This window comes from Vidua chalybeata, chromosome 1, assembly GCF_026979565.1.
Source record: "Vidua chalybeata isolate OUT-0048 chromosome 1, bVidCha1 merged haplotype, whole genome shotgun sequence".
Taxonomy (NCBI): domain Eukaryota; kingdom Metazoa; phylum Chordata; class Aves; order Passeriformes; family Viduidae; genus Vidua; species Vidua chalybeata.
In genome coordinates, this window is record NC_071530.1 from 2,199,756 (window position 1) to 2,341,816 (window position 142,061).

The 142,061-nt window shown below is 47.8% G+C and overlaps 1 protein-coding gene and 3 long non-coding RNA genes across 4 annotated transcripts; 2 read left to right on the forward strand and 2 right to left on the reverse strand.

Annotated features, from left to right (window-relative positions):
• The first annotated feature begins 16,598 nt into the window (after positions 1 to 16,598).
• On the forward strand, positions 16,599 to 106,467 carry WNT3A (Wnt family member 3A). Its single transcript, XM_053961932.1, has 4 exons — positions 16,599 to 16,669; positions 67,142 to 67,383; positions 102,966 to 103,231; positions 105,988 to 106,467. Exons 1-4 carry the CDS (start codon positions 16,599 to 16,601, stop codon positions 106,465 to 106,467), a joined length of 1,059 nt encoding a protein of 352 aa, XP_053817907.1.
• LOC128798438 (uncharacterized) lies at positions 48,289 to 52,500 on the reverse strand. The gene is made up of 3 exons (XR_008434424.1): positions 52,373 to 52,500; positions 50,304 to 50,370; positions 48,289 to 50,078 (listed from the first exon to the last, which is right to left on the reverse strand). It is a non-coding gene; the product is annotated as an uncharacterized LOC128798438 (long non-coding RNA).
• Positions 106,468 to 125,970: 19,503 nt separating the features above from the next.
• LOC128794545 (uncharacterized) lies at positions 125,971 to 128,476 on the reverse strand. Its single transcript, XR_008433183.1, has 3 exons — positions 128,396 to 128,476; positions 127,964 to 128,159; positions 125,971 to 126,076 (listed from the first exon to the last, which is right to left on the reverse strand). It is a non-coding gene; the product is annotated as an uncharacterized LOC128794545 (long non-coding RNA).
• A 553-nt stretch (positions 128,477 to 129,029) lies between these two features.
• On the forward strand, positions 129,030 to 129,716 carry LOC128797746 (uncharacterized). The gene is made up of 2 exons (XR_008434233.1): positions 129,030 to 129,364; positions 129,498 to 129,716. It is a non-coding gene; the product is annotated as an uncharacterized LOC128797746 (long non-coding RNA).
• Positions 129,717 to 142,061: the final 12,345 nt, after the last annotated feature.

Below are 142,061 nucleotides of genomic sequence, written 5' to 3' on the forward strand. Positions count from 1 at the left end.
GAAGGGGCTGGAGAATTCCTGAGGGAGCTGGGAAAGGGGTTCAGCCTGGAGAAAAGGAGGCTCGGGGGGGACCTTGTGGCTCTGCACAGCTCCTGACAGGAGGGGACAGCCAGTTCGGGCTCTGCTCCCAGGGAACAGGGACAGGAGGAGAGGGAACGGCCTCAGGCTGGGCCAGGGGAGGTTTGGATTCGATAACAAGGAAAATTCTTCACAGAAAAGCTGGTCAGGCATTGGAAGGGGCAGTGGTGGAGTCACCATCCCTGGAAGCATTCAAATCTGTGGTTAGTGGTGAACACAGTGGTGCTGGGTTACTGCTTGGGTTTTATGATCTTAGAGAGCTTCTCCAGCCCTAAAAATCCTAGGGACACTTGGGTGAAGTTCATATTCCCTTCCCACCTGCTCAGGAAATGTCAAACCAATGGACAATGAAATGACTCCATATAATCTGAAGTTCTTCACCTGAGGCCAGGCTTATCTCTAATGGGGATTTTGGAAGGGATTTTGGATGAGTTAGAGACAGGACCTCTGAGTTTTTAGAGGATGTGGCTTATTTTCTTATCTTCTACATAGGCAAGAAGGGTGGATTTGGCTCACGTCGTTACAGGACGGCTCAGAAGGTCACAAGACCCTTAGTTACAAGATATTTTAAGGATTTATTGACTAGTAAAATACTGATAACAAGGATATTTAGGTTTTTTACTCAATCCTTAAATATTTTGTCTTATGGAGCCATGCTACAGTGTGAGCTTTCTGAGCCAATCATGTTATGGCACACAAACCCACAGTGCTGCACTCTAAACTCCTTGTTTACTTCTGTAACTTTTATTTTTTCTGTATTTTAAACTCTAAAATTTCTTCTACTTAGCTTAACGTGTCTCTGCTTTGAACTACAAATCCACATTCTCGCTTCTAACACTTCAGTTTGGGAGTCTTTTCCAAGGCCTCACATCAAATCCTGGGTTTAATTCTAAGCTTTGGCTCACAGGCCCAAAGTTCTGAGAGTTCTTTGCATTTTGGATTCCAACAATCTCCTTTCTCACGTCCCTCGGGATTTCCCCTGAAGGCAGAAATGGAATTTTCGGGAGCTGGGAGCCGTTCCGTGGTCACTAGATGGCGGTGGCTGTTCACATTTGGCAGCTCTTGGCAGGTGAGGAGGAGCCCAGGTGAGCAGGACAAGTTTGTGGTTGGCATTTTGGGCACCACTAAAAGGTTTCAGTGCTGTTCCCGACCCTACATGTGAGAGGTTCCTACACTTCAGTGCTCCACACATTGTTCACCGGTGGAACTCACTGCTCCAAGAGAGAAAAAAAACCCAGCCAATATTTTATTTCAATAAATAAACTGATTTACACATTTATCCTCCTTGCAAAAGCATAGGAGATATAATGCAGTGATGGGACCGGGGGGCATGGCTTTAAGCTGAAAGGGTGGAGATTTAGATGGGATATTGGGAAGGAATTCTTCTCTGTGAGGGTGGTGAGGGGCTGGGATGGAATTCCCAGAGCAGCTGTGGCTGCCCCTGGATCCCTGGAAGTGTCCAAGGCCAGGCTGGACAGGGCTTGGAGCACCTGGGACAGTGGGAGGTGTCCCTGCCCGTGGCAGGGGTGGCACTGGATGAGCTTTAAGGCTCTTTCCAACCCAAACCACTCTGGGATTCTACAACAACGAAAACCAGCAAAATAAAAAATTAACATTGTGACAAGGTGAGAAAAATTCTCATTCCAGGACAGAAGGGGACCCATTGCTGCAGCGTGTGAGTGGTCCCCCATGAGATCATTCCCAAGGAGAAGCCTTAATTGGGCATAATTTGTGACAGCAATTAAGGGAAGCAATCAGCTACTCCAGTCAACTGTGGTTGACCTAATGTTTGCGTTCTCACCACATGGATTCATCTCCTGAGGGAGAAAAGCCTCAGGAGCTGTAGGGACACCTGTGGGAATCGGGGCCTCAGGGCATGGAGGAACCTGCCATTCCCTGGGTGTCCACACCTGGACACCTTTGGAGAGCTCTCAGACCGTCTTTGGCCCGAGGTGCTGAAGCCACATCGGCACCAAACGTGGATGGAGCCCAGACAGGTCCTCTCCTGGATTGCTCCTCCGTGTCTGGCACTGGTTTTTCCCAGCTGTACAAGTGGATTTCTCTGGGATCTCCAGTGGGGAGAGAGGATGTTGTCCACTGTGCTGGCTGAAGCGTCCAGAGGGATGGAGAGGAGGAGGAGGAGGAGGAGGAGGAAGGAAGGGATCCACTCCCCATCTCCTCTGCAAGCCCGTGGTGGTGGTCACTGCCCTGCAGACAGCTCTGGAAAAGGGAAAAAATCATCTCAAAAATAACCTTTTTCCACAGTTATGGATCATCCCTCCCCTTCTCCATTTTTTTTCTTGAAAAGCCTGAGATAAAGTTTTAAAAATTCATCAGACTCCAAAGAATACTTAGAAAAAACCTCCAACAGAGCAAGGCTGTCATGGTGGTTGGGATTGTAAGGGCCTACTCCAATAACAATGAGTAAATTAATTTTTTTTTCCAAAATTATATGGCTAACATATTATTATATTAACATGATTTTCAATTGTTGCATTTCCCTGCCCAAATCTCAGCAAGCAGAAAAATTCTTTAAAACAAAAAAACAAAAACAAAACAACAAAAAAAAAAAAAAATATATATATATATATATATATAAAGGATTGGCTGCTTTGGTTTTGTTGGTTTCCTAATTGTTGATTTTTGCGGTGGCTGGAGGAATTTTATTGCACTTTTTGGGGATGGCCAGAAGATTTTAACAGAAGCTGAGAATGGACCTCTCAGAAGCTGAGCACAGGGCAGCAGGGAGGTGGATTTTTAATTTTGACTGTAATATCCAATAATAGTCTGTATTACCCCTGGTAGTCAATGAACGTTCATGGATTGAGTGTGGGGGGAAGAAAAATATCTTTATTTGCGAGCTCACCTCTATTTAATGTGTGATTTTGTGCTCAAGTGCCATCGCTTTGGGGGTCCCAGAGCAGCCTCACAGGTGGCAGAGACCAGATCTGAGGTTGGAAGGTTTTCATCCTTCTCAAGGATGAAAAACCCAACCCAGAGCCTCCAAGCCGTTCTGGAGCTGTTGTTAAACTTTTCCAAAGCATAATCTGGAATTATTTGATTTATCAAAGCATAGAACTGCTTTTTCACTGCTCCTAGGGTTTGTTTTATTATTAGAACCCCGTGCTGCCTTGTGGCAGTGAGTTGCTGGGTTTAATCATCAGCCATCTGTAGAGAAGTGGCTGCTTTGACCGGTTTTAATTTCAGTGCTTTCAATCCCATTGGGCTGGATCATGAGTCAGAACCAATTCCAGCTCCTTGACTGATTTCTCTGCTGATCACTTTGCCTGCAGCTCTTACTCACCACCCCTCAGCAATGAACCCCTGATATTTTTAACCTGCTCCTCTTTCCTGTCTCTATTTCTCTTCCTTTCCTATTTTGGCAGAGGGTGAGTGGAGCTGAGCACTTTCATACTTAGCCAATCTCACGAGGTACCCCCAGCATTATTCCCAGTTCCCTCCTAGATGGATTCTGACTCCATTTCTCTATTTTTGGGGATCATCCCTGCACAGGGAGCTGCCCATCAAGGACATCAAGCTTTTTTTTGGAGCAGATGCCCTGCGTGGTGCCCACCAATTTGGGTTCTCCAAAGGCAGCATCACCTGCTACCTGTGCTTGGTGACATCAGCCAGTCTCATTTGCGCTGTGATAATTAAACCCCAATTAGCCTAAACCATCACCGGGTTTTTGCCACTTTGCTCCCACGTCCATCATCTATTTTTTAACCAAATTTGACCTGGATGACCCCTTCTTCCTCCACTTTAACAGAAACTGGCATTTTCCCTCTTGCCCACCTTTTTCCTGCTCTTCCCATCACTTCATCCTTCCATTTCTCTCAGCAGAATTTGGGATTTTTTTGCTGGTTTTGCTTTTTTTTTTTTTAATTATTCTGGACAGCTGCTGGTTTCTCCATGAGCCACGATCACTCTGAAGCCTGGGAAATCCACCCCATATTCACAGTCCAGTCTGAATGAGGTGAGAAGCCACTTGTGTACCCAAGGTGACACAGAAACCTCGGAAATGCTCGAAAAGCAAATTTTTTTTTTTTTTTTTTGCACTTTGTTGGATGTTTCCATGCTCCCATGGAGACGTGGTTTGTGTCTTTTTAGGATGATATTGGTGTTAAGAAGGAGAAAATTGGGATTGTTCAGCCTGGAGACAAAAAGCTTTGGGGTGACCTCACTGTGGCCTTCCAGGAAAGATGGAGAAGGGAATATTCCCAAGGGTCTGGAGAGACAGGACAAAGGGAATGGCTTCAAAATGGAAGAGAGTAGATTTAGATGGGACATTAGGTGGGTTATTAGGGAGAAATTCTTTATTCTGAGGGTGGCACAGGGTGCTCAGAGAAGCTGTGGCTGCCCCTGGATCCCTGGAAGTGTCCAAGGCCAGGTTGGATGGGGCTTGGATCAACCTGAGATGGTGCAAATTGTCCCAAGTTGTCCCATGATGGACAAGAGCCCTGAGAAGGGCTCTCAGGTAAACCCTAAAAACCTGAGGTCAAGGCCAGCTCCAAAGTTCTGCCATGGTGGTTGAGGCTGCAAAGCTCCTGAGAGTTCATTTCCTCCTAAAAAATTCCTAAAAATTCCCTGTCCCTGGGAGTCCCAGCTCTTCAGAAGAGCTTCAAGGACTCTTTAAAATTGCTGATTTCTTCCAAAAAATAAAAATATTTCATAAAATTTGCATTATTTATGACCAAACTGGCCAGCCCCACCTGAAAATACTTGCCAGTCTCTATTTTTATGCACTGCTTCCTCAAATATCTTTATCTCCCAATGAAGTTAGCAAAATCCTTAATTTTTGGTGATATTTGCTTCTGGGTTGTGCTGTTTGTGTGCAAATGTACATCAAGCTCCATGGTGGGCAGAACATTTCAGAAACCACCTTCCCCACCTATTTTTAAAATTTAGAAACTAGAAAGTAACTCGTGGCTCCACATATATTTGCTTCCTTCAAATCTTATGTGTTCTGGGAGAAGGGGGCAGAGGAGGAAGAGCTGATTCTCGATGTCTGGGGTGCAAATTTCTTGATGTCCTCCAAATTTGCAGGGTGAGACTTGAGCAGCTCCAGCTGCCAGGAGTCCACTGAGAAGGAAAGAAGGTGGGGACAGGATGAGGAGATGATGGGGAAACATCTCACGGAGATGAACTCCATCCTGCTGGGCTTTCCAACCAGCTGGATGAAGATCCAACCCCACTTCAGGCAGGGAATGGGAGCACAGCAATCCCTTTTTCTGGGAAAAAAAAAAATGGGTGAAATCCTCCCAGGAGAGCCAGGACTTCTGAGCTCGCCCAAATATCCCCAAAACTGCCCAGAACTCAGGGATGGGAGCACAGCAATCCCTTTTTCTGGGAAAAAAAAAAAAATGGGTGAAATCCTCCCAGGAGAGCCAGGACTTCTGAGCTCACCCAAATATCCCCAAAACTGCCCAGAACTCAGGGATGGGAGCACAGCAATCCCTTTTTCTGGGAAAAAAAAAAAAATGGGTGAAATCCTCCCAGGAGAGCCAGGACTTCTGAGCTCACCCAAATATCCCCAAAACTGCCCAGTCCCTTCCTGCCACGGGGCTGTGGCCACAAAGCTCCTTTCTCCTCCTGTCCTCTGATTCCTGGGAAGTTCTGCAGGAGCTTATCCAGTGCCTAAAAGGAGAAATAACCTTTTTAGTGGGTGCCACTGCAGCTCCAGGATTTAAGCCTTGCTTTGGTAAATAAAGACGTTTTCCAGACCCTGGACCAGCTCATCTCTGGTGTGACACCAGCAGGGCAGTGGGACATGGGTGACCCAGTGCCCTGTGAAGACCCAAGCACTTTTTCTACCTGCAGGGAAAAAGCATAATCTTTTTTTTTTTTTTTTTTTTCCTTAAAAAAAAAAAAAAAAATTCAAAAAAAATTTCACAGCTTCCAATGGGGCCAAGCCCTGCAGATTTCACTCCACGGAGCCAAGAGGATTTCTGGGCAGGATCAAAGCCAAGTAGGGCTGTTAAGAGGCAAAGTTCATCAAGCCCTGTGATTTCCTTGCCATTCCCATGAAAAAAACCAACTCCAGCAGAGCCCAGCTCTGCTCCTTGGCAGGCTGCAGCCAAATCCAACCCACATTAAGGGAGTTGCTCCACATCCATATTGAAAAGCGGGCGCTTGCCAACCTCGACGTGCCTTAAACTCCCTTGTTTTAAACTCCTGAGCCCTGGCCTGGGGAAAGGATTGTGTGCAGGAATATGTTGGTGCAGTGCCTGGCACTGGGGGTTCTGGCTCATGAGCGGGGTTTGTAAGCAGCTCCTGCAAGACTTGTGAAGCATTTGAAGTCTGGTTTCCTTGGGAAACTTGGTTTAGACTGATTATGTTGAGCGTCTCCATCCGCTCGTTTCCTCCCCTCCAACTTCTGAACCCCTCGGCCAATCCCAGCCCACGCTGGCAGGAAGATAAAAGTTTCGGCGAGATTAAGTTGTATGAAAATAAGGGCACAGGTAGGGGAGGGGAAAAAAAGGAACCTTTTTACTGCATTTGCCTCTTTTCCCGCGGGAGAAAAGGGAGCTCAGCCCTTATCAGAGCTCACAGAGGAAGGGGGAAGGCGCACCGAGCATCATTAGCTCCGTTTCCCACTGAATTTCTTGCTGCTAAAGCCACGTTGCTTCATGCCCAGGGCTTGGAAACAGCTTTTTAGAACAGTGGGAAGAACGGGAGGATGTGGGCTTGATTTTGGCCCTGTAAACACGAGGTTGAGAGCAAACCAGAGAGGTGCAGCCCCAGCTTTTGCTTCCAAATGCCCCGAATTCCACGGCAAAATTCCCTCAGTGGAATCAGAGGATCTTGGGATGGTTTGGGCTGGAAAAGACCTTAAAGATGATCTGGTTTCAACCCTCCTGCCATGGAGGGATCTCCCACTGTCCCAGGGTGCTCCAAGCCCCTTCCAGCCTGGCCTTGGACACCTCCAGGGATCCAGGGACAGCCACAGCTCCTCTGGGCACCCTTTGCCAGGGCCTGCCCACCCCTCAGAGCCAAAACATTCTCCCTAACATCCAATCTGAACCTTCTTTCAGCTTGAATTCATTCCCCCATAGGAATGAACAGCATCAAAGGCATCAGTATCCCTGCCTGGGCACTCAGCCCTTCCCCAGATCACCCCATGGGCATCGCAGCTCCAGGCACTGCCCTCCCCCACTCCTTCCACCCGAGCAAAGAACCCGATTCGTGGCGTTTTGCCCCATTTTAATCCACGGGTTTGGATGCTGGGCCAGAAACCATCTGCAGGTGTCACTCCTGCACGCGAAGTCGAGGCAGCAGAAGGGCGCTGGGGACAGGTGGCCACCCGGCAACTGCATTAAGACATCATAACTTCGACTAATTTGTAAACAGGCTGAAAGGACATCCACCCTCCCTGGAAGGGGGAGAAGTGGCTCTTTAAACCCTGGGGATATGACCTCTTGTCCTCTCTGTTTATAAGAGGGAGGGGAAGAGCGGGGGGGGAAGGGGAAAAAGGAAAAAAAAAAAAAAAAAAGAGGAGGGAGAAAGGGAGAGAAAGTCAGACTTGTTGCCGTGTTAAAACCTGCCCCCCACCATCAGCTTTTGTGATGAAAATGGTGAGGGACAGTCTCCAGCTCCTGGTTCTCGCTCTTTGTCATTCAGGCTTTGCAAGGGAGAGCTCCTTTCTGTTTATTTATCAACTGGGATCCCTTGTCAACACCTCACTTGACTGAGGTTTTAGCACCTTGGTGGGGTTTTGTGGGTTTTTTTTTAACTGCCTCAGCCAAATCGCTCAGGTCTTGTCCTCCCCTGGTTGCAGGCAGATGTTTTCTTCCACGAATTTTGCAAGAACTCTTCTCCCCTTGGCACGAGATTCTCCTGCAGCAAAGCACCAGGCAACCCCCAGCCAGCCCTTGACAGTGAATTTTGGGGTGCACAGGAGATATTCCGTTATTCATTATTTGTTTCATTATTTCATTATCTCACCATTTCCCACCTTGTGGCAGAGCTCCAAGCTGCTCTTTCTCCTCCCGTGGCTTCACCACAACTTTGCCACTGTGATATTTCCCATTAAGCTGTTTGGAAACAAACCTAATGCCAAAAAAAAAAAAAAAAAAAAAAAATAAAAAAAAAAAAATTTATGTTCTGCACTTTTAAAACACATTTAAATGTTTAGAGACCTTGACCAAGGCACTAGTGCAATATCAGGCAGTAACCGTAGATGCTCCCAAATTGTACCCTACGTTCCTATTAGTGATTTTAATGTATCTTAATTAACTTGCTCTGTGGCTGAAGAGAAGACACTCCAGTCTGGGCAGTTTTTCAGTCCAGTGCTTGTCAGCAGCCCAGAGTAATCCCTGTTTAAAATGCATATTGATTTGCAAACACGAGGCTGAATCCCAACATTCATCTCCGCGATGCTATCACTTGAGTTTCAAAGAGGGGGGGTTAGGAGCGAGTTCACAAAGGGATCAAATTCTGGTTTAAATTTTAAATTTGTTTTTTCCTTTGTTTGCACCTGCAGCAGGAGTGTGGCCAGCCCTTTGAAAAGGAGTGATTTGAATTGGGTGTTAGAAAGGGATTAGAAAATTTCAACATCAGTGCATCCACGATTTAATAAATAACTGTTCATCTTATTGTTCTTTCTGTCTCACAAACACTTGGCTTTCCTCTCTTTTTCCTTCCCTTCATCCAACGTACTTCTCCACCCTCAAAATAAACAACGAGAAATCAGATGGAGCAGATTAAAGAAACTGCAATTTCAAAGCCAGTCCTTTCTCTAAGTGTGAATTTGGAGGAAATCTCCATAAAATCATACAGTACTTTTGGTTGGAAGGGACATTAAAAATCTAAATGTGAATTTGGAGGAAATTTTAATAAAATCATGGAATATTTTTGGTTGGAAGGGACATCAACAATCATCTAATTCCAATTAATGTTGGACTTCAGCTTTCTTGATTTGGGGCATTTAGGTGAAGGTAATTAATGAAGTGGTTAATGAAAGAGGGGCATAAAACAAGGACCCCCAAAGGATGTTTTATTCCACTCACCAAAATCTCTTCCCTCCCAAGGAATTGAACCCCTTTGGAAGTGGATTTTACCAAGCTGCCATCCCTTTAGAGGCTGAGACTGGGCAGCAGAGGTGTGTCCAGAAAGGGGTGCAGGATTTGCCCCCAAGAGCCAAAATACCTGACCCTAAAATGCCTCTCTCAAAACAAGCAGGGAATAATAATAATAATAATAATAATAATAATAATAATAATAGGCCTGGAGATTATCAGCTCCCACTGCTGTTTAATGGGTTTTTAGTCTGAATCTGGCCTGGAGAAGTTCCACACGAGCAAACACTCGCTACACACGCAGGGCTCAGGTCGTGTCTACAACTCCTTAAGGGCCACGTGACACTGATCAGGGCCCTCAGTTGCAATTTTGGGTTATTTTCTCCATGATTCTGGACTTCTCGGCGTGCCAGAGAAGCAGGACTGCTCCTTGTGGACTCAGATTTGCCTTCAAATGGTCGGGTTGCCTTCAAAATAAATCGGTTTTCCCCAAAGCTCATCCTCTAAGGAAGATCCCAAATTATCCTCACAGCACTCATTTTTCAGAGGATGATCTCCACAAAGTGACTTTGCTGGTGGCGACCACATGGAAAAGTCTCCCTCGCCACCAGCCAAGCTCTGATTCCCCTTGCCACGACCCCAAGATGCTGTGGAAAGTTCTGGAGAAGACCACAGAGCCCCAGAATTACGGAAGGAGTGGAAGGAACCTTTAGAATCGCCTTGTTCCATGCGAGGTTCCCTGGAGGCTGGGACAGGGACAAGGACAGGGAGTGCTCATCTGGACAAGGTCTGGCTCTGACTTCTTGGGCTTTTTAACTCTCCTGCAGCCTGATAGAACTGGGCACCCATGCTGGGTTCCCTTCTGCTGTCACTTTTCAGGGCACACCTGGGTGAGGCCCTGCTGTTTCCAGGGGCCAACAGAAGATGTTTTCTAGCCTAGGAACCCGCCCTGCCCGAGGGCACAGCGTCAGGGCAAGGCCGATGTTGTCCCCACGGTTCGTGGGCAGGTGACAGGAAAGATCTGCCTGGTGACACCAGCACCAGGTGGAGCACCAGAGGAGCAGCAGGAGAGCAGCAGGAGGTTCTCTGGAGCACCAGAGGAGGCCTGAGAAGAGCAGCACCCACCATTCCTCCTCTCACCTTCCAGGGCGAGTCCCTACAACCCTTGTACCCTCCGCTTCTCTGAGAACCCACCGGGGACAAGGACACATCCCCTCCTCCGGTCCCTGCCGGGGGTGGGGAAGGAAAGCAGAGCCCAGGTGCTGCAGGTCCCCGTGCTCTGGGTGCGTTTTTTTCATCCACCCTTTTCCCTCGGCGGGTTTGTTCTCCCGCTGTACCACTAGGCGGGCCAAAGCCACACGGGTGGCAGTCCCACCTCTCCCGCAGGAGACACGGGGCAGGTGGCTCTGCCTCATCCCGGGGGACAGGAGGTGGAGGGAAGGAGCAGGAAGAGGTGGCAGAGAGCCCCAGGTTCCTTCTCGAGTCCCGCTGTCTCCCATCAGGAGAGGTGCCCTGTCCTAAAGGAGCGACCATCCCGGGAGAGGGATCCAGCTGGGACAAAGCCACGAGGCAGAGGGGTGGCAAAGGCAGGAGCAGAGCCGCCACCACCCATTCAAGCCCTGTCCTTGTCACCTACTGGCCTCCCAAAGCAGCTCCTTGGTGGCCAGGACGTTTGTCAGAGCCTGGATGGAAGGGCCGGGAGCCCTCCTGAAAAGAACATTTTTTTGTCACCCGAGGTTGGGTGGCAGAAATAGAAAAGTCCGTGTCTCAAATTCCAAAGGCAAGGATCGGCACCCACGGCGGATCTGCCCTGCTCTGCCAAAGCTCTGGGGCGTCCCAGGGCAGCTCTCTGGGCATTCAGTGAAGGTAATTAATGAAGTGGTTAATGAAAGAGGGGCAGAAAACAGGGACCCCCAAAGGATGTTTTATTCCACACACCAAAATCTCTTCACTCCCAAGGAACTGATCCCTTTTTTGGAGGTGCTCTACCTCCATCCAGCTGATAGATCCAATCCCTCCTGCCCTCCTGGGCTCATTCCAGCGCTGGGCTTTACACTTCCAGCCATCCCCCCTTTCCCTTGGGAGCCCTGAGGTCAGAAGATAACACAATTATTCGGATTTTTTTTTTTTTTTTAATGGGAATCCAGGAGCAGCCAAAATTCCAATTACGCACGGAATAACCTGGGCACATCACAGCCACAGCCAGGGGTGTTTCGGGCAATGACAAATGTTTGCTGTTGCCTTTCATGTCTGCTGTCCCCTCCCAGCTGAGGACATCTCTTTGAAGCCTGAAGAGCTGAGAAACACACCCGAATTTGCCCTGATTTGCTCAGTGCTATCAGTGCCTCCTCAGGGCCCTGTGGGCATCTCGGCCAGCTCCAGCTCTCCGGAGATGAGTCCAGAGCAGATCCCAAAAGGCAGGGATGCAGCTCCAGCAGGAGCTCACGCCACCTCCACAGGCTGGGATGGGCGGCTCAGCTCTCCCCTGACCCCGGGGGCAGCCAAGGAGGAAGGAAAGGTGGAATCCTTTCAGTAAAAAAACCCCTCTCCGGCACGGAGCAACCTCCACTTGTGGGCAGCAGCCACAGCCAGAGCAGCCGGGCCTGCCCTGATTCACAGATTTAGCACCGAAGCCACTTTGTCACCACTTCTGCCACTGAGTCACCTCCCCAGCCACATGCTGCCCATCTCCTGCCTCCCTCCCCAGCCTGATGAGGTGGACGTTGACCAAATTGTCACTTTTTGTGCTGCTGCGGCTCCTGGACGTGGGGATGACGCGGCTGAGATGGGCCTCAGTCTTTAGGGATGTTAAAAGTGAGAGATTAAAAACGGCACAAATCAACAGGCCCATGACAAAGCCTGGCCTCCTTCACCCCAGCACCCAGGAATCCAGAATCCCAGCATTTGGATAATCTCATATAAATAAGAAAAAGAAGTGTCTTTATATATATTTTTATAAATAAATAAATAAATAAATAAATAATATTTAATAAAGAAATATTTTATATAAAATTATATATTATATATTATATATTATATATTTATATAATATTAATGTTTCTCTTTATATTTATATTCTGGTTATAGTTATTTCTATTTCTATTTTATATTTATATTTATATTTATATTTATATTTATATTTATATTTATATTTATATTTATATTTATATTTATATATCTGGGTCTCCCACGTGCTCTGGGGGCTCCACAGCAGGGCTGGCTTCAGGGAGGGTTGCAGGTGGGGATTTCCTGGTGCTCCCAGTGCTCCCCACGAGCCACTTTGGGCCTCTGGGCACAGCAGGAAAACCAGGCTGTGGCGTTCTCCTGCTGCCAGGGTGGCTGCACCACCCCTGGAGAGCAGAGGGTGATGAGTGGGGCACAGAGGGAGCAAATTGTGAGGTGGGGGGGGGAAGATGAACCACAGCCCAGCCAATTCCAGCTGCAATTTGCAGAAGGAGAGAAATTATCAGAGTTTACCAGTGGGAATTCAGACGGGAAGGAGGGAAGGGGCGAATCCCACTGGCATCCTCCACTAAAATTAAACAAAACCTTCTTCCCCACGGGGATTTTGTTCTTCCCTGCCTCTGGAAGGTTCTCCATGAGGGTCATCTTCCCATCCTGAAGCCTCTTCTACGGAGGGCACAGGGGCAAGGAGAGCAGAAGTGACTCAGGGGGTATTTGGGAAGCGTGAGCAGTCAGGATCCCTCCGAAGCTCCCTCATCCCTTCCCGCGGGCTCCTCTGGGATGGGAGCACCGTGGATGTGCCTTTTGTGGGAGCAGCCGCTCCCTGTGGCGGCTGCCTGCTCTGGGGATGGCTCGTGTTTCTAAATCCAGCTCTCGAGTGGCCCCTGGAGCTGCCAGCTGGGCCATCGGGGTGAGCAAGCAGGACAGAAACAGCAATGCCCTCACCAGCCCCGTGACGAGGAGCCCGTGTCCTCCCATCCCCTTTTCCCTGTGCCACTGGGGTCGCTGGAGCTGCCCAGCTCCTGCAGCAGCGTTCCTGCGGAGTTACAGAGCCCTGGAATGGGCTGGGTTGGAAGGGACCTTCAGTCCCGTCCCATTTCGCCACCCCAGGCTGCTCCAAGCCCCGTCCAAGCTGCCCTCGGACACTTCCCAGGGACAGTCACAGCTTCTCGGGGCAACAACTCCCCTCAAAAATTCCCTGGAACTCCCCGGGAATTGATGAGCAGGTCCAGGAGAGAAGCCAAAGCTGCACTGAGGGCCAGGTCCTGCCCACCCCAACGCGTGTGTCTGAACGATGCACAGATATTTTGGGGGAAAAAAAAAAAAAAATGGACCAGCCTGGCCTTAAATCAACCTCTCTGGGAGAAAACCCCGCAGCTTTGGGCAGCCAAACCCAGCGGTGCCACCTCCCCGAGGCTGCCCTGCATCCCTAAGGCCCGCGGCTGCTTTTTCACCGATTCTAACGAGCTGCGAAACGCGGCCCTCGGAGGTTCGGGAGTGACAGATACCCAATCCCCGGCAGCATTCCTGGGGCCGGGAATAACCGGCCCACACCCCAGAAACCTTTTTGATCAGCGTCATTAAAAGCTGCTGGCGTCAGAGCGAGCAGCGGTGCTGCCCTGCCGGGGGAAGGCACCCCATCCCGGGGGGTGTCTGTGTGTCTGTGTGTCTGTGTGTCTGTGTGTCTGTGTGTCTGTGTGTCTGTGTGTCTGTGTGCCCCCTGACAAAGTGGATTATCTCCATCCTCCTCCCCGAGCGGCAGCTGCAGAGCAAAGAGGTGGCGGAGGGGGGGAAAAAAAAAAAAAAAAAAAAAAAAAAAGGGAGAGTGGCTGAATTTGTACCTCCAGGTAAAGTTGCCTGCTGCTTCCTGGAGGGAGGGGCAGAGGCTTTGGGAGATGTTTCAAGCTCTCGCCGGGAACAAAAGGAGGGGAGATTAGCTGGAAGGGATGTGTGTCCTGCCCCGTCCGTCCTCCCCTCTGCCGGGACCCCCACGCCCAGGCTGTGTGTGTGTGTGTGTGTGTGTGTGTGTGTGTGTTCCAGTCTGCAGCGTGAGCAATTCCACTTGAAAAGACAGAGAAATCCCCTCCTTTGAAAGTCGCAGTGTTTGGTTCTTTCCAGTAATGCTATAATTGGATGGGATTTTCTCTAATACACAGGGAAAGTCCTTAAGATGATTTTTCACACACCACCACCACCACCCCTCCCTCCTTTCCCCTCATCCCACCTTATGCAATAAAATTCCCTCCTCCAGCCCCTTCGGCTGCTCCGGGGGAGGCGGGGGAGCTGCCCAAGGAGGCGCAGGGGGGGACGGATTTAATACCCTCGCTATAATTGCAGCATCAACACCGCGGGGATTTGCTGGGAGAGCCGCGCAGAGCATCCGTTCCCCCTCTGGAAGCCGCTGGGATCGGCTCCGCGCAGCGATTAAATCTCGGAGCACTTGCCAGAGCTCACATTTGCAATCGCTTGTCATCCAAGCCGAAAGAAAATAATCAGGGCCCGACCCCTGCCAAATTCCCGATGATTTAAATATCCCCGAATGAACTGCATTTCTAGTATAATTTCACTAGAATGAATATATCTCTCCATCTAGCTCCACACAAACATATCTTTATATATATGCATGTAAAGCCCTGTGTGTGTAAATAGAAATATTCCCGACTAAGGGAAAATATAAATGCGGCTCTTAATGAGGATGAAAGCGCATTTTGATTTGAGCTAATGCAAGGGTTGCAAGGCTTCCCCCAACAAAGTCATTAAAAATTGTACCTCTCTTTGTTCCCTGCGAGCCACAGAAATTTTCTGATTCGCAGATAAAATAAAAGCAAGTCAAAGAAATAAATAAAATCTCCTCCAGCTCGCTGAACCCTTAAAAAAATAACAAACAAAAAAGGTGACAAAACCCAGAAATACCCCAAAACCCGTCAACAAGCAGCTACAACCACCACCACCACCAAAAAAAAAAAATATATATATATATATATATAACCATGGAAAAGAGGATCGTTGTTGTTATTCCAGGGAGAAAAGATCTCCTCGCTCATGCAATGCCTCCATCCCCTCTTTTCGCCTCTCCAGCCCCCTTTCAAATGAGCCAGGGGAAGGGGGACGCCTGTCAGCTGTGGGTGACACTTGCTCCCAGCCCCAGCCAGCTTTAACCAATATGTTCCAGAGGAGCAGCAAATCCGACCACGGACCGGGAATCGAGGAGCTACATCTTCATAATAATATTAATAATGATTCCCCCCGGCTCCTTTTTATTTATTTATTTTTTTTTCCCCTCCTTTCCATCCCATGGGGGGGAAAAAAAAAAAAAAAAAAAAAGAAAAATCCGAATTTTTGGGACGGCAGAAATCACCCCCCACCACCGGCACTGAAAAGAGAGAAATTGGGGCAATGTGTAGAGAGAGAAATTAAAAAAGAGCTCAATTACTGGTGCCCTGTGGGGTGGATCTGGTGGATGAAGTCGTTCGCAGCGGCGCCTTCCCAATGTCCGGGGCTGGGATTCCTGGAAATTGGGATGATCTGAAGGAGCCCTTTGGAGATTTGCATGGAAGAAGTCGATTTTTTAGCAGATGTCTTCAGTGGAGCTCTTGGATCTGCGGCTGCTTGGACTGGTGGGGAAGGGGGGTGCGTGCCTGGGGGGTGCCTGCGTGCCTGGGTGGAAATCCTCTTTTTTTTTTTTTTTTTTTTTTTTTTTTTTTTTCCATGAAAAAAGAAAGGGAAAAGCCCCCAAAAAAAGAGACCAAGCGAAAGTTTCTAGAAAGTTGCTTCAAATGCATCCCAACCATCCCCGTGAGGAAATGGGGCTTTGAGAAGAAGAAGACAGAATGGCAACAAGGAGGAGAAAATTGAGAAAATAATAATTTTTAAAAGAAGAAGAAGAAGAAAAAAAAAAACCTTTCACACTTTTTTTTTTTTTTTTTTTTTTGCATTTTAGTAGCTTCGACCCAGGGAGTGAAATCCGGGCAGGTTGTTATAGCTACCCAAATCCACAGGGGTCCCCCCTGTCTATTTAAACCCCCTAAATCTTCCTTCCCCTTTTTAAAACTACATTTTATCCCTTGGCTTGTGGGCCAACGTGCCCCCTAATGAGTATTAAAACACTATCTCCTTGCAATTAGCTCATTCCTGACTTCACGCTCCTGATTGACAGAACAAGCCAAAGCATCAGAATTCTCCCTTTGGCAATAAGTGCTGATTGGGTCCTTTTTAAGAGAGCTACTTCAAACTTTTTTTTTTCTCTTTTTTTTTTTTTTTTTTTTTTTTTTTTTTTTTTTTAATATTTGCCTTCAGTGTCTTGGCTGAGAGAAGAGTTTTTTACCTCTCTGAGATTTTTTTTTTCCTTTAGAGTAGTAGAGGAAGCAAGAGAGGATTTACCTGGTCGGGTTGAGCTCACTTCATTTGACTTTTTTTTTTTTTTTTTAAATTATTGTTATTATTATTATTATTAAAATAATCATCCTGCCTCAGAAGAAAGGAAGGTTTTTGGCAACTCTGGTTAAAAAAAAAAAAAAAAAAAAAGACAACTTTTCATCAATGGCCTCTTTTGGATATTTCCTGTTTCTTTGTGGGTTGAGTCAGGCTCTGTCAAGTTACCCAATCTGGTGGTAAGTTTTATTCTTCTACTTTTTTTTTTTTTTTTCGCTCATTTTCATTTATTTTTCCCCTCCTCTGTTTTCTCTGCAACCCCTGCGCTTAAGATGACTTGAAATTCTCCTTTCGTTGCCACTCAGCTAAAGAGGTGGGATTGTTCCAGCGCCAGCAAGTTCTTAGAACCTGCATTTCACCTCTTTTATTTATGCATTCACTTTGTTTATTTTGACTGGGTTATACCTGATCTCTCCTTCTCCTACTGTAAAAGAGAGAGAGCGAGAGGGAGCGATCGGAAAGTTATTTTTTTTTTTTTTTTTCCCGAGTGCTTTGATCCTCTCCTGTGAAGAACAAAAGGCGCTGCCTGAATTAAAGAGATAATGATACAAGTTGACATGAGCATTTCAAGGTGATTTCGAGCTAGTCAGGTGGAAGGAAGGGGGGGAAAGGAGCGAAACTTTTGGGTGCTTCCCCCCCCCCCCACTTTCGCTTTAAGGAATATTGAGGGGTAAATTAAAAAAAAAAAAAAAAAAACGGGGAGGGGGGGGGAGGAAATGGGAAGAAAAAGGAGGTGAAGCTTCACAACCTGGGCTGTGGGAAGGCAGAGCAGGGTCGGGGCTGGGGGAGACGTTCCCGGCGCAAAATCCGCGGCTCCTGCGCGCCCCTTGCCCGCGGATGCGGCACATTTTTTTTTTTTTTTTTTTTTTTTTTTTTTTTTTTTTTTTTTTTTTTTTTAGGGGGGGGGGGGGTTCGCTTTTTCTCCTTTTCCGCGCTTTGCACCCTACGCCTTTAAGAGCCTTTTCTCGCTCGCTCCCCCACAAAAAGCAAATGGTGCTGGGCAAGGCATGTAAGCGCACGATCTGCTCTAATTACCCCGCCGAGGTAATTGGGCTCGGGGAAGCCCTAGCGAGGGGAGGCTCCGGCTCCGCGGGGCTCCGCGGGCTGAGCCGGGGGGCTCCGCGCCCGCGCTGCCGACAGCTCCGAAACGCCCCCCCCTCTAAAAAAAAAAAAAAAAAAATCATCCCCGTCCTGCTAATTAATTTTTTGATTAATCCTTGCTTCACCCCCCCCCCCCACCCCACCCCGCGGGTGCGGGATGCGCGGTCCCCCCTGTCCGGCGGTGCAGAGGTGAGGGTGTTGAAGGCAGCAGCCTCTCCAACTATTTCAGGTATGTCTGAAAGCAGGGAATTCGTTGGGATGGGAGGAAAAAAAAAAAAAAAAAGAAAAAAAAGAAGGGAAAAAAAAAAAAAGAGAGAGAGAGAGAGCAATAAAATGCAAATGTGTTCTTGGGAAGACAGGCAGCGAGAGCACCTGGACGGGAGTCATTAAAAAGCAATCTTTTATTCCCAGCCACCATCTAACTTATAATTAGAAACTCTGCTCGCATTCCTGATTGGAGAAGGAAACGCATTCCTCCAATACCGACATAAATATTCGCTTGTCACCCGGCGAGGGGAGCGCGGGTCCCCCCTGTCCCCCCTGTCCCCTCGGTCCCCTGTCCCCGGAGCTGCGGGAAAAGGGGGGAAAAGATGGGGAAAAGGCGCTGGGCAGAGGGGCAGGAGGGCTCTTCCCGAGCCGGGGCATCACCAGGTGTGTGCGGGGGGCGGCACTTTGGGGTGGCTTTTTCCCCCCCTGTCCTTCCCCGGTGCCAAGCAGCGGTTTCAGACGTTTCTTTCGCAAGGAGAAACCCCCCTTAGGCCATGGAAATGCAAAGGAGCCTTGGATTGGGGTGGGGGAGTCGCGGGAGAGGCCCGGAGCTGTTGCATTGGCTGCCGAAATCCCCCCTCGCCCTCCCATCCCTTCCCTTCTTTATTTCTCCTCAACCTTCCCCTCTTTATTTATCCCCGAGCGAGATACGAAGCCACCCCCGTGGCTGGAGGTGGGGGGCAGCCCTGGAAATGTGGGAAAAATGTGGGAAAAATGTGGGAATCGGGGCCTGCGAGGTGGCACTGGGGTCCCCGGGCTGCACACCCCAACCAGGGCAGGGAAGTTCCTTTTCTCCCAGGCCGTTTCCCAAATTTAGCAAAATCCACCGTGCTGCTTTGTTTGATTTCAATTTTCGATTTTCGTTCCGCTCTTTCTTGTGTTCTGTTGTCGTTGTTTTTTTTTTGGTTTTTTTTTTTTTTTTTTTGGGGAAGATAGAGCCAGGAATTTTTTTTAGTCTGGTCATGCAAGCAGCAAACATCCCATCCCAACCATCTCCCCTCTGTCAGCTCACGGTGATTTGGGTGTTCAGAGCAGAAAATCTGTCGTTTGCCAGCCCCAAATTGTGCCCCCCTCCCCACTAATCGTTCCTAATTAAGGCATCAACTCATCCTAAAGCACGCGGGGGCTGTGGATATTTACACTTTGAGGAAATCGGTGCAAAAAAAAAGCAGGGTCTGAGAAATTATATTTTCCTGTGGGTTTTGGTTAATTGTTGTCCCAAAATCAGGGGAAATGTAAATTTGTCAGGGGGATCAGGTGTTGTAAGTTCTGTCTGCCTCTCACAGCTCCCTTTTGGGCTGAGCTGTTCAAGTTGCTGTTCCCACCACGGCACAGGGCACCTGCTTGAACCAGAGCAAGCAGATTCCCACCTTCCTGGGAGCTTTGGGAACAGTTCAGTGGAGAGAAAAAAAAGGAAAAGATCCCTCTGTGATGATGCTGGGTGGGGAAGAGGCTCTGTGAGTTCCTTAAAACCTTAAAAAAAATTTAAAAAACATCCAGTAATGCATTTAGAGACTGGGATAAAAGAGGCTTTGGAAAGAATGGTTTAAAAATAATCCCAGGAGAGGGAGTGATTCCTGCTGGGATTGGTGAGCCAGGTTTTAGGGATGTTCTGGTGGGGTTGGTGGTGCCACAGGAGCCCCACGGGACCTTCTCCAGTGCAGTGCAGCACGGAGCTGTTCAACCTGGAGCAGCTCCTGGGAGCAGCAACAGGCTCTCCCACAGCCAGGGGGCCAGATTAACAGCAAAAAATCAGATAGTTTTCGGGTTTTGCTGCTTTTTAAGTGGTCGTGCTGTTCATTTTTTGGTTTGTTAAAAAAAAAAAAAATAATAATAAAAGAGAGATTGGAATGAGTGAAGGAAGGCTGAGGGAATTCTGAAGTAAAATTCATGGGTAAGGGAGGGTTAAATGTAACCTGTTCGCTATCCTGGGTGGGTCTGGGGTCTGTGGGGAGTCACAGGAGCAGCATGAACAGAATTTAAACTTTTCCAAGTGGCTTGCACTGCCTTGGCCAACTCCACATGGAATGGAGGAAAAAAAAAAATTATTTATTTTATTTTTCAATCTGTGCAAAGTGGCCTGACTTGGTCTGAACACAGCCAGTGGGCAGAAATGGTTCAGAAGGGGGGAAAAAAAAAAAAAAAAAGGTCAATAAAAATTAACACAGAGCTTCCATGATGGGAATCTTAATCTCCTGCAGCCCAGGATGCTGCTCTGGGCTGAATTGGAAGTACAGGGAGACCCCTTTGCTGTAGGAAAAACTAACTGGCATCATTTTTCCTGGGTGTGAGGCAGCTCTGGGATGCGTGTGGTTAAATTCTGTGCCTGGAGAGGGATGGGAAGAGGAGCTCTAATGGAGCAACAGGCTGGGGTTTGGCGTGGTGGCATCGCTCTGGGCAGCAGGGTCTGTCCTGCCGGGGCTGCTGGCTCCCCTCTGCTGCTCTCACAGCTCCTGTGTCGCACCCAGAGTGGGCTGGGATGGGATCAACCCCGTGAAAAACTGGAAATTATCGGGGTGAGCAGTGTTCCTGGGGGTGCCAGGCCTTTGGAAGAGGCTGTGAGGGACGGGGGGTGTGCGTGTTGATGTTTCCCTGCTGCGGCCTGGCTTTGCTCTCAGTCCCCAGCAGCTCCATGGATTTCCTCATCCATGCAGGATGTGATGTCCTGCAGGATCCCCTTTCTGTGAGAGCTGGGGAAAGGGATCCAAGAGCTCTTTCCATCTGTATTTTTCTGCAGTTCAGGAGCCGTGAGCTCGAGGGAGCCCTGCCAGCAGCGGGGACGTCACTCCAGCAGCGCTCAGGTGCAACACCCGAGCCTGTCCCTGCTCTGTGGCATCACCACAGCAGGAGCAGTGCAGGGATGAGCTCCTGCCTTGTGCCCTCTGCTCTTTCCTGGGATTTGCTCCCCTCAACGTGGGTGGAACAGCTCCCATTTTAAAGTGAGCGAAACCCAGGCCAGGCTCTGCCTCCCGTGAGAAACCCAACCCTGGTCTGCTGCAAGCCCCGCAGAACCAAAGCCAGCCCTGGCAGGCTGCAAGCAAAGCCTGGCTTGGGGTGATCATCCTCGTTAGCCAGGAGGGAGGCAGAGCCCTGGGAGGTCACCTGAGGGCCAGCCCAGCCCGCTGCTGGCACCAGGGCTCCTGGAGCAATCTCTAGAGCTCACAGGTATGAATTGCATCTCCCCACTCGATGGGCCGGGGTGAGGAGCTGGAATTCATCTGTGTCTCCTCCCCTCCTGCAGCAGGTTGTGGTGAGATGTTAAAACCCATCAGTGCATGGGGGAATTTTGGATGAGTTAGAGGCGGGACCTCTGAGTTGTTTTTGATGATGGGATTTGTTTTTTTTTATCTTCTACATAGGCAGGAAGGGTAAGCATGGCTCACGTCTTCACTGCAGGGTTCAGAAGTTCTTTGTTACAAGACCTTTCAAGGATTTATTAACCAATAAAACACTGCTAACAAGGATATTTATGCTTTTGACCCAATCTTTAAATATTTCGTCTTATGGACTCAGTATAAGCTTTCTTAGCCAATCACACAAATCCACAAAAACTTCTCATTACCTTTGTAACTGTATTTATTTTTTCTCTGTCTTAAACCCTAAAACTCTAAACTTTCCTCTACTTAGCTTAACGTGTCTCTGCTTTAAATTACAAATCCACATTCTCCCTTCCAGCACCTCAGTTTGGAAGCCTTTTCCAAGGTCTCAAATCAAATCCTGGGTTTAAGTCTAAGCTGTGGCTTAGAGGCCTAAAGTTCTGAGAGTTCCCTGCATTTTGGATTCCAACAAGAGGAGCAGAGCAATTGTTCTGCATCCATCCCTGTCCCACCCTTGTCCCAAGCCTTGGAATTGCCTTTTTGTACCTCTGTTTACATTATAGCAGCATCTGACCAAGCCCTGCTTTTCCAGGCAGAGAATAATCACAGAACGGTGGTTTAGGCCCCTCTCAGATACCAGCTCTCCCTCCAGTTTGGATTTGGGATGGGTGCTTTGCACCCAAGCAGCAGCAGGGTAGAGGGAAGAGGGTCCAGGGGATCTTTCTGTGGAGATCCAAGTGGTAAAAACCAGCTCTTGCCCATTCCATGCAGCTGTGTGCAAAGGGGAAGGGAAATCGTTTCCCATCTCCATCTTTTTGGTGGGACTGAAGAAACAAACTCTGGTGGTGTTCGTGTTCTTCCTGGCATAGCCCAGCTGTGGTGAGATTAATAACTGGACCAAGATCACACCAGGAGGTTTTTTTTCTCAGCAGGAACTGAATATTTTGTGAGGTTTTAGCAAGAAGTCCCTGTTTGAAACATGGGGAGGGCTGGGATTTCCCCAGAGAGCGCAGTGTGTGCTAAAGAAAATCCCAAATCCCTCATCTACTCAGCTTTCAGACTCATTTTATCAAATTGTGTTGTTCTGTTATGTATTAATTTATTTTTCCTTTCCATTTTGAGAGGACTTTATTAGAGAAATTAACCTGAAAACCAGCAACTCGATATTCAAAGCATTGGCTGAAGGAATCACGTCCAATAAAAAACCTTTCCTAATTAAGATAAAGAAAAGTGAATCCTTTTGCTCCCCAGCTGTCTCCAGGTAACCCTGGAGGTGGAACCTGTCCTTTGCAGGGAGTTGAAAACCTCTGAGAACTCTCACTGGAAAGGTTTTGAGCATTTGGAATAGTTTGGGTTGGAAGGAACATTTTAAAGGTTCTGCAGAGAGCAGGGACATCTTCAGCCAGGGTAGCTGGAATTGAGGGATGGGAATCACGTTGCTTTCTGTTGGCCAAAAAGAGACTTTTTGACCATTCCTACTGAAGTGTTCAGGCTGGAGGAGCCTTGGCTTTTTACTCTGGTGTCTCCTAGAAAAGGAAGTCAAGAATTGCTGGTTGCAGCAGGGGAAATCAGGCTGATTCACTGGTGCCTCCTTCCCAAACCTGCGGGATCCCTTCCCTGCTTGCATCCCGCTTCCTTCCCACCCAGCTCCGGCCGTGCAGCAACTCTGCTGCTTCTCCAGCCCCTGCACCAATTCCTGCATCGCTGGTGCTCAGCATTCCACGTCAGCCCTCGTGAGGAGCAGATATTTTGCCTTTGCGTGCTCGGGAGCGCAGGAAAATCCCGGCGGGACAAGCGGGGTTTGTCCCTGGGCTTTGCCCTTGCTCAGGATTCCTCGAGTGCGTGATTCAAAGCGCCCAGCCGCATTTCAAAGGGCTTGGTTTTGGGATAATGACAGCACCTAGCACAAGGGGGAATCCTGCGGGCACTGAGTCAGGATGATCCCCTGGGAGCTGCTCCTGGCACGGGCAGCGCACCTGGGTGTGACAGCCTCGTCCTGCCAGCAGGGATGGACAGGTCCCACCGCCATCCACGGGGAAATTCCCTTCCCAGGGCACGACTGGAGTCATGCTGCTTCCCAGAGAAGACCCTGTGGGGATGAACAGTGTGGCTGGGAAGAGAGGAGGAGGATGAGGGAGGTCTGGAGGTCGTGTCTGGGAAGGAGAAGGTTCTGAAGAGGCCCCCACAGACTTCTGGTGGTGTGGAGCTTGATGATTTCTGCCCAGTCAGGTGGTGGCTGGCACTGGGGTTAAACCCACTGGAATATGGGCGAAACACAGCCTCAAGCTGCACCAAGGGAAATTCAGGTTGGATATCAGGAAAAAGTTTTTCACAGAAAGGGTGATAAAGTTCTGGAATGGCTGCCCGGGGAGGTGGTGCAGTCCCCATCCCTGGGTGTGTTTAACAAAGCCTGGATGTGGCACTGGGTGCCAGGGTTGAGTTGAGGTGTTGGGGCTGGGTTGGACTCGATGATCTTGAAGGTCTCTTCCCACCTGGTCACTCTGGGAATTCTGTGATTCTGTGAAAGGAAGGGGAAATGGCAGGGGGAGAAAGCACTGGCCAGAGCACACAGGTCTTGTCCACGTGCCCAGCCAAGGCTGCAGCAGGAGGGTCCCCAGCCCAAATCATCCCTCTAAACCCATCTCTGCTTTGCTGTCACCACCCAGAGACACAGCCCAGAGCCAGGACTGTTCAGTGGGGTTTAACACTGAAACTGGAGGAGTGCTCAGGCAAGAGCCTTCCTATGGGGTATCCATCAGAGCTTTGCTAGGGTTGGTCTTGCAGAAAAGCCACTCATGAAACTGTCCATGCCAGCTGTTTCCATCTATCCTGTGCCATTCATGATGCTCTTTTCCCTTTTTGTCCCTTTAAAAGTGGCAGGACTTAAGTCCTGTTGTCTTAGCACAACCTCTAAAAATCCATCAGTTCATAAATTCGCTCCAAATTCTACTGGAACTCCCAAAAAACAAGGGGAGGCGAGGAGAGCTGATGCATTAACTCCCTTGCTCTGAACTCCTAACATAGGGCACGGCTTTAAAAGCGGCCTGGGAGCCAGGGGAGAGCAGTTCTGCATCACAAAGGTGTTGTTTGTCCCTCTTCCTGGTTTGTCACCTGCATATTCACACTCCCCTTCCCATCTGGGTGCTGCTGCTACCCAGAGAGAGCTTTGCATTTGTAGAGACTGGGCCATCAAAGGAGTTCCAGGTGCCTTTGGTCTCCTCCTCACCACAGTTTCTGCCCTGCTGTTAAACCAGGCAGTTATTCTTCCATGGATTCCGTGAAAATTATTAGCAGGGACGCTGTTGCTCTTTCCCAAGGTGGATATTCCTCCATGCTGTGAAATTCTTTCCTCCTGTTGCACCTTTGCACTCTCAGGCTTCGCCAGCCAAGTCACAGCAGAGCACGTGGGCTGGCTCCCTTCTCACATCACCGGCCTTGCAAGGGGTTCCAGGTGTCTGGGATGGTCACTTCTCCTCTCCCATGGGGTTCTGTAGGCTCAAGGTGTGTTGGACAAGGCTCAGGGAGTGCCTCAGCTGTTCCTCGAGCTCAGGGCATGGCAGACCCTCACATTTCCAGCCTGGCCTGGGGTTCATCACAGGTTTGGGAGCTTTCCTGCCCTCCAGGCACCATTCCCAGTGCTCCCAGTTCAAACAGGCCTCCCTGGAATGGCATCCAGCCCACAAATGGAGGTGCCCAGGTGAAGGTGCTGGGTGACACCGAGGTCATCCTCAGGGGCCTGGCAGGGATTGTACACAAGCCACTGGTGACCTGCTCCTTCCTTGGCAGCAGCTGGGAAAATCCCAGAGCATCTCGGCGTCGCTCCACGTCCATCTGCAGGCAACTGAGCAAAGCCTCGGGGTGGAATCCACTTCACCCATCCCACGGCTGCAATTTCCATGTCTCCATCCAAGCCAGGGGCTCGTGGCTCCTTTCTTTGAGGAGAACTGGGCACTTTCTTCTGGTGCAATTCCTGTCTCAGGTGTTTGATGGAGCCTGGCTGGTGAAATCCTCTGTGCCAGCAGAGGCTTGAGGAGACCATCAATGTCATCCAGGTTTGGTCAGAATATACCCAAAACAAAACTCTTTGCACCCTTGCCCATTTCCTAGTTGTTAAAATTCTTCATTCCCATTGCCAGGCATAAGTTCACAGGGGTCAGATCAAGTCATGGACTTTTTATCCATCATTTCTCTGTATTTTATAATCTCTTCAGTGCTCATTGCTGTATTGGAATGGGTACAGGAACATTCATGACATCCAGGCTGGTCCTAAAAACCTCGAGACCATCCCTCTCCTCTGGAAATTCATGTCTTGTCCTGTCTCAGCCCAGCTGCTGAAAGCCTCAGCAGTTTGAGGGGTTTGCAGCTTCCTCTGTAAAATATTCAATCCTGCCTTTAACCCAGGATTCTCCAGAGAACAAATGCATCCTCCTCGTGCTCTTAGACACATCCAGAGCCTCCCACCATCCCCCAATCACACCCACAAGTCATTACCTCAAGACTGTGATAGAACTTTATCTCAGAACTTCTTAAGGAGAGATTTGAAGTGATTTCCCTGTGGCCCTGTCCTGACAGTTATCTTGGCAGAGGGACACAGCCACAGATGTTTCTGCATTTCAAGAATTCCTCTGACTTTGCTTTGCTCTTCCAGTTCTCTGAAATCAAACCCTTTCCCCTTTTCCCAGTCCATGCCTCTTAATTTCACTCTCCAGGTTTGTGTTTCCTCTGCATTTCTGCTGGAAGATGCAGTTTTATGACAAAAGTGATGCACACCCATCTTTCCAGGGCAGCCAGCTTTATCCAACAGAATTCACACCGTGGGATGGAGCAGGGAGAGAAGGCAGAGCCCATCTCTGCTGCAGCTGAGCCTGTGAGACAAATCCAAACTGCACTGGGCAGAGCAGGAGCTCCTTGTGCTTCCAGAAGGGTGCACCTTGTCTAATAGAGACATTTCCCGAGGGTGGGAAGCAGGAATGGAACTCCTTGAACAGTTGCCAAGCCTTCCATTCAGTCTGTCCCTCTGCCCCCACAAGAACAACAGTGGAGCCTGTTGCTAGACAGGGTTGTGTGTGTGACAAAAAAAAAAAAAACCACCAAATCTAAATCCTTGCAGGCTGAGGGACACAAGGGAGAATTCCCTTTTTTTTTCCTGAGCCTGCTGTAGCTGGGAAGAAATGGGACAGTGTGGACAGGTAGGAGTCCATCCAAAACTCACTGAATGCCAGGGGAATACACTGGGCATCAGATAAGATTTGCAGAATTTACTGTGAGACCCACAGCCCTCCAGAGACACAAAAATCTGGTTAATGCTGCTTTTTTAGGAGATCCATGACTGGTTTCTATCCCTCCCAGAGGGAGAATCTTCCTGGATATTTTACAGTGAAGTTTCCTTCAGAGTTAGCGGTGAGAGATGAGCTACAGCTCATCTGACACCTGCCAGACATTTATTTTGGGATGAGATGAGTCCCATCCCAGCCATGCCAGTTTCCCAACCATTTCCTGGAAGAGGATCCTGGATGACTGGGACAAAGATATCTCCCTTTAGACAGGTCAGGTTTGGCTTTGAAACACCCCTTAAAGTTAGGGGCATCTGGGCATTTTATGTTCTAGGTAGACATGTGGAGTGCTGAAAGAGGATGTTTCCTTTGGGGGACCCTTCAATGTGAATTTTTAGTGACCAAATTACCTTTAAAAATCTCTTCACTTGAAGTCTGGGTGTTGCTTTCCACGGGTGCAGAAGAACTGAGCAAAAATCCCATATCTCAGAAGGGCTTTTGAAGGGAATTCTTGTGAACTTTCAATTTCTTGCACGTTCTGGGAGCAGCCATGGAGATGAATTTGGTGTGGAATAAGCAGCGTTCGTGATCCAGACCAGGAGGGCTGGCTACCACCCTGATCCCGTGGATTTGGGATGGTGAAGAGCTGTCCTGAAGGCTCTGAGGACAGGGCCCTTCTGTGGATCATAGAATCCCAGAGTGGTTTGGCTTGGAAGGGACTTTGGAGCCTGTCCAGTTCCATCCCTCCCGCTATTCCAGGTGGTTCAGAGCAAAATCCACCCTTTGGATATATTCAATTATTTCCCTACAGCCAAGGATTCAGGGACTGGGAAGCTCAGCCCAGCCCATCCCCTTTCCCAGCAGGCTGGAGCAATGTGTGCTGATTTTTTGATCTGTAGAGAAAGGAACTGGCAGCCCAATCTCCAGACCCTGAGAGCTGCTGTGCTGCAGCATTAGCAGGGCTGTGGTTGGGTCATCCCCCTGGAAAGATTTGCTGCTGGAAGTGCTCAGGGAAAACAAGAGGCTGGCTGGAAAGGACAGGAGGGAAGTGTGGGGCTGCTTGGACACATAATTTGTGCTCTGTGGCTCAGAATTATTGATGGCATTGCTGCAGCGTGGTCAATTAGCAGGTTTTATTGAGCTGCCCCTTGTCAGTGGGTTGCAGTGACTGGTCCATGAATACCCTCAGCTCATCCTGAGCGTGAGGAAAAGTGGATTAGCTCTGTTGCTTTTTTTGAAGTGCTTATTTCCTCTCACATGCTGCAGAGGGAACAGGCTTTAAGCAGCACAGATTTAGCTGTCTAACTCTCAAACACCTTGGGTTAACTGAGATCCATCCCGCTGCAAAAACAGGCGTAACCGCTTCCACCACCATTAAATCCAGAAATCACCTCATCCATCCTCACGTGCTCCAGGCTGGATTAAATCTGCCTAAATCAGAATTGTGGAGAAGTCATGGATATAAGCGCTCGGTTAACTCTGAGTCATTGCTAGCAGGAAAACCATCTGGGGAAGGAAGGAGCTCACTGGATCACTGCTTTTTCCTAGCAGGATGGGTCATGGATATTAGTGAATTGATTGCAAAACCTCAAAGTCACTTGCAACAGAGGACTGAGGGCACAGTGGGAACTGGGTTTTGGCCTGGGAGAGTACATGGGCCCAGACAGATGGGGCAAACAGGCGAGTTGAAAGAGAATAGATAAGACACATTAGCAGAAGATCGGGGATCAGACAGGGAAATGCTAATTCAGTGGCCACTGAAACCCTTGGTGTAAGTTGCCCACAGGCATATGGGAAGTCTGTGATCCCAAGGAGCATTGAGTCCGTTTGTCCTGCTGACTCATGTGTAGTCTCGGTCTCCTGGTGAATGAAAGCGTCGAGCTCAGCCTAACACAAGGACGTTCCCAGCACAGCTTCCTAACAGAGCCGCTAAAACTGCGACTGTCCTGTTGGCCAGAAGAGTCTCCAAATTCTAACAGAGAAACTAATTCAGGATCTGTATAGACTTTATATATATAGGCTGTATAGACTTTGTTGTGTGTATTATATTGTATTTGTATAGGCTTTAAATTTACAGCCACAGATACCTTGGGGCTGTCTGCCAGCAGTGGTGAGAGTGGTGGTGGCTCCTGATGCCCCCAACACTGGCACTCAGAATAAATTGAGGAATTCTGTCCCGCAGACAGGCTCCAGAAATTGGGGAAACCAGGCTCTAGTTGGATTCTGGCATAAAAGAGCCCAGAGCAAGCTCTGGTACCATAAGGGCAGGGCAACATGCAAAACCTTGACTGTCTAATGAACTGCAGACTTTGTGATTAACCAGGGGACGAGGAAATTCAGGAGCTGAAACACATCCCTGGGAGATGGGAGCTCTGGCCATATTTCTTCTCTGCCCTTCACAAGCCTCAACAAATAGCTGGGTGTCCTGGTCAGAGGAGAATCAGAAAGGTGGAAAAGGAGAGTTTCCTACAGGGGCAGCTGCCCATGTCCTATTCCGAGGGACAGTGTGGGGTCACTGAGGCAGAAGCTGGGCCAGAATTACCTTTGACTCACTGTTTAAAAAAAAAAAAAAAACCCAAACAATTTTTGGGTGAGGGTATGAGCCAGGGAGGCTGGACACGTGTGAGTCAGGCCACGAGCGAGGAGTTTAGGGTTGTCCTCTCTGCTGTAGGGCCGGGCAGGCGCAGCGCTGACGCACAGCAGCCCTGCTGAGCCGGGCTCATCACCCTCCACCTCAGAGCTGCGCATCCCCGCCGAGGGAGTCATCCCGGCTCCCTCTGCAGGGAGGGCTGGCACCTCCTGGCTGTGACTCAGCAGCCCTGTCAGTGTCAATCTCGGGAGGAAAGGATCTCTCTCTCTGCTGGGGGTCAGCAGAATCAGAGATGACCAGCTGGGGAGCCTGACTCCTGCCTGAGCACAAGGTTAGGTCAGATGATTTCATTCCATCGCGCACAAATCCTTAACGCTCATCCTGCCCTTGGTTCCCATGGACAAGGAATTTGTATTCCTGCAAAAGTCTCTCCTTTTTGGGTTCTGTGGTGCTTCAGGGCAGAGGCTGATTCAAGAAAAATGCTCTTGCAAAAGCGTCATTTGTCAAAGATTTAGTCATTTGGACTCATTTTCTGTAACCAGTAGTGAGCTGCCAAGTGGAGGCACCCTGACAGAGGCCACCCTCCAAACCAATCACGATTCTGATCCCAAAATCCCTGCAGCTCCTCACCAGCTCCTGCTGCCTTCTGAGCTTCATGGTTTCATGGTTCTGCTGACCTCGCTGATAAGATCTGTACAAATTTATTCATGCGCTTGTGCTGTCTGGTCCTCGAATTCCCAGACTGTTTCTGTTACTGTGAATGAGGAAGAGTTGGGTTTATCTTCAATTTCCTTGATCTTAGAGATGTCAGGAAAGGTGCCTGGGATTTTCTTTGATGCCAGAAGAATACAGTGGCATCAATAGAATGGAAGAGTGAGGAAGAGATGTGAACTCTAAATTGACTGAACTTCAGGTCTCTACACAGGTTTTGCTATTAAGTCTGGGTGCTAAGTTAGGCATGAACTTAGCCTTGGGCATTACTGTGCTAAGTTAGACTTTATTACTAATCTTAGGAAAGAATTGACAGAGATGTGTCAGGTGTCATTTGTGTAATTTTCAGCCACCTTGACCATTTTTTCTGTGAAATTCAGGCCTTTGCAAAGTGTTTTTATGCAGCAAAAGCTGTAATTGCTTGTGCAGAGGGACTGAGGTCCTTCAGGCCCCGGAGAGGGACCCGGGCTGGGGGCAAGGAGGGGCTCATGGAAGGGCTTTCAGATCCACTGCTGCTCTAATCCATCTCTCAGAACTAGTTTCTACATGATCCAAGGCTTAAGCAATCCTGCTGCCTGTTTGTCCCCATAATGACATTCAAACCTCTTGGCTCCATGATCTTCATTTGGCGTAGGTTCCGAAAAATGTTAGATATCCACAAATCTCACCAAAACGGGCGGTTAAATGGGGTAGATTTGTGAGCAGTGTCCTCCCAGGGGCTGAAGGGTGTGAGCATGTGTGTGTGTGCATCCAAGTTCCTTGGATATCCTAAATGCAGAAGAGTCAGTGCTCTCCAGTTTCAGTGCCCACAGGATAACTCCTCGTTCCGTTTTTTTTTGTTTTCTTCAGTTCACCTTGTTTCACAGAATTGCAGAGCACAGAATGGTTTGGGTTGGAAGGGACCTTTGAGGGCATGCAGTTCCAACTGGATGTGGTGGGCAGGGATGTCATTCACTGCTTCAGGTGTCTCAGGGCCCCATCCAACCTGGCCTTGGACCCTTCCAGGGATGGGGCATCCACCAGCTGATCCAGTGCTTCACCACCCTCTGAGTAAAGAGCTTCCTCCTAACATCTCATTTAAATCTCTTCTCATCTAGTTAAAACTGTTTCCCTTGTCCAATCCCTGTCTTCCCAAGTAAAAAAATCCCTCTCCCTCTTTTTTTATAAGCCCCCTTTAGTTACTGTAAGGCCACAATGAGGTCTTCCCAGTTCTCCAGGCTGCACAATCCCAGCTCTCCCAGCCTGTCTTTGTAGGATGGTTGCTCCAAACCTCTGATCGTCACAGGGTTTGTCCCCCTTCCTTCCTTCTCAGTCTGAGATGTGATTTAAGAGAGGAGTGAGCCATTCCAGGAATCTCCTCATTGCTTTGTGTGGCAGAGGAAGGGATGAAGAGGAGGAACCTCCTCGTTAGGTTTAAGGAGAATGAAGGACTCCCATGCTTTGGAGAGCCGTGGTTCCCAGTCACAGCTGCGTGTCACTCATTTCCCTGGTGGATTGGGGCTGGCAGCTCCCAGTGATGTGTCCTAGAAAAGTCCAGCGAACCCTTCTGTGAGATCTCTGTGGTGAAAAAAAGCATTTATTATGAATTCATGTATTATGAATTCATATATAATACATATGCCTATATGTTTATGTATAGATAGGTAGATCACATATGCCTCTTCTTAGCTTTGGCTTCTGCTCCAAAGGCAGTTGGAAGTCATAAGAAATCTTCCTTTGACTGTAACAAACTTTGGGACAACCTATTTGTCTTGTGTCTTGGACTCTGAGATCCTTCAGGATCCTACAGGTTTGCCTCATACCTTGATTCTGGGCCAGGAAAGTGCTGCTTTGGAGCAATTCCTTTGTCTCGTGTCTTAAGACTCCGAGCTCCTTCAGGTCTTGATCCTTCCAGCTGCTTCAACCTTTGATTCTGGGCCAGGAAAGTGCTATGTTTACTCTGTGTTTACCCTTCTGGGATAAATTCAGGGGCAGTTCTGTTCATTTTCTGTGCTTGGGCACCGGGCTGGGTCACGGGGGTTGAGGTGAAGCCTGGGAGCAGGGAGAGTTTTCCTGTGCTGGGCTGATGCACAGCACGTTATTATCCATGCTATCAGGGACACAGAGTAATAATGTATGGAAATTACAGGCATATCTCAGTCCCATCTCCCCAATCCCAGTGCAGGGCAGAGAAGGAGCCCGGTTAAGGCTTGTACACATCTGACAACGTGCAGCAAAACTTGGCTTGGAGCTGGATGGGGTTTTGGGGCATGCAAAGGCAGAATTGCAGAACTTTGGTGCGTATCCTTCAGAGCTCACAAAATCCACCCGTGCACCCAGCTCTCAGCTGGGATGGGTGCTGAGGGCTCCGAGCTCCACGGGCTCCTGGCTGAATCCCCAGCGTTGGCCGAGCCTCAATCAATGTGAATAATTGATTTGGTAGTTCTGGGGAACGGCACAATCCCTCGGCGAGGGTGTGCTGCTGAGATTTGGGAAACTTGGGCTCAAAACCCTGCTCGGGATCGAGCAGAGGAAGCTCGTGGAGCTCATTTTCCCATCCCGTGGGTAGGTGCCACAACCATGGAGTTGCTGACTCTGAGCATAAAGGGGACATTGCGTCCTCCAAGATCGCTTTGGGAATGGCACCTTAGGGGATGGGCACCTGAACAAATTACCACGAGGTAAGTTAGGGTGTGAACTCATCAGATGCCAGTTTTTCTGTGGTAACTGCCCGTGTGAATGCTCTTTCCCTGCAATAAACACGAGGTGGTTCATATTTACCAGGGGGTAAGAACGTTCACATGGGTGTTCACATGGCTCACACCCTGGTTTGACTCCCAGTAACTTGGGCCTGTGCCTCTAACCTCAGTACCCTTGAAGAGCCATCCCGAAAAAGAAAAACCAAACTCCTCTGCTTTACATAAACCACAATTTTGCCATTTCTTCATTTCAAATTGCAATTATTTCAGTTCATCTTCGGTTGGCCAGAAAGGATTTGCTGAGATTGACTCCACTGCTCCTGTTTTGGCAGGGAACCTGAGGTCCTTGAGGTCCTGGTGGCCAGGATCAGCCAACAAGGGCAGATAACCTACAGACACCACACCAGCTTTTCTTGCCTCATAGTCAGAGACCTTCTGGGCACTGACAGAATATTAATATTCCTGTTTCTCACAGCCAGCTCCCGAGCCCTGAAGAGATTTAAACATGTGGAGATATGAAGTCAGGCACATAAAAATCTCTTCAGCCAGTGGAGAAAGGGTGGTGTGGCTGTGGGATGAGCGGTGCTCCCAGGTTGCCTTGAGGTCACCAGGTGTTTTCCAAGTGCTTTCCATAGATCTGGGAAATGGTCACGAAGTGTTCTGAGGGAAAGACCTGGATTTTCCGAAGGAAAGGCCTTGGATCAGTGGTCTGTGAGTCTTCCAGTGCTGCATAGATAAAAACCTTGCCTAGGAGCAGGCACAGCATAACTGTTCATGAGCCCGAGGACAGAGCGAGGGAAAATGTCTTTAAAATATTCCAAGAACTGGACTGAATGTTCCAGTCAGATAAAAATACCCACCAAACTAACAACCCACTTGCTTGTGGGCTGGGACTTTGTCTCGTGATGATCCCAAAGGCTGACTCAGGTTATCTGAGGCATCTCCTTTCAGGTGAGATGGGGAAGAGTCAATTCATCCTCGAGGAAGCCTTCCACCAACTGGGGACAGCTCTGCTTTGAAAGCAGGGTTTTCTCAGAATGTCCAAGCACACCAGGAGTGGTATTTCTGCTCTGTTGGGCAGCAGAACCTTCCCTAAGAGACCTCTGGACCAAATTCACTACATTTTAGCCATGTAATGCTCAACTATCTGAGCCAACCATCTTAGAAAGTTGGGCACCCTCTGAGGGCGATTCATCCTTCCTGAGATTGGGATCTCTCTAGTGGATGTGATGAATCACTGTCTGGAGTTGCCTGTCTTTCTCCATCCACTCCAGAAACAGCCTAAACACCTCCCTTTTAGACAGGTAAAGTTGGGAGGGATGACTGGGTGCCTGAACACCCCACAAATATCATTGATGTGATGCCAGTTGGTGTCTGGGAGGTTTTTATCCCTATTTTAAGAGAGGCTGATGAGAAACCTGAGGTGTTTGTCAGGTCCTTGACCTTCCTTGTTGATTTTGCCTGGAGAAAAGAGGTAAAAGAAAGACCCAAATCTTCTTCAAACTCTTCCGATTTAAACACAGTGGTTTTCAATACTCTTTTTTTTTTTTTTTTTTTTTTTTTTTTTTTCAGACAATATTTGCAGAGTTACTGCAAAAAATTCTGGACTGTCATACTTAATAACAAAGAGTATTTTGAGATTTTTGTTTCTGGGCTTAAAGTGACATCTGGCTAATGAAGACCCAGAATAAGATTTTTGCAAAGAAATGATGTTCCATGAAAATCCCGTGTGGGGCACTTACATTTTTTCTCTGGAGCAGCTGGTTCTGGCCACTCTAGGGAAGGGTTGCTGAGCTCAGGTCTGCAAATTCACATTTTTCTTTAGGACTGGAGCATTGTTACCAGCCCAGTATAACCATCTGTGGCTGTGATGGGTACAGCCAAGACCTTGCAGAGAAAACAGAAGCAATTTTTCATCCCTGCACCCTTCAGAGGGCAGCTCATGGTTTGTGACTGGCCAGTGGCTGGGTAGAGCTTTGGCAATGCTTTGGAGAAATACTGAGTTGCCAACAGTGTTTGTTAACTGCAGAATCACAGAAATAATAGAAATATAGAAGGGGTTTAATTGGGAAGGACCTTGAAAATCATCTCATTCCAACCCCCTGCCATGGGCAGGGGCACCTTCCACGATCCCACGTTGCTCCAGACCTGTCCAGCCTGGCCTTGGACACTTCCAGGGATCCAGGGACAGCCACAGCTGCTCTGGGCACCCTATGCCAGGGCCTCAGCACCCTCACAGCCGAGAATTTCTTCCCAATATCTAATCTAAATCTCTTCCTTTTTAGTTTAAAACCAAGCTGAGAGTTGATTAAAAAGCCTCTCCCCCTGAACTCGCTGTTGGATATTTTTTGTGTGTGTCTATGGCTCAGGAGGATGCGATTCATCGTGGCAAGCTTTTGTCACCCAAAATGAAATATCTGGTTTATAATCTCCATGTAGAACCTTTTTTAGGGACTAACTCCCCCAGAGGGCAATTCAACCCCACCTATTCTAGCCATCTATTTTTAGGACACAGCAAGTTGCTCTTCTGTGGCCCTGATGATTCCGTTACAAGGTCAGAGAGGTTTTGGGTGATACTATTAACTGAATTCCTAACTTTAAGGTGTTCCAGAGAGATTAGATGAACTCCATTGAACATTGGTTTCTGCCATCAGCATGTGCGAAATTCCAGTCCTGGTGAATCCAGGTTGTTTTTTTTTTGGTTTTTTTTGGTTTTTTTCCATATCTATTGAAGTCCTGCAGCCTTGAGAACCGGTTTAAAGCTGGAATGGTGTGAACTGGCACAGCTCCATAGCCTGGAGGATGGGGACAGCAGGTGACAAATGTCACACTAACGATATTACAGCTCAGAGATGAACCCTCAGCTCCGTGTGGCTGCACGGAGTCACGGCTTGAGAAGTTTGCTAGTACCTACACGTCCTCCCAAAATCTAATTGTGCTGATCCTCCAGCAACCCTGACCCCAGGGAACTTTCTAACCATGCTCTGGAAGCTTCCTTCTTGCTCTGCTCTGCTGCAAACCTCTCCAGTGAGAAAGCCTCTGTCTCCTGAGTGATTTCATAAGAGCAAAGCTGGGTGTTTCATTAGGCTTTTGTGGATGTGTGCTTGGAGGAGGCGACCTGGAAACGGGGAGGTTTGTCCAGAACATCCTAAGCAATTGGGAGATGTCATCACAGCCCATGTGGCTCTGCAGAGTGTGGGTCTGGTCTGCAGTGACCTCCAGAGTTCCGTGGCAACTTGGTTTTTATGATGATTTTCCCATTCTTACCTTTATGGCAAAAGTGATTTCAATTGAGTTTCTAAGTTAATACAAAGTTTCCGCTCTGCAAAATTTAAACAGAATTGATGTCATTTTTCTCCAGTTGAAACATCCATCTACTTTCCTGTAACTCCACAATGTCTGAACACCTTTCCCTTTGCTTTGTGTTTCCCATAGGATTTAACAAACTCTTTCATTTGTTGGTGCAGTGCAATCCATGCCTTATTTAGGAAGTCAGAGGGAAAGGTGGGAGCAGCAAGCTCAGCTCTTTTAGCATAAAACAGGTCCATATTTCCAGGGCTTTCTTATAAATACTGAGAGCTTGATCCCGCTGGTGACTGGGTGGATAAGGTTTAATTGCCAAATATTCTGTGTACAGTGAATTTAGTAAAGGCAGAATTAGCCCTGCTGGACATTTTTGTATCCATCCATTCCTGTGTTTGCCTCAGTCTGTGAACTGAGTCCCATCCCAGGAAATTCCATCATTAGTGATTGATAGTTCAACCCATCTGAAAGTGGATCTGAGCTGTAAAAGTCTGTGGGCTCGTTTTTTAGGATTGCAATGAGGATTCCACCACATTTCCCCCCCTATTCACCCAAAGAAGTTGGGCTGAAATGCATTTTTTGGGAAGAGCTTTGAGCTGAAATCTTGAAGATGTCAACAGGTTGGGAGAATCCATCCTTTTTCTGGAGGGATTTGGCCAGCTGGGGATTCATCAACTGCACCACACTTCAGGTCTATTTCTGAGCTGAGTCTGGTTTCAGTGAACCATCACTGGTTCCCATTTCACTTCCAAACTGGAAAAAAATGCTTTGTATACTCCAAGTATCTGGTTGGGAGTTTGTCATTTCAAGAGTACTCAGAATGGATAATTCCAGGAGTGTCCTGTGGACCCTCTGGATCGCTGGAGGTCTGGAACTGAGTGTCCCTGTGTTCTGTCCCAGGCTGGTGAGGTGAGCAGGACCCTGTTTGTGGTCATAATGCTGCTGATCACATCTCTCTTGGGAGCAGAGAGCAGAGGTGGGATGGGAGAGTAAAACTCTCGGTGTCTCTCTTGAAAGTTGTCTCTTCTAACAATAAAGAGGCTGAGTTTGTGACTTAGACCTGACTGGACTATCATGGTACCCATGACTATCATGGTACCCATGACTAAGGACCTTTGGTGACATTCATTTGTTGTTTCCTGCCTCAGAAGCAAAAGTCCTATTAACCTACCTAAAAACTGGTTTTATTTGTGAGAAATAAATGCCTTTTATTGTTTTCTACTCGGCATGGCTCTGTTGTAAGGGATGCTGGCTGCCTCTGGTGAAACAGATTTGCTGCTCTTTGATACAAGCTGCTCTTAATGCTTTAAGCTGGAAAAAAATTAAGGAATTTAAGGGTTTTTTTTATTGTTACCACTGTTAGATTTGTACAAAGTGGAGGGGTTTGGAGCGATACTGAAGTCCACCTTGTCGTGGCACCTCCCAGCACGGAGGGGCATCTCTGTGACCTCTCCCTCTCCTCAACACAACTTTTAGTCAGTTTTGTACTGCCCGAGGCTTTGGGAGGAATTAGAATCCAGGTCTAAGGGTTTGCCTGCGTGTGGAAGTTCTAGCAAATTAAACTCCTGATCGAGTTTCTGCGGTGCAACAAGTTACCACACATCAGCTGACCCTTGGTACCTGTCTGTGTGCTCACGGCTCGCCTGCAGCAAGTGAGGTAATTAGACTTTGCTTACCCACAATAAAAAAGGGTTAATTTAAATCACGTTCGCCAGCATTTGCTGTAGGCTAGGGATTCACATATGTAGGATTGCTGTGGGTCAACTAGCACTAGGGAGTAATTTGAGCTCCTCTTGCTTGACCATGAGATTGAGCCCTAAGTGGAGACGGGGATTTGTTGTGGTGTCTGAGCACTGATTCCTTCAGGATGTGCTCCAGGACATCCACAGTCAGCCTTCTGCAGCAGAGACATCTTTTCCTGTCTCCTCTGTGGTCGATAAGGAGGAGAAGCGGGGGATTGTAGTGAGACATGATTCTTGCCCTAAAGACCTTTAAAAAAAATGGAGTGAAAACACCTTGAATTGTGCCCTCAAATGTGGTGCTTCTTAATTTTCTAAATTACTGAGAGGGAAAGCTGGAGGGCTGTCTCAGATGGACACCACTCCATGCCTACTGGAGGTCATCAGCTGGATGACAAATAGATCACAATGCACAAACGGATGACAAATGGACCTCCCATTACAGTTTTACCAATCAATTTTGTCACAGAGGATGGGGATCTTGTGCCATCCAAGGAGCCTCCACCTGCCTCTCAAAAGGCCTCAGGTCTCCCGGAGATGCCATGTCAGACCTGCTGATATCTCAGAATCTACGGCCCAAATACGGAGCACCTTTCAAAGAAGAGCGAGTTACTTTGAGGCATTCTGTTGCAGATGATTCAATTGCTGCTGACTGTTTGCGTTTCAGGGTTTGTGAGGACAGGTAGGAATGTACTTCCACTCCAGGTTGCTCTGCGATGGTGTCCCGTGTAGGTAAATCATTAGTGATTTCTATACATTTTATAGGTGTTCACGATGACTCAGAGAGCTGGGAATTCTCTGCAGGGTGCAATTCCTGCCTTCATGTGAGCCAAAATCATAGAACTGGTCAAGTTCCAAGTGCACAGGAGATGAATGAAGAGGCCTTGAGCTTAGAAATAATGACCCAAGCACTTATTTACTCTTTCAAATCAGTATCTTTCGATAGCCTGTACAATGCTGCAAGTTTCCTTTCCCTAACATAGATAACCTTTTCCAAGTTTCCTTCCCTAGTACAGATAGTCCTTTCCATAATCTCAGTTTTGGGATTCCTAATTTCTTGTACAATGCTAAGCAGGGAAAAGGACTAAAAGACTTTAGTCCTGTGGAAATAGTGAATTTCCAAACAGAACAGTGATAACCCTCACTGAGAGTTTGATACATTTGGCTAAATGTAGGTGATTAAAACCATTTGAGATTTCCCTGGAGTCCATGTGCAGCCTTCCCACAGGTCCCTCATGATCTTGTCTTGTCTAAGTATCTCACAGAGGGTTTTTCACATGGAAAAATTTAGGAAATGTTTAGCTAATTGAATTGATTCCTGAGCTTCAGATCCAGATATTTTTATTTGGCTTCCTACCAGTGCCTAGCGAGTGATCCACGTCAGTGGAGATTTAAGGTTCCCTGTATTTGTGTACGCAGGAGCGTGCAGTGTCATCCGAAGGGATGCTTTGTGTCACCCCAGGAATCCACATGATTTAGGGAGGCAGGCTGGAGCCAGGTGGGTGCTGGAAAGCACCTCAAATTGTACTCAACCCTAACCCTGTTGAATTCCAGCCTGAGAATTCAACATGTGATAAACTATGGGGAAAAAAAAAAAAAAAAACAAAAAAAACCAGAGAATTTGAAGCAGGCGCATACGATTTCTCCCAAAAGGCAGCTCTTGGGAGGTTGGCTTTGGAATGTCTGCTTCCTGACTGAAAATGGTGTTATGTAAAGCAAGGTCAGCTGACTTACGTGCAGCAATGAAGATTTATCCTGGGAATAACGGGAATGATGGCTGAGAGCTCTGCTAGCCTGGCCATGGAGCTCTTGGCCATCACAGGGAGCTGTTGATCGTGGAGACAGGGGGATGAAATACAGAATTAGGGGATTCTAGAATGTTAAGGGGTTGGGATGGATCTGGAGGATTATCCTCCAGTCCCAATTCCTCCCACCATGGGCAGGGACACCTTCCACCAGGCCAGGTTGCTCAAAGCCTTTCCAAACCAGCCTTGAGAACTTCCAGGGCTGGGGCATCAACAACTTCCCAGGGCAACCTGAAAATATGAAAGAAAAAGGATGACCAGCCTCCTGTGTTTTGGTTCAGTTAATTTGGATCAGGTTGAGCCAATGTTCAGGGAAGTGGAAGTTCACTTTGATGTGTGGAGATGAAGGAAGCCCACAGTTTCCTGGTAGCCTGCTGCCTGCCACTGACCCTAAATTGACTTTAAGTAGTTCTCACTTTCACGAGTAATCGAGTAGCACTGATTTAGATCTGGGTCTGATTATTGTTGGAGAGGAAAATTAAGGTGTTTGTCTTACCTAGAAGGATAAGCCGTGGCGTTACACAGGATAATCTTCAATTTACCACCAGAAGCAGCTGCACTAAAGACAGGCAGGTTATCAAAGCACTGAGCTTCCTTTGCAATAAAAAAAAAATGCATCATCCTCAGGTGACTGACTGCAGCAGAGCTGCTGTGGCTTGACACGCTCGCAGCCCTCAGCAGCACTGCAACACCTGTGCATGACCTCAACTTAATCCAAAGTCAAGGGCAAAGGAAGAGATTTAAGCCTGGCTGTCTTGGTGGAGGCTGGGAGCGCACGCATGGACAGTTGCAGCAGCTCTGCTGGCAGGCAGCAACTTGTGAATGACTTGATCTCATTCATTGTGTGCCAATACCTTGCTTCTCGTCACCTTGGTGAGTAAACAGAGGGAGGCAGAGCCCCGGCCTCCACGTTTATGAAAAGCGTTGCCATGCCGACGCGCACAACCGCACGCGGACCCACGGGAGGGGATGGGCTCTGCACAGGCACGCACCCCTCAGCCTGAGTGGGAAACGAGAGGGGACAGGCCAGCAGAACCCACAGGAGACATGTCGCAGCCCAGGACATCCCTCTGGCTGTCTCAAGACCCTGGCAGGGGTCTCGGGGACCCGGGCATGAAGTCAAAAACGCCTGTGGCTTCGATTTTAGCCCGTGGGAAAAGCTGCCAACTTTGTATGAGGAATTACAAGCCACAAGGGTTTGAGTAGTGCGATATTTGAACTAACACAGGGTGGAAAAGTAGAAATTTGGGGTTTTTAGAATATAGTTCAGGGTGTCAAGATGGAGGAATTTGTGCATGTCCTAGCCTTCTGTTCCTTCTTCTTGTCCTCCATGTCTTGGTGCGATGGTGGCACTTTTCTATTGGTTTGGGATGGGGACACACTGTCCAACATAGATGTTAGATTTTGGTGCATTGTTATAAACAGACTATGTGTAACTTTTGATATAAAAGGTAAACACCGCCCCAGGGGGCACGGCAGAATGCCATGGTGGACTTGCTAGGCAGAGCTCGGCAGGTCAGAGAAAGAATGTTTAGATAAGAAGAAAGAAACCACCTTGAAAAAGCAATGGGAAGCATTCCAGGCTCCCCCTTGGGTCACCGGGCTAGGGGAGCAGGACTTTCACACCGTTGGGGTCTCACCAGCTGACCCTGACAGGGACACTGCTCCCAGCCCGGGATGGAGCTGCTGGGGTGGAGCTCTGGGGCGAGCACACCTGGGCTGCCAGGCTCCATCCCCTGCCCGTGCCAGGAGGGTACTGACAAACTGGAGGGCAGTCAAAGAGCCAGAGGGCTGGAAGGACTGATGCTGGTGGGCAAAGATTAGCTCTGAGTACTAATCTGGGCCGAAGAATGAGAGGACAATAGCTCTCAAACTTTTGTCAGGTGTATGTGTGGGAAATGGATTTATAGAAAATTCTTAAAGCTTGATAGAAGGTTTACATGCGTGTAGTAGAGGAAAGCAAGGAGGGATGGTTCTGCAAGGTACCAGGAGCACAACTTGGAGAAGGAAAGAAAGGGGGATTCCAGTGAAGTATCAGAGAAAACAACTTGCCTGGATGCTCTAGAATTACAGTGTAGAGGAGTGATGTTAAAATGATGCAAGTATCATAATTTGATTTATTCAACGTCATCCCAGACAAGACCATGGGAATGTGTGACGGAGGTTTCTATTTTATGGCTGGGTGGTGCCAAATGAGTGATAATTTACTGGAATTCAGTGAGGGTTTACCTTCAGCTGATGAGAACCTCCAGAGGTGCCCTGGCTTCAGTGAAGCTGTTGCAGGGAGAGGCAATGGAAGGGTTGGAATTCAGGATATGGCTGGATCGACTCTCCAGGCATTCATCTGTGCCTCAGCCTCAGGACTTGGACATTCACTTGTTTAGTTACAAAATGGTGAAACTGCCAATTTGTGACTTTGGGTACCAGGGATAACAAACTGTACAATTATAGCTCCCCACTGACTGCAATAATTTGCTGTGACCAGGTTTTGAGTGCCTTCAAGTTAATGATGAACTTTATCTTCTAACCTGATCAGTCACTGTGCCCACACGTCCTCCCCTCTAAACTGGAGAGGCGTGGATTTGATGGGTGGAATGCTTAGTGCCAGGAATTGGTTGTGTGGTCGCATCCAGAGGGTGGTGGTCAGTGGCTCAATGTCCACCTGGAGATCAGTGACCCCCGGGGTCCCTCAGGGGTCTGTGTGGGGCCCAGTGCTGTGTAATTCCCTGATCAGTGACATGGATCAGTGGGATCGAGGGCACCCTCTGCAGACAACACCGAGCTGAGTGGTGCAGGTGGCACGGTGCAGGGAGAGGATGACATCCACAGGGACCTGGGCGAGCTCCAGAGGTTCAACGAGGCCAGGGCAAGTTCCTAGACCTGGGCAAACCCTGGGATCAATCCAAGCTGGGGATGAAGGGATTGAGAGCAGCCCTGGGGAGCTGAATTTGGGGGTGCTGCTGGGTGAGAGGCTGGGCATTCCCTGACCATGTGCACTGGGAGCAGAAATCCAGGGCTGCATCCGCACAGGTGAGGGAGGGGATGCTTCTTCCTCTCTGCTGCCAGGAGCCCCCACCTGGAATCTGCACCCAGCTCTGGAATCCTCAGCACAGGAGCAGGGCCGGGGTGGGGGCACAGAGATGCTGAGAGAGCTGGGATTGCTCAGCCTGGAGAAGAGAAGGTCTAAGGAGACCTTGGAGTCCCCTCCAGTGCCCGAAGGGGTTTGCAAGAAAGATGAGGGCAAACACTTCAGCAGGACCAGCTGGGGTAGGACAAGGTTCAGTGGTTTTAAACTAGGAAAGGATTGATTCAGACCAGATGTGAGGAATACATTTTTTATGATGGAAGTGGTGAGGCACTGGCACGGGTTGCCCAGAGATGTGGATAACCCGTCCCTGGGATCACTCAAAGCCAGGTTGGCCTGGACTCTGAACAGCCCCACGTGCTTGAAGATGTCCCTGGTCATGACAGAGGAACTTGTCTCTTCCAACCCAAACCATTCTGTGATTCCACAAATGGGAATTCTCCCACTTAGGTTGTCATAACTGAGTTGTGATTGAGTTGCTGCCTGAAAGAACCTTTCCTTTCATCAGATCTTGAAGGACTTGGGTGAATGGTCAGACTACGTTTAAGTAACTATATTTTTGGCGGTTTATGTTTGGTGAGATGGGTCCTACCTGGGCTGCAGAGGAGCTTTTGAGAAGCTCCTGAGTGCATGAGAACAGAGAATTCTCTGTCAGAGCCCCTCAGCTCAGGTCAATGCTCTCCTTTAGATTTTCCTGGGTGGGGATGAAGTGAAGAGTTGACTTTGTGCCACTTAGAGGAGTAGGACACAGATATTGCCCTCCTCTGGGCACACCCTCGGTGTGTGAGGTGGTCATTTCTCAACTCCCCATTATTAATGGGTGTGAAAGGGCTGTACCTACAACAGAGGCACAAAGACTCTCAGGATCAACATTGTTTAAGGACTGTGCCACTTCTCTCTTTAGCACCCTGCTGATAAGCAACCAGCATGCTCCTTAATCAAAGATTTGGTGTTCAAGAAGAGGCTCCTCACAGAAAATGGCCAAAAATGCACATAAATGTAGCAGACAGTCAGTGTTTACTGACTGACCTGACAAGATACTGGTAGGAGAAGGGCATATGGAACTTGCAAACTAATTTTTGGGGTCTCCGTGAGTGTGATGGAATCCCAGTGTGCTCCTGGCTGTGGAGTCACATCAGATCCCTGTGTAAATGCAGCTGGAAGGAAGGAGGAAGGGTTTTGTCATCACAGCCAAGGTGGGGCTGGTATCTTTAGGGACACACTGGCTGCTAAATGCTGTTAAGGACCTGAGTCCTGGCTTCCTGAAAGTCCAGGAGTGCTGTTTGTCCCCACCTGAGGGCCTGCCATCCCAGGTTGCTGATAGAGATCCCTGGATTCCAGCAGCCTTGCCATGGTACGCTCTGTGCTGCTCCAAAACGCCCTGGGATTAGATTTGTACAGAAAGGACAGAGCAGGGATGAATTATGTCTGTGCTGAGTTCCTTCCAGCTGAGACAAGCTCGGGAGCAGGATCCCACACTTCCCATCCAGCTGGCAGCCAAATCCACCCGGAGATCTCTCCACTCCTCCCCCCAGCCCTGGCTGGACCTTGTGGCTCACTGCACAGGGACCCTCGTGGTCCATAGGCAGGAACTCCTTTAGGTGAGTCAAAAATTGGAGCCTCCACCCCGTTGGCCGAGCCGTGCTGAACTTGTCTCAGCTGGAAGTCACTGTTTGCATATTTTCCCATAGAATCTGTTTGATTCCAGGCTGAGGTGTGACATGCAGCTCCCCGGCTCCTCGATGTGAGTTCGCCTGGTGGATTTGGATTGTCTCCCAGGTGCTGAATTATCCAAGAGAGGAGCACATTTTTCCTCACCTTCATGGTGTGGTATCCCAGGGTTGGGGGTGTGTGAGGAGTTAAGATCTCAGGCACGCAACTTTTGGGGCTGAAGTAATCTTTTTGCTCAGTATTGACCCAATAGCTGCTCTCACAGCCCGAGGTAGGAACTGTGGCAGGCACCTGGCAGGAGCTCTGCCATGCAGCAGCATTCCCCAGATTCCTGGCTCATTAAACAGCTCTGAGGAGCTCCAAGGTTATTATCAATTATGCTGGTATCTAGATTAGTCCCTGCTCTGCCACCTTATCAGTAACAAAGCCATAAAGCTGGCCTTTGGGATTCTTATCTCCTTCACTTGGATCAAATCCCCAATCTTGGTTGCCCACTAAGTTGATCTCATCTGCATTGGGTGCCCAAAAGCTCCCAGCAGCTCTGCAAAGGGCTCAGGGTGTAAAAACATGACCAGAATCCTGATTTACTTTATCCAAAGCCCTCCGAAGGCAGCTCTTTCCAGGAAATACTGATTCCACTCAAAGCTCACTGAAGTGATGCATTTCCAGTGAAGGGAACTGGCAAAATTCCTTCTGATTTCCAATCTTCAGGAGCTGAGCTCCAGGTGGGGACAGCCTCTTCTCCCAGGGCACAGCCTGACCACAATTCCTTATCTGTCTCTGTGAAAAAGAGGAGAAATAGCAGAAAAAAAAAAAAAACCTGAGGAATGATAGTATCAAAAATTAGAGGTTTGACGTGGCTGCCCCAGTGGGGTTTTTTTTCCACCTATTCCAAAAAACCCCACAAACAGAAGCTCCCAAGTGGTTTTGAAGGGGAGCTGATAAAAGTAATAATTACTTTGTGCGTTACTAATAATGTACAAACCACATGCAACCCTGGATGAATTCAGAAGTTTAAAGTGAGTGTGAGGCTCAGGGATCTAATCTGGGCCACGTTTGTGTGATTCTCTTAAGGCAAATCTGCTCAAGACTTTTGTGAGCACCAAATCTTAGACAATTGTTGTCCGTGTCTTCCCTGGCTTCCTACCTGTGCTTTCTCCTGGATTTTTCCTGTTGGCCATCATTTAAGAAGTTGCAGAAATAGGAAGAATAGGTGAAAATACATTAAATATACACATTGTGCAAAGACACAGCTGTGTCCCCTCCCTGCTCTCATTTCCTATCTCAGAATATTGGTTTTTTCCTCCTGTTTGGGCTCCCCTTTGAGTCAGCTCCATGCAGCTGGAGAGGCTGGGGCTTCCTGGAGGTCTTTTTATTGGAAATCTCTTACTCTGGAATAGATTTTGGATCAGGCTATGGAAGCTTTCCTCCTCCATGCCCAATTTTGTCTACTCCTGCTAAGGCATCCCTATAGATCTTTGTCAATTTAGCAACTGATATGAATAAATAATACCCTCAGTAAATAAGTTTTTAATTAAATCCCTCAGTGGATATTTTTAGTTGGTAAAGTAGAGCTGAACACGGATTTATTGGAAGTTTGACCTGAGAGGGGTTTTGTTGGTTTCGGTTCTGGTTTGCTTATTTATTTATTAAAATTCCTGGAGATTATCATGTTTTTAAATTATGGAAGCCTTAAAAAACTTGGAACAGCCATTTCTTCAGAGTGGGGTCCAATGTGAAACATGTAACACAGGGAAACCTGGGTCATGCGTGGGATTACTCATTTTCCTTGCATTAAATCTAATCCTTATGAAAACTTTGCTTGAGCCAAACACTTAACCACATGTTTAAGCACGTGGGGCATCCTGTCCTTACATTCTTGCTTGTGTCTCATTGATCCATCTCCCAGCTGGGGCATCGGGTAAATCAGGAACAAACGGAATTGACCCAGGAGGGAGAAAAGGAAATTTCCAGCTTCTCACCACCTACTTAGTAGAGTGAGTTGAAAGGTTGAAAACCTAAAAAAACCTCAGTGATCAGACAAGACTTGAGTGGAAATGCAGAAAACAACAGCTTTTGGTGCTGTTCCAAAGATTAAAAGGATAAAATTTATTGATGAAGTGGGGAGATTCCTAACTAGAAGTAGAAGTGAAGCCTCCCTGACCCAAAATTGTGTTTACAGGCCTACCACAGTGGAAGTGAGGTTTTCATAACCACTGACAAATATCTGGTTATAGGCAGAGGCAGGATGTGCACCTCTGGAGCTCTCCTAAAGAGCATCCACCCAGTGATCCATCAGCAGTTCACCACTGAAATAAAGCTCGTTCATTAATAATCCATCATCTACGTGTCAGCAGCTTTGTCCTTAATTCCACAATGGAATGGCTGTTTCCATGGATGTGGATGGTGATATTATTCCCACCTCACCAGCAGGAAATTGAGGCAAACCAAAATGCCCCCAGCCCACAGTCCCATGCTCACACCTCAATAACTACATCATCTTCTCTTCTAATTAATGTAATTTACTGATAGAATTGATCCGTGTGCACACTGGGATGATTATTATCTCAAATCTAGCGTTGGGACAGTTTCGTAACCCACCCAGTCTGTCAAGGCTGAAGGTTCTCCATCTCCAACAAGTGGGCTGAGGATTTTTGTTCCTCAATGCTCAGGAGGTTCCTATGTGTGCTTAATCCAGAGTTGTGAGCCTGAAATTGAAATTATCACTCTGAAGGCAAAACACACACACACCAAAAAAAAAAAAAAAAAAAATTCTGGGGAAAATCTGCTGCAGTTCTGATTGGCAGTGTTTGATGATTAAAAACATGATTCATCCAAAAACAACCCACGCCTTTCAGTCTGTTCCCAGAGCTCTGGCGCCAACCAAATTCTGGGTACCCAAGAGACATTTCTGTCCTGTCACAGCAAGCAGCATCGGAATTGCAGCAGGGCAATCCCTTCCCCTGTGCTGGCACAGGGTGCCTTTCACAGCGATGACCCAGAGTGAGTCCAGTCTCACTTACGGGAAAGCCTTGGGTGCAAAAGCCTTTGTTGAGCAGGATGCTGCTGGACAATGAATGAAAGGTGTTCCCAAATGGTTTTTTAGTTGAAGACCCTTGCTGATAAGTGATTAGATGCTCTCAACAAAAGGTGGTGCTAAAAGGATCAAGGAGGAAAGTCGGTGCTGAGTGGGAGCAATTTGCTGGTGAGAATCAACATCCTTATTCCTGTAAGGCTGGAGAAGCCTGGTAATTCCAAGGCATAAATCCCTTTGAGGCTTGCCACATCCCGGTTTCAGCCGACGCTGGGATGGGTTAAAAGCAGGAGGGGCAGCATTGTAAAGCCATGATCTTATCCGAGTCTCATCCAACTGGCTATTTATATAGTTGTAGATATATTGCATCCCATTGTCTGAGGCACAACCTGGTACTCAGCCATTTGAGGGCTCGTGGGGAACTGCTCCTCTGATCAGGGAATTTTACAGCACTCGGTGATAGGGGGGACTTTGTGGCCTGGAGCCGTGGATCATCTCGGGCCTGATCGTGTCAGATTCCTTCCCGAAAACAATGAGGAGCTTGAGTCACTACTTGGGTGGGAAACCTCCAAGGAAATCTTGGTATGACTCTGTATCTTCAGGACCATTAGGACCATGAGGGCTACACCTGGTGGCTCCTTTGTCAGGTCTAACAACCCCTGTTTGAGTTAGAGCATTCAAAAAGCTGCCCCAGGTGGCATTTCCTAAAATTCCTGTAGCTCACATTCAGACCTCTGCTCTTAAACCTCAGAGGAATTTATTGGAACCCACTGTAATGTCAAAGATCAAGAAAGGAATGAATAATTCAGGTTAAAACTCTGGTTCTGAGCACCAGAGAGAAGTTTGATGATATTCAAAGAACCTCTGTATGTGACTTCAGTCTTGTATCCAATATCCTCATCTGTGAACGGAATCAGTCATTCCTCTCAGATTTGGATGTCCTTCTGCTTTTCCAGGCCTTCTCCAGCTTTTCAGTACATCTGAATGTGGCATTTTGGGTCCTGTCTTGATGCCTGTGCAGGCTGACCTAGAGCAGAGGCTGGACAGAGCTAAAGAATAAAGCAGGGATTTATTCAAAGGATCTCCTCCATGGATCCACCTTGGGCAGCACCAGAGCCCAGCCAGGGCTGCACCCAAGATGAACCAAAATGGTCCCAAAATGCACGAGCGCTCCCGGGGGCTCTCACTGGGATCAGCTCTGCTCCATTTGCACCTTGCAGTTCATTGTCCCATTCCAGCTTTAGCCCAGGCACTCCCATCCTGCTTGTTTTTCTCTCTCCAGCCCACGCTGTTTGTGCTCCTGGGCCTGAGATTTGGATCATTTGTCCTTGGTGCCCAGCTGGAGCAGGAATTGTTTTGTCTCCCTGCTCTGTGCAGAGAGCTCACCATCCCATAATATGAAGCTCAGACCCACACACTAAAGCAGCACAGAATCTGAAAATTTAAAAGCTCAAACCTGAGGCATCAGTCCTCCCCTGTGCTGAGTGCTGTGTTATTCCCCCTCCTTTGGGCTCACTCTCCAGCCCTGCTGTGCTCAGCATTCACATCCTGGGGGTCAGTCCCAAATCCCCACATCCTCCTGGAGCCTTGAGACAGCTCCTGTCACTCCCACAAGCCTGGCTTGGCACCTGGGGCATGGAGGTGGCTTTGGGTGGTGACATCCTGACCCCTCTCTTTGTGCTGTCCTGTCCGTGTCCTTCACTGTCACCCCTCTGATGTTTCCACATCCTTCAGGCTCTCTCAGTAATGATGTGGTGGAGTTTTTTTGGCTGTTGGTAGGACAGTTAAATAGCACTGAGATGATTTCAGGGAGTTCCAGTTACAAACAGCCTTGTTTGATGGCAGTTGCTCAGCAGAGTGACACTGGAGAGTTGTCAACTCCCCATGTATTCCTTTTGTACTATGCTGATCCTAAATATGACCATTTTGAATTCTTTATTCCCTCTTCTTCTTTATAGTCTGACTAAAAATGCTGTACCGACATCACTTTTATCACCTCTGTTTAACAATCTCATTTAAAAATTGCATGAAATTAGTTTTCCATAGAACTGTGGTTACTACCACTAATTATATTACAATTTTTCCATGCTCTGTGGGTTAAGTCTTGTATCATCCAATTCCCTTTTGGGCCAGATAACAGATTTACAGTTATCCATTTGCTCTTTAACAACACAGTGGATTCCTAACCTATTTGGCATTCTCTTGTTTTCCATCATCACTTGGAGATTTATTACAAATGTTAGCAGTAGTTATCCAGAAATATCCGAGATTCCCTTCCTTCTTTATCTCCTTGTTCATCTACAGGAGGCTAATACGTTATTAGGGACTACAAATGTGTGTTTGGATATCTCTGTATGTTCTCTAACAACACATAAAACAATTATTTATTGGTCATCCTCGTGTTCTTAGCAGCGCTGACCATGGATTATCCACTATGGGCTTTCCTTATCACTTATCTGCCTTATTGTGTCCTAATTCATATTCACAGTTTCCCACTCTTCTCTCATGGTCTGTGTGTGCACATAGGACTGGGGTGAGTGAGATTCACGAGCAGTGCTGGGAGCTGATGGATGGCTTTTAAACCGCCCCGTGGGATTTCACCTACGTTCCTTTTCTTGTGTTTCTGTAAGAGCAAAGGTGAATTAGGGAATTGCATTCACTTTCCTTAAACTTCTCACACTCTACCTGGCCAGACTTTTCTTTTACCCTCCCACTGTAGTTCAGTGCTCCTGTATCACAGCCCCAGTAGAATCATTGATTTCTTAGAAGCAGCAAATATGTCCTTTTTTCTTAATCATTTACCAAACCAAAAAAAGCTTTCAAAACTTTTTCAGAACCCTCCCGGCCCCTCTCAGTCAGCCTGCTGTCATTTTGCCTTTCAAGACCTTCCCTGTTATTTATGATTATGCCTTAGCAGTTGCCAGTTCCAAGGAAGTGGAAAGGTTCCTTGTCCTGAGCACCGTGTGTGCACATAGCGAGAGACAGTCCCTGCCCTGCAGCACTTCAAATCTAATCTGAAGAGACAGAAAAAAAGGTGGGTGAAATGAAGAATTATTAGTATGGCACGATGTTAGCAACTCCTTACCCCGGATCCCTGGCAGCTTTCCAGCCCCCAAAAGGACAGGAGTGCAGGTATTTCTTTTCAAGGTAAGAGCAGAGCAGGGGGTTTTGCGGTGGAAAGTTCTCCACCCTGATTTTGCCACAGAAGAAGGGGTTTTTATTCTGGGAATTTGACACACGTTTGAAGCAGGGGTCTACCAGAGAAGAGGCAATGGCTGTGAGCAGCTGCTGAAGGCTCTCCTGGTGCTGTGTCAAAAAAAAAAAAAAAAAAAATAGAATCCACATTTCTGCAGCTGGGAAACTCAAGGGAGCATTCCCCTTCTCCCTGTCGAGATTTGACATGTGTGGACACAGACAAGGAGTGGGGTTTGCTTAGGCAATGCACCAGTGCTGACTCCTGCTATTCTGCTAACTGCTCTTCATTTTCTACTTACTGCTGCCTCCCATCCTACCTCATTCCTGGCCCCTTCTCTCTTTCTTTCACCCCTTCACGTCCTGCCTGAGTGCAGAAAATGAGCTTTTTACAGCAGGAATCATCTCCCTGACGCTTCTCCACCGAGCTCTTAACACAATGGGAGTCCTAATCTCAGACTCAGGTTCAAGGCATAATAGTAATAATTATTGTTGTTATCGTTGTAATAACAATGATGGAAAGATTTAGAGAAAGCAGGGGGAAAAAAGTGTTGCTAACAGCAAGGGAAAATTACCCTGATCCTGGAAAGAGGTGTGTATCAGCAACTTTTAATCACCAGATAGGCTTCCTCTTCCAGGGTGGGGTGATGCAGGAGTCTGGGAGCTCTGGTTGTGTTCCCTGATGGAGCTGGGAGCTGTGTGAGCGGCTCAGGCAGGGTGCAGAGAGGGGTTTTCCTAAATTCAGGTGCCCAGAAAGATGGGGAATGGACTGCAGGCATCCATCCAGGTCCCTCAGCAGACAGTGGCCCGGACCTCACGGCCAGAGAGGTCAATGTTTGGCCACTTATGGGGTTTGGAGCTTGGGGTTAACAGCCAACGTGGGCATGTGGGGCTTTCTCCCCCTCTCATTTCTTTGGAGCACAGCAGATAAATAGCTCCAGGTGAAGGCCTGCACATTCTTTATGAAGCAAAACGTGCTGTCGGTGTAAGGAGGCGAATGTGTGGCCCGGGGCACCATGTGCAATGTAATGTGTCTCGAGTCCCTTGCACGGGCTTGTTTGAAATATGTGTCAATAACACCAGCACCAGCAGCAGTTTGCTGCTCAGAAAGGAAAAGGAGGTGAGCGTGCTGGGGAGAGAGGGGAAAGCAGCGTGGGGTGGAGGGCAGGTAGGTCCCCATCCTCCCCCACCAGCCTCCTTAAAAACCCCAAAGCTTCCCCTCCTCCCCACCACCCACCTGGTGAGATCACCCTCATTACAGTGAATGCCCAGCACCAGCACTTCCAGGAGAGAGCCAATGTATTCACTTACAAACCCATTTTTACCGCAGAAGCAAGAAATGATCTCTCGCAGGGAGAGGGGGAAGCCTCTAATTATTGTTTTTAAGGGCGTAAACCAAACTCAGGTCAAAAATTACGGGGGAATTGACTGTATTCCTCTTCTTGCTTCCCGTTCTAGACAGGATTCAGGTCTCAGTGATTTCAGCAGAGTCAAAATTAGCACCTGCAAGTCCCATGTGTGGAAAGCCACAGTCCTTCTGCACAAACCTCTTTGCTGCCACTGCCACGAGAGAGTGGCTCCGGCAGCGCCAGCAGCTCTTACAGGGAAGATGGGTCAGCACATCCCTGGGGGAACTGGCAGATTCCCTGTCTCTGGATATCTCTGGATCAAGAGAGGGCACCTTTCTGGAGGAGGTGATTCAGCCACGGCCAGTGGTGCAGAGGAGATGAGTTAATGGGTGGTCTAACCTGGTAATTATATACGTTGATGAATCCATAAGATTACGGTGTTGTTGGAAGGGAGCTCGGCAGAATTCCTGAGCTTTTGTGGCTGCCTCTCACCAGTTCCCCTGCCCCAGCTGAGGAAAACCATCTCACAGGGAGGCAAGGGAGTGGGATGGTGCTTAACCTTCAGTAGAATTTTGTGTCCTAGTGAGGATGTCTCTGACTTGGTCTACAGTGGGAATTGCTGGGCTTGGGTCTTTGCTCCTGTATTTGTTACAATTCCCATGGAGGGGGTTTCTACCCCACTGCAGCCTCCCTTCTCCTCTCAGCAAGCTCTGTGGAGCTCAGAACCAGACCTTTGGCCAAAGGGGTTGGTACAGGTGAATACAAACCTCTCGTTCATCACCTGACTAAATAATCCTGAGGTCAAGGTGGGATTCATCCCGTTGGACACCTGCACTGCCAGTAACTCACAGCTGAGGTATCATGGAATCTTCGAATGGTTTGGGTTGGGAGGGACCTTAAAGATCATCCCATTCCACTCTGTGACATAGGCAGGGACACCTTCCACTGTCCCAGGCTGCTCCAAGCCCTGTCCAGCCTGGGCGTGGGCACTGGCGGGGATGCACAGGCAGCATTATGCTTTCATGGCCAGTGGAGTCCAACACTGAACTGGACTTAACTCCATGACTTAACTTCTAATTGAAACTGGTATCTCGACTAGGCCAAGTTGCTTGTCCCCTAATTGTGTCCAGTTCTTCCCACTGGACACACGGGACATGTGGGATGGCTGGCTCAGGTCTGTGTTGTAGCCTTCCGCAGGGCTGAGGGGGCCACATCGAGGCTCCCAGTCCCGCTGTAGATTCCCAGTGGTACCTGAGACACCCAAGCAGGGCTGGAAGCCACTGGACGGGTCCTACAGAAAACCTGTGGCACTTGGGAGCCAGGTCTGACCCCCAGGAGATGTCCCTGTGCACTCAACCAAACTGACCCTGGCATGTCCTGAGGTATCTCACCAGCTTTTGGAGACTTCACCCGCCTTGTCCTGAGCTTCTGATTTCCAGACATTATTAGTCACTATTAGTAGGAAAAGGAGGTGTAAGAAAGAGTTCCTTGAGGGCACCCTCAATGTTTCTGCTCAATGTTTGGGTGCACCAGAGCGGAGAAATGTTCAATCAAACCGCCAAACACAGGGATGTGTCAATAGGTGTGTCCGTGCGTGGGTACATGCGGGAAGGGAAGGGAAGGGAACAGAAGGCAGAGAACATCTGATGGTGGCATCGGGGATAAACACGTTCTCGTGTTCATGGCTTTGCTTCCACTGCCATTTTCAGCCTTGCAGTTGAGCAATCCCTTCCAAAGAAAGCGTCCTCTCTGCCCTCCTGGTTGGTGATGAATGGGGTGATGTCCTGTAGGTGAGGAGCTTCAAACCCCTGGTGTCTTTGTGCTGTCAAACCTCCAGGTGTTCCTGCTTTGTGTAAAATAACTGAGCCCTTCTTATTGCTGCTAAATGCCCTTCAGTTCCCCTGAACCTCGGTGACAATCTGTGGAGCTGAGTTCCATTGATTAATTGGTTCAGCATTGCAATAAACCCCAGAGTTGTGCTCTAAGACAGTAGTTATAGAGCCTCTTTATCATTTAAAATGTTATTCCTGTAAAATTCCTTTAAAACTGAACTTTCTCTTGTCCAGGCAGTATGGACAGTTGAAAATTGCTATATTATTTAATTTAAAGAAAAAAAAAGTTGCTAAAATCTTGAGTGATTTGTCCAGTTCAATATTTCTGGCCAGTCAAAATGTCTCCTTTAGATCCTTACTTTGCCACATTCTGATGCATTTTCACTGGCACAGGTAGCCGGGAGAGGTGGTGGGTCCCATCCCTGGAAACATCCATGGTCAGGTTGGGTGGGGCTCTGAGCAACCTGACGTGGTTGAAGCCATTCCTGATTATGACAAGGGGTTTGGAGTGGGTGACCTTTGAAGTCCCCAGACAAACCGTTCTTCCACAAGCCATTCCATGATTCTCTAATTCTGGATTTAGGGTCTAGGAACATGGGAAGGCTGAAAACCAGGGAGTGAGCAGCTTCTTTGTTTGCTCTGGTGAGACAGAGCTGCTTCTGCAGAGGCTGCGTGGTCCCTGTGGCCACTCAGACCCCACATGAGATCCACGGATGGGTTTGCTTGTCTCCAGTGCAGCTCCCTCCCCACAGTATGGTTTTGTCACCCTTCAGATCTCCTGTGAAACCCAATTATGAGCATTGCACAATCCCCCAGATCCATCAGTGCTTCAGTTCTGCAGAGAAATCCAAGCTGGAAGGAATCCATCTGCTAAGCTGAGTGACCCTGAAGCTTTATTATTATTATTATTATGCTGAGGAGGGCTCGTCTCTGGTTTCTAAAGTAAACACAGGAGGTATCTTGGCAGAGGAGCGCGCAGCAGAAAGCTGGGATTGCTTTCCCAAATTCTTGGCCGCTTCCCTTGCTGCATGTCAAAGCTGGTATCTTTGCCTAACAGTGATCACCCCTCCACGAGCTGATCACGATCTGGCAGCCTGTCTGCAGCTCCCCAGCCACTCTCAGACAGAAATCATTAAGGCTGGGATGCTGCTCAGGTGTGCAGGTGCTGCTCCTAACACTGGGGAGATTCCCAAATCCTTCCGCGGAGGCTCCGTGCCCCCAGCACTGAGGGGTTGTTGGCTCTTCACCCAGAATCTTATTCCATCCCCCAGGTCAGAGGTTTGGGGTAGTTTATGCTGCTCCAAGGACAACTCCAGACCCACTTTCTTTCCTCAGAATCTTTCCCCTCCTACCTGCAATGGGAATGGCTCAACCTGGACAAGAGAAGGGTTCAGGGTGACCTAACTGTGGCCAGGACCTGAAGGGAGCTACAAGAAAGACGGAGATAAACTCTTCACAAGGGCCTGGAGTGGCAGGACAAGGGGGAATGGCTTCACACTGAAAGGGAATAGGGCTGGATTAGATATTAAGAAGGATTTCTTCCCTGTGAGGGTGGGCAGCCCTGACAGGGGGTGCCCAGAGCAGCTGTGGCTGCCCCTGGATCCCTGGCAGTGCCCAAGGCCAGGTTGGAAACTGGGGCTTGGAGCAGCCTGGGATGGTGGAAGGTGTCCCTGCCATGGCAGGGGGCTGGAAGTAGATTTAGAGTCCCTTCAAGGTGCCTTCCAACCCAGGCCATTCTGTGTTCCTGTGATTCCATGATTCTTCCTCCTTCCCCAGTTTCTTTGCCATTCATCAGCCTGACCCCTTCCAGATGTTTTCCATCCAGGCACTGCCTCACCAGTCAAGAAGTTTCCACCCTGGAGAGGAGCTCTGTTCCTCTGAGGAACATCAAGGCACCACATCTGCCAAACCACCTGGAGAAGAAACTCTTTGAGCCACGTCTCCGGGTGTGAGAGCACCAGACCCCAGCAGGTTTAGGGAGAGGAGCCTGGAGAGGAAAGCTTGGTCCTTCTCTGTGCTGTCTGGTGCTGCACACGTGGTGCCATAACGCTCTGGCTCTCTTTTTGGCCTTTTAGACCAGGTCTGGAAGAACCTTTCATATAAATCACCTTTTTTCACCCAAGAGATTTGGAGAGTGGGTGGCCTCTTACTTGAGAGTCATAAAATCATGGAATGGTTTGGGTTGGGAGGGACCATAAAGCTCATTCCATTCCACCCCTGCCAGAGACACCTTCCACTGTCCCAGGCTGGTCCAAGCCCTGTCCAACCTGGCCTTGAGCACTTCCAGGGATCCAGGGGCAGCCACAGCTGCTCTGGGAATTCCATCTCAGAGCCTCAGCACCCTCACAGGGAAGAATTCCTTTGAACACCTAGTCTAAATGTATATAAATATAAATATATATATATATATGGTTTCCTTTCTCCAAAACAGATTATAAAACCTTGACTTAACTTTAGGTCGCTGTCATTGTTGAGGGCTTGCCAAATGGAGGGATTTTGCTTAGCAACCCAAGAAAATTAAGCTGCCTTATGGCTGAAACCTCCCTGCCTGTTCCCTTCACATCAGAATGAATTTTGGGCTGAAGGAGATCCAGCACATCCATTTCAGTAACCAGGAGGTATCTGCAGACAATGGTAAAAGTCAGTGCTGTAAAGCAAATTAAACCTTTCCCTTCTTTCTCTACACCGGGTTTTATTGCAGTTGTTATTCTTTCTGTTGTGAGAGATGATCTCTGAGAGAGAATTTTTCTCTCTCTCAAGGTGTATACAAATGCCAGGACATCCACTGGCATTTTTCCTGTACCTCTGAGCGACTCATCAGTCTGTACCTCTTTAATTTTACTGAGATCTAGCTGAAACATGTCAAGGAGCCATGAGGATTTTTTCCCATGCAAAGCAGTTTCTTTGCGGAAAAAAAAAAAAAAAAAAAAATCCAGTTGTTCTGTTGCAGCAGAAATTGCACCTTCATTTGAGGGAAAAAAATCGTTTTATAAGCAGTAAAAAAAGTTTGAGCTTTGGCCTCCTGGTAGTCTTGTTGCTGTTTTAGTGCTAAATAAGGGTTGTTTTCTCTTTGGGCTCCAGTGTTGTTCATGTCCTTCCTCCATGTGGATTTTTTATTCTCTAATACCAGGTCATCTTTTGCTGCAGCTCTTCCCAAAGAGAGGGAAGGCGAGGATGGGGAGCTCTCTGCCTCCTGCTGCTCTCTACATTTCTCTAAAAGCTGGAATTCAGGTCTGAAATGTGTTTCTGCAGGAAAGTTCGTCTTTGCTGACCTGCTCTCACGTTCCTTTCCCATATGGCAGGACCAGGATCCAGGCAAATATCCCCCTTAGTCCACTCTGTGACAGAAATGGTCCCCAAAGAAGGTGGAAGATGAGTTTCTGCCTGTTTATGACTCTGGAACAGCTGATTCCCTATTGATCAGTCCTTGAGTCGTTCGGAGGCACTGAGTGAGAGGAGAATTGTGACATTTCAGGCCAAAGGAGGAGCAGATTCCATGATGGATGAGTGATATGAAAGGAAGCACAACCATAATTTATTGCCAAGTACTTAGAAGGTATTTTGATGGATAGTGCAAGTAGATGAAAAGCCCTTTTGGGTTTGGGATTTTTTTTCTTTTTCAGTTCATTAGTTCAAAGTGAAGTAACTTTTTGATGGTAGCAAAATCAGGCATGTGATCAGAAATCTTTTTTTTTCCAAAAAAAAAAAAAAAATCAAAACATTTCAGTTAGCTTTTGAAGTTCTGCATATTTTAAGATAAACATAAAATATTTCTACACAAAAAACCATTGCTTGCAAATCCACCCTCCATAAAACTGTTATTTTTACATTGGTCAGAAAAATTAAGCTTATTTTGAGTGCTTGGCAAATATGCCAAACTCAGAAGATTTCTGGGTGGGTTTTCTTTGTAATGTAAAAAAATTGTGCCCAGTCCCAGGTGGCAGTTTCGGTAGAGTTGATAAAGTAATGCAGGAGTTTGCCCTTCCTCAGATGTTTAAGATTTGGCCACAGTGACAATGAGAAGTGGCAAAATTCCCGATGAAACTGGAGCTGTGCTGTGGGTCTGCAAAGGAAACAATCCCTGAGGTTGCCCAATCCAAACTTCTAATTTGGTATCGATAATTACATTAAAAAAAAAGCAGGCACATAAGAGTGTGACAAGTTCCTTATTGACTGTCTGGGTGCAATAAAAGTCCTTAAACACATGCTCAGTTTTAAATATGTGCTCAAGCCCCAGTGTTAACATGAGGCACTGGCTGAAGTGCTTCTCTAAATCAAGGCTTCCTGCATTTTCCTTAGGAGTATTTTATGACCAGAACAAAAAAGTAGCTGTAGGATTCATTAGAGGGAAAAGAAAAAGAAAGAAAAAAAAAAAAAAAAAAGAGAGAGAGAGTGCAAAAGGAAGGAAAAACAAAGAGGAGGAAACTTTATGGCTCCGTAAACAGCTGTAAGCAATGTCTCTGGTCGGGTCAGACCGGTCTGAGTTGACAAGGCAGTGTCTCCAATTATATAGCATGCTGTAGCCTGTAAAAATGAAATCAATTTGTTATTTTTCTGGGAGAACATTATAGCGTGAGTTCACACATTTGGTGAGCCTGATGACTCAGTGAAAGCCAGAGGAGGAACCCGCAGCCCTGTGTGCGTGTGTGTGTGTGTGTGTGTGAGGGTCTGTGTGTGTTCAGCACAACCCAATGCATATTCACAGCACCTTCTGGAAGGAAAGGGTGAGAAATGTGAGTAATTTGCTTTATCAGAGCAGTGGCCAGTGAAAATCCTGCTGCTCTTACCTAAAACCTCAAAATGACGGCGCTCTCCATCCGTGGCTCTCATTTCAAAATTGGCTTCATCACGGAGGAGTTTCAGGATAAAATTCCCCCAAGCACTTAAGCACTTAAGCAATTTAGAAGTCCAAATCCAATCTTTGCAGGGATCTGAGGTCTTTGAGCCCAGTCCTCCAAGGTATTTAGCACTGACATAGCCCAGGCCAGACCTCAGCGCAGGGGGATGAGCCTTAATGAGAGGTTTGAAACCACAATATGTACCTTATATTGCTGAGCATTTAAAAAAGGTTCAAGTTGGGATGCTTTAGGGGTGGGGGGGGAACTGGGAGCATTAGGACTAGCCACAGTCCTAATTATTATTGAAATTCGGAGTAGGAGTCTAAATATCTTCACGTTGTGTAGGCATTTTTCAGCGCCTAACATGTTGCTTTATCCCTTCCCTCCATTCCCCTAATTTAGCACACCTGACCCAGAAAATTAGAGCTATTTTCACCTAAAACTTCATTCCAGTGCCCAAGTTATATAAGCACTGTTCTGGGGAGAAGGAGGCAGGTTCTTTTCCAGGCCAGCCAGTCGTTGCCTCACAAACACACATTCTTTCCATTTGTCATGAAACCCTGAGAGGGGTTAGGCTGGGAGAAGTCAGAAGTAAGGCAGCAAAGGTGTTTACATGAAACTTTAAATTACTCCCCTTTCATTTGCAAGTAACTGTTGTTCCTCGTCCCAGGTAAATTTATCCATCAGCAATATCATTAGATGAGTTCATTATAACCACGAGATTTACAGCACTCATAAACTGCAGTGTAGGTGGCAGATTAAAATGTTAAGGCTTATACATCTCTAAAACCCTGCGCTGCCATCCTGGCACGTTTTATGAGACGAATGGAGCTGCACGGAGGCAGATCTCAAGCGGGGAGACCTCCAGGGAGGAGCCCCAGGTGTGGGATGTGGTATGGAAGCAACACCAGGGTCACTGGGACCTGGACCCAGGCTTGAAAACGTGGTTTGAGGGGCCATTATTCTGCTGCCTGCGTTGTTTTTCAGATGACATGCGTAGCAAAGGAGTTAATTGCCTTGGGTAATTAAAGAGTTCCAAAGACTTTTTCCAAGGAACTGGGTTGTTAATACTTGTATTCTCTCTCCTCCTCTGTTCTGTAGATCCTAAGGGAAGACAAAGTCAAAGCAACATCTCTTGCACTCCGAGTGGAAGGTGCTGAGTGTTGTGGTGTGCCTTAGTTCCTGTGGGAATTCGCTGTCCCGGCCAAACCTCAGCTCAGGGAATTTTGCTTTCTTAGCACCCACTTGAAGCTGCCATTGAGCTTATTGTTTTTCAAATCCAGCCTCAAACCACTCTAAATAATCTGTCGTGCTCCGCGTTAGAGATAGCAGAGACTTTCCTTGGCCTCCTCTTCCAGCTCTCCAAGGACTTCTGAGATTCTGCCAAAAAAAAAAAAAAAAAAAAGGGGTGAAATTCCCAATTCCTACTTTCAGCTTGGAAAAAAAAAAAAAAAAAAAAAAAGTGTCCAGTTTATGCTCCTCATTTTTCCACAGCCAGTGCTGCCCCCTGGGCATCTCCGGTGATTCAGCCCACCTATCTGAGGCATCTCTCTCAGGATGGGCCGAGTTGCCCTCTGGAGATGCTGATCTTGCTCCACGGACTCTGGGTAGACAGCGAAGCTTGGCCGAGATGCCAAACTTTTAAATGGTCAAAGTCGGGTGAGGTGAGTCCCACGCTCAGAGATCCTCTGATGAAAGGTGCTGCAGAAACACAATGCTGCTGCATCATCACCATCACCATGGCTGTTATTCATGCAGGGCAAGGGTGAGGGAATTATTATGGGAGAAAAATCACCTCCAAACCTCTGTGTGTTTGCAGGATTGGACTCGGCCACAAAATTATGTGCATACTTTCGGGGTTAGAGGAGAGAAAAGGATTTAAATATAGCCCTTGTGCTGTTCTTGGAGATGAATGAAGAATTATCCAGCAAGAACAGTTAACCCAGTAGGTTGCAGCCTTTTTCTTTTCCAGTCTGGAAGAAAAAAAAATCTGGAAGGACAGACACCTGCACAGTGAATTTGTGCTGTCTAACAGGCTCAAATTTCTTTTTATGAACCTCTTTGAAATGTCTTAGTCTTGATAGTGAGATGCCCAGAGCCAAATGTTGAAGACCCCACTGCAATCAATGTTGCAGAGACTCATAATTCCTGAATTAAAGTATGACACTTCTGTAATCAGACTGCTTAAGCCTAAATTTGATTGTTACTGATCCATGCAAAAAAGAAAACAACCCCCAAACTGAAAAAAAAATCTTTCATCAGAATCTGTTACTTGACTCATGCCTTCCAGAGCCAAACCTATCATTTTGCTGATCTGTGTTAAGGTGGTTTCCAAGTTTTCAACTAAAACAACAATTAAAATTTTTGTTATTGCCCACATTTTGTAGTTCCTTGGGTTTGGGATAGTTTTAATATCATAGAATAAAACCACTTGGATGCAGGAGGGACATTAATGAGCACAACAATTTCCTTTTCCATTTAAAATAATGGGGTGTGACAAGTTCCACTTCTTTTCATTCTAAAATTTCTCTAGGTTTTGTTTTCATAGTAAAACAGAGAAAAAAAATCACAGCCTGTGTCGGAATATTGGTATTTTCTGTGAAAAATAAGGCCATTCAGTGAATGTAGAATTAGGAGTTTTTCTGCCTGTCCACCCGCCTGGCCCCTGGGCTGTTGGTTCAAACCATAAAATCATAAAACCATAGCATGGCCTGAGTTGGAGGAACTTTAAAATCATCCCGTTCTGCTCCTGCCACTTCCCACCATCCCAGGCAGCTCCAAGCCCCGTCCAGCCTGGCCTTGGGCACTTCCAGGGATCCAGGGGCAGCCACAGCTGCTCTGGGCGACCTGTGCCAGGGCCTCAGCACCCTCACAAGGAACAATTCCTTCCCAATATCCCATCCATCCCTGCCCTCTGGCAGTTTGAAGCCATTCTTCCTTGGAGTCTTGTGAATTGCCTCTCTCCATCCTTCCTGTGGGTCCCTTCAGGTCCAAGAAGGCCACAGTGAAAAAACTCTGAAAGTCTTCTCTTTTCCAAGCTGAACAAATACAATTCTCTCAGCCTTTCCTTGCAGGAACCATCCCTCAAATCAACTTTGCAGCAGGTCCACGTCCTCCCCGTGTGTCTACCCAAGGGTCTCATGAACATATATGTGTCCAGAGTGGAAAAGACACAGTCGGTCCAACTCCATCTCCTGCTCCTGGTCTCGACCTCTGGGATATCCTTCCCAGCTTCCCGTTGTCCATGTCAGATGGACACCACACTCCATCTGTCTTGTGGCAGCCCTGTGTGGTGGGGGTTTATGGGAATTGTCTGTAAGTCAATTCCTGTCTGCCCCAGGAGCCTCCTGACGTTCGGTGCCATTAGCCATTCATGGCAGCCCCCATTTTTGGAACCTTCACAGCCTTCCAGCTGCTCATTCCTCAAAAAAAAAAAAAAAAAAAAAAAAAAAAGTGGTTTTAGGCAGCCTCAGATACATGGATTTCATGTCGATCACCTTGAAGGATTGTGAGAGATGACAGAGGGTCTATTTGGGATGTTGTAGGGTGGAGTGGGGGCTGCCCACTCATCACCTGCTTCCCTGTGAGCCCCTCTGGTGCCAGGAGACGTGAGACAGCCCTTGAGGGGTTTTCCTTACAGCTTTTCACAAGCTACGCACGCTTCTCCAGCCATCTTCTCAATTTCAATATTTTAGGATCATAAAACCACAGACGCATTGTGAAAATGCATCTTTTTAGAGAAACCACTTTACACAATTTGTCCCCTCTTTCATCACCCGGCTGAGATTCTTCTAAGGGATGTGACACCACAGAGAGGCAGCCAAAATGAGTTAGAAAGGGACAGGGGCTGAGCTGAACCTCTGGAAAGCTGGATGGATTATAAGAAAGGATTTGGAGGAGGTGTGGCATCTTGCTGTTATGGGGTTCCCTGCAAAGGGAGAAGCACTTAGGGCATCTACAAGAGAACATAAATCCCCTCTATTATGAGCAGATGGACATCCTTTGATTTAACTCCTTCACCAGGACTAGCTGGACGAAAGGAGCAAAGTCACTCCTGGTGCTCAGTTTGTAATATTTGGTGGGATTTAAGTGCCCTCAGGGTCTTATCCGGGGACATTTGGCAAGTTGCACCCTTGCTGTTCAGCATTAATAAAGGAAGTTATTTTTCCTGTGCCGGGGACCCCGGAAGGACGTCCCTGGAGGAAGCTCTCAAAAGGCCTCTCCAAGATGAACAGCAAAACAAAGCTCAGGAATGACAGAATTCAGGGAGAAGCAAGCAGGTGTAGGAGTCTCCACGCGCTGCTCCTGATGTGTCAAGGACTTTTGACACGCTGAGAAGGTGGTGGCCTTGAAAAGCCAGCAGAGTGGTGCTGTGCAGTGAGGTCATCCAGAGCTGAAACCTTCTCTTTTTCTGAAAAAAATTCCCTCTGAGCAGGTATTTCCTGCATATTTCTCCCTCCTAACCTGGCTGGGGTGTCCATTCCAAGAGGGAGGGTACATGTAATTTATTAAGAAGGTGGCCAGGTACTTATTTACAACGGCTCTGCTGAAGGAGCAGATAGATTGAGATAAGGGAAATGAAGAGCTCTCTAGGTGTGTTGGCAAAGAAAAATGCTCACTGGAGGTTGAATTAAACACTTCAGGGCATGCAAGGCTTAAAGATAAGCTAAGAACTTTGGCTGTGGACATACAGAGCAGCGTTTTCATGGCTCCTCCTGTGCTAATGGGAAGAAAAGCCTGATTGGTTTGAAAGGAACAACTCTTTGACCCTTTCCCTTGGTTCAGACATGAGCAGCGGCTGCTCTGGGCATGAGTGTGTTTGTAAAATTGAGAGCTTCAGGAATTCTCCAGTGGAAAAGGAGAGGTTGGGGCCAGTGCATGCAGGAAGTGGTGGTGCTTAGGGAATTTGAAGGTGATGCCTGGTTAGACCACGGTAGCTGACACTCGGCCCATTTCTCGACGCCGCATTTTCAAAATTACCCACATGAAGGAGATTGTTTAGGAGGAGCACTCAGGAGAGTGGAAAAATGCAAATGCCAGGTTTGATCATTGGAAACAGTGAGGAAAAAAATGAATGATGGGAGCTACAAGAGAGTTGAGCAACACTGAAATGAGATTCTGATCTTTATAGACTTTCCCAATCTTTTCTAAAGGTTTGGTTGTTGGGCTGTTGTTGGGTTTTTCTGGGTGGAGGAGAAGGTTGGAAGGTTCATAAGGTTCCCACCTGATGATCAATAATAATGACAGGGAGCTGAAAGAACTGGGTTCTCCTAGAGATAAATTGACTTTAGAGAGGGAGAAAGTGTTTACACCTGGAAGCAAAGTAGAAACCAAAAGAGGGTGCTCGGGGAGATGTTATCACACTCCAGGAGCTGCCAGTGAGCCAGGAAGAGGAGGAGGAGGAGGAGAAGGAGGATTGTGCTCAGCTCTGCTCAACAGCAGAGCCACTGCTTATGGGGAGACGTTTTGAGATTCCACCCTGCACCTTCAGCTGAGGTTTTGAGATTCCACCCTGCACCTCCACACTGCCCCATGAAACGCCAAATTTGCGTTGCACCGTCTGGGGGCCTGATGACACCTTGAGAACAAGGCTCTCGCTGGAGATTGTCTTTTGCAGATTAAACTTTCCAGACTGTAACGCACATCAAAGTGAGGTGTGACTGTTTCCCTGCTGTACTGAGCAGGGAGCAGTGTGAAAAAGCAATTAGAGGTATTTCTATATGTTTTGGGTTTTTTTTTTAATCTTAGATAATCTTCCCAGCAATGGAAATGAATAGTTGAGGGCACCAACCTATAAACTCCTTTTCCTATGACTGGTATTTTCACTCTACCACTGTAGTAACCACCAAAAAAAAAAAAAAAAAAACAAAAAAAACCCCCCAAAAAAACCCCAAAAACAAACCATGAAAACCCCAGAGACAGGCTTGAGTTTGGCTGGTCATATGAGTAAAGTTTATGAGGTTGGAATCCTAAACTTCATTAGGGTCCTACTGACACAGCTCAAAAAAGTCCTTCTGGCTTCACAACATTGTGAATGGAGCCTGCAACAGGTCGATGGTAACTCAGTGGATGCTTTATCTTTGTTGGGAATTGGGTAAGGGGCTTTGGAAAGCTTTGGGAAGGATGTTGGTGATTGCAGCTGACGGAGAAACAAACTTTACGGATGTTCCCGCCAAAGTTAACTTCAGACACCAGAAAACATCCACATTTTGGACTCTCTGTAGTCAGTGGCTGGAGGATAAGTAGGAACAACTAATGTTTTTCCCTGGAGATTTCAATGAAGCCATCTCTCAGATGGTTTAGAGAGATAGGACCGCTTCCCTCCCAGTCCTAAAGCTGGGAATACCTCCTAAGTCCCAGACTTGTGGGAGTTCAATGGATTAAAATTTGGGTATGTGGCACCCTAAAACTCAACAAGGCGACAGAGGCAACACTCAACAAGTCCTCTGAAGCCTGAAGCAGTGTTTCAGAAGGTGCCTTTGGTCCAGAAATGTTGGTCCAGTGCTTTGTATAATATTTAACAGTGAAACAAAAATGTACACTTGGCATGGGCTCCGTTTCACAGATGGCTTTCTGCCAGCTGTGCACCCTGAATTAATCTAAAGCTCAAAAATATCTAGCTGTTGAGATAAGGAAAATGAGTTTAATGGGTCCTTTCCTCAGTTTTCTCCTGTGGGTTCCTGCAGGTGCCTGCAGGAACTCGTCTCCTTCCTCCAGCTGAGGTCTCTGCGTGGCCTTCAACGCAGGGCTGGACTTTCCTGGGTGGAACAGTTTCAAGGAACTCATCCATCCTCGTTGTCAGGGATCATGGCATGATTCACCCGGAGACTTCCACGGTGCAGACATGCCCCAGCCACCCAGGGGGGTTTGAGTCTCGCCAGCACAGCCGGTGGGGGCAAGGCCATGATTCACCCCAGCCCAAAGCACACACCTAAACTGGGCAGGGGAAGCGCGGCATGGAAATGTCTGCTTCTCTCTGATTGCAAAAGCAGCCTGGGGTGAGCAGATCAGCTGGAGACACCCCAGCAAGCATTGGGATGTGGGTGACAGGGACGCAATTTCGGGTCAGGGTGAGCTGCCTTCCCCCTTTTAATGTGATGGGAAAAAGGGGCACTTCTGGAGAGCAGTTCATGCCATTTGTCTCAGCCTCCCTCCCTGGGGTACGATGAATTGTCCTCTAATGTTGAGATTAATCATCTCCCAGAAGTCCAGCAGAGGTGGAAAGAGGCATCTAAGTGCAGGGAATCAGCTGGAAATCCTTTGCTTTTCCACACACCTTCCACCTTGTCCATCTAAAGTTCCTTGAGTGGAGGGCACGTTCTCAGCTGAGCTGATTATCCTGGTTCTAAACTCCTAGCTGGAGCCATTTGGGATCCAGAAATGGATGTCCCTATTCACCTGGAAAGGATGGATTTGTAAGGCTTAGTCTGCAGTTAGCAAAGCCCTTGACATGTGGCTCCTGACCACGTGAATGTCCCCTTCTTCTCACTTCTGTCCCCTCTTGATCAGATCCTCTCCAGGAAAGGAGTTAATTGGCTGCAAGGACCTTTCTCTTTAAAACAAAGTCATTTTAAAATAATTTTTATCCTAGCCTAGAGAACTGCTGAAGTCAAGTTAATTTTCTTCTGGACTTTGGCAACGATAGAATTCTTGTGTTATTTTTTAAGTCAGAGCAAAAGAGAGTGAAGGCTTTATTCCCTGACAACCCTGTTGATAATTCAAACACACCAGGCTGTTCCCAAATGAAAAACCACACGGCAAAAAATGAATGTAAACAGAAATTCACACTGCCCAGGCAGGTTCCTCTTTGTCATTAATTCAGGGCAGAAAAGACAATCAAGAGATTTAATTAGAAGAAAAGGAAATTATACTCTAAAAATCCCTTCAGTTTTAGTAATCAAGGTTATTATTAGAAGCACCAGTAAAAAACACTTTTAAAATCTATCTAATTAGCTGCATATCTGCTGATCTCCCTGCAGAGCTGACTTGTTTGTCTCCAAGGCTTCACCAACATAAAGGTTCATGGGCACTCCTTTCAAGACTTCCACTTGGGCTGAGCACAGTTTGCACTCAACTTTAACTGGGATTGGTTTTTGGTTGTTGGTTTGGTTTGGCTTTAATTTCACTCCCCCCACTTTAACCAAAGCCCCAGAGAATGCTGCTCTTCCCTTTCCCAAATTCTTGGTGCTGCCTTTCCAAAGACTCAGAGCTCGATGGTTTCAGCTGCTGGAGTTATTCCTTTGGGAAGCTCTGAACGTGCTTTTGACACAGCTGCCAAAATTTCCTATAAAGCATCTTGTAAAGGTGTGCTTGTGTCTCAAAGAAAGAAATAATGTTTGAGCCCTGGATGGAAAGGAAATTATCTGTAGGAGCTGAGTATCTTTGGGGAGGGAGGGAAGGAGGGAAGGAAGGAGGGAAGGAAGGAGGGAAGGAAGGAGGGAAGGAGGGAGGGAAGGAAGGAGGGAAGGAAGGAAGGAAGTTGCGGAAGGAAGGAAGTTGCGGAAGTTGCGGAAGTTGCGGAAGTTGCGGAAGTTGCGGAAGTTGCGGAAGTTGCGGAAGTTGCGGAAGGAAGGAAGGAAGGAAGGAAGGAAGGAAGGAAGGAAGGAAGGAAATATTTCACAGCACAATGAGGCTGTGGGAAGATAAATTAAAGGGAAGGAAGATATTAAAAGCAGAGTTTTTTGCTTTGCTGTGGGGAGCTGCAGGAGATATTTTGGGGAAGGGTAACAATGAAAATGGTGTTTTCTGGTGAGGCAGAATACAGAGGAACTGAAAATGTTGATTTTCTGTCCCCATTCTTCTGAACCAAGCACAAAGGTGAAATCCAGCCTGACAGCATCTCTTTTTCCCTGTTTTTTTTGCCCAGGTCCTTGGCAATTGGTCACCAGTACTCCTCCCTGGGGACTCAGCCCATCCTCTGCGGGAGCATCCCGGGCCTGGTGCCCAAGCAGCTGCGCTTCTGTCGGAACTATGTGGAGATCATGCCCAGCGTGGCAGAAGGTGTAAAGATTGGGATCCAGGAATGCCAACACCAGTTTCGAGGGAGAAGGTGGAACTGCACCACTGTCAACGACAGCTTAGCCATCTTTGGGCCCGTGCTGGATAAAGGTGAGTGAGGAGCTACGGGTTTGGGAAGGTCTGTGGTGGAGTGGCGGCAGAGATCTTGAGAAACCTCCTGTGAACTCATTTCCCTTCTGGAAAAAAATCCTGTAAAATGTCCTGCAAGAGACAGGACTTGGGCTGGATGAGGGAGTGGGGTTATCTCAGTTCCAGCTGGGAGCAGGAGGTTGCACTGGAGACCTCCCCGAGTCCCTTTCAGCATGAGTTATCCCATGATCCTGCACCCCTGGGAGTGAACACAGAGGGGTTTTGTGTTTGCAGTGCTCAAGCTGGACCTGGCTCCTTTTCTGACCCCGTGCTGTCATTTCAGCTCTTTAGATGATGGCAGAGGGGAAATGATGGGCTGTTGGGGATGGTTCCTAGGGACTGGACTTATCAGACAACAGCACTTTTTATACTGTTATGAAAAACAGTGAAGATCAAAGGCCTGGGGAAATCACCATCAATTAATGCTTCTGCTTTCCTTGGTTGTGAACACAGTAAATTGGGACAGGGTGCAAATTCAGGCAACTGTTTTTGCACCCCTTGATAGAAGTGGGAACTCTTAGAAATTTTTTTGCCCTAGGTTGTTGAATCTTGTGAGATTTAAGCCCTAAGCTAAGCTTAAGTATCTGGTCTTTTCCCTAATAAGTTGGTAGGAGCCTGTGAGAACTCCTTTATCCTTCTTTGCCCTTGCTGGGTGTCTTTTAAAACCCAGCCTGGTCCTGCTGGTCTCACTGAGTCTGGGATAAGTTTTGCCTTTCCCTTTAGCACAAAAGTGCCCTTCCTTCCTCCCTCCCTCCCTCCCTCCCTCCCTCCCTCCCTCCCTCCCTCCCTTCCCTCCCTTCCCTTCCTTCCTTCCTTCCTTCCTTCCTTCCTTCCTTCCTTCCTTCCTTCCTTCCTTCCTTCCTTCCTTCCTTCCTTCCTTCCTTCCTTCCTTCCTTCCTTCCTTCCTTCCTTCCTTCCTTCCTTCCTTCCTTCCTTCCTTCCTTCCTTCCTTCCTTCCTTCCTTCCTTCCTTCCTTCCTTCCTTCCTTCCTTCCTTCCTTCCTTCCTTCCTTCCTTCCTTCCTTCCTTCCTTCCTTCCTTCCTTCCTTCCTTCCTTCCTTCCTTCCTTCCTTCCTTCCTTCCTTCCTTCCTTCCTTCCTTCCTTCCTTCCTTCCTTCCTTCCTTCCTTCCTTCCTTCCTTCCTTCCTTCCTTCCTTCCTTCCTTCCTTCCTTCCTTCCTTCCTTCCTTCCTTCCTTCCTTCCTTCCTTCCTTCCTTCCTTCCTTCCTTCCTTCCTTCCTTCCTTCCTTCCTTCCTTCCTTCCTTCCTTCCTTCCTTCCTTCCTTCCTTCCTTCCTTCCTTCCTTCCTTCCTTCCTTCCTTCCTTCCTTCCTTCCTTCCTTCCTTCCTTCCTTCCTTCCTTCCTTCCTTCCTTCCTTCCTTCCTTCCTTCCTTCCTTCCTTCCTTCCTTCCTTCCTTCCTTCCTTCCTTCCTTCCTTCCTTCCTTCCTTCCTTCCTTCCTTCCTTCCTTCCTTCCTTCCTTCCTTCCTTCCTTCCTTCCTTCCTTCCTTCCTTCCTTCCTTCCTTCCTTCCTTCCTTCCCTCCCTCCCTCCCTCCCTCCCTCCCTCCCTCCCTCCCTCCCTCCCTCCCTCCCTCCCTCCCTCCCTCCCTCCCTTCCCTCCCTCCCTTCCCTCCCTCCCTTCCCTCCCTCCCTCCCTTCCCTCCTATAAAAGAGGTGGGACCATCTGGAATATTTTCAGGGAATCTGGTGTATGTACTTGAGCTATACCCATTTCAGGGTGTGTTCTGCAGCACTTCCCATCTGTTTTTTTTTTTTTGTTTGTTTGGTTGATTTTTTTTTGTTTTGTTTTGTTTTGTTTTGTTTTGTTTTGTTTTGTTTTGTTTTTTAATTTTCCCCCTGCTGTATCACTCAGAACAGATTTGGGCATTTTCTTGCCCCAGCCCCTGTTGCTCCAAGCCCCATCCCACCCAGCCTTGAGGACTTCCAGGGATGGGGAGTCCATGACCTCTCCGGGCAATGGAGGCAGTCTGGGATTACACAGCCCACATCTCCTGTAGCAATTATCCTCGTGGATAAACTGCTCCTCGCCTCCCTGCTGCCCGGAGGAACCCCAATCCCACAATCTGCCCAATTCCCTTATCTCCCGGCGGTGCCGCACGAAGGGCCTGTCCCTGCCCCACACTGGAGGCTCTCGGTAGCCAGGCTCAGGGAGGGAGAGGAGACTGGGACGATTTCATAACTGAAGAATGTTGTTCCTTGAGGGAGAATCAAACCACCCTTCAGTTTTGCTTCACCTACAGCAGGAGAGGGGGAGAAAAAAAAAACAGCTCAGTCGCATTCTTGTGCAGCAGATCCCCCAGGGTAGGAACATACTTGAGCTCCTACCCAGAAAGAGAGAAGGGGAAAAGGAGAGAGAGAAAGCAAGGAAGCAAAAATCTGTTTTGCAGCTTGGATTTTGAGTCACCCAGGATCTGAGTGCAGCTCTCGTGGGAGTCAGTGGGGACCCCATCCTGCCTCAGCAGCTCCTCAAGCATCTCCCCTTTGCCTCACAGACTATCTGCACTCCTTTCACTGAAAAGGATCGATTTTAATGCCTTCAGGAAATCCTTTCCAGGCCCAAATCTCGCTGAGGCTGCCTCAGTGTCTGGGCTGCCCTTGCTGCTGTGGTAGCTCATTGCTCATTCAGGACTAGGCTCGAGCTGTGATTCAGCAGTGCCAAACTGTCACCAGACTCTGGTCCCGTTACGAGCCATGCTCTGATATCTCATCTAAAACCAAACTCTCTTTCCCCATCAGCCTTTTTATGGAAAGTGATACCACACGTTCTAGCTAAGACTATATTTATGCATAATTTTTTTTTTTAGCCAGGCCTAATCTCCAGAGGTCCCTTCCAACCCTAACAATTCTGGGGTTTTGGAGTGAATCACACATTAAACAGGAATGGCATTGATGAGCTCGGCTACCAGGGAATGGTGATGTCCAGGGCATCCTGACCTGCTGCTGTTGAAGGCAACACTTGACCCTAAATCCCTCTTGCTCTTTGTATGTCACCCAGGGCAGAGGAAGAGCAGAAGTTCCTCATCCCACCCTATTTGACTATTTCCCTATTCAATTATCCAGAGAGGAGTGGACTTTCTATCCCTGGGAGCGTCCAAGGCCAGGCTGGATGGGCTTGGAGCAGCCTGGGAAAGTGGAAGGTGTCCCTGCCTGTGGAATGTGTCCCTGCCCATGGCAGGGGTGTAACGAGATGAGCTTTAGGGTCAGGGCTGTGGAAGAGGGTTTTTCTCCTCCTCTGTGGTCTTGGGAGTGTATGTTCAGGTGTGCAGCTTCAGGGAGAAGCATTCAGACAGGTGCCACTGTTGGGTCTTCCTTGCAGATCCCCAGGAAATGGGAGTTTTGGTCAGTTTGGACTACTTGGAATTCAAAAAACAGGATTTCTGTATGGGGAAAGAATTGAGTCTGATCTCTTTCTCTCTACCTGGACTTAATCTGCTTCTCATTTCTAATATAAAGACACTACAACTCATTTCTAGTCTCCCACAAACTCAAATCTCAACTGCTGGACAGTAGAAAGATCCTCCCATTTGAATTTTTGCAACAGTAATATCAAAAGGAAAAAAAAAACACGGTAATTTATTTCTCCACCTGTGTTTTATGAAGTGGAGAAAAACATGGCAATGGCCACATGACCTGAAGTGACCGCTGAGCCACAGCTCACACTCAGCCACTTGCCTGAGAGGCCTGGTGGTTTTTAATGCAGTTGTTGCACCTTTCAGTTCACCAAGGAGAAGGGAAGGTTTTTGAGTTGCCTCTAAAAAGGCGCAGGATAAAACTTTGGAGGATGTAGGAGAAGGACATTCCATCACTGACAGCAAAAAGTGAACAACCTGACAGGCATTTTCCATTCCCCAGCTGAAGTGCCATGCATTGGGAATTGTGCCTTTTGCCTTTATTTTATCTTTTGTGGGCTGAAGAGGCTGTTCATGCTTAAGCTGTGGGTTTAGAGTCTCTCGCTGCCACGTGAGCTCTCTTTGAAACTCCTCTGGGCAGAAATATGAACTAATCTCAAGAGAAGCAATACAATTAAAGCTTATCATGGCCCTGTCTCTTTAAAGGACCTCAGCACATAATTAAGTCAAAATAAAAGTTTCCTCTCTCTCCTCCCCCCCATTCAATAAAAGTAAATTACCTCCAACTATTTAAGCCCGCTGTTCGTTTAAATTTAAAAAGGGAGCCCTTGTCTATCTATTTCTTTCACTCACTCCCACCTCCTTCTGCTAAAGACTGGCCAGGGCTTTAAACCTGCCAGCTGGGCTGAGAAATGGTTAATAGTTATTGTGGAGGAGCAGCTTTTAATGAACTATTGAAGAATGATACATTGATGGAGTAATGGGAGTTTAAGTCTCTCTGTAATGAAACAGGTTCTCAGCGCCGACCCATTGTGGTGTAAATACGGCACGTCTCTCCCACTGTTTGGCCAGGACTAAATAGCAGAGGCCAGAGGGGGGTCTGCTTATGGGGTCTCCGCTTTAGTTAATCAATCTGATTGGATTAGGGTCACTGCGATCCCTAATAATGTCAAAGGTTACGCCAAACTGGATTAAATGCTTTGTTGGAGAGGGCTCGGATTCTTTCAGCCCCGGCCGGCAGGGCTTGTTTATTAGACTTTAACACTCGTGTGCAGCCTTGGGAAGCCGCTCCGGCCCTTTCTGAACGCACTGGGCGCACGAGGGGGTGGGAACGAGCCGGGGAAGGGGCGTCCCGTGGCTCTGCACCCATCGGATGTGCCCTGCGAGGACTTAACATCAAATCCCCCAGCGGACAAATGAGAGCCTAATGGGTGACCAAGGCCTGGGGGGCGTGAATTCGTTCCGGAAATAATGGTTGGGGAAATAATGGTTGGCCGCCGACCCCGCTCCGAGGCAAATGTCGAGAGTCACAGCAGCGGTGGAGTGACCCACTGCTCGTGTCCCTTGGGGTTAATCCTGTCTGTGTCCAGCAAAGCCCTGTCCTTTCACAGAATTCACAGAATTCACAGAATTCACAGAATTCACAGAATGGCCAGGTTTGAAGAGACCTTCAAGATCATAGAGTCCAACCCAGCCCCAACACCTCAACTCAACCCTGGCACCCAGTGCCACATCCAGGCTTTGTTAAACACACCCAGGGATGGGGACTGCACCACCTCCCCGGGCAGCCATTCCAGAACTTTATCACCTTTCTGTGAAAAACTTTTTCCTGATATCCAACCTAAACTTCCCTTGGTGCAGCTCGAGGCTGTGTCCTCTGGTTCTGTCAGTTCCTGGAGAAAGAGCCCAAGCCCAGCTGAGCACAGGCACCTTTCAGGAGCTGTGGAGAGTGCTGAGGTCAGCCCTGAGTCTCCTTTTCTCCTGAGTCTCCTTCCTGGTGCAGCTCCTGTTTGGGCACCCACCAGCCTGAGCACGGGGTGAAATATTTCAGAGCACTACACTTGCTGTTAAACTAAGGGTGTGTCTTGCCTTCCAGCACTTCCATCTCAAATCAGGATGGGATGGGATCTCCCTGTCATCTTACCCAGAATGACCACAAAGCCTAAAAATTTCCTATTATCTTCCCTCACCACATTCCTGCAGATGACACTGTGCTGCAGACATGGCAGTGTCCTTTAGGAAGTGACACCAAATAACCCCTTTGGTGGTCCCCTGGCAGTGGAGAGGGGCAGCACTAACAGCGTGTTACCGGCAGGGATCTGAATTTCCCGGATCTCCAGTGCCTCATTCCTTCCCACAGCAGAGCACACAACGCCTGTTCATGGCCTGACGTGACTGTCATTATCCAAGCAGGCTTCTTGCATGATCCAGACTGGGGAATTTCCCCTCGAGACTTCTGGAATGAAACCAAAATCTGAATTTGACTGCAGCATCTCTTCCCAAAGGACATTTTGCCTTGACATATCACCAAGAGATAGACAGCCTCCTCTTTACAAATCTCCTCCGCTGCTCTGGTGTAGACAACCAGCCCCTCTATTTTCTCTTCTATCACTGACCATTTTCTTTGCTACTTAGACTTCCTAAAAAGTTAAAACTGGGGCCTGCAGAAGAGCAGTGGGTCAGCAAAGCTTTAGGTCCTTTATGCCAGACAGCAAGACAGGTCGAGGTAGTTCCAGTTGCTGCTGGGGTCCTCCAGGGCATGATTCATCTGATGTACTCCAGACAGTTCGGATTAAATTATTCACACCCTGACGTTTCTACATCTCTCCATCAATCACTGAGGGAATCCAGGGAGACCGGCTCTGGATGAGAAGACTCTTGCTCCCAGGGACTGCATGAAGGGCAGAGCAGGCATCTGTCTAGCTCCTGAGAGAGGTGGGATTCAAATCACATCCAGTTTCTTGTGGAGTGCTGGGCACCATCACCTTTGCTGCCAGGCTGATTTTGGGCTCGGCTTATTTGTGAAGTGTGGTTCATTTTGGACTCTAGACATTCTGGGGATAATCCCCATGTGTTCTTTCTCTCAAGAAAGCGCAAACAAAGCTGTGTTCAAGGGTTGACTCTTTACCATTGTGGATGAGGAAGCTCATCTCATGTCTGGTGAAATCCACGTGAGTTTTTCCCCAGATTAGGTGAGAATTGGATCCAGACTTTTAAATCCAGTTATAATCCCTTGGAGTCATAAGTCTCCTCTATATTTTTTTCTTGCTGTGTCATAACAGCATCGCTCCCCGGGCTCCCTGATGGGCCTGATCTCATCTCCCAGAGTTAGCTGTCAAAGTCTGAGCGAGTCACCCCAGGCTCCCTTTGTAGTCAGTGGAGAGCAGTCGGCATCTCCGGGGAGCAATTCATCTGACCTATCTCAGACACCTATCTCAGGATAACATGAATCATAGCAAGATGTTTATTTCTCTCCATTGACTATAGAGGGAGCCTAGGGCTACAGCCTCAGACTTCCATGGGTGCTTCTTAGAGGCCCCTTTTGGGGGCAAATAGTTCCCACCCCTCACATTTCTCCTGTTAGAAAGCAATCCTGACACCCAGCCCCAGCTGGAGAGGCCATTTTAATAATGGAACCACGTGGCACATGGAAAGGATCTCCTGGACCACTGAATGCAGCCAATCCCTTGCTATTCAAGGCATAATAACATCTCATAATGATTTTAAATTAATACATTTAGCAGATCTCATCACATTTTCCTGATGGCATTCTGGCATCTCAGTTGTCTCCGAGCCAAACGTTTTTCCCCCCTTACTTTTCCCTGCTCTGGATCAGCCTTCTCCACTTCTGCAATAAAGTAAGGCATGAGCAGAAAGCCACAAGATAGTGATCCATCCAGGAGGTTTGTTACATGTAGGAGGTACTCTCCGCTCTCTCATGAAACTCTTCCCAAGAGGATCTGATTTCCAGCCACACCCCGTCTACCTCTCCGCTAATGGCAATTTGGGCAGCTGCCCCGCTATCAACAACGGAGATCTACAAACTCTGCCCTGTAACTATGGGGAAGGAAACTGGAAGGATCAGGATTGAAAATGGGACTGTGCAAGCTCCGCTCAGCCGGCAGGATGCACCGATCCTGCGGGCCAGAGCTTTGCCAGCGCTGCTGGGGAGAAGCTGGCACAGCCTGGCTGGAGACAGGAGCTCCAGTTGGGTTTAGTGTCCGTGTAAATGGAGCTTGGAGTGGGGATTGCTGCATGGGGCGAGGGGATGCTGCACTGCTGAGTCCATTCCAGCCCGAATTCCCGGCTGTAGCATTCCTGACCTGGGTTTTGGGTAGCTAACTCAGTACAGGCAGCGTGTTGGAGCTGCAGCACGCTGGGCAAGCAGCTTGGGGAGGTGTGGATGAGCTGTGGCTGCATGCCTGCTTTGCAGCCCACAGAGTCCTGGGGGATTTGGAGCTTCCCCTGAGCCTCGGCGAGAGCTGCAGGTTGCGAGGGCAGCAAAGAGAGATGCTGAGGCAAGGAGCCAAGGTGTTCTCCCTCAGCTTTTGGGAGCAGGACTCCAGTGAGGTGGTGAGGAGCTCCTCTTGCTGCTGGAGCCAGGTAGGACCATCAGAGGGGTCACTTCATCCTCTGGTGACTTCCGAGGTGCCCAAGGACAAGCCCTGGGAAAAATGGCATCCAGGAGACTGTGGATAACATCACACCTGGCTGCATCTGCAGGGGTCCGCGGGCTCAAGCCTTTTTGGGGTTTCTTAGAGGCTCTGACCCCATCACCTCCCTACCTGCACAGTGAGCCCGGGATGAGGATCTGGCTCCCGTGCATCTGGAGAGGAGACAGCCCATTGTAACCAGCTGTGAGCAGCCAACACCCGGCACAGGCTGCAAACCCTGAGAGGAGTGATGGGCAAAAGGAAACAGCAGCAATCCCAGGAGCTGGTCCCGTTTGCTCCCTGTGCTCCCTCCACCTCCCACTCATCTGTCAACCCTGACATGCAGGGGCTTTTTGGTTTGTTTTTTTTTTTTTGTTTGGGTTTTTTGTTTGTTTGTTTGTTTTGGGGTTTTTGTTTTTTTGGTGAGTTTTTTAGGGTTTTGGGGGGTTTTTTGGGGTTTTTTTTGAGGGTTTTGGGAATTTTCTTTTTTCTTTTTTTCTTTTTTTCTTTTTTTTTTTTTTTTTCTTTTTTTTTTTTTTTTTTTTTTTTTTTTTTCTTTTTTCTTTTTTTTTTCTTTTTCTTTCTTTTTTTCTGTTTTGGTTTTTTTTTTGTTTTTTAGGGTTTTTTTTGGTGGGATTTTTTTTGGTGCTTTTTTTTTTAGGGTGGTTTGTTTTTTTTTTTTTTTCTTTTTTTTTTTTCTTTCTTTTTTTTTTTTCCCTGGCTACTTACACATTAGACGGGGGATCAGTGAAGGGAGAAGCAACAAGACAGCCCGTGGCTACAAAACCGGTGGCGTCTCTCCCGGCGGCGGCAGGCACTGGAAACTTCTGCCTCGGGCTGCGCTCACAATGCGCCGGGCTGGCAGGGAGCGGGGCTGCGCGGAATTATGGATTTATTTCCTTCCCCCCTTCCCCTCCCCTCCTTCCCCTTTCCCTGCTGGGTACATCGCATTCCCCAAAGCGGGCTCAGGTTGGTCGCAACAAGGAGCTCCCTCTGCCGCATCCCGAGAGTGCCAAGTCCAAGCGTGGGAGCTAGCCCTAGACAAAAGGGAACAGCAGAGGGAGCTGAATTAGCATCCCTTTGTCCCGGGAGAATCCCGGCCCCAAACGGGCCCTTGGCGCGCCACGGGAGGCACAAACACACACACACACACACACGCATGGACGGGAGCCAGGCAGGGAAGCAGCGACAGCGGAGGCTTGGTCGCCTTCACCCGGATGCTGGGGGGAAGGGGGATGAGCTGGCGGCTGCTTTGGGACGGCTCCGGGCTCGGGCAGCGCCGTGCCCTGGGTGGGTTTTGCTGCTTGAGGAGATAAATGTGTCTTCTACGTCCCAAAGAGCCAAAGGGAGTGAGAACCGTGCCTTCTATGTCCCTCCTGACAAAGAGGCATCCAAGCCCGTGAATGTGGCTTTTCTTCCCCGGGAGATGAGTTAGGAGCTGGCAGTGCTCAATGGAGGAGGGGATTGTAAAAGCCAGAAGGGGCTGTGGGGTCATCTGGTTGTGATGCCTTGTGAAGGCTGACCTAGAACAGAGACTAAACAGAGCTAAAGAATAAAGTAGGGATTTGTTAGGAGGCCTCAATGGATCCACCTTGGGCAGCACCAGAGCCCAGCCAGGGCTGCACCCAAGATGAACCAAAATGGTCCCAAAATGCACGAGCGCTCCCGGGGGCTCTCACTGGGATCAGCTCTGCTCCATTTGCACCTTGCAGTTCATTGTCCCATTCCAGCTTTAGCCCAGGCACTCCCATCCTGCTTGTTTTTCTCTCTCCAGCCCACGCTGTTTGTGCTCCTGGGCCTGAGCTTTGGATCATTTGTCCTTGGTGCCCAGCTGGAGCAGGAATTGTTTTGTCTCCCTGCTCTGTGCAGAGAGCTCACCATCCCCTAATGTGGAGCTCAGACCCACACACTAAAGCAGCACAGAATGTGAAAATATAAAAGCCAAAACCTGAGGCATCAGTTGGATTCCTGTTTAACCAGCAGAGATTTTCCTCCTCTCCATCCTCGAGCAGATAAAGGAAAACCAGGGTGGATAAAGATGCCCTGCCTGGTTTTTCCTGTGATGGGCTTGCATGGCAGGGGAACGGGAGTGTTTCCTGCAGAGCACCACGGCGTTTTCCAGCAGGATATTGCTTAGCACGTTCCCTGCTGAGCTCTGGTGCAGGAGGAAGCCTGTGCCTGGATGGTTCAGCCTCTCTCACTCCTTGTTTCCTCAGCCTAATCTTTCTGGGAGCATCTCCTTCAAAGTGAGGACTTGCCCATCCGAGAAGATCCACAGGGTTGAGCGAGAGGCAGGGATCACTCAGCAGGAGAGGGAATGGCTCGAGAGGATTGCTGTGACTCTGGATTTCTGTTGTGCAGGTGAATGATGTGCTCCTAGGAATGACGAGGACACAGCTGACTCGAGGCTGAGCAGTGAGGACAAGCAGGAGTAGGAGGAAAGCAGGATTTGGGGGGCTCCAAAATCTTGGGGCATGCAAAGGGGTCGGAGAGCTCCACCTGATGTAGGTGGGGAGTTTTCCTGTGCCAGGATAGGCAAAGGAGGTGCACAGAAGTGGCATTTTTGGCAAACTGCATGAGATGGGTGAAGCTGAGGCAGCTGAGGGCTGTGTGAAGCTGACCCCAAGACGTGAAGCCCTGCAGTGTGTGGTGCTGTCTCCTTCACCGTGCTCCAGCTCTTGTGGGTTGGTTTTGGTCTGGGCAGGCTTTTTAAGGAGGTGGAAGGTGGTGTGGTGAACCTCAGGGAAGCTCTGGAGCTTTGGCTGGGGGTGACCCTAAAATCTGATGGCAAAGCCATCTATAGAATACAAATTCTATAGATGTTAAGAGGTTCTTTACTCAGAGGGTGCAGAGGCCGTGGCACAGATTTTCCATGGAAGCTGTGCCTGCCCCTGGATCCCTGGAAGTGCCCAAGGCCAGGTTGGATGAGGCTTGGAGCAGCCTGGGATAGTGGAAGGTGTCCCTGCCCACAGCAGGGGTGGCACTGGATGGGCTTTGAGGTCCTCTCCAACCCAAATAATTGTATGATTCTGTGAAAACACAAAGAGAAATGCAGAAAGCCACCAGATCCTGGGGAAATGCAAGGCTGTCCTCAAGCCCTGGGAACAGGTTCCTGACTGGAGAAACAGAAAGTGTCTTTCACTTTTTGTTTCAATTCCACTCACCTCTCCCTTCCCAGGAAAGAAAATCAGTTGACAAAGCACTCATGACCCAACCAGGAGCAGTGGTGGGGAACAAGGCAGAGCAGAGAGGTTCTGCTTCAGGTTCTGGGTCCAGCAGAGCCGATCCTGTTCCTCTGCCTCTCCATTTCCCATGGAGCCACCACAGAACCACCTGGCTCTTCCAAAGGAGGGCCCTGCAGCTCTTGAAACCCAACGGAGGAACTTTTCTTGGCCTCCACGAGCGTTTCCCTGCAGTTTGATCCGCGGGGCAGCAGCGCTTCCCGGCGAGGCTGCAGTTTGCTGACTCAGCACCTGGCGCAATTTCCTCCCCGTTATTTCCAAGTGCTAAATCACACTCAGTGATAGCTGACACTTATGGTTTATCCTTTCCTAATCGCGCTGCTTTCCCAGGGAAGCTGTTGCCACAGGGATGTTGTGGGAGTGCGAATGGGTGGGGAGGGCACCGGGAGATGTTTCTGCTCACCCGGAGCCATGAAAAAGTTGGAGACCCCTTAGGCTAAGCACACGAGATTCAGCCTAGGAGATATTGTATCTTGTCCAAAATGTGTTTATTTATTCTTCTGAGCCATCAGAAAAAGAAGCTGAACCAAACTGGAGATGTTTTGTGGGTTCCACTTAATTTCCAGGGAAGAAAAAAAAAACCAAAAAAAATCACAACCTTGTTTTTTCCTGAAGGGTTTTTTTTTGCCTTTTTTTCCCCCCCCCACATTTAAGATAGTTTCATTTGAATTCTTGAAAATTAGGCATTTTATTTATTTTTAATTTAAAAATAAGTATACTAATGATGATGTTTAGTATAACATCTATTTAGTGATATTATACTAAATAGAAAATCTTTAAACCATCATAGACTCACAGCTTTAGTATTTTATAGAATACAAAGGTGTTTTTTATATTGTTGAGGCTGAATGATTTTATCTTCTCAAAAAAAAAAAAAAAAGTCTGACATTAACAAGATAAAACACTTAATCAACCCAAAAACTCAGACTCTTACATGGTCCGTCACATTTTCAACTCTTAAAAATAAAGCAAAACAGAATTTCCTAGAATATATTAAGTTTCTTAGACCCTTGTTACTAACCTTAGCCATCGTATGACCTCCAAACTCCTCAGATTTTTCTCAGGGAAAAATAAAAGGGTGAAATTTTATTTCAGTGCAGTTGGGTTTGGTGGAGAAATTTGTTTCTGTTCATGCAAGATCTCCAGTCTGCTTTTCTGATTGGATTTCAGATACAAATTCCTTGAGAGATGGATTTAAAGATGTAAATGAGTCCTGAAGGGGTGGATGGGAGCTCTGTGGAGCCCAGTTTTTATGGAAAACATTCTGTGGTACTCTGGTGAGATTTATATTTGAGTTATAATCCTTGCCCAGTGCCTAAAATTAAGAATATTCTTTGCATTTTGCTCCTCTGAACAAGGGGTCTTCTCCTTCAAGATCCGTCACCTGCACCTGAACACTTCAGACAGGATTTGGTGACTCTGAAGGCAAATATTAAGCTCTGTAAAATTCTGTTTATGGCTTAATTAATTATAACCCTGGCCCAAACACGCCCTGATGCCATTGATCTCCGTGGATTCAGGAAAGATTGAAGAGGATACAAATGTTTTACCATCAAATTCTCTTATCTCATTGTTTTTCCAGTGGGAAAGACAGTGGATTTTGTCTGCTAGTGCTGGCTCTCAAGAGGACAGAGCATCTGAACTTCCCAACCAGCAGAAAATCACCACCTCACTTCTCAGTTCTGTGTTTCCAGTGTTTTCCCAAGGGTTCAGTAACTCAATCAAATAATCAATAACCAATATGTGAGAAGAATCAACTCACAGAACCATAGAATGGTTTGGGTTGGAAGGACCTTAAAGATCATCCATTTCCAACTGCAATACAGCAAATCTAAAGTTAAAAACTCTCCCTAAAATCTCCTCACTTCAAGCAATGCCAACCACTGACCTCCAGAATATTCCTGCCCCATCAGTCATTGACACTTTTTTTTGTTTATAGGGTAGTTTGGGAAAACAATAGGATAGGATGGGGAAAAAAAGGAGGAAAATGGAGGTGGTTTTTTAGCAGGAGCAATTTCCTGATCTTTTCTGCCCTTCCCTTTTCCTTCTCTTTCCTTTTCCTGCTTTTCTTTTTTCCCAGCTTTTCCCTCTTCCTGCATCTGAGCCAGCCAGGCCAGCTGGAAAAGGGTCAGGAAGGACTGGGATGAAAAAGAAAAAGTTGGGGGAAAAAGGAGGAAAATGGAGGTGATTTTTGGAAGGGGGTCTTTAAAGGTGACCTAGTCCAAGCCCTGCCATGAGCAGGGACATCTTGGACTGGGTCAGGTTGCTCAGATCCCCATCCAACCTCACCTTGGATGTTTCCAGTACATGGTAAAGCTACTGTGACATCCCTGAAATCCTCACAGCAGCCTGACACAAAGCCAGTGATTTTTTTTTAAAAGAAACCGTGAAGTGCAAAAGGTGTTTGTTTCGTGTGTTGATTTTTATTTTTTTCTTTTAAGGTTTCCAAACATATTTCCATACTTAACCTGATTTTTCACGTATATTTTGCTCTAACATCCACCAGTACCGCACGAGCTTCTTACACTGGTGCTGGCTACAAAATATTAGTTATTCCAAGTCTGGAGAGTGGGGTAGGTGCAATTTAAAACCATATGGATCAGCATTCCAGCTGGGAAAGAGCCTGTAATCACTGGTGCTGCACTCAGCGAGGTCACTGCGTCAAGCACCCCCGAGAATTCACTGCCTTTATTTCTCCATTTTATGGGGTTGACCACTAATGTGGTTGGCGAAAACCACATTACACTGGGCTTGTCCAATTGTGCTATTGGAAGTATATTGGCATTTTCTTGGTAGGGACGGGTCTTCTGATATTTAAGAGGCTTGGAGCTCACTGCTGGTTTGTAAATGCAGGGCTGCACCTTCTTTTGTGAGGTTTGTGACTCGTGGTGCTTCAGGCTTTTATTTGGTTCCATCGACGCTGTCAGAATAAGGAGGATGCTCTTAGCTCAGACTGGGCAAGTGGGGAAGTTAGCCTGGCTTAAAATGACAGAGGAGCTGTGGGAACCCAGGGCACTGGGAATATTTCTCAGTCTGCTCTGGGGTGTCCTGACCCCCAGGGGAGCACTGACTTTGAGCCTCTTTCATGGAGAAAACTTCCAAAGCTTCAAGGTAAAACCAGAAACCACAAAAGTGTGAAATAGATTGTAGAGATTGTAGAGAGCAGTGTAGTGTGTCACATGGGTGAGAAATTTAGGTTTTAGGATTTTTAGTATGTTGTAGATGGGTTCAAGATGGAGGGTACAGGGTGTTGTCTTGAGTTCCCTTCTTCTCTCTTCTTCTTCCTCTTTCTTCTTGGGTTTAGGTGGTATCTTGTAATTGGGTAGAAAAATCCTCATTGCAGGTCTTTAGGGGTCAGTTATTGGGTTAGAAAGGAAAATTTAGGTGTCACTTCTTAATTGGGCAGCTTAGTTTTCGATTAGACTTAAGAAGACCTTGCAGCACAAGGTCGTTGCCATTTTTGTGCTGTTTTTCCTGCACGCAGAGTCTGGTGCAGGCAGTGCTGAAGTTTTGATGAGATAACAACAAACGGAAGCTGAAGACCAAAAAAGTCCAACGCGTCTCTGGTTCCTGACACAGAACTGCTCCAGGAGGGTCTCCCCTGCCAGGGGAGCCCCCGGGGAGCTGCCCAACTTGGGGCCAGCAAACTCACAAGGAGCTCAGCTTGGTCCTGACTGGGATCAGACAGCTTGGGACGAACCTCGGTGTGGGACGGTGGCTCCTCTTCCTGCTATCACCACAGGTGATGCACATCAGCAGCTCCAGGCTGCTGGTGTACCAGGACTGCCTCAGAGGCTGGTGGTGGCTCCTCTGGAGCTGACCTGAGCAGGGAAACCACACCCCAGAGTGACACAGGCTGCTGGTGCTGGGCTCCAACACCCACTGGGCGCAGCCCTGCTGCTCAAAGGCCACAGCCAGGCCAGAAACCATCAACAAAATCATGGAGAGCCACAAGTGATCCAGGAGCTGCTGGGGAGTCATTCCTGCCCTCTCAGCTTGAATTCAGCTCCTCACCTAAGACAATACCCAAACCTGCCTTGAACCTCACCCGAGCAAACTGCCCTGCCATAAAAACTGATTTAACCCAACTGAGGTTAACCAGCTTGGGTGAAAGATTTGTCTTCCTTGTGTAAAACTCACCACCTGGGAGCTCTTCATCTCAGTGCTTGACCTCTAAGCAGCTCTGTGAGACTGTGGGGAGCTGCAGATAGTGGGCATTTTATGTCTTGGGTTAAAAAATGTATTTATTCAAGAGGTCTCTGAGCCTCACATGCTGCGTGTTGCACTCAGCATTAAAATAAGAGCAAACACAGGCCCTGAAATTCAAAGAATCCCTGCAGTTCCTCCCCAAAATCTCTCTCTGCTTTTCTCAGCTGAGCTCTTGGTTTCTGAACTCTGTGTGGGTGTCCACCAATCCTCAAAATTAGCACCAAGGTTGGTGGTGATGCCCAAAGCACTGTTATTCACAATAGAATAAACATGGAAGGAAAACATCCCAAAACTCCCACTGTAACGAGAAACAGCACAAAAGATTGTGCATCTTCAAGAAAGTCGAGAGGATGGTGGGACCCAGGAGTGATTTATGGACAGGATATAACATTTCTTACCAGCACTGGCATTGTTCTACTGCAGGACAGCATTGGGCAGTGTGTGGGTGTGACCCAACTTCTGCCTCCTCCACACCAGGAGGTCCAGCAGAGGCATGGCTGAACATCTGAGGAGTAATTCTCAGCTCCAGAGCAGCGGTGTGGCCTCCAGGAAAAATCCAGGAACCAGCCCTGATTTCCTACACCCACTGACAGCTTTCCACCCTCCCCAGCTCAGATCCATTGTCAGCACAGGCAAAGGCCCCACATCCCATTGCCAGTTGCTTAATCCATTCCTTCCCGCCCCACAGCCCAGACAATAATACCCCACTGAGGGGATCCACCTCCCAGGAAATCCTCCTTTAACACCCTCCAAAGGAGCAGCCAGATTTATCTCCGCTGTTGTTCTGGAAAGCTAAATGAGGACTCATCTGTTCTAATCCCCTCTTTAGTATTTCCAGTTGAGGCCTGTGCTCCCATATTAGCATTTCTGACAGCTCCTACGTGTGCCCTGCAAGGCTCCATGAGGGAAATCACCTACCAGGAGCTGCCCCAGGTACCCCGCTCTCTCCCTCTGAAGGCACAAATGGAGGAGCCTTTGCTCCCATAAAAATTCCTGAAGGGAAGACTTGGGTTAAATGGGCCTGGAGATCTTCTTCAGAGTGAATCTCATGACTCGCCCTTTGCTGCAGAGTTTGGGGACTGCTCCTTCCATGTGACACGTGGCATTTTTGTTGGCCTCATTCTTGGTGTAGCAGATTTTGAGATTTCCCAGAATCAGGCTCCTGGAACGGTTTGGGTTGGAAGGGACCTCGAAGATCATCCAATTCCAACTCCCTGCCATGGCAGGGACACCTTCCACTATCCCAGGTTGCTCCAACCTGGCCAGCCTGGCCTTGGACCCTTCCAGGGATGAGGCCTCCCCAAATTCTCCTGGGCAACTTGTGCCAGGGCCTTACCACCCTCTGAGTAAAGAACTTCTTCCTGACTTTGGTAGGAATTCACATTCCGTAGGTGGCTTTGCCATCTGTTCTGGGGTCACCTACAGGGGGTGGGACATTCATAGGTTAAATGGCAATGGCTTTAAGCTGAAGGGGAAGAGGGTTAGGTGGGATACTGGGGAAAAAATTCTTCCCTGTGAGGGTGGTGAGGCCCTGGCAGAGGGTGCCCAGAGGAGCTGTGCCTGCCCCTGGATCCCTGGAAGTGTCCAAGGCCAGGTTGGACGGGGCTTGGAGCAGCCTGGGATGGTGGAAGGTGTCCCTGCTCCTGGCAGGGGTGGGCCTGGGTGATCGTCCATCTCCTCTCCAGCCCAAACCATTCCATCATTCTGGGATTCCACGAAATACCAGTACATCCTCTGAGCTCCTGAATGATATTGCCCACTAACGAGACTGTTTGGAACATGTGATTTACAAGCACCAGAATTTCCACTCCTCCCAGCTGACCAGGGAGAAGCATCTACTTGTTGGGATGCATTTTCCAGCCTGGAACCGTCAGCAGCTTTGTTGTGCCAGGGCAAATCCCAATTTCAGTCCTGCAAACCTTTTGCTGGCAAGTCTGGAGCTGCACAGAAGACGTGAGCCATTTGCATGATTAAAGGTTGCTGGACCAAACTGATCAGAAAGATTCAGCAAGGCTCTCCAAGCCCAGCGTGAGCACAGATCCACTTGGGAAGGAGCTCTGGGCACGGAACTGGCTTCTCCCCAGAGTGGCTTCCACGAGAGCTGGGTGTTCTCAGCTTCTCTCAGGATTGATCTCTGCACCTGCAGAGCGAATTCCTCTAAATATTGTTGTGGTTTTGGTGGCTTTTCCTTTACAATATCAAAACCTGATGCTTTGATTAGAGATGGGGAGGTGGTGGTGGTGGTGGGGGTGAATCTGACAGTGTTTTCTGGTATTTAGTCCCTAATTGAAATATTACCTTCAGGTATTTATAAAAAAAATATTAAATTGGCCCAGATATTTTTTTTAATGAATAAGGCTTTAATTAACTTTTTCCATATGAAATGTACATCAATGGAAATAGTTAGACAAATAGCAGGGGTGTTAGTCATGCAGAGGCACAGGGATGATTCAGTCAGGGACTGCGTGTGTTACAGCAGCCTCTCCCTCTGAGGGCACATGGGAGAGATGCTGAGAGGGAAAGAAAATTAGCATGAGAGATGGAAGGGAGCATGGAGAGGGAATATATTCAAAAAAGGCCAGGAGAAAGGCGAGGTTCCCAGTGGAATTAAAAATGAAGGGCTCCCTTGCTTTCGCAGGAATAACTCACAGAGCCCAGGGACCTGAGCTCTGTTACACAACTCCACAGCTCCGACCTCCCCTTCCCTTCACTCCCACCCCTCCTTGGCTCGCCCAGGTGAATTGGACAAGTTCTCCTCCACGATGACAGGAGCAGAGTTTGGGAAGAGCAGAGTAACGGTGAGGGTAGCGAAGCGTGAGCAGAGATCGCCCCAGGACGGGGTGGGAGCTCCGACCTGGGAGGTTTTGGAGAACAGGTTAGACAAACATCTGTCAGGATAGCTCAGGCAGAGTGGATCCTGCCTTTGGGCAGGAGGCTGCGAGGTCCAAGTCTGACATCTGTGATTTTAAGTGCTTCTGGAACACGGGCTGAGCCCGCCAGTCTGTCCAGATATTAGTGCGAAATCAAAAGTGTATCATAAACAAAGTAAGTTCTTCTAGGAAAAAAGAGTATTTTCATACCAAGATGCACCCCTAATTACACTGGCTTAACTTTTCTGCCACTTCCACTGAATTAGATATAAATTACACCAGGCCAAGAGGAGAATCAGGCCACGTGTTTTTCTGCTGATGGCCAAAATATATATTTTTACTTGACTCGATTTATTCAGTAACTGATTTGCATAGACATTTCTGAAGGCTGCTTGGTTGTTCTTTTTTTTTTTTTTTCCCCCCAGTTTTTTCGCACTTCACATGTCATCTATCCCCCACTCATTACACAGGGCAGCAGCAGTGTTGCCACCAAGGGAGCTCACATTTAACAGCAGGAGAGGAATCTTCAGCAATTCCCATCCCAAGGGACCGCAGGATGCGGAGCTTTGATTTTGTTGCTCTGAGATAGGCAGGGATGAAAGCAATGTGCACTGGCAGGAAATCCTTAAGGTGCTGGGCTCCTCCAGCAGCTTGACAAGTGCCTTTCCCTCCCACGAAAGTCACCAAAATCAGTGTGAGCAGAACAGGCCATCACCTCCCCTCCAAGTTAATATCATGGATAAGGAGCCATGAGTTGTTCCCACCAACTCTGGAGAGCACACACCCAGAGCTGGGGGGTGTGGATGCTCTTCAAGAACCTGAAACAGAACATCAGGTGTCAAGTCAGGAATAAAATCATGTCCACTCCTCAAATATGAAGGCAGGGTTGATATAAGAGCAAGCAGGCATTTGGTGAATTGACAGCAGCAGGAATGAGAAGCCAAAGCTGGAATTGTGGGTTTTCTTGCAATCAGGTTGGCAAAGCTCTGAAAAACCCTCACAGTGTGAAAGAAAATAAGAAAATACACTGAAATGACACATAGCCTGAGCAAGGGAAAGGTTCATCAAAGGATCTGTTATCATTTGGCTCAAAATGGGTGAGCCCAGAGACAGAGATCGAAGCTGAATCAAAACCCAGAGCACCTCCCTGCTCTTCACATTCTCCCACAGCCCTGGTCCCTTCAGAGAGACCCCAATCCCAACCCAGAAGTTATTCCCATTCTGGGAGGACAAAATCCATGTGCAGTTCAGGCTGGAAGAGATCATCTCCAGAGGAGAGAGGATTCCTGGACACGAGGGCTGACCAGTGTGTGGCATCTCTCTAATTAGAGGTGGTCATTATTTAAGCTTAAGAAACCCGGGTAAAACAAGAGAAGCATCAGATGAATGAAATTGGTTTGTCTTGTGAATACAAATGATGACTGATTAAGAAAATTATCTGGAGGTGTTTGGTATCCTCTGCTTCTACAGCAGGTTATTTGATTTTTTGAGGTTTTTTTTGAGGTCAAGTAGGCCACTCATGCTGGTGAGGGCAAGGTGAGAGCTTCACTGTTTTGAATCACAAGTTCTGGCTATTTTAGTGCTGTTGTTGTACTATTATTATTATTATTATTATTATTATTATTATTATTACTATTATTACTATTATTATTATTTAAACTCTGTCTATGATTTGACAGTCAAGCCAACGGAGAACGTCCACAAATCACATTTCTGTGGTCTTATATTCACCAAGAACACAAGGTGTTATGAATATGTCTTATTCAGGGTGTGACAGATTCCCAGGAGGTGCCCATGCCATGTATTCACTTTCTGTGCTCTGCTCAGCTTCCCAAACCCAACCAGTGACATTTTCAGCCCAAAACGATGGCAGGCTGGCTCCTTACGGTGGCTGAAATTAAATGTTATTAGGACATGATGCAGTAGAGGGTGAGGTCTACTCTGAAATTGTGGTCAGGATAATTTTCTTCTGTTTTTAACCTCTAGGACTTATTTCTCCATATCTGGGACCAGCACCAGGCTGATCACCAGCTCGTAGACTTTGCTCAGCTATGCTGGCAATGCACAACAATGTAAGGAGGAAATTTGGGTTTTCCCACTTCTTCTGTTCTGATTGTTTTTATTGTGTCTTCTTAGGATTGAAAGATTTAAGGGAATGTCTCAGAACACGGTAGTTGGTCAGGGTGAAAGTCATGATAGGACAAGGGGGATGGTTTTAAGGTGGAGAGGGAAGGGTTAGATGGGATTTTGGGAAGGAATTCTTGGCTGGGAGGGTGGGCAGGCCTTGGCACAGGGTGCCCAGAGAAGCTGTGGCTGTCCCTGGATCCCTGGAAGTGTCCAAGGCCAAGTTGGACACTGGGGCTTGGAGCAGCCTGGGACAGTGGAAGGTGTCCCTGCCATGGCAGAGGGGTTGAAAACAGATCTTTGAGGTCCCTTCCAACCCAAACCCCTCTGTGATTCTGTGATTCTGTGAAATGTTCCTGCCAAGGGCCATAAAAATCTCTGCATGACAAAGTTCTGAGCCTTTATTCACCTTGGCCAGCAGATGTGTCCATGGCAGGAGGAGCTCCCTTCTGGAAAGGGAGCTGTAGCTCAGTTTTTGAGGTTCCTGTTTCAGTTGGGTGAGGCAGGGGATTTTTTTGGTTTTCCCATCTTTAGGAGCTGAGCTCCTTCAGCGGTGTCCTCACATGCACTCCTCCGGTGATGGAGAAATTTCAGACAAGTGTCCAATATATTTAGCTCCCTTTTCTGCTTGAGATTTATACAAGAGCTCCAACTACAATCAGAATATCTGTCATCCACAGCTTATCTGCTGACTTAAAATTGCTTGTAAATCATCCAGCCTTCGTCTGGGGCTTTGCAATTTCCTCATTCCTCTGTGTCTGAATAGATCTGAAATTCCCTAGCATTGTCCTCGAGTGTTTGGGATTAGAAAGTGGGAGGATAATGATGGCTCTCCATCTCACAGGTGGGCAGCTGGGGCAGAGGAGATGTTTGAAAGCTGTGTTTTGTAGGACTGAGCCCCTTCTCCCTTAGGGACCAGAGATCCAGCCTCCAAACCATGCTTCCTCTCACGAGCTATTTATAAAAAGTGGCTTTTATGCTGTGGGAGCTACATCAAATTTTTCTGCTTCCCCAGCTTGGTGAAACTGAAACCCACGGGGAAAAAAAAAAAAAAAAAAAAAAAAAAAAAAAAAAAAAAAACCCAAAAAACAAAACAAACAAAAAAAAAAACCCACAAAAAAAAAACAGATTGCCCAAGCCTGCTGCAGGGAGGTGAGCAGTTCCTCCAGCACCCAGACCCCCTCCCTTCTCCAAATGGAGCCTGTAAAGCAAAAATTTCTGCAAGCCGAAAAATTGCTTAATTACCTCAAATTGATTCCATGGTTTTATTAAGATATTTTCCCAGCTCTATTATGGTTAATTATTTGTATTACTGCAGACTCGGAGGCCCCAAGCAGAGATCAGGGCCCCATTGTGCTAAATAGTGTACAAGCACTTAATAACAGAACCATTCCTTGCCCCAGATAGCTTGCAATTATGTGGGGAGCTGCAGTGGAAACACACCACAGCTCATGTGAGCACCTTTTAGGAGAGGTTAACGTGGATTTTGGAAGCCAAGAGGGTCCCTCACGAGGGCCTGTGCAGCCCCACTGCTCCTGCTGAGCTCCGGTGGGAAAACCTCAAAGGAGAATCTTGATGTTCAACCAGGAGATGAACGCCCCACCTGGCTTAAGGCTTTGTGAGGGGAATAAAGAGGAGAGAAAATTGGGAACACTGGACAGGTTCCTGTGGTGCTTTCCCCTTCACCTTTGGTTTGTGCTCGGGGACTGGGCTGCAGGAGGTTCGTGAGGGAGCTTGTTGTCCTGGGGATTTCCAGCCTCGTCTTGCAGAGGCAGAGCTTTGCTTAGGGAAATGCTAAGATCCAGCCTTGCAGGGACCCTGCTTCCTCCCAGCCCCAGTGAGGAAGTGGAGCACAAATGCAGAAGGGGAACCCTGTGTGCCTCCTTCTCCCTCCTCCTGCCCCACTCCGCTCCAAATCTCTGTGGCTGCATCTCACCTGTGCGTGGGAGATCTCATCTATCGAGGGGTCAGCACTGGGGGAGCTTCTCCACACCTTCAAGTGAGTGGGGAGTGTTCTGAGACCTCGAAGCCTTGCTGGAGGTGATGTTTGGGGCTGGGAGTGTGACAGGTTTAGGGGTGAACGGGCAGCTGGCGATTCAAGCAAGGGCGTTGCTTTTACCCCAGGTGCTGCTGAGCTCCGGGTGACCCTCAGGGGCTGCACGTCTCTGCAGCCCAGGGCTGAGAGGATGTGAAAAGCAGCAAACTGTAGCCCCAAACCAGGGGAAAATCCAATTGTTTCCAAGCACTAAGCTCAGGTCTCAAGCAGAGCAGAGAACCTCTGGAGATAACGCCGTGTCTCTGTGTGTGTGTGTGTGTGTGTGTGTAAAACGGCCTCGCCGAATCCCCCAGCTTTAGCCGGGCTTTGAAAAAGATCTGGGTGGTGATTCAAAATCCAGGTTATGACCTGTGACCTTTGGATGAGAAATTGTTGCCATTTAGGATGTGTTAGGAGGTCCATCCTTTTCATCAAATGCGTGTTTCTTCTTGCTGCGGGAGGCAATCACACCGGTATATCATTAACTCGCAGAAAAGGAGGCTGTAAAAGAAGTTGATGGGGGACCTTAGCCCACACCCTGCTGGGGTCTGCTCGGAGCACAATATCCCAGCGACCATGAGATTAAGCTAAAGAGAAAAGTGAAAATGCTTTTCACGATTCACACGCCCTTTAGATTGTTTTATTAAACCATTTGAATAGGGATTTCCCTTTCGGCCGACAACGGGGCCCGGCCAATGCATAGTTCTAGGTTGCTATGACTTAGTTGGTGCTGGCTAATCACAAGTGAGGGCAAATTTCATATAAAATATCTCGGGCCATTGTCAACCTAATGCGGCGTGACAGTGGCAGCACAAAGGGGGATTCATTCACCCCAGCAGGTAATAAGGACGATTTGCCATACCAACCAGGCAGTCTCGAGGGGGGCTGTCAAATACGATCAGAGCAGCGAAATGGAGCCTCACATTCCATTCTCAGGTGGGCGAAGGCGATCCTTTTGTTCAACCATGTTGCTTCTGATAACAGAATACAATTATATTCTCTTTTTTTTTTTTTCTTTTTTGGTTTTTTTTTTTTGTTTGTTTTGTTTTGTTTTTTTGGGTTTTTTTGCTTCCCTGTATCCTACTGACCGTTGGGGCTGTTTTGCATAGCAGTTTTTGGGGCTTGCCTTCTTCTTGCCTTATTTTTTTTTTTTTTTTTCCCGAGATCAGGAGGGACCCTAATGATCCTTTAACCTGGAAGGCGCCCAGAAAAATTTCACCCCAGTCCTTCCCCGCTCCTTTTTCGCCTTCCCCTTTCATTAAGGACCCTGTCCTGCCCTGTATCTCCGCTAATCACCCTCGACTGGCACACAGCTTCCTTTTGTCCGGAGCTTCCCAGGGATCTTGGGGAGACTCGGGGTAATTCGGGGCGGATGGAGAGGACCCTGCTGCTCCAGGACATGGAATATTCAGAAGGCATTGATGGGATGGCAGGAGGGGGGGATCAGAGTGTTTCACACATGACCAAGCCAACAGAAAGACAGATAAAACATTAAGGGGGGGGGTATGTCGGGAGACATACACGGTAATGATTAGATCAGCAGAGAGATAGGGCGATAGCGAGAGAGATAAGGGGGTGTTTGCTTTGCAGGTATCACACTCGGGTTACTGATACCAGACCGTCCTGCTGATTTGCCTATCTTGGGGGTCTGCTTACCTGCGAGATCACCTGGGGTTGTTTTGACAGTCGCTAATTAACGAGAGCATTCCAGCCTCCGACCCACCCTGGGCTCAGGCTCACGTGGGAGCTCGGAGGGCAGCAGGGAGCGCTGGCCCTGCTGCCAGGACACAAGGCTTGCAGGCTGCCCTGGCCTCGGGCAAGCTGGCTCTACCTGTTCCAGGTACAGCCGGGAAGGTTTGGAGGTGTGAGAGAGGTTTGGAAGTGCAAGAGAGGTTTGGAGGTGCAAGAGAGGTTTGGAGGTTTGAGCACCACGCTGGAGGTTTCAGCTCTGTTGTGCAGCGAGAACCATGAGCAACCAACAGGGAGAAAGTGAAAAGGAAAAGAATGAGAAAAGACCCCATCATTCAGATGTTTTGGGGAAACTTGGCCTTCAGGATTTTACAAGCTGCGTTAATCCAACCTCCTTCAATCCAACATTCCCTCTTATCTGTATCGCCTTCATGTTCCCTGGCAGGAATTGCCCATTTAATAATTTCCCTCCAATGAGCTGAATCACGGCTAATCTGATCAAATGTCTTTTTAGGGCCTTTCATCTTCCCAGGGATGTGTTGACACTAGCACAGCTGGTTCAGAGGAAACAAGAACTCAATCAGAACTCCGTTCAAAACACAGATGGGACCCAAACCTAACCTTTCCTTTAAGATATGCAAAAGTGTGGTTAACTTCTTGTTATTACGCATTTGCATAAGTCTTTGCATTTAGGGGCCTGATTTTTAGGTGGTTAAAAAAGCCAGGCAAAGCCTGGAGCTGGATTTTGATGAGAAACTGTGCAGAATCAGCTGGGCACGGAGCTGACAGGGCTCTCTGTGAAGAAGGGGACAGGCTGTGGTGTCACACAGAGCTATGGGGCAGCTCCTGGTTGGCATCACCTGCTGTGCTGTGTGTTTCTCCCAGAGCTGCAGCCGCTCTTGGAGCCACCCTCATCCCATTCCAGGGAAAGCCTCGGTTACCTGCAGCTCCCAAGGACTGCTGTTCTGGCAGAGTTGGCTTCCCTAGGTTTGGAGATAAACCCACGTGGGAATGCTGCCGAAGAGGAGGGGATGTGACACAAGGCAATGGCAGCTTGGGTGTCACTGCTGAGTGACTCCAGATCATTCAGGCCAGTCTGTAGAGCTGTGTGGAGACTGGAGCTGTGGATTCCCATCCCTGGAAATGGTCAGGGCTGGGCTGGATGGGGCTCTGAGTAACCTGGGCTAGTGGAAGGTAAAACTGCCCATGGCAGGGGGTTGGAATGGGATGATCTTAAGGTCCCTTTCCATCCAAACCATTCTGTGATTCTGTAATTCTCTGATTGCAATCTTACAAAGCGATCTTTGAGGAATGCCATTAGTGATCCTTCTGCATCCAAGGGATCCCAGGCAGCCATTTGGGCTCTGCTCCTGTTCAAAGGCTCCCAAGGAATCAAGGTCTTCAGGGATTTATAGAACTCTGGGCACATCTTGGTGCAGCCAGAGCTGCTCTGGAACATCCTGGAGCTGCTGCCAAGACCTGCAACCAGATGAGATGCTGGTTAGAAAGTCTCCATGTCGTGGAATAATGGAATAGTTTGGGTTGGAAGGGACATTTCAAGGTCCTCTACTCCCACCTTTTTGCAATGAAGTGACCACAAGTCAGCCCCGAGGGAGCTCGAGGTGCTGAGGTTCTCCTGGAAGGCTCCATGGATAAACAGTGATCCCAGCACCAGCATCACTCATGGGGCAATAAGGCATCATGCAGCACAGGCTGGGGAGAGCACTCCTGTCTTTTGCCCCTCCCCTGTGGAGTGCTGCAGGCTGAAATGGTGCCCAAAGCTCAGGCTGGGGAGTGTAAGATGAGCTTTCTGCCCATTGCGTTGCAGATGGGGAAACTGAGGCAGAGTGTTGGAGTCACCCGTGCCCAGAGAGGCCCTTTGTGCAGCACATGAATCCCACTGCGGGAGGCAGTCACCAAGTCTGATCTTCCCAAAGCCTCTGGAGGCTCCTCAGGGTAACCACAAGGCTTCCCTGGCCGAGCAGAAAATCGGGGTCAGGGCACTTGGTGTTTTAGGCTTGGGAGTGACACCAAGGAAAGAAGCAAAAGCTTTAAAGATCTCAGAATCCTGGGACCTCTTCCTTAAGCTTTCGCTTAGGGGAGTATTTTCCAACACAACCAGGATGAACACTGCTCACGCTGCAGAATTTGGGAATGTGCTCTGTGGAATGAGTTTCCCTCCCACCAGGAATCCTGACTGGTCCTCTCCTTTTAGAGTCCTCGTGCTGAGCACGTCCAAGGCCACAGCTTCCATCCCAGTGGGTGGAAAGCAAGCAGCGAGTGTGGGACAAGGAGCCTCCTTTTAAAGAGTAAAGGGGTAATTCGAGGAGGTGCCAGGTCTGAGGTGCTGCAGATGGTGAGGATGGGTCAAGGGAAATGGGAACTCTGGAAAACAGGGACCTCTCCAGAGGAAAGCTGAGGGAAGCTGGAGGCTGAGCCAGACTTATGTAAACCATTTCAGTTGCTTTATCTGAGATGGGATCCTCTCTTGCTACAATCGAGAGGAATGTGGGGAAGCTGAAGCTCGCCTGCCTCCGAGGCTGCCAGAGCCAATATTTGGTTTCCAACGTTCCCGGTGTTTTCCCCTTGAGCACTGTCAGGGTCCCTGGAGCCGTGACATGACAGCCTTGTGATCCTCCTTCTCCTCCTCCTCCTCTTCCTCCTCCTCCCCTGCGATGGGAACGAAGCTTGTTCCCCTCCAGCATTTGGGCACAGCCTGTGGATGGATTTGTCAGCCAGCCTGTGCCAAGGAGTTCCCTGTTCTCTGCCTTCCCCTGGTGCTGGGCCAATATTTAATAGTTCTGATTGGCAAATGATTTTCTGCTTGGTGATCATTCAAAAAAAAAAAAAAAAAAAAAAAAAGAAAAAGAAAAAGGCTCTTAACACTTTTTTTTTTTTCTTTTTTCCCACCTTCATTCCTTTCCCTGGGGAGAAATATGTCCTGTGAAAATGTGAACCTTCATTTCTTAGTATGGTTTAGGTTGGAAGAAACATTTAAAGTTCATCTAGTCCAGCTCCCCTGCAGTGAGCAGGGACACCTTTCCAACAGATCAGCTTACTCAAAGCCCACCTAATTTCACCTTGGCTGCTTCCAGGCAAGGGGCACCCACCACCTCTTTGGACAACTTGTTCCAGTGCTTCACCACCCTCATCATAAAAAATTCCTTTCTTATGTCTGGATCCACATCTTTTTCGTTTAAAACCATTGCCCCTGTTTTAATTCAGCAGGTTCTACTGAGAAGTCTCTCCCCAGTTTTCTTCCAAGCCCCCAAAGAGCATCGTGAGGTGGGGGACACCATCCCCATATCCCAAACTCTCAGTTTCTGCCTTTCAGGGATCTGCTGGTCAGGGATCTGCTGATCTGCTGCAAGTTTAGCAGAGCCCAGCTGTGCTGAGGGACTGGAGTATCCTCTGCTGGAATCTGGGGCAGGCTGGGCTGCACTGCTCCTCCTGCACGTGGATTTCAGGGCCAGCAGGCAATGCCATTCGTGTTGGTATAAGCCAGCAGTGGTGCCTCCATGTGCTTTTGCAAATCCTGGGAGCTCTGACTCACCAGTCCCTTTGGATTTCACTCCTGCTGTTCAGAAAGCAGCTGTGCCTGCAAGGCTGTCAGATCCTAAAGAAACTCCTTCTCCCAGGGGCCACCAGCTACTGAACAACCGAGCAGGCTCGTTCCGTGTTAATCTTTTCTGGGATTCTTTTCCATCCAAGGTGATGCAGCGTGAGCTCGCATTCAAAGCCTTCTGGTTTATCTTCACGGAGAAGTTTCTGGGTGACCCTCCCCACAGGGGAATGGCAAGGCCCTGCTCCCACACCCAGGGAAGTGGGTGGATGTTGGGGTCGGGTCTGTAAGACCCCAGTAGTGTGAAAGCTTTTTTTTTTTTTTAGTTTGGTAGCTGAAGAAAAGGTTTGGAAGGTGTGAAGTTGAGTTTTTAAGGTTGTTTATTTCTTCTTATCTAAAATATTTTTATTTCTTTTTTTGACTTGTTGAGGTTTGGTTAGTATGAAAGTTATGGTAGTTTGCTTTGAGTCTTGGGTGTCTCTTCTGTACTATGTTTATAGTTCTTGTACTAATACTTAAAATCTGTGCTGGATAGTGTGTCCTTATCTTAGACTAATAGAAAAGTGTTACTATCACACTGAGATATGGAGGACAAGAAGAAGGAAGAAAAGGCTAGGCCTAAATTATTTTATCTTGTACCCTTGAATTACATTCTAAAAAAAACTTAAAATTCTACTTTTTCACTTTGTGTCAATTCCCTTAATTCACTACTTGAGCCCTTTTGGCTTGTAATTCCTTATATAAGGTTGGCAGCCTCTCCCATGGGCTAAAATTGAAGTTATAGGTGTTTTTGACTTGTTGCTAAGATCCCTGAGCCCCCTGCCAGGGACTTGAGACATCCAGAGCAGCCAGAGGGATGCTCTGGACTCTGACGTGGATTCAAAGAGAGCACAGCATGCCGAGAGCAGCTGGGTGGTGACCTTCATACTGCAGTCAAAACCCAAATTCACCTCACCTCAGTCAAAGGCTGGCCTTCCAAAGCCCTTCACAAATTCCTCACCAGCTTTTTCCATTGGACAGCCCCTCCCAATGCCCGGGATGCAGGAAGGACCATGGGAACCAGGGAAAAGTGAGCTAGGATGGGCCCCCAGTGTAAAAGGCTGGGTTGTGCTGCTCCAAATACCAGAAACACCAGGTTGTTCCCAGCTTTATTTCCAGTTTCTTAGTTCTTAGTGTTTATTTAGTTTATTTTAGTTGTTTTTTTTTTTTTTCCCTTTTAATCCAAAATCAGTGTAGTGTCAACTGCTGTGCAAATCTTAACTGACAGCTGTGGGTTTATATCCCCTCGAGCCAAGGTGGGAATTTAAACCCTTTCTCACACTCCCTCGTGTACCTAGGGAGTTTGCCCTACCAGAAAGATGTTGGAAAGCCTTTGCACCTTCCACCCCTCAAAGATGAGTGTCTCAAGAAGCTGGAGCTAGAGGTACCTTTCTGTAGACTTTTACCTTTGAAAAATGAAGCTCAGAGGAGCCAGCACCACTCCTCCCCACAGTCCTGCTAAACTGATAAACCATTTCCTTTGTTCCACTCCATTTTTAGCAAAATGCCTCTCCCAAGGGCACTCCAGAGGTCTGTGGTGTCAGAAATTCAGGGCTCACAGCCACACGATTCCAATGTCTTTCCAATCATGGAACAGGAGCAGGATCCTCTCCTCAAGAGCAGACATGGCTGGGAATTCTTTCCTTCGTTGTCTGGGACATTTCTGTTCTTTTCCATGTTGTTTATACGTTATCCAGCCCAAAAAAAGGCACTTCACTCCCAGGACTCCGTTTCAAAAAGGAAAGATTTAGGATTTCAGGAATGGGGACGGCAGGGCTCAGTGTTGCAGTATAGATGTGATAGAAAGGGATTTTCAGAGCAAAAGAAACCATTATATTCATCCTGGTGCATCACCACAGTCCATCTTGCCACATATCCGGGCTACCTACCTGACCTGGGGTTAATCATTCAGGGAAAGATTCAGGGAAAATAAGTCACTGTCTGGGCAGAAGAACACACGAGAGCAGTTTCCACATACTGGACAGCTGAGATATTTATGCAGTTATTCACTTGCCCTCCTCATCCCACAATCTGAGAACACTCTGCTCGGCTCCAGTCCCTTCTGCCTACAATTCTGAAGGCACCACCGAATTTAGCATTGCAGGCTCCCGGGGAGATAAGCAGGATTGTCCTCGGGTGTACAGATAAGGAAGCAGAAGCACAAAGTGACTAAAGGATTTGCCCAGAGTCACATAAAAAAGCCCTGTCACAGCAGGAAAGCAAATCTTGGGTCACATCATCCTCGGGACTCTGGATTATCAAAATCAAACCACCCAGCCAAGTGGTTTTGCAACTCAGGATGGGTTTGGTGCTGGGACAAAGTGGTCAGAGAGGTTCTGCACAGGATGTTCAGGGACATTCCGTTTCTCAAATTTCAGTCTGGGCTTCTTAGGAAACGCTTTCCAGGAGGGACCAGTGACTTGGAGACTTCTGCTTTAGGGGACACCCCTAAAGGCCCTCTGTAAGTCACTTTTTAACGGATATTCAGTCCCCCCAGAATGGAGAGGGAATTCTGGAGGAGTACCAGATATCCAAGTCCCTGGGCTCTGCAGGGAAGCTCAGGAGCAGGCAGGAATTAAACGAGCTCAAGCCAGAGTTTTGATGGCCAAAAAAAAAAGCGCTTAAAATGCTCTGAAATCAACATCCCCGTGAGATATTGGTCCCTGCTAACCTCCTCCTGCCAGGTGACTTTCCAGAAGCTCTCTTCAAGCCCTAACCTAATCCTAAACCAGAACCACCCAGAGAGGAACGAGGCGACCTGACAAATACACGGCCACTTCCCTGCTATCTTCGCTACATCTCTTGCATTTTTATATGGCACCTTAATAACCCCTCATTTCCATTACAAGTGCATGCTTTCCTTCTGCTTATCTCCATCTCCATGCGCTCCTTCTCCATTCCTGCAGCCACGCCGCCTCCGGCTGCGACCCGGGGAGGTTTTCGGAGCCCGGCAGGGTCGGGGCTGCTCGGGAAAGGCAGGACGGTCCCATGGCTTGGGAGGTGGCAGGACGTGACTCACGGGATGGCACCGCTCCATCTGCGTCAGTATCGAACCCGCTGCCTTAACTTAGGGGTAGGAGACGTTAAACCCGGTGCCCTAATTTCGTGGAGTCATTAAGAGATCGGCTGCGACTTTCTCAAGAGACAAACTCCTCACCTCAGTGCCCCGGGGCCAGATCGCAGCTCCTTTGCCCTGCCTGCCTGCATTCCCCAGGTAGTTACGATCAGATACAAGGCGATTTGCTTCCTGTTGTGCGCTCTTAAGTGGTGGCTGCATTTCAAAAGCAGGGGAGTGATTACGTCCTATCCAGGCTGTAAAAGGCACCGAGCGCTTTCTGGGAAGAGAAGAGCTCGCTGTAATTGGTGCTTCCTAAGGCAAATCCCATCAATACCCTCCTGGCTTTCAACAAGGACAAAAATCTATGGAGAGTTTAGGTGATGGACCTGAGATTTCGGGTTTGGTGTCTACGGCCAAAACTGTCTGCCTGGAACTGTTTGTTCGGCTGTGGCCAAGTCCTGGCAAAGAGAGGAATGCTCCAGGCTGTGCCGCCTGAAGCTCCCTGGGGTTTGAGCTCTGCGCCTGGACAGAATCATTGAATTGTAGAATCCTCAAGGTTGGAAAGGACCAGCAAAGGTCACAGAGCCCAAACATGAACCCAGCACTGCCACGTCCACTGGGTCCCACAATCCCAAGTGCCATCTCCTTTTAAATCCTTCCAGGTGACTCCACCACTGACCTGGGCAGCTGTGCCAGTGCCTGATAACTCTTTCAGTGAAGAAATTTTCCCTAATATCCAACCTAAATATTCAAATTTCCCTAATATCTGACCCTTGACACAACTTGAGGCCGTTCCCTCTCCTCCTGTCCCTGTTCCCTGGCTGTCCCCTCCTGTCAGGAGCTGTGCAGAGCCTCAAGGTCCCCCCTGAGCCTCCTTTTCTCCAGGCTGAGCCCCTTTCCAGCTCCCTCAGCCCCTCCTGGTGCTCCAGACCCTTCCCAGCTCCACGTCCTTCTTGCAGTGAGGGGGATGCACAGGGAATGCACACCTCTGAGCTGATGGCTCCTGCTGAATCCAAGCTGGGATCCACAAGCTGTGGACTCCCAAGGCGAGGCCACCCCTCTCATGCCCACACAGGAGAAGTTTTCCTGCACAAACACCACGGCTATAGACATTTTCTTTTTGGTGCAAGCTTGGCAAAGCACAGGGGGTCTCCCCGAGGTTTGCAAACATCAGTTCAGCACCTACAGCTCCTTCCCAATAAGCCAAAGGCCTGGATCAAATCTCTCCTGAGCAGAGGAAAGGGTGATTCCCAAGAGATGAGAGCTGACCTAACCAAGGAATGTGCTTTAGGAGAGCACATCATCCTTGTCTCTAAACTGGAAATACCTGGATTTGATGGATGGTGTCACCAGAGGACACAAGGAGAAACGACACACCACAGCTATGGTCACGAGGAAGAGACTCATTTATTTCCTCTGACTCCAATCATTTATAGTTCTCAAAAGGTGCCAGTGGATTGGAGGGTGAACGTGCCACCTCTCCAACGACGCTGCACAAACTACCGGTGCATCAAATTTCTCCACCTCTGTGAAGGAATGCAAAACAACAGGCTGTTTACAGAAAGTTGTGTGAGAAAGTTTTCTACAAGAAGGCTTTAGAAAATCTTAAAAAAATCAGGGTGACGGGATGGACCCACCTGGTGGGTCAGGAATTATCTGTATGGTGGCACCCCAGGAGGTGCAGTGGTGTTCCCTGGGGGCTGGGGCTGGCACTGCCTGTTGGTGCCGTGGACAGTGGGATCCAGGGCACCCTCGGGAGGTTTGCGGGTGCCACCAGGCTGAGAGGTGCAGTCAGATGCTGGAGGCAAGGGATGCATCCAGAGGGAGCTGGGCAGGCTGGAGATGTGGCTCTGTGCAAACCTCATGAAGCTCAGCCGGGCCAAGTGTGTTGCAAAATGCCAGCTCTACAGAGACAGGGCAACCAAGAGGTGCTTTAAAATATTTGATTCCATTATCAGTCTTGATGAAGGGTGGGACGTAAGAGATGAAAAGCTCAATGCCATTCCATCAGAAGCCAACCCATTTCCTGGTTACAATACCTTATAAATGTTTTTCAGCCTATTAGCTTTTGCCACACAATGCTGCTAATACTCCTAACACAAATCACCCATTATTCTACCCCACGTGGTCTTGTTACAATGCATCTTTCACAGTTCTGATTCTCCAAAATATCTGGTCTTTTTGCAAGGCCATTGTTTGAAACTTGTTTCTAGCTCAATCTCTCTCTCAACAATGTAATCTCGATTCCATGGCCTTCCTAAGCCAGCACTCCTTATCTCAGAGTCTGCATGCACATGTACAAGACTGTGTGAGCTTTCAGTCAGGTTTTGAGAATCCTTTACAAATCCAGTTCTCACAGACCTGCACAAGGGTCAGGCCAATCCCAATCCCAAACACAGGCTGGGTGGAGAGTGGGGTGGAAGCAGCCCTGAGAAGAAAAACTGGGAATGCTGGAACCACGTGACCTTTAAGGACCTTCCAACCCAACCATTCTGTGATTTTATGGAAAAGTTTCAAGATCAGTTGGGCCGCACTGGGAGGATGTGGGAGGTGTGTCAGCCTTTCTCTGGCCACACACTGCACCTTCCACCTCCCTACCAGATTATAACAGCATCCACCTCACCTCACTGGCCTTTGTGAGAAGCCTTTCATTCTTCAGAGACGCCAGGGCTGCTCAAAAATATTCTTGGAGACCTCATATGAAGCGCTCCACCCCCAAAATTTGGTTTTGGGATCCTAGCTGGACTTAGGCAAGCACAAGAGGCAGAGTCCCCAGTCCTGTTTGAACGGGACTCTCCTGTTCATGCTCTAAGCTGAGCTTTCACAGTCAAGAACTGCATGGTCATCATTTGCAGGATGCTGGGATCCTCCAGGCTGGACAGGTGCTGAGCAAGGGCTTTTCAAAATCACACTGGGGACCTGAGGGTTCCTGCATTTTCCTTTTCTTTTTTTTTCTTTTTTTTTTTTTTTTTTTTTTTTTTTTTTTTTTTTTTTTTTTTTTTTTGGTTGTAGCCCTCGGTGACTTAATAACCTCCCCAAGTGCCCTGGCAAACACGTTCCAGGACATTGCTCATCCCTTCAGCCTGTAAGCTCATGCACCTTGTGGGATTTGCATATTGTTGTATTTGGTAGCCTTCCCAATGCAAAGCTTGGGCTCTTGCTTAATCCCAAAATCCAGCTGGGACTGCTCCGCAGTTGTGATTGCTCCCCGAAAACAAATTGGCTTTTTGGCTTGGTGCATTAAACTCTCTCCACATTAGTAAAGCCTGGAAGCATCTGGAAGGCAAAGATTAAGCCAAAACGCCCAGGGAAAGCTCAGATCAGCAAAATATGGTGCAGGGAAGGTTTGGGTGGTTTTTGAGTAGTCAGCTGATGCAAAGTTCATTGGAAGTTTTGGTGAAGTTGCATCAACTGAAAATGTGACCTTGTGACTTTATGGATCCATTAATATTTCAATGTTCCAGTGGAATAATCTGAAAAGTGTCAGGGACAACACAGTTTCTAGAATAACTGGTCTATAAGCACAAGGTGAGTGGGGTATAATACAGGAGGTTAAGGGAGGCCAGTTATCAGAATCATTGTGCCTGTTTAGAATTGCCCAGAGGGTTTGAGAACAGCCCTGTTCATGGTAAAAATCCCATTTTACTGCAGCCAAAAAAGCAGTGGTGTTTTCTGAGCTGCGGTGTTGAACTGCGGGGTCATTTCTTGTGAGTGAAGAAATCAAAACTGCGAGGAGAAAGGGAAATAAAAAATGATATCTTGGGGTACTCCCCACTTGCAAAGCAGCTTGAAAAGTTTGGTTTTCATTTTGGCACAGTGTGGGAAAAGCACTGGCATCCAGGTGAGCCCTCCCTGCTCCCCTTCCCTGCCCAGCTCTCCCTGGGATGGAAGGCTGTGAGGGAAGTTCTCCACAAAGACTAAAACTCCTCAGTCCTTAGCCACGACATCTTCTGGCTGATCCCACCCTCCAGCCTGAGGCAGTGGGCGCAGAGGAAAGCTCGTTTCCAGTCCCCTTGGCAGGGGCCTTGATTAGGGAAGAGAGGAAAACTCGGGGCAGGTGCAAGGTGCACCTTGAGTGCTGTCACCCAGTGAGAGGCACAGCCTCGGGGAAAAAGGGGTGGAGGGAGGGGACAGTGTTTGGTTTATATCCTGAGGACTGAGGATGTGACCGTCCTGGCATTTTCCTACCTTCCAGCCACCAGCACCTCTCCCTGTCAAGGAAGAGGAGCTTTACCTGGTGCTGGTCCCACCACCAGGTAAAGCATGAGGCCATTGTTAAGTGTACACCTGCATTTTTTATTTTTTTGGGAGCATACCCAAATTCTGAAGCGAAGCTCGGGGCCTGGCTATGTGGTGCATTGACTGCACAGTACCATATAGAATATTCCATGTGCCCCCTGAAATTCAGGTTTGCATGGCTGTCTGTGGTGCCACGGCCCTATCCAAAGACCTGGGGATGACCCCAGTCAGAACTTTCTGGCTGACCTCAGTGGCCTTGGATCAAGCTTGGTCCTGTCTGCACAGGAGCTCATTTCCTAGCAAAAGAAAACGACTTTGGAGCAGGTCCAAGCCAGACCACAGGGAAGAGGAGGATTTCCTGGCCTTCTGCCATGCCCTCCAGAGAAGATGTTCACAGGACTGACCAAACCCATCCTTCACTGGCCCCTCCTCACTGACTTCTCTCTCTCTCACAGCCACCAGGGAGTCAGCCTTCGTCCACGCCATCGCCTCCGCCGGGGTGGCTTTCGCCGTGACCAGATCCTGCGCCGAGGGCTCGGCCACCATCTGCGGGTGTGACACGCGCCACAAGGGCTCTCCTGGGGAGGGCTGGAAGTGGGGGGGCTGCAGCGAGGACGTGGAGTTCGGGAGCATGGTGTCCCGGGAGTTCGCGGACGCGCGGGAGAACAGGCCCGACGCTCGCTCGGCCATGAACAGGCACAACAACGAGGCTGGAAGGACCGTAAGGACACCTAAATTTCTCCTTTCCTGTTGTTGTTTTCTTACCTGATAGGGACGAATGGTGGGAGGGAATTGAGGGGGCTCAAAAGACCTAAATCTGGGCAAATTTATGTCAGAAAATGGTAATGCCTGTCCTGTGATAGTTCTGGGTCGACGTGCCTGGTCTGTGAAAGCCCCACATAAATTCACCCACACAGATGTAAATGCTTGCCTTGGAGTCAGCTGGTCCAGATCTCTTTTATAGAGGATGGGTCAAGGCAGGTGTAGGATGGGATTTCATCCCATCTTATGAGGATATCTACCCCCAGAAGTTGTGGATGCCTCATTCCTGGAAGTGTCCAAGGCCAGGTTGGACAGGGCTAGAGGAAGCTGTCCCTGCCCATTCCAGGGTGGTTGGAACTGAGCGATTTTTAAGGTCCCTTCCAACCCAAATCATTCTGTGATTCCACTATTAGAGTTATTAACTCAGTTAATAATGTCCCAATTGTGCCTGTTCCCTTTCATTGACTGTGGGGTATCTGAAGTTTGAGTACAATTTTCCATTCCCCTTCTCTGCAACCTTGAGGGAAGAGAAGAGCAGGAGGGTTTTTCCCACAACCCATCTTCTCAACCCTGTTCTATTTCCCAGGAAATATTTAAACAAAATTAGAGGCAATATGACTCTGGTGCCTCCTGATTAAACTTGGATCATGCCCTGAAGCTGTTTTAAATTCAAACATGATAGGGAAAAGAAAGCAAAAAATCTGTCTTATACACAATTAATCTTTTCCCTAAGTGGAATAATCCCAAAAGGGGGATATTCCTGTTTTTTTCATCTCAGGAATAGCCCATAAATCCAGAAGAATGCAATTTGTGGGAAACAATTTGTAGAACTGAGCCACAAAGCCCTTTCTAACAGACATTATGCCACAGCTTCTCTGAGACTACAGAGAACAGGTCAATGTGGTCTTGTCCCCTCTGCAGAAGGTCTTGCACGTATCCAGGAGGACATTTGTGCAGTGAGCTGTAGCAAAGCCACCACAGTTGCTGTGCTGGGACACAACCTCGGGCAGGCTGAGGTTTCTTGAGAGCTCCTGAAGTGGATACTGTGAATTCCCAGTGGTGTTATCCCACCTCACACCACAGCAGAGCTGCTGGAGTACAACTTTTGAAAGGGAAATACCACCAGAAACCGAAATTGTCTGCAATGGAGACGACCACAAACAATAATGTGGTTTCCTCCAGCTCTGGCCTCAATTATCCCAGGTACCCCCAGGGATGGGGCACTGCTGGTGGCAGTTACTGGGATGTGTAGTGGGGAAAAGAGGGCTGGGGAGAAGCTGTGTAGAGTGGAAAGGAGGGATTTTCTTTAAGGTGAGAATTTGCTTTAAAGTGAGAATCCTTGGAGGAAAAAAATGAGCAAACATCCCTGTGATCACAGGCCTGCAGAGGTCTTTTTACTCTAAGTCTTGTTCCTTGACTCTGAGTTGTTCCAGGGCATTTTACAGGTGTCAGAGGTTAAGAGAGCAGACGTCACACCACGACCTGAAATCCCAGTGTTTTAGAAAGCACTGGTGTTTTCCATCCTCACCATGCCACCAGCCATGGGACAGCTGTCCCAGGCCTCCATACTCGAGTGCTCCCAGCTAAACCTGAGCCATGGGCAATGTTTCGTATTAGCTCCCATAGGAACTCCAACCCTACCACCCCGCCAGGAGTTTTGATTAAGCTCAGCGTGATTATACGAACCAGACTTTCTGCGGTTCTCTCTCATCGCTAATTGCAGCCTGTGATTTGTGGCGGGTGATCCTCCGTAAATAACGCAGGGAAGCACCTGGTGAGCACCAAGGTGCTGATTCATGGCAAATCTCTTGCGCTCAGGCTGGCACTCGCCTGTTCACGTACAACAGAAATTTGCTGATCGCTCTGAAAATGCAGATTATCGAGCTGTTGCATAAGGTTGTCTCCCACCTCAGAGTACTGGAGGGCAACACCTCTATTCATTTAAACTCGCTTTATAAGAGGTAAAAACAAGCAGCAAGCTTCTGGGATCAATAATCACCCTCCCATTTATCCCAGGAAGGTGTTTTGTGTTGAAGCCTGAGCCTTTCAAATCAAAAGTTGGGCTCTTATTTTTTTCCCCTTTGAAGTGATTTTAGAAAAATCATAACCCTGGCTTTGAAACAAAAATAAATTCCTTTTCGGGTTTCTGAAAGTAGCCATAGCAAGGCTTGAACATTGTTTGCTTAAGTAAACACAAAACATATGTAAAGGGTGGAGTTCTGTTCTAGACAGTTAGGACATTTCATCTTCCTTTTATTTCCAACAGAAAAGCTGCAATTTTCATTTATCAAGGCATTGTTCAAGTAGCTTTGTGTGTTCTTTGCTTCTCTGCCGAGATGTGTTTGAATTCTTTTTCTGGGTGACAACACTGCAATATTCCCACATGAACATTGATAAGACTTCTGTCTTATCAATAAATCTCGACTTCTGACTTCTTAATAAATCTCCTTGGTGAAAGCTTTTGGTAAATCCTTAAATTTGAGCTGAGACTCAGAACCAATCACCGAAAACCATAAAGTACAGAAGCTTTATGGCTTAGACCCAGCAGTGAGCAGGGCATTGACTGGGGGATAAGGGGATTTTTGTTCACAAGAGCATAAATATATCTACGAAAACATCCATAATTGCTCAGAAAATCATGGCCAAATGTCAAAATGTCCTGAATGTTTTGATTACAGCTTAACGTGTTCCTTCTCCTTTGCCTTTCTTTTGCAGTCCATCATTGAGCTCATGCACCTCAAGTGCAAGTGCCACGGGCTCTCGGGCAGCTGCGAAGTGAAGACCTGCTGGTGGTCCCAGCCAGACTTCAGGGTCATCGGCGACTACCTCAAGGACAAGTACGACAGCGCGTCCGAAATGGTGGTGGAAAAACACCGGGAATCCCGCGGCTGGGTGGAGACCCTCCGGCCCAAATACAACTTCTTCAAGGCCCCAACCGAGAAGGACCTGGTTTACTACGAGAACTCACCAAACTTTTGTGAGCCCAACCCTGAGACCGGCTCCTTTGGGACCCGCGACAGGATCTGCAACGTCACTTCCCACGGGATTGACGGTTGCGACCTTTTGTGCTGCGGCCGCGGGCACAACACGAGGACTGAGAAACGGAAAGAGAAGTGTCACTGTATCTTCCACTGGTGCTGCTACGTCCGCTGCCAGGAGTGCATACGAGTCTACGACGTCCACACGTGCAAATAAAGCAGGCAGAACCCTTGGCCGGGCTCCGAGTGGAGAAATGGATTTTGAGCCTACTTCCTCTGAGGTTGCAGACGTGAGAGAAGTCTACTTTTTTGATATTAAAAGAATAAAAACTGGACAAAAAAATAAAAAATAAAAAGGCTAAAACTGGTTGGATAGAATAGGTCTAATGACTTCTGGGCGATCCCGAGGTACATCTGGCAGTCGCACAAGTTCTGCCCCGACGCCGATGCCTCCGTAAGGAGAGCAGCTTTTTCCACCAGCCCACAACACCGAGCTGGAAAGAAGAGCATTAGCAAAAGCATGGATTTGCTCTGCTCCCACCCGCCTGAAGTGACTCGTGTGATTAAGTGTCCTTTGAAAGACTTGCATCTTCCTAAGCATCTCCTTTTCCCTCAGCCAGGCAGAGGCTGTGCTGAACAGCAGCACGGAGCTTTCTGAGAGATCTCTCTGCAAACCCAAATGGCCAGACTGTGTAATATGAGCAACAGCAGCAAAAGAAATAAAAGCAGATAAATTAAGGATTTTTTTAATAAAGAACATGACTACTTCTTTGCTTTTGCCTTGGAACCAGAGACGTCTACAAATATCTAACAGAGCTGGAGAGTGGGCGAGCTCTTGATACGAACTTTTTAGCGTAATAACTTCTGCCAGATTTGACATAGGATCCCGTGACATCTGTAGAAAGGGAAGGAGGGAGAAGAGGAGGGAGAGAAAGAGAGAAATCTGCTGATGACTTCCTGTAAACGCCCTGTTGGCACACGGGTGATGTGCACAGAACAGAAAAGTTCAGTGTCTTCTTGTCTGTGAAGTGAAGAGGACTCTGTGTGCATTGAGAAGGACACAGTCCCACAGCTGGGAATGCTGCTGCAGCCCTCCAGCCTGGGACGTGGCTCAGCCAGTGAGTCTTCCTTGGAAACATGCAGTGCAGTGAGTCTTGGGGCTGGACATTCACTCCTGAGCACAGGACATCCATCTCCTCAGCACCCCGGGGAAAGGATGGGAAGGGAAACTGTTCACCCTTCCCAGCTCGTTGGGGAGGTCTGTCCCCAGCAGTGGAAAGTGCACTTAGTTCTTCCACTCTCTGCACCTGATGCAGGCTTCCCGGGCACTTGGCAGCAGCCTGAGCCCACAAGTCTGTCGGGAACATGGATCTGAAGGACTCATTGTCACCCATAAATTGACGTGAGGGTGAACCGACCCACCCTCACCACCACACCCCACAAGCTGGAGCAGCCTCAGACTCAAGCCAAACCTTGTTGCACAGCAATTCCCACCTATAAAAGTGGCACAGATTAAAATGGACAAAACCCAGAGTCTGAACCAGCCCAGAGTTTGGGTAAGTTTGGACACAGAGCCAAATCCCAGCTTTGCAGGGCTGGCCCATCTCTGCTGCTCACCCCTGTACTCCCCATCATTGCATGTTGCTTCGCTTCCAGTTCCAGATCAAGATCACAGTTTACAGAAAAAGGTCTCAGCTCCTCCGTGGGCATCAGGACTTCCTTCAGGGTACCAGGCATGAACTCAGCCCACCACCTTGGTATTTACAGCGCTGCAACCCTGCTTGGGTTCTTCCTGGTCAACACTGGGATAAATGAGGGGTGAACCAAGCAAGGAGTAGCAGTCTGTTTTAGCTCCAGATGCACTTGCCCTGTGTCCTCTTTGCCTTACTCCTGCTTTTGGGTTCCTATCTGGAAAAAGGACAATGGATTGGTGTTTATTCTGTCTCTTCAGCACAGGAAGGGAAACAGGGCATGAGTTAATTCCCATTTCATGGCAAAGAAATAACGGCCGTTGGCTGGCTCACTTCTGGAAATCTTTGTAGAGAAATCAGAGTGCTCCTCTCTGTGTGTCAGCCTTTTCCCAGGAACCAACGGAGGGAGAACCAAGAAGAAGAAGGGAACAAACAGAGCTTAATCCCATCAGAGAGAAAACAGGAGGAAATGATGCCTCCAAGGGCTGGCTCTGAGTCACGGCGTCTCCTGGGACTACTCCTAGGCTGGTGCAGTTTATGCATCACCCATTTGTCTCAGGGCTGTGCCCAAGGGCACAAGCAAGATTTGCTTATTGATGGAGGCACTTCTATCCGTGCTTTGCAAAGAAAAAAAAAAAAAAAAAGCTGCATGAAACGAGAGCAGGAGAGAGAAGGAGAGAGGAGATCAAGAGAAACAAAGAAAAATATGGGGAGAAAATCAATCTGCGATATCTGTCTGTGTGAACACTGTGCCCCATCGATGGCCACACACCACGTGGAGAAGGCAATAGGTCACTGAAAACTTAAATAAAGAACTTAAATAATGGATGCATGACTGATTTTCATAGTGCAGTCTTGGAGAAAAGGAAAACTTAATCAAGGGAAATAGAGAAGGAAGCCACTGCAGGGGGAGATTGCACCTATAACCAACATTCAAACACAATCTGTCAAGAAAGCAAATGCTCCAGAAAGCCACATAAGGGGTGGAAGACATTGATAAATCAGAGAGGATGGGATAAGGGATGATACATCTGGTTTGCTTAATATGATGCAGTGCAAGCAGCCACAGTGAGAGATGTCAGACACGTCCTACCAGGAACTTCTGTCAATAAATGGTGACCCAACAGTGAAAATCCAAACCATTGCAGGACACAGTCCCTTCAATCCATTGACTTCAGTGGGGTCACACCCACAACTGGTTTTACCCTAAGATTTTTAAGCCAAGTGGTTTCAAAGTCCCTCTTTTACACCACAGCAGTGAAGAAATGGGTTGGAGGATTTGGCTTCCATGAGTGGGAGCTGGAATCTGGCCCCAGCCCATCCACAGCATGTTCACATCCACCATTTCTGCTTTTGCACCAGAACAAGCCCAGCATCACCAGCAGGTGAAGCTTTTTGGGAAGCAGGGGAAAAAAAAAAATTGAAACTGGGCATTTGCTGAGCAATTGCCCCTAGAGGTGAACAAATTTTGACTGCAACAGTGGGATTTGTTTCATCCGGTCTAAGCTATTTATCTACTTTTCTGCTGGGATCAATGGCAAGAAACAAATCCAGAAGGTGATTCATTGTACTTAGGATGGTACCCAAGTTATGTTTGCCCTCTGGGTGTATCTCTGACTTCAACTGCTGAGCTCAGAGTAGACAATGAGCTCTTCCATGGGTCCAGACTGACGATGTGAAGCCCACCATGAGTCAAGGAGGTGAAGCTACAACCTGATCATCATCTGAGATGGGCTGGAAGTTGTGCTCCCTCAAAGCTGGGGTCAGGCTTGAGCCGGCTCAGTGGTTGGGGACTCCTCCCCCTCCATTCAAGGGGTTTTCAACGAAGCCTGTGGGTACTTGTTTGGGTTTGTTATGTAATTAATCATCTCCGTGATGATACAATGTAAGGGGTTGAGCAGCTGCTACTAAAGTCAATGAAAAACACCTGCGTGAATTCTGTTCATCACCCCGAGCACACCCGGGGGGTTCCAGCCCTGGGTCTGACTCTGCCCATCCCTGAGGGGGGAAAAGAGCCCGTCAGGGGTCTGGGAGCTGGGCCTGTGTCTGGCCCCATGGTTTTGGAGAGGGGGCTTGGGCTGTTGCGCACTGCTACACGTGAGTTTGGGAGGTGTCTTTGGAAAACAGAGATCCCTCTCCACTGCCAACACCAGGTGTCTTGAGTCAGGGTTTCCACTGCACTGGTGAGAAAAATTTAGTCAATGATGAGTGAGGTGCCATCCTTCTCGACAGGAGATGGTCTGAATACCACCCAGAGCTGCCTCCTGCCTCAGGTTCTCCTGTGAAAACGGTTATAAGGACATTACTTATGGAAGGGTCACTCAATAATATAAACATCTGGTGACATATTACAGCTGCCCTAAAATGTTCTGTTGGGGTCCAGATGTTGTTTCAATGGCCTAAGACCCACACAGATCATAAACCTGGGCAGTCAGAGACCGCTGGGTGTCCAAAATGACCCGAGATGTCTTTGTGTAGGCAATTGAATTGGGCACTTCTCTGGATGTGGTTTTCTGCCAAACCTTCTCTCCCTCCCTTGCTGTAATGCTCCAGTTTATAATCAAAAGGAAAACATCATTCATTTCCCACAAATGGGGGCTGGCCATCTTCACCTCCCTGCTCCCTGGTGTCCTTCCCTTCAGTGTCCACTGGTGAGGTTTGTCCTCAGGCAGATGGTTTGTGCTGGGCTGTGTCTGGCAGGACGGGGGGGAAAAGGGACAAGGCGTCACCCAACAAAGTAACAGATGTAAAAAATAAAAGTAAAAAAGGACCAAAAGGACCACGATTCCATCCTCTCACATGCTGCTATCCAACCTCTCCTTTAGCTGAACAGATGGGTCGGATGGGCCCCATCAGTTCCACATCCAGCTTATTAAAGACAGTGGCGTTACCTGCGAGGGGTGAATTTGGCCTCATCTCTTTTCTTTCTATGAAAGAAATGGAAAGTTTAGGAGTTTGGTTGTTTTGTTGGTTTTTTGTTTTGTTTTGTTTTGGTTTTGGTTTTGTTTGGTTTTTTTTGCCCTTGTTTTTTTTTTTTTTTAGTTTTAGAATTTGGGGGCTTCTCTTTCTCTCTTTCTCAGAGAAAATGAAAATATGGGGAGGGAAGAACATTTTTGTTGCTTGACCCTGGTGTATCTCTCTCAGCTGAGTGTCATGCCCAGCACTGACAGTCTTCTCCAAAGTATTTTGAAGTCTCCAAAACTGCTTCCGCTCCTTATGGGAAGCTTCATGTGCAGAACTAAAGCAGTTGGGATTTAATTTTTGGAGGGGATTGCAGAGACAACCACACCACAAAATGCAACGTGGCACAGAAATCCCTGAGTCAGCACCGACCATGTCATCAGTGCTGTCACCTAAGCTGAGCATTGCAGATTTTCTGTATTAACAAACCTCAGAAAACAGTTTCTTCTGCCTCTCAATCTCAAATATTTTTACTGTTTTCATCGCAATCAGATGTATTGCCACAGAAATGTCCCTGGATTGTGTTACATTTGTCACGTGTGTTCACATTCTTATCATGTCCCCATCCTTAACTTAATATACAGGAGAAACGCACAGCTTTGGGTCGCTTTTTCTTTTTTTTTTAGCTTCAAAGATTGGTGTCAGTGCTGAAAATCTGGTGTTTGATGTTGTTGGGGATATTCGGGGCTGCAGCATGAGCACTCTGCAGGAGCTGGGAGTTGTGAATCCAGTCCTAGGATCTGCACTACGGAAATTACTCCAGACTTCCCTTGATGCTTTAACGAGATCCATTTGGGAAGATGAAAACAGGGCCATGAAAGGCACCAAACCCAGCTGCCCTGCAGATATCAGCCATTGCTGGCACCTGGCTCCACGGGCTGCCCACAGGGAAACAACCCCGGGGCTCTTCCAGAGTCCTGCTCCAGGGCTGAGGGGAAGGGATCAATCACCCTGCAGAGTCAGGGGGGTGTTTGCTCAGATCTGTCATTCCTGAACTCCAGCAGCTGCTGGGGTGAGATGTAAAAGAGTATTGGATGGTGGGAGAGAAGGTGGGCTGGGCAGGACAAGACCTCATCTCTTCTTCATACCTGTAGTTTCCTATTTTCTACCTCCCTCCAAGCTAAATCTTGGCTGGTTTAGTAGTGACTTCTCATCATGGCAATATCTCTTCTTTCTAGATTTCCCCTCTCTCACTGGAAATCTTGGCTGGTTTAGTAGTGACTTCTCATCATGGGAATATCTCTTCTTTCTAGATTTCCCCTCTCTCACTGGAAATCTTGACTGGTTTAGTAGTGACTTCTCATCATGGCAATATCTCTTCTTTCTAGATTTCCCCTCTCTCACTGGAAATCTTGGCTGGTTTAGTAGTGACTTCTCATCATGGCAATATCTCTTCTTTCTAGATTTCCCCTCTCTCACTGGAAGCAGTGGTGGCATCTGGCTGAATTGTTTTGTTCACGGCTTAACCCCTTCCATCCTCCTGTTTCCTGCCCTCCCTTGTGTCCTTCAGCAAAGTTCCTGCTCTGCCGCTCCTCACTCCCCAGCTCAGGTCTCCATTAACATCTGTGGGGTGCAGACTCCTCAGCTGGATGGGAAATCGAGGCTCCTCTGGCCTCCATTTCAAAGAAGGGATGTTTAGTCCTCATTCCTGCCCCTCCCAGTGTCGTCGTGGGCTTGGGCAAGTTGTCTGCTCCCACTTTGCTGCATTTTCCAGAGAGGTCTTTGGTGCATCTCCATTTTGGAGGAGGAGATTTTTTTCTCAAGCATGAACGAGAGGCCAGGAGTTGATTCCCAGGCAGTGGCACCTACAGTGGGATTTGGAATACAAAGTGAAATGCTTAAAGGCAGGTAGCTACATGTGTGCTAGGTGCCTAAACCCCCATACAAGCCAAATTATGGGCTCCATTTGCCTAAAGTTAGCGTTTAGGGCTGAACTAAATTATTGAAATAGGTGTCTAGAGCCATCTGGGGTGCTCCAGGGTACCCCTCTGGCTCCTAAAAGCTACTCTGGAAGAATGTGGGCTTCCCTTGAATCTCAGGGCACATCTGACAGATCCATGCGGATGCTTCTCCATCAGAGATGGGTGTTTAGATGTCTGACTGCCATGCAGACACAGGCTTGTGGGCATCCACAGGCGTGTGTGTCTTCATCCATGAGCAGGATCCCACTCCAGATCCCCCTGGATCTGGAATCTGGATCCCACTCCAGATTCCAAAGTCTCTTTAGATTCTCTAAGGTGGAAAACTGGTCATGGCCTTAATTCACTTCTCACTTAAACCAACAAAAATCAGGTACAAGTGTCTCAAGGGGAGCAGAAGCTGGACCTGTTCTGTAAAAATAATTATTTGAATCCACTTTACTGCCCGGTTTGTCATGGCTTTTGACCCCAAGGGAGCATCTCTGCTCTCCCTGTTGAGGAGCACAAAATGGAAATGAACAGGTCCCACCAAGTCATCCACGGGCAAAATCCTGCTCTTAGGTGAACACCACCCAGATAGAGAAAGTTCCTGAAGCCACAAGGGTCTTTTCCACATGATCTCCTCCTCTGTAGACCTTTTCTCACACATGTTCTGCACGCCAAGGGAGGTCTTGGACAGCCCTGCGTGGAAGTGGGGAAAGTGCGAGGAGAAACTTTCCCCGTTTCCCTTTCTTTTCCGAGTTTCTTCTTATTATTTATTAGTATTTATTTATTTCTCTCCATTCATTCCACTCCACCAAAAAATCCTGAAGGCAGGCCTGCTACAGACATGGGCTGAGCAAGCAGCTGAGTGTCCCCCATGGTTTTGAGGGGTGGCACCATCGTGTCAGAGCTCCTTCCCAACACTTGCCACCTGCTGCTGCCACTTGGAAAGCACAAGAGGTCTGCGTCTTTCCAAGTCAGCCTCCCAAAAACTCCAAAATGGATAAAATCCTCCTGAGTCTCTGGCGTAGCCCTGGTTGTCCCACGTCCCCAGCTGATGGCAGCTCAGCCTTCACCTCTTCGTCCCAGTGGGGACCCACTCCAGCAATCCCTTGTGGCATCACTTTCTGTCACTCCCAGGACCAAACCTGCCCGAACAAGACCTGCTGTAGCTTTGGACTCTCTGACAAGCCCACCAGCAGTGTGGAAGACATAAAACACAAACCTGCAGCACCCCAGGGGATTCCCCCACGGTACAAAACATGCTTGTCCAGCAGTCAGGGACAAGTATCTTCTTGTGAGTGGGTTTTTTCGCTGTTGCTTTCCCTTCCCACAGACTGTCTGCCTGATTACATCGCCTTCTTCAAAGCTCCATCCCTGTCTGTAACCCCTGCCCTCACCCCACCCGAGCACCCCTGTGTACAGATTGCATGTATGATACAGCCTGAAATTCCAAAGCTATTGTACAAAGTAGAGTTGTCACCTTTTTCTTTTTTTTTTTTTTCTCTCAGTATTTTGTTAAGTCTGATGATTTTTTTTATGATTATTTATTTTATGAATAAATGTATATATTAGTAAGAGTATATATTTGCGGAAATAACTCATCGGGACAGTGTTGTTGCTCTGCTGTTGTGCTTGTGACCTCATTGGCTTTTACCCCATTTTCTACTGACAGCACATTAGCAATGTCTTGTAACTGTTTTTTTGTTACCAGTTAAGTTTGATAGATGTGTTAACTTTATAATGAAAATTAAAAAAAAAAAAAAGAAAAAAAAAGCGCATCAATTTTAACCTGCATTTGGGTGGTTTTTCCCACTGTTCTGTAGTTTTGACTGGATGGAATTTCATATCATGGGCTGAAATTTAGCTGGGGAGAAATAAGAAGTAAATATGCCTTCCTCTTGCAGGACAGGAGTTGTGTGCTTTGGAAGAAGAGATGCCCCCTGTGCTGTCACCATTTAACCCAGGCACAGCTTCTGTGGGAGGTGACACCCCAAATACGAATAATAAAACAAATCCACTTGAATGGCCACGAGTCCATTTCTCAGCTTGAGCATCACCAGGACAGGGACCCAGTTTCTTCCTCCAGGGCAGTAAAAACCCACCATGGCAAAGGGATGAGTTTTCACAATGTCTCTGGAAGGCCCTAAGAAATTTCGTGTTGTTTTTGCCAATTCCAATCATTCCTTCCTTCCTCTGTTAGTACTTTAGGTTGGGAGCCTCGAACCTCCTCTAAAACCAATCTTGGTGACTTCTTTATAACTGACAGAGGGATTTAAGCACATCCAGAGTTTTATCCCAATTGTTTAAACCACAGACCTGAGCTGGTATAAATCACCTTCTGGAGAAATCTGTTTTCTTACAGAGGCTCTTAATGAACACATCTGTAAGTGCAAAGCAGCTTTTCCCTGGGAAGGGAGGTGGGCAGCACACTGGGACACCCCAGACAAAATATCCCCCTCCAAAAACACCCCCCATGCCTGGCTTTGAACAACACAGGTCAAAGACCACGGAGAGCTTTCAGCATTCCGGGCTCAGCATATTTTAATAAGAATTATAAACATTCTTATTAAAGAGCACTTGAGATAAGCCTATTTGTTAAGCTGTGTTGCCTCCTTCGCCAGGTTTGAGCAAGAGTCTGTCTTCCTCTTTTTTTTTTTAAACCTAAATAGGGAAAACTAAGAAATGAGTGGACGTGTCAGTTACTCTCAGCTTACACATGCTATTAGCCCCTCCAGATTATTTTAGGAATGACATAAAATAAGGTCTTGATAACTTATTGCTGCCTCATGACATTGTTATTAGGGAAACTCCTGAAGTTTCCTTTTGTTTTTGTAAAAGAGTGGCAGTGGCCTTTGCTCAAGACAACCAAAGTCACAGAAGTCACCTAAAACTGTTCCATGACCACTTGGGAGATATTTGACATGAGAACCAAGAGTCAAACCTCATCCCCAGGCATAATTCAAGGACTGATGTGCTGCAGAGGGGTGCCAGAGGGGTACCTGACAGCCAGAAGAGTTGAGAGCTCCGTGTTCCTTTGAGAAGCAGTGCGTTGAACTTGGTGAAGCTTGGTCACCAGCAAAAAAAAAAAAAAAAAAAAAAAAAAAAAAAAAAGAATAGAATAGAATTAGAATTAGAATTAGAATTAGAATTAGAATTAATTAGACTGGTTTGGGTTGAAAAGGACCTTGAAGTTCATCTCATTCTAACCCCTTGCCACAGGCAGGGACACCTTCCACTGTCCCAGGCTGCTCCCAGCCCCGTCCAACCTGGCCTTGGACAATTCCAGGGATCCAGATGCTCTGGCAAACCTGTGCCAGGGCTTCCCCACCCTCACAGGAGAGAATTTCTGCTGTATCTCACTTAAATTCCCCCCCCTCAAGTATGAAGACATTTCCCATTCTCCTGTCACTACAGTTCCTGATGAAGAGTCCTTCTCCAGCTTTCATGCAGCTGCTTCAGATCCTGGGAGGTGCTGTGACCTTCTCCTCTCCAGTCTAAATAGCCTCAGATTTCTCAGTCTTTCACCTCAGCACTGGCTGAGCTACTCCTCAGCAAACCATGGCCAGGTTCACACTTCTGGTAGCACTTCATCTCCTCTCCTGACTGTTTTCCATGCACAAGCAGTACCCAAACCAGCCTGGGATGTGCCAGATCCATAGGAACTGTGCAAATTGTTCTGTACCTGAGTTCTTCTGTACCAGTCTGGTGGAAACCAACCACCCCCAATGGGGTGAGTGATGCCTCAGGTTTGAGCTTTTATATTTTCACATTCTCTGCTGCTTTAGTGTGTGGGTCTGAGCTTCACATCAGGGGATGCTGAGCTCTCTGCACAGAGCAGGGAGACAAAACAATTCCTGCTCCAGCTGGGCACCAAGGACAAATGATCCAAATCTCAGGCCCAAGAGCACAAACAGCGTGGGCTGGAGAGAGAAAAACAAGCAGGATGGGAGTGCATGGGCTAAAGCTGGAATGGGACAATGAACTGCAAGGTGCAAATGGAGCAGAGCTGATCCCAGTGAGAGCCCCCGGGAGCGCTCGTGCATTTTGGGACCATTTTGGTTCATTTTGGCTGCAGCCCTGGCTGGGCTCTTGTGCTGCCCAAGGTTCATCCATGGAGCCCTTCTAATAAATACCTTATACTTTAATACTTTAATACCTTATACTAATAAATACTTTATTCTTTAGCTCCATCTACTCTCTGTCCTAGGTCAGCCTTCACAAGGCATCCTGAGCAAGGCACCCAAAGCCTCCACGAAGTCACAGCCTTGCCACACAGGCTTCAGGGACTGCAGGGAGTGGGGTTCAGCTCATGGATTCACTCACCCCAGTGAAGGTGCCCACAGAACCACAAACAGGCACGAGGATGCCCTCCAGGCTCTGCATGTCCTGTGGGTGCTGCTCCAGGAGAACCACGTGTCTGTGTTGTGTCTGGGAGCTCCAAGGAGATGTCTCAGATCCCCCAGGATATGTCACCAGGCATTTAACACTTTAGCCAAGTGACTGAGCCCAATTTGCCCGAACTTGAGGGCTGACTTTCAAGTTCCTGTTATTGCTCACAATGAGTTGAAAGATTAATTTCACCATAAGGGCTGAGTGCTGCCTGCATCCCTTTGGAAATCTGGATGTCATATGGATTTGGCACATACAGACCCTCTGGGAGGTCCGTGTCCTTCTGGACTGGCAGGGGGATACCCAAAGGAATTACACTGAGACCCCACAGATGGCCCTGGACACCTGTGTTCAGTCAGGCACGTGGAAAATCCCATCTCCACTGGCTGTAACAGCAGCTCAGAGCCTTCGAGCACATGCAGGCAGCACTTTGCATCCTGCCACCCAAATTATGATGTCTTAATCTGCAAGTTGAATCCCGCTCGAGCAATCAGTCCAATCCACCATCCTTTGAAGCTGCGAAATCTGGCTGAAAGCAGCTCCTGACCAGCAGCTCACCAGGCCATAAAGAAACGCACTGTGACCCAATAAAATCTGAAAACTTTGCCATCTCACTGCTACCCAGCCTGGCTTTGGAATTTGCTTACTGATGTCTTTTATTTGCAGGTGTGGAAGGGTTTTTTCCCCCCACCATGCAGTCATTTGGAGGCACATAGCCAGATTTGCATTCCACAGGGCTACAATCCGGTCTGGGATTTGCCTGCGAGTGTCAACAGGTGAAGTGTTAATTAATGAACTTGGTGGTGGTGTTAAGGTGAGGTCAGCTCAGTTTCTCTTCAAGCTGGCTTTGTGCAAGGGCAGCAAGGTTAAATCACTTTAACAGTGATTTAGATCAGATCCGTGGTCTGGACCTGACCCTCTGAATCCTTGTGCCATTCTTCCTGGTTCAGGAACATCTCAACACCCTCAATTTCATCTAGTCTTTTGTCAGACAGGAGGCACAGCAAGGCTCTGTTGACCACATCTCACCAAGCCCTTGAGCTCTCAGAAATCCACTTGCTCTGTAATTTTGTTTTCCTGGAATATGTGAGATAATTCTCAATCCTGTGTGTGGGAAAGAGTGGTGGTAGTGAAGAAGTGCCAACTGTACTACAGTGAGAATTTCATGCAGGAATCCAGGGAGAGCCTTGAACCTGTTTGTTCTGTCCTAATCAATGCAGCTGGTTTGTGCAGGAAGTGTCTTTCATCCTGGGAATGTCAAGGTCTTTATGGCAGCATATGGAAATCCAGGTCCAAGCCTCCCCTCCCTATCAGACAAAGGCTTGAAGCCGTGGCTGAGTCACCAGCCATCTCCCAGGGACTGACAACTCCAGCCTGGTCTTGAGCAACCCTGCTGGAATTCCAGTTTCAACAAACTGCTGCTTTCCAGAGGACAAATGCTTCTTCTGGAATTTCTGTTCCTCAAGCTGCTCCTTCACAGGAAACACACCCAAATTCCAGGGGCTATCAAAAATAAAGAAGCATTTTGGGCCCTACTTATTTTTCAGACCCGATGTCGCAGAAGGGACCACACGGGAGACTTTGGTCAATCCGGATGAAGAGGGGGGAGTTTTTTGACAAAGAGTTGTCACTGTGAGTGCAGAATGCAATGAGACACAGCCCCTCCAAGCAGCTACAGATGGTTTTACCTCCCACATTGCTATGCCAGGACTTTGCAGGGGATTTCTCTCTGTTGTGCTTTCCTCAGCGTCCGTTGGGACAACGCGGTGTCTCGATGAAGTGGAGAGGGCAGGACAAGTAAATAGTCCTGAAGTGGGTAAGGCAAGGACTTTGGCTGACATGAACAGCTAAATCAATAAGGAAACTTGTTCCTGGTCCAGCCATGGAGTGGGAACACCACCCTCCAAGCACCACAGTCACACAGGAGGAGTTTGGCACAAGGAGGGCTGGCAAGGAGCTAACCTTTAGGCTTGTTAATGAATGATAATTGAGTGGTCCTCAAGAGCTCTGAATAAGTTCCCCGGCTCCCAGCTGTTGTTTCAGGCTGGCAGGGGCTGCCCCACACACCTTGCCTTAGCAGCAGATGTTGCTCCTGCTGGGGGAAGAGAAAGGTTACTCATTAAAAGGCAGCAGACACTCCAAACAAGGAATAAAATGTGACCAAAGGACTGGCTGTGCAACGTGGATGGATCAGTTTTCCTCCCCTTTAATTAGGATAGCTGGGGAGCACAATGAGATCCAGGTGTCATTGCTGTTATCACAGCCTCGATCACAATGATAATCCTTGTTTTGTGGTGGTGCCTCTGGGCTCATCACCATCCTAAGACCATCCCTCATGTGCTGGGTGATGCCCAAACACAGCACAGGGCGGTGGACCCTGTCCTAAAGAACTTCCAGGCCCAGTGATCTGGTTTTGGCTATCTCTGTTTACATCCACAGTGATGCTGATAAATAAAGCCAGCTCTCAGCCATTGCTGTGGGCTGCCTGAGCCAGTTTGTCTGTAAAAACAGCTGTACCCAAGGAGGTCACACAGCTCTACATGTCAAGCAGATGTCTTGCAAATCATCTAAATGCGGAAAAACATCAGGTTATTAACAGCACAATGACTGGTTAACTAGAGAAAAGTCAGGTCCACCTTTCACCATCATTTATCAAACCTGTAATGTCAAGGAAATTACTTTTTTTCCCTTGTGGCTTGCAATTAGTACAAGCCAATAAAAAACTTAACGTTCTGCTAGCTCATCAAGCAGGTGGTTAGAGCTTGCTGGCATGAAGAAGGTGGGAACTGCTCTGTAAGCACAGGTTACGTGGTGCAAGCCAGCATAATCCACCAAAGAAATCCTCGGGGCAGCCAGGCTTTGGGACACAATAGTGCTGAGAGGTGAATATGGATCAAATAGCCACCATTTCTCATAATATTACACCCAGGAGACATCCACTGTAATTAGGGTGAGAACAACAGAAAGGAGGTTTTCTGCTCATGGGGTTTGATGGTAGAAATCTCCGCCACAGGCAGCTGTAGGTATTTAAATTTATCTGAATTTTGGAAGCATGTGGACAGTATTCACCAAAGAAAGACACGTGAGGAGATTTTATACTGAAAGACTCAAGTCTTCCATGGGAAATCCCAGCTGGGAGTTGCTGGGAGTTGAGTGGAAGTGTCACCCTGGGTTTGTCCTGTTCTCCTGCTCTTCCCCAGCCACACTTGGTCTGTGTCAGACACAGGAGATGGGGCCCACACCCCCTGATCCAGCTGATCATAAATCCATGGACATCAATGTCCACGAAACAGATCTATGAGACACTACTGTTCCTTCAACACGTCAGGGTGGAATGACTTTCAGAAAAAGGTGATTTTGTTCTCTCAGGGTGACTGAAAAAATGAAGGCAGTGGTCATTCCACCTGACTTTGAAAATATTAAAAGCCTGACAAATCTTTACAGCCGAGGAGAGAGCGGGACATGTCCAGCAAGTGATTTGCATGACCAACCCTGGGTGTCTGTTTTAAGAGATGAATCTCTCCTTCGGGGTGACTCTCCTCTCCCTTGACCACAAAACAAGCCTGGGCTGACTAACTTGGACCTGGGCATCTCACTTTTAGAGGTGTAAATTAGGGCTGATGAAACCTTCCCAAAATTGCATGCCTCACCTCAGATTTGCAGGATTCTCGATTGGGAGGTGGAACTTAGAAAAAGTATCCCCCCAAAAAAAGGTATAAAACACTAAAGAAAATGTGCAAATGTTTCAATAGTGTTTTGCGTGGGTTATATAAATTTTGGTATCAAAATTTCCTTTGAACATGTCAGCTCCTGGCCCAAAAATAGTTCTCCCTGAGAAGTCTACAATCCCTTCTATAAGAAGGAAAACCTCTTGATAATCACAGGACCTGACGAGTGAAGGCCACCTCTAACTAGGGAGAAACTTGCAGCTGAAGACACCAAAACAAATCCCATTCTTGACCAAAAAATGCCCTCAATATCTGCCCAGACCATGAAATAATAAATCCTTAATGGCATTAATCTGAACAGCTGCTGAAGAAGCACAAAAGGTTTGAGTTGAGTCAGCTGGATTTCAACTCTGCGGCTGCAAGGAAGATTCAAACCTTGAAGGTGTTCAAACCCAGCCCTCACCTTGCTAAATCTTTCCCAGTGTGCCAGTGGTGGTGAGTGGGCTCCTCTCCCAGATCCAAAGTCATCAGAGCTGTCGTCTTTCACTTGCACAAGGATTTCTGTTGGATTCAGGAGCTGTAAATCCGAATTGGGGGTGATTTTGAAGAGTAAATTTCAGGGGCTGTAACTCCACAAGTGCCACAAACTCGGTTCGTACTGCTGTTTTTAAAGAAAAGTGGATTTTCCATGGGAAAAGAGAGGAAATTTGGAACATTTAATTCCTGACCTGCTGCAGACTGACCACCAAGCAGAATTAAATGATCATTCCCCATTGGGAAATGATTTGTGAGGACAGATGAACTTGCACTTATTCCAGGTCTATGACCTCTTAGTCTCAGGAATCTGCAATTCCATATGAAACTTCTCATTTGTTGGGAATACTCTGCAGTGTCCGGTTCACACAATGGTCTTTAAACTTCTCAATACAAATAGAAAGCAAAACTTGCCTCAGACTTTGGATAGTTTGAATCTTGGATATCTGACAGATGAAAAGCTTGGGAATCAGCAGTTTGGAGAAGCAGTGGAGATTGGAACTGAGTCTTTTTTAGGTGTGTTCTCCGTGCTCTAAATTCATGGTTGGATGTTCTTTGGGGACTCCACTCCATCTGGGACACTCCTCACTTTGAAACCCCTTCATTAAAGACCATCTCTTCCTTAATTCGCCTCTGACCTCCAAAGTGACCTCATTAGCACCAGCCTTTCAACAGTGCCACCATGGGCAAAAAAGAGCTCCAGAGATAATTTATTCCAGCCTTCTCAACCCATGGAGATGCCTCAAAACCCACTCCTGAAGCAGAGTACCCACCGAGATGGTGAAAAACCAATTCCAAGCATCTGGAGATGATGCATCTTGTAACAAAGACAAGAGCGCAAATCTATAAATAAGCATTTTTCCATACGACTTGACTTGTCCATTTTTGTCCACCTTGTTCACCAGGGCAGCATGGAGAGACATCTGGTGGCTGAATGATTTTCCTGCAAGCAAATTGCAGGAAATGTGTTTTTTTTTGGGGGGGTGTTTTTGGAAGGGGAATGTCTCAAGAAGAATGTGACCACTGAGTTCGCCTGAAGCACCATCACGTGCTGCCACATCTCCCTCTCCAATAGCAAACCTTCCACCTGTTCTTTGGGGAGAAAAAATGTGCCAAAATGTGTCTGTTGAGACAATGGATCCCTTCTGGTTGCCTCAGATGTTGGATTTTACTGTAAACAGCCTGTATTGTCTCACCCCAGTCCTCCCTCCTTTCAGCTCAGAGGACATCCAAAGGGCGATGATTGATCCCATCTTGGTTTGTCCTTTTCTTAGTAAAACATTGGGGAAAAAAAAAAGAAGGTTTTCTCCCACTAGGCTTCAAAAGAAGCTCTTCTGCACTTGGCAGCAGAGGTCCAGGTGGGGCAGGGGATTGGTTGATCCCTGTAGTCCTCCAAGACCAAATCTGGCTGAAGAGCAGAGCTGCAGCACTAAGACCAGGATCTGGAATTTAATCCTACAGAGGGACTCTCAATAATTCCTCCAAATTCTCCATTCTCATGACAAGAAACCTTCTCGAGGACTTCAGGTGTTAGAGCTGAGGCATTGATGTCTCCATCCAGACACTTTGCTGGTTGTAAATCCCTCCAGACTCTAAACCCAAAGAGTCGCAGGGATTTGATCTGGAATTTTCCTCTCAGAGGATGAAATAATAGGGAAGAAAAAGTGACCCAAATCAGCTGCATTCTGCACTGTTACCCCACATTGTGTTGTTTTCCCATTGTTCCTGGCACCCCAAGAGCTGAAGTGCAGCATTTCCATTATCCCTGTGGTTTTTTTTCTGGGATTTGCTCAGGTACCTGGATCTTTGGTGGTTGTTGTAGGCTGTGAAGTGCCCATCTCCAAAGGGGCTTCCACAGTGACAGAGACTCTCTGCTCCTCTGTGTTGGACGAGGTTTTCAGATCAGCATTTCCATCAGGTTCAGGAGGCCAAAAGTGGCAGCACAGTGATGGACAGGCCTGCTCACGAGGTCAGTTTTGGGCATCAACCACCCGCCACTGACATCAGTCCTCCAGGCTTTCCCACCACTATTTCTTTTGATAACAAATCATGGGCAGGGACACTTTCCACTGACCCAGGTTGCTCCAAGCCCTCTCCAGCCTGGTCTGGGGCACTTCCAGGGATCCAGGAGCAGCCACAGCTCTGGCTGTGTGACCACAGCACACACCTCATGCTCTTTAACACATCTCCATCCACACCTTGTCAGTGATGGAGCAGAGGCTGCTCACCTTTATTTTACAAGTGAGGAGCAGAAGCACAAAGGAACCAGGATACTATTTGTTTCACCTGATTTTGGCCTCCTAAAGTTGAGGAGTTGAGTCTCTTGCTGCCTTCTAGAGGGGCAGATGGAGATGTCTCATTCTGCAAAAGCTGCTGAAGTGAGGCTGATGGGCCACACCAGGAGTTAGAGTCTCGCTCTGCCCCCAACATGAATGGGATAAATCACTTTCCAGACTTTTGAGACCTCTCTAATTAATTGCAGAAGGTGAAAGGCTGCCTTGGCTTAGACATTAATTTTTGGTAAATAGTGTGAGGTGGGCCCCACAGCAAATAAACTCCCCCAGTGTTGCACTTGCATCACAGGGATTGAATCCCCACATTCCAAGGGCCAACCCAACCCCTGTAAGGTGCTTTTTGGCAATATTTGATCAACACACTGGATCTTGCAACACGCTGGACTTGCAGCCCATGCTCTCCAGAGCCGTCCATCCATATCCTTAGGGACTGTACAAATGATTGCAGCAGGAAAAGGCCCCTGAGGTTCATTCTGAGCATAACTTGATGAGATAAGGCTCAGCCTACGTCACAGATGGGAGGCTGCAAACCCTTCACCACCACAGGGCACAATCTAATCTAACGACTTCGTTTGTCTGATCTCTCCTAATTTTTACTAATCTAGATGAGAAGAAGATCTTGTGTAGCCAGAAGCACATTTCTCTGCTCTGGTCATAGCAGATGGCCCAATAAAAGATACCCACCCTCTCCACAAATTCTTGAGTGGCCTTAATCTATTGTAGGGTTGATTTTCCCCTGCATTTATGGAGCATCTTTCATTACAAGATCAGGGGCTGGACCAATTTCCCCAACAATACTTGACTGGAGGGAACATCCTCACACTTCCACCCCACCAAAAAAAAAAAAAAAAAAAAATCTAAGATTATTTATTTTCCATCAAACCAGGAGAACCCATGCAGACATCTCTCCTCTGGGGCAGTTGATATGGAGGCTCTGTGGCTCAGAGGTGCTGCCTGAACATGCGCTGTCTGTTTTTATCACTCCCCATGGGCCATACATAGTTCAAAATCCAGAATCAGCACCTCCACCACGCACAGGATGGATATTTCTGCAGGCAGGTCAGTGCCAAGCAGCGGGGGCCGGTTTCCCAGTGGAGCCAAAAGGCTTAAAAACATTCTAAATCCAGGGCAGAACATGCACGTGGAGGGAGCTGAGCCACACAAAAGACAATGCTTGGCAAGAGGCAACGGTGTGGGGGAATTCATGAGGAGGTGGCAATTTCTGAGAAACCCAGATACACCACTGAACTCAGGTGCACAGATTTTGTCCACAGGTGACCTGCTGGCATCTTAAACGTTTATTTCAGGGACTGCAACAACTTTTGTCTGAGGTGTGCTCACCCTGAGAACACAACCTGTACCTGATCTGAAGTGGCAGGATGAGTCCCACCTTCCGTCTGAGATGTCACCTGAAGGGGGATTTGTTTCATCACCACTCTCATGGCTCTAGATTAAGCTCTGAATTTTGGCTCCCTTTCTAATCAAAGAGGGGTACAATTTTATACAAAGCAATTCTTCCACCCAAAGATACCTGAAAGAGCTGAGATCCTGGTGGAGGAGCCTCTCACCCCATTATCTGGTGAGAGAGACAAGGTGGGCAGCCCCTGCTGGACAAGGCATTTTAGTAAAATACATTTTAAGGAGCAATACTCTATTTTTCCCACACGATGATGCAGATAAGACCATGATCTGAGCACGGCATTAATGTGGCCTTATCACATCTGGCCCTCTTCGTGTCAGATATCTCTGTTACCATGTGCAGCTCTACACATGACGTGTTTTAGCTGCAAAACAGCCAGCGCTTTCCTCAGCGGGGTAATTCATCTGGAATAAAATCTCTTTCCTCTGGAATAGTGACACCATGGAAAGCTAATTCCAAAATAGCTATTCTGGTCACATTTGCCATGAAGACAAGCCCTAAGGAGATGTAAAACTGGCACCACAGACCTCGGCGTCGTGTCCCCTGTAGAGAATTTCTCAAAGAATGCCTATTGTCCCGCTTGCCTCTGACTGAGAGATGACAAAACCAAGGAGCTGAGGGGAGCACAGAAGGGAAAAGCTCTGCTGTCTCGAGTATTCCACGTTGCATGGGAAATCTGGGCTCTTTTCTGGCGAATGTATTTTAATTACCTCCTTTTGTTTACGGCACCGTTTCGTGTAGCGCTGCCCTTGCCAAGCAGCCCAACAACCTCTCCAGGCATTTCTCTGCCAAAATTACCAGATCCCTTTAAACATCGTGACACCTTAGAAATAATTCATGCTGGATCCGTGCAATTTATTTTCTGAGTTTTGAGTCCTAACGGGGGATGTTGCTCCAACCTGGTTGAGAGTGCTAAAAAATCCAGGGAAGAGGTTTTGCTTCTTTTCAGCTCATTTATCACATGGCTGAGAATGCAAACACAAGGAAAAATCCAGATATAAAAAGTCTGCAGTTAAATCATAAAGTGCCAAGAAAAAAATCAGGCAAAAAGTAGCAATAATTCAACAGGGCACACAAAGTTATGCACAAAAATAAATGAAAATCATATTTGTTCATCCTGATGCTGATGTAGGTAGAGAAGACACCTTTAATAATTCTTGTCCAGTGAAACAAATGTATGGGAGAGTCTTGGAATGAAGCTATTAAACTTTTTCTAAGATTACACAAAGCCTTTTTTTACGTTGCAAACAGCTCTAAAAACGCTATCAGTGAAATCTCTACTAACTCTGGCTTTAATGACTATCCAATAATGATGATATTAAGATTTGTAGCCAAAGAAAAAAATCATCTGGCAAATCCTCTTTGCCGAATTGTCATCTTTAGCCAGAGTCTAACTCAAGGAAAGCAGTCAGAGGCTCAGCGCAAAGGGAACACCCTGGGGTATAATTGATTCCAGGGAAATTCAGGAGCCATCCAAAAAAAAAAAAAAAAAACATACTTGTGTGAATGAACAGATGAATAATTTCTATCTGGGGCCTATTTACTCATGGACTACCCACGAATGAAAAGGAAAAAGGAAGATTTGTCGGATTATTTCTGCTGTGCTGGGACCGCCAAGGGTTTATTACTGTCCTGGCTTCTATATTCCGTTTATCCAGGAGGGTCTTTGTGCCTGAGTAGCTCTGCTGGGTTTGGTAGGAACCTTGCATGAGTAAGGATCTCCTGTGGCAAGACAGCCCAAAAAAAGCTCTGATCCTCCAGCTATCTCCAGGCAGGGACCTTTCATTTTTAAATTGTTAATAAAGGGACGTGCGCACCACCGACAGCCACCACCCACCTGTTTAACAAACTTCACTGTGAAATTGGATCCTTCCCTTTTAGCCTGGCTTTGCCTTTGATGCAGTTCCAGAGCTTAGGTTGCCTTATTTGCCTTTAATTTCTAATCCAAGCTTATAGCCAAGTTTAGGACACACCGCCTCTTGTATTACAGTATCTTCAGCACGGGCAGCAGCAGCTCCATGAGCGTCCTACAGCTCGAGAAGAGCTCTCATGGATCAGCCAAAAGCCCCCTGAGCTGCAAAACTCATCTCCAAGAGCAGACCAAAGAGGACAGCTAGAGATGACCACAAGAGACAGGGCACTTTGAGAAGGATTCCTGTGATGCTCCTTGTCTGATCTCCAAGCTCGTGATGAGGAAAGCTGAGTGTTACCAGGATGAGAAGTGTCCTTGAGAAGGTTTTTCCTTCAACAAACACCCCCATTCACCCCTGCTTAGCCCCTCCCAGGTGTCCAGCAAAGGGTGCTGGGGAGCGGCTGTGGGGTCAGGAGTGGGAATCACAGCATGAAAGTCATGGAGAACCCGATGGATAGTGCTGGGTGTTGTCCCCTGTGTATCCACAGGATGTGGTGTTCAGTGAGGGATAGGTGACATTCCTGAACAATGCCTGAAAGTGGGTGGAGAAGGATCCAGGACAGCAGAGTAATGGTGGTGAGGTTTGACTGGCTAGGAAAAGGCGTGCAAGGCCATGAGCTAATGTCTGAGGGATCTCTAGGGTAGGATTCCTTAGAAGATCTTCTTATCACTTGCTCTGAAAGACCTGAGGATGTTTTCACACTTGAAAAGGGCCAGGAACAACATTAAACAAAGGTGGTTCAAGTGTTTTTCTGGGACATTCCCCCATGACCTCAGACAGAAAGCACGATGATGCTCTCTCCTTCCTCGACTGAAGAGGAAACAACCTGAGGTGGGATGGGGAATAAACACCTTGTCCAGAGGAAGATCATCAACAGCATCTCTGTGTCTGGCTCATCAGCAGACATGTCAGTGTCTTGGGCTGCAGTGCAACACCCACCTACACTGGGCTGACTCACTGGTGAGATCCCTCAGCACCAGCAGGGTGCTGCAGCACATCCTCCCTTCTTCTCCCGCCGTTGTAGGTGATTCAAGCAAGCAGGGGTGGATTTGTCCTCTCAACAAGTGCCAGGAGAACCACAAAAAGTCCCCTCCCAAGCCAGCATTATGCCAGGGGTAGGGAGACAACTCTGTCCCTGCGAGTGCACACAAGAGAGACTCAAAAACACCGAGATGACGCAACGCCTCCCTCCTCCCAGCTGGCACGGGAGCCCGGGGTCCCCGCGCCTTTCCCCCAGTTTAAAACATCTCAGCCTTCCTGAGTGAACTTGGCTGAGGTCTAAAAACATGAATAAGCTTCCCCTGTCTGAAAGCCAGCTGGCGAGGCCGGCTTGGATGGGACCCTCCGTTTGTGACGGGGAAAACACCGGACCTGGTCCCCCTTGTTCAGCTGCTGGGGACAGAAGGACAGAAGGTCTGTTTGCAACAGTGTGTGACACTGTGCAGTCTGTGACACAGGTTTGTGACACTGTCCAGTTTGTGACACAGATTTGTGACACTGTCCAGTTTGTGACATGGGTTTGTGACACTGTCCAGTTTGTGACACTGTCCAGTTTGTGACACTGTCCAGTTTGTGACATGGATTTGTGACACTGTCCAGTTTGTGACACTGGTTTGTGACATTGGTTTGTGACACTGTCCAGTTTGTGACATGGATTTGTGACACTGTCCAGTTTGTGACACAGGTTTGTGACACTGGTTTGTGACACTGTCCATTTTGTGACACAGGTTTGTGACACTGTCCATTTTGTGACACTGGTTTGTGACACTGTCCAGTTTGTGACACAGATTTGTGACACTGTCCAGTTTGTGACACGGGTTTGTGACACTGTCCAGTTTGTGACACTGGTTTGTGACACTGTCCAGTTTGTGACATGGATTTGTGACACTGTCCAGTCTGTGACACGGGTTTGTGACACTGTCCAGTTTGTGACACTGGTTTGTGACACTGTCCAGTCTGTGACACAGGTTTGTGACACTGTCCATTTTGTGACACGGGACACACAATCCCTCCCAGCCCCAAACACACGGAGGTGGACCCAAACCTACCCCATCCACCGAGACAACCGAGTTCTGAGGAGAACCAGGAGCAGAGCAAAGTTGAGGGAGAATATCCTGATTAGAGGGATGTCCCACAGTATGACAGGAATACCTTTTGTCCCTTAATTTTCACCCCCAGCCCCTGACACTGGGCTGTCTATCAATGTCATACCTTGGAGGGTCACAGGCTCATCCAATTTAAGCCCAGCTTAGCTCTGCTGCCATCAGCTTTACACAAGGGGAAGATCTGGCATCGTGCTCTGTCACCCCATCCCTGCTGCTGGATTCTTGGCATGGAGAGGTTTTGTTTTGATAATTTATTTTCCCCCCCCTTTTTTCCTACTTCTGCTCCATTCCTGAGAAAGCCTGGAAAAGGTGGCAGCCACTTTGTTGCCCAAGCAAAGGAGATGTGACCATGGGCTTCCATCCCCCAGGAGAGTTGGGGTGCTCCACGAACCCCACACCCAGTTCCTCTGGAAGCTGAGGTTCCACACGCACGCTGTGTCCAGCAGCTTTTTCCTCCCATCTCCCAGACAATGCCCCTCCTCAGGGCATTTAGGATTGGTGTGTGCAGAGGAAAAACAGCCCAGAAAAGAGATGGATCACTCGTGAAAAGCTGCTTAGTCCCTAAATAAAAGAGGAGAGTGATTAAACTGCTTGTCTGTATCTTCCCTGATTGAGGGTTGAGGATGGACAGACAGACAGGCAGACATTTCCTTATTTCCAGATCTGTAATGCCATTACAATATGCTAATTAAATACTTCTCTAAATTTAAAATGTATTGACATTTAAAAACACTGCACATTTTACAACCAGCCCACCGAACAACACACTAATGATTTATTAACTGCTTCTAAATGTTAAAAATAGAAGCTTGAAAGAAAACGTTTCCCTTTCCTCTTCCCTTTTCTGGTGGCAACTGTTAATAAAGGATTTAATCACCCATTTTACATCCTGTTTAAAAAAGAAGGGGCTTTCCTGATAACAGATGCCCCTCTGGCCAACTGGCAAGGGAAAGGGGAATGTATGAGGGATATAAATGTATTTCAGAGGACAGCCAACAAAAAGAGGGAGAGGGGGAGAGAGAAAGAGAGGGAGGAAGAGGAGGAGGAGGAGGAGAAGGGGGGAAGGAAGAAAAAAAAAAAAAGAACCTGAAAGGATTAGAAATTAAAAAGAAGGTATTTTGTGCTGAGCTAAATATTATTTTGTTTCCATTGAAAGGGTTAAGAAAACAAAGACAGAGTTGACAATTTCTCCCGACTGGAAGCTGGGAATGGCCCACGGTGGCACAATGCTATTATTCTTGCATGGGCCCATTCTCACTGGATTTTCCACAAAATCTTTAATAATTTGATTCTTTTCAGCCTCAGCAGCCAGCTGAGCTCTTTAAGAAACAGTAACAAAAACCCAGAGAAAAACCCACTACTGAGAGGGGAGCTTTGGCGGAGAGCTGAGCTGAAGCCGATTAGTTTGGCCTGAATAGAGCCAGCCGGGTCCTCGAGCTCTTGCTCAGCCTGGAGCCCTCTGTCTCATTCATTGCAGTACAATATCACCACCAGAGCCCAGGCCTAGACACTAAATTACACTATTATAAAACTAGATTGATACACAAACTTTCCCTCCCAGGCTGAGTAGGGGACTTTTTTTTTTTTTTCCAACAATTTTTTTTTTTTTTTTTTGAGTTGGTGGTGTTTTTGTTTTTTTTTTGTTTTTTTTTTTTTCTGGTGGGGGCAAGCTCGGGGTCTATTCAGGCATTTTGAAGTATGGCCATTCATATCGAGCATATCAATCCTTAATGGTGCCACACACACAAATTGCGAGCACGGGGGACACAACCCCCGCGGGTGCCCCGGGGGGAGCTCGGCGGAGCCTGGCGGGGGTTTTGCCGGGGGTTTTGTCGGGGTTATCTCCCCGAAGACCCAGCAGGGCAGGAGCCTTTCATGGGCCTCAGGCAGCTCGCATTGTCTCCTGGAATTCACATCGGGCCAGGGATGGCGCTGAGTGGGAAAAGCAGAGGTTTGAGCCTGAGCATCCCTGAGTGTCACCTGTCCCCACCCCTGGCTTCACCGTCCCTTCGCTGGGTGGCGTTTCTAAATGGGCATTTTTGAGGGGGTGAAGAGAGAAAAATAAACACCCCCGAGGTCGCTTTTAGGGACCCCTCCTGTTTCGTTTTGAAATGGGTTTGGCCACACGATCCCCAAAACCAGAGATTTTGCAAGGTTGGCTCCATCTCCTGTGCTTTAACCACAGCAAACCTCAGCAGCTCGGGGTGGCAAAATCTGATTCGATTACACAGCATATTCCTACAGCTACAAACCTTCCCACAGCTGGTTTTGGGAGGTTTTTAAACCCTTGAGAAGCACTAAATCCCCCTCTAGGAGGGACAAGGGTCCTCAGCAAGGAGTCCTCATCATTGTCACCTCCTTCAGCCTGCAGGGAAACTCCTCTTTTGTAACACGTTGCTCTAAAACGCGAAATTAGGAACGCCACTTTGGAAAGGAGCAGGCTGGAAGTGGGGAGGGGAGGGAAAAGATTCTTTATGTGTATCTTATAGAACAGAAAACATCCTACATCCGTGCATCCCCATCCCACACACCCTCATCCTCGTGGCCAGGATGCAAAACACCATCTGAACACGCAGGGCACAAGGATGTCCATGGAAAGCTCTGCATAATCCTCTTTCTATTAATTTTCCAGTGTATTTTTGGGTGAGGGCTGCATGTCTCCATGAATCCTTCTGATTAATCTTTCCCTGGAATTTATCTACCTTAATCCTTGCCTAGTTGTTTGGTGTTTTTTTTTTTTTTCCTTGCCCTTGCTGCAATTATTTCTATTAAAGCAGATATTATTAAAAAAGGATGAAATACAGGGTTTGCTTATTTTTCCTGGGAAAAAATGCATAGAAAAAAAGAAAAAATCCTCCATTTCCTTGCCTGTGCTGGCGCTCATGGAATTTATTTTCCCCCATTTTTTGCTTTCTTTTCTCAAAGCCACATCCATCAATGAAAACAATCTCTGCCTCCAAACCTCAGGCTCCCCAAATGCTCTGAATATATTAAAAGCAACACAAAAAGAGCAGCAACCCAACATGCAAATTAAATCAAAACTTACCCTCCACAAGGGAGAAATAAACAAACAAACAAAACCCCCACAGCTTATATCTCCACAAAGAGGAGAAATTAAGGGAGATTTAACAGTTGGAGGAATTTGGACTCTTGTCAATAGTTTTTCTGAATGGGATCTGTTCCATGACATCAGCACCAATTCTAATATTGTCTGGAAGAGAGAGAGAGAGTTTTCCCCAAATCATTCATTAACTGGGAAGTGTTTGGAGTAGTTCCCACTTTGAATATTTTGGATATTGTGGATAAAAAAAAAAAAAACATCAAGAAAAGGGATCTTGGCTATTATCAATGCCATCTTCATCGTTCCAAAGTGTTAATGGGGCAAAGTGGGCACATGGCTGCAGCAGGTTTGGAACCCCCTAATTAAGACAGCACAATTAAGAAATGACACAACCCATGGTTTGCTCCCCAGTGTCTTTTTTTTTTTTTTTTGTGTTGTCCTGAGTGTGGCTGTGGGGAGGGTTTCTCGTGTGAATTGGGTGTGCTGCATGGCCTGGGTGCCTGGGAGTGATATGGAAAACCCAATTAGGGCAGGAGGAATAATTAGCATTGCAGCACATGGAGGAATGACCCTAAAACATCTGAAAGCTGCGGCTGCTTGCAGAGAGAAACAAAAGAGCCCGAGAAGAGAAGAAAGCAGCAATTAGAAAGGAGAGAATGAGCTGCGGTGTTGAACCACAGATCTGTAAATGGACACAAATTGTCCTGATTTTCCTTTTTTTTTTTTTTTTTTCCCTGCTTTCCTCTCAGTGGCTTCAGGAAAAGTCATTTAGGCAGGATTATATCAGAAGTAAAATCCAGCTGCCAGGATCCAATCTCCGCATTTTAAGGCTGCTGAAGGTTCTTGGATTTTCATAAATTAATTCTAATATTCACCAAGATCAGTGGAATAGATGTCTGGGAAGCAGCCAGGAATTTTCCTTCTATGCCATACTTATCGGGCACAGTACGATTGCAAATTTCTTCTCAAAATCCTCCTCCACATTTCAACAACTCCACAGCTTCAGGACTAAAATTATTGCTGGCAAGAGGCAGAGGAAGTGGTGGCTGAGAAGTGGCTCAGCAGCTGTTTGGCAGCAGCACGAGCTCCCAACAGCATCGATCATCGAGCTGGCTCTGGGTCAGGGGCACGAGGCAGCTCCCTGCTCCCAGGTTTTGCTGATCAAAAAACTCATCCTGACCCCAAAACCAGCTGTGTCATTCTCTGCCAATGGAGCAGCAGACTGCACTGATTTTGGTGGTTTGCTTAATAGGTAGGGTAGGTATCCCAAAAGACTCCAAAACGGGAGGGAAAACAACTAAATCTTGTTATTTTTGGACATCCCTGCCATAATCGGGTGCCCACGGGGAAATTCATGAGGAAATTTTTCTTCTGCTGCCAAAAGAAGAGCTGTGCCCAGCTCTGGCCCCTCGGTTTGGGAAGGACGTTGGGACGCTCGAGCACGTCCAGAGGAGGCAACGAGGCTGGAGAGGGGCTGGGAACACAAACCCTGTGAGGAACGGCCGAGGGAGCTGGGAGTGCTCAGCCTGGAGAAAAGGAGACTCAGGGCTGACCTCAGCACTCTCACAGCTCCTGAAAGGTGCCTGTGCTCAGCTGGGCTTGGGCTCTTTCTCCAGGAACTGACAGAACCAGAGCACACAGCCTCCAGCTGCACCAAGGGAAATTCAGGTTGGATATCAGGAAAAAGTTTTTCACAGAAAGGTGATAAAGTTCTGGAATGGCTGCCCGGGGAGGTGGTGCAGTCACCATCCCTGGGTGTGTTTAACAAAGCCTGGATGTGGCACTGGGTGCCAGGGTTGAGTTGAGGTGTTGGGGCTGGGTTGGACTCGATGATCTTGAAGGTCTCTTCCAACCTGGTCACTCTGGGAATTCTGTGATTCTGTGGAAATATCCGTGAGCCAGCAGATCCCAAACCGACACCGGGCTCACCTCGGGGAAGCGAGGAAGACAAAGTGGGAATGACATAAACCAAAGGGTTTCACTCTCCAGGGAAAATGGGATTTTCCATTCCAGCAACGGGGGAGCACGGACAGCCGGGCTGCCAAGCAGGAATGTGTCCTGCTGCCCAAACCCCCACCCTGTGCCACCCAACGTCCCTGGCAGGGCACTGTGGTGGCCAGCTGGGCGAGTGCCCGCCCAGGGAATAAGGGGCCGTTGTGGAGATGTGGCTCAGGCCTGGACTGCCTGCCTGTGTCATTCCAAACGGCTCAGCCACCTCAGGTCCTCTCCCCAGGCACTGCCATCCCTCTGGGGACATCCCCGTGGCAGCAGGGAAACCCAGGAATTGGGAGATGCTGCCATGCCAAGCTGGCTGTTTGCATTTATCCTTGATGTGCAAAATTAGGGGGAGTTGTAACACACTCTTACTTCACTCACTTATTCCCTGGAACATGAGCACTTGAGAGCTTTCAGAGGTCCAAGCGCTCCTTCAGATGCTTTTTCTCCTGTAAATCACTTTATTTCTCCTTTTTTCCCCCCTCCCTTTCTCTTTTTATGATGCCACAGCAAGGAGTTCCCCAGATGGGGACATAACACCACAGCTGTTCATGGCCTGTGCTGGGTTTGCATCCCTGATTTCCACTCTGACAGGAGCCCAGGTGATCCATCCTCTTCAGGAATGCCTTTCATACCACAGCCCTGCCTCTCCTTCCAGAGCAGACGGATTTTTTCCCCCAGCTCCTTTTATGGAGCTGCAGCACCACAGCAAGACAGGTCGTGCCCTGCACGAAATCCCCCAAAACCTTCGGTCTCCCAGAGGCTGGGGGAGTTGATCCAGGGCAGATCCAGGCCCTGGGGTTCTGGGTGACCTCATCCAGCAGGGAAAATCCTCTCGTGTGACCCCTAGACCGAGCCAGAACGGGGTCCCAAACCACTTCCTCACACCACCAACCCCCACACCCCCACAATTTATTTTTTCTCTGCATTTTTCTGACATTTCCCAACGTGTTTTTTCTTGCGTTACATTTCTCAAGAGGCAAATCATTATTAATTCCTCAGGTATTTGTCCTGATACAATTAACCCCCAACACCCCAGGCTGCACTTCCCAAAGAGCCCCCTGGTCCACAGCCATCCCCACCAGCTCCAGGGTGGCACCTAAAACCCAATCCACGACCAAAAAAAAGTGTGAGGGAGTCATCCAGCCATTCATCCCTTCTGCACATGAAACTCAGAGACACTGTAGGAATCCATCTTCATTTTTCCGAGGTTTTTAAGTGACATGTCCCAGGCTTCACACCCACAAATCTTGCAGTGCCCTCCACAAGAGGCATCGAAGCCACTTGGAGGATTTTCCAGTCCAAAAATTCAGGGGAAGTCAAAAGCAAAATCCCTTTTTCTCTCCTGGGAAAGCCCAGCTGGAGAAGGAATGGCACAGCCAAATTTTGGGGGAGCACAGACAGCTCTTGCTGCCTCATCCAGGTCAGAAAGACGTTCCTTTAGATTTCCCTGATGACAGGAATTGTTTTACAGCTCTTGCACTGCCTCTTTTCTACAAAACCTGAGAGGTGGCATCCCTGCCCGTGGTGGGGAGGGTGGAGCAGATGATTTTTGAGGCCTCTTCCAACCCAAACCATTCTGTGATTCCGTGATCCTGTGGAATATCTGCCTGTGCCCCTCAGGAGAACATTGTGCTGGGAGTTTTCTGAGCACCACAGGGGGAATTTTCTCCCCTTGGAAGGGGATTTGGTGTTTCAGCCGTGGCTGCAGCAGGGCAAGGAGGTGGGTGGTGCTGCCAAGGGCTGAGAAGTGGGCACAGCCCTGCAGGTGGTGCTTGGAGATACCTCTGGATGCCATCTCAGCCTGAGAAACAGCGCTTGGAAGAGTTCAGAGTCAAGTTTGCCATGGAAAAAAAAAAAAACAAACTCAAAAAAATCAAACCAAAAAAAAAAAAAAAGAAAAACAAAACAAAAAAAAAACCCCAAAAACACCCAAAAACAACCCTAAAAAAAAAAAAAAAAAAAAAAAAAAAAAAAAAAAAAAAAAAAAAAAAAAAAACCTGAAATAGAAAACTGTTCAAGTCTTCCAACCCAAACCATTCTGTGATTCTGGAGGAAAACAAGAGCAATTTTGCTACAAAACGTGGGGGATTGAGTTGGCTTTGTCCCGGGATTCACATCTGGGATGCAGAAGCAGCTGCTGCCCGAAGATGCTCGCAGACATCAAAGGCCAAATTACCCGACCTGGAGTGTGACACATCCCGTTCTTCCTTGGGAAAACAGCTCGGCAGGGATGGATATGCAGGAACGCCGTCCCTCCGGGGTGCTCCCCGTTATGGCCGGGGGGGTTTGTGCGGGGCTGGGGGCTCGCAGGGAGCTGATTGCCCCCCCGAGCCTTTTATATGGTCATTAGGGGAGCAGAATGAGGGAGGTGCGGGGGCTTCTCACGCCTGCAGCCCCCTCCTGGCTCCAGCCCCTCTCTCAAGTACCTGCTAACAGGTCCCCTGCCTTTGGTCTCAGCCAGCTCCCAGGGCACCATTTCCTAAGCTAATAGGTGTGAGGGAGCCAAGAATGTCACTCTTTTTTTTTTTTTTTTTTTTTTTTTTTTTTTCTTTTTTTTTTTTTTTTCTTTAATAGGGCTTTTCAAGGCAGGCTGTAAACTTCTTGTTTTCCTCCTCCTCCTCCTCCTCCTCCTCCTCCTTCTCCTTCGCTGGGTTTTGTTGCTCTGCTTCCTTCCCCTCCTCCCCGCTCCCAGGTGGTGTTAAAATTCCCTTTATCTCGGGGCTGGCTCCTTCTGGGGGATGCCGGAGCAAAAATCCACATTGCCGCGGAGCTGGCAGTCCCATCCCACACCTTTTCGGACTGTCCAGGTCCTCGCAGGGGCTTTCCCCAGCTTGGCTGTGGCTGGAGGTACCCGGGCTTGGGGCAGGGTCCTTGCTGGGGAAGTTGAAGCCAAAAAAGGGCTGGAAATTCTCATTTTCCTTCAGTTTGCAGTGGCGCGGCTCAAGAAATGCTGCAGGAGTAGGGCTGGGCTCGGTGATCTGAGAGGTTTTTTTTCCAAATTTAATGGTTTTATGGCCAGCTGCAGAGGTGCTGAGGACAACCTGGCAGGGTTTTCCCTCCTGCCCCGGGCTGTCTTTGAGCTGGAGAGATCCCGGTTTGCCTCTTAGCTCCAGGCAGGATCCCCAGAGCAGCAAACCCGGAGCATTTGGAGCCTGGCACGGGGCTGATCCTGCTTTATTCCCACTGGGATACAGGTGCTGTGAGCTGAGCTCCCAATGCAGCACCAGCAAGGAGGGATCAGCCCCAAATCTGAGGCTGTTTCAGTGGGTTTGGCCCAAATCCCCAACATTTTCTTTGAATTCCAAAATGAAACAAGCTTTTCCCCCCTCTCAGTGTAACACTGGAGTGAGTATTCTTTACTATTTCCCCTTTAGGAATCGCTGGATGGTGTTGAGAAAAAATTCCTAATTTCCCAACTAGCTCTGCAAAGATCTCCTCCTTCAGAGGAGGTGGATTGGGCTCTGCTCTTTAAAAACCAGATTCTAAAACTGTGGCTGCTGGAAAAGTAGCAAAAGTAGTTTCAGGAAAATCATATAGGAAAGATCATCTTGGTTTACCACCAAGGTAAAAAAAAATATATATATATTTATGAGCATTTCCTCAGGTGACAGGGAGCAGGGTGATTCCAGAAGAGTAAATGTGAGCTATCAGGGGTGTTCTCCTGCTGTCTGAGCAAATCTCCCTGCCTCAGTTTCTCCCTGGGAAAAGAAGGATGGTGAGGCACAGCTCTGCACTCTGGGAGCTGCAATGTGGCTTTGCCTAAAGGGGCTTTAAGTTCTCTCCCCTCCTGCACCACCCCACTGCAGGAGAAGAATCAGACTTGAATAGTTTTCTATTCCAGTTCTTTTGTTTGTTTGTTTGTTAGTTTGGGGTTTTTTGGGTTTTTTTGGGGTTTTTTTTTGGGGGTTTTTTTTTGGGGTTTTTTTGGGGGTTTTTTGGGTGTTTTTTTGGTTTTTTTTTTTTGTTTTTTTTTTGTTTTTGTTTTATTCATGACAAACTTGACTCTGAACTCTTCCACGTGCTGTTTCTCAGGCTGAGATGACATCCAGAGGTATCTCCAAGCACCACCTGCAGGGCTGTGCCCACTTCTCAGCCCTTGGCAGCACCACCCACCTCCTTGCCCTGCTGCAGCCACGGCTGAAACACCAAATCCCCTTCCAAGGGGAGAAAATTCCCCCTGTGGTGCTCAGAAAACTCCCAGCACAATGCTCTCCTGAGGGGCACAGGCAGATATTCCACAGGATCACGGAATCACAGAATGGTTTGGGTTGGAAGAGGCCTCAAAAATCATCTGCTCCACCCTCCCCACCACGGGCAGGGATGCCACCTCTCAGGTTTTGTAGAAAAGAGGCAGTGCAAGAGCTGTAAAACAATTCCTGTCATCAGGGAAATCTAAAGGAACGTCTTTCTGACCTGGATGAGGCAGCAAGAGCTGTCTGTGCTCCCCCAAAATTTGGCTGTGCCACTCCTTCTCCAGCTGCACTGGCATTGGTGGGAACAAGAGCCTGGCAAAGTTACTTTTCTTCATCCACCATCTCTTTTTTTGTCCCCATATCCCTGCTCCTGAAATGCATTTTGTGGCAGTCTAACTGCTGGTTTTCCTTCATTTTGCCTTGTAAGGAAAAAAAAAAAAAAACAAAAAAAAAAAAAAAAAAAAAAAAAAAAAAAACAAAAAAAAAAACCAAAAAAAAAAAAAAAAAAAAAAAAAAAACAAAAAAAAAAAAAAAAAAAAAAACAAAACCAAAACTGTCTGAGGAAAATGGAGCTGTTTTATTTCAGCATTTCTGAAGGAAGGTGTTCAGTTCCCAGTCTTCAACTGGAAGAAGATTGGAGAAATCTTTTCAATGCAGTTTTTGTTGCCAAAAATATTTTTCATTGGTTTAAACAATTTATTTTCAAATGGATATTTGGAATGCCAAAAAAAAAAAAAAAAATCTAGAACTGACTTTGTCTCTGTCACTTCTGAGCCATTTTTTCCCACTCATTTAGTTCATTAAGAATGTAATTTTTGATTTTCATAGTCACAACCCTTTTTATTGATTTTTTTTTTACTTGTTTTGAAGGTAGACTTTTACTGAATGAAGAAAATCCTCTGTTTCACCATAAGGCAACTGGATCACTCGCACTTGTGCAGGGTCTAGGAGGTCACATCCAGCATCCACCATCTAAAATCCAACCTCCTGTGTCCACCTGTGCTCAGTGAGAACACTCAGGCACCCCAAGTAACCTGGACACCATTCTTCCATCTCTTTCCCCATGCCCTGTCCCCAAAATTTACACAGAACCTTGTATTTTCTTTCCAAATTAAATATTATAATTTAAATCAAATATTATAACATAATAGAAAATTAAGTATTATAATTTAAATTTAAATTAAAATAAGAGATGCTCATGGCTCCTACATACACAAATGCACTCCTGGTTTTCTCTCCCTGAGGGAGGTCAAGGTTGCCCTCAAAGATCCTCCCAAAGATCTTTATTTCTTTGGAAAGAAATAAAGGCTGGATCACCAACCTCTCCCTCATCTTCTTCTCTCTGTTCCTTTCTTCAAACCCTTCTCAGGTCAGAGTATTTATCAGTGAGGGACCAGAGGTATTGGTTCCTTTCCTTTCCTTTCCCTTCCCTTCCCTTCCCTTCCCTTCCCTTCCCTTCCTTCCCTTCCCTTCCCTTCCCTTCCCTTCCCTTCCCTTCCCTTCCCTTCCCTTCCCTTCCCTTCCCTTCCCTTCCCTTCCCTTCCCTTCCCTTCCCTTCCCTTCCCTTCCCTCACACAATTTTTAGTTCTGTCTCTCATTTCCTATAAAAATGGGGCAAAACAATTAAACCCCAGGTTTTTCTCCAGCCCCTGGTCCCAGCCTGTGCATTCACCCAGCTCCACTGGGAGCTCCCATCCCTGAAATTGGGCCCAAGAGCACAAAAAGAGAGGCAAGAGACCCTGAAGTTGTTCTGGGGTAACTTTTCAGGTGAAGAGCCTCAACCCAATGTTAGAAACTCTCCCCAGATCCCCAAACAACGTCCTTCTCTCAATAAACCCCACATGTTTTCCCCTCCATTTCTCCATCCCTGTTAACTTCAGCTCTAGAACTGAAAACAAATTAATTTGTGTGATCAGATCCTTTAACTCTCAAATCCTCTGGGTTTGTTTCTGTAGATTCTCTGCAAGCAATTCTTTATTCTCAGGAAACCAAGAAGGGGGAAAAAAATGAAATAAGGAGAAAATAAAAGGAACTAAAAATGAAAAAGAGCAGCTCATGTCTCCAGTCCCAACACGCAGGGAGCATCCACAGAGGCTCTGATTTCAAAAGAAAGAGGTGCTGCTTCCTAAGCCATTCCTACCTTCTGCCACAGCAGCCTCAGTGATTATTGAAGCCACATCAGGGTATCCCCATGATAAATCACCCACCTGTGCTCTCCTGGCTGCTGAAATGATTCTGCCTTCCCCAAAACCACAGGCACAGGAGCTCAGCAGCTGCAGCGAGCTCCCTGCAGGGGGAATGCCGCCTTCATCACCCACCCACCCACCCAGTCAGGGGCTTCTCCTGGCCCCAGAGCCCCGCACAGCCCTTCCACCCTCCCTGTCCCAGCCTCACAGCCTCACCAGGGCATCAGGGAACATTTCTGGCCTGGATTAAGCCCTTTTCTGACCCAGAGCTGGGGCAACTGAGAGGCATTTTAAAAACTTCTATTCCATTTTCAGTCTCATGTGAAGGGTGAGACAACAGAGATGTTATAATTCACGCAATTGATGCCTCAGGTTTGAGCTTTTATATTTTCACATTCTGTGCTGCTTTAGTGTGTGGGTCTGGGCTTCACATCAGGGGATGCTGAGCTCTCTGCACAGAGCAGGGAGACAAAACAATTCCTGCTCCAGCTGGGCACCAAGGACAAATGATCCAAATCTCAGGCCCAGGAGCACAAACAGCGTGGGCTGGAGAGAGAAAAACAAGCAGGATGGGAGTGCCTGGGCTAAAGCTGGAATGGGACAATGAACTGCAAGGTGCAAATGGAGCAGAGCTGATCCCAGTGAGAGCCCCCGGGAGCGCTTGTGCATTTTGGGACCATTTTGGTTCCTCTTGGGTGCAGCCCTGGCTGGGCTCTGGTGCTGCCCAAGGTGGATCCATGGAGGAGATCCTTTGAATAAATCCCTGCTTTATTCTTTAGCTCTGTCCACTCTCTGTTCTAGGTCAGCCTTCACAGGGCTTCAACATCACAACCAGAAGCCAACTATTTCCTAATGCCAATACACTGTCAGTGTTTCTTGGCCTATCAGCTTTAGCCACACCATGCTGAAAATGCCTTAAAGCCAATCATCTGAAATTACCCCTCGTGGGTCCTACTGCAATGCATCTTTCACAGTTCTATTTCTCCAGAGTATCTGGTCTTATTTGCAAGGCCATCCTCTGAAACTTGTTTCCAGCTCCAATTCTCTCTCAGCAATGTCTGTCCTATTCCACGGCATTTCTAAGCCAGCATTTCTTGTCTCAAGGTTTGCACACACTGTGTGAGCCTCCTGTCAGGCTTGGAGAATTCTCTACAAACACATTTCCCACTAGGGAGCAATGCCAGATCCCATTTTTATTACCAAGTCACCATCTGAGCCTCAACCCAACATCTGAGTTCTCACCCAAGGAATCCGTGCCATGGAATTAATTGATTGCTGTTTGGTATTTTGAAGCATGATTGTTCCAAATTTTGGAAGGACCTGGATAAAGGAACTCTGCCCATGGCTGAGGAGCAATCAGTACAGAGATGATGTGGGTCCTTGAAGAACAGCAGTGGATTGAAAAGGATCTTTAAAGAAGCTTGATAAAGAGGCCAGTCGATCACAGAAAAGAGGGAATTCTCCTGAATTCCTAGGGGAATACACATTTTCACA

Coding starts and splice junctions, on each gene's coding strand:
- WNT3A (XM_053961932.1), top strand. CDS start 16,599: ATGGCCTCTTTTGGATATTTCCTGTTTCTTTGTGGGTTGAGTCAGGCT. Junction 16,670..67,141: donor TCAAGTTACCCAATCTGGTG/GTAAGTTTTATT, acceptor TTTTTTGCCCAG/GTCCTTGGCAATTGGTCACC. Junction 67,384..102,965: donor TGGGCCCGTGCTGGATAAAG/GTGAGTGAGGAG, acceptor TCTCTCTCACAG/CCACCAGGGAGTCAGCCTTC.